This window comes from Lemur catta, chromosome 4 (assembly GCF_020740605.2).
Source record: "Lemur catta isolate mLemCat1 chromosome 4, mLemCat1.pri, whole genome shotgun sequence".
Taxonomy (NCBI): Eukaryota; Metazoa; Chordata; class Mammalia; order Primates; family Lemuridae; genus Lemur; species Lemur catta.
This window is the reverse complement of record NC_059131.1, coordinates 77,900,939-78,045,117: the sequence shown is the minus strand read 5'-3', so window position 1 is coordinate 78,045,117 and position 144,179 is coordinate 77,900,939. Positions and strand designations below refer to the sequence as shown.

The window sequence follows — 144,179 nt, the reverse complement described above, 5'->3', positions numbered from 1 at the left end:
AAGTGACACAAAGAAAAAAGATAATTGGAAAAAAAACTTCCTTATTTCTATAGTTTCCTGCATGTAGTAGGTATTCCCTAATGCTTGTAAGATGTATGAATTAATTGATTATGAATGCATCTATTCTCTTCCTGTGAATTGGCTCAAAGAGCCAGTTTTATAAACTGCATTTCTGAGAATGTCCACTAATGCTTTGCTGAAAAGCCCACTGCTGCCTTTACATTTTTGACGCGCCTGATGCAAGGAATGCAGCCCAGAGGCTCACAGGGTGTGCTAGCTCCATCAGAGCTCACATCTGCTTTGCAAACTTTCAACTTCAGCCTGACTAAGAGGTTCCCACGCTTATGCCAAGATCAACAGCACATGCAGGGAATACACTCTCCTTTGGGTGCTGTGTGTATTATGTGCTATTTGCTGGCGACTTGCCAATTCTGATCCCATTTCCACTCACTGGAGGATTCTTCAAAATAACATGTGAACAAAATCGATACGCTTACACGTTTGAGATATGGTACATGTTTTGCTGGGAGCTTCATTACTGAGACGTTCTCAGGTGTAAAGAGAACTTGACTTGCCAGGACACCTGAGTCGGAGTCTCGACTCTGTGGTCCTCAACAGGGTATGATTCTCCTTCTTCCTAATCTATAAAAGTGACAACGGCAATACCTATTTAACAGAATCTGTGTGCACAGAAAATGTTTGTGCAAGCACTTTGCAAATAACGAGGAGGTAAGCTCACCTAGCCCAAAGGATGATTAGCACCAGCAGGGAGGCAGGAGAAATAGCTCACTGTGTACCATTGGTTTGTCCATGGCTTAGAAAATAAATCGCTCAAGATATATTTTAAACAGCGAGTAACTTCAGATTGCTTTTATACACTCCACTCTTGGATACATTAAGCTAGAGTTATCCAAAAGTTAGCCATTCACGTGCCTGCCACCTTTGCAATTTTTGCCATAGATAGCTAAATCTCACCTGTGTTATAATTTGCCTACTATTTCCCCTGGCATCAAATTTAGCTTTGCATACATTTCCATCTTGTTTTAATCAATAGTCACAGGTTTGACATGCTGGTAACATGTGCTTACAATCTGCATACCACAGGGGGGGAGCACCGTATTAGGCCAAAGATCATTTTATTGCCTAGTCCAGACAGCAGTACTCTTTTCTCCAGAAAAGGGAACCCACCAGTGCCTTGTGTGCACAAGGAATGACTGGATGTCTCCAAAGCAGAGCAAAAGTGCAGTCCTAACATATTTAGAAGCAACCCCAAACTATAATCCATTATCTAAACACATATAATAAGAATTATTTACATTCCTATAGCACTTTACAATTTTAACAACACATTCACATTCATTATGCAATTTGGTCCTGACCACAAACCTGGCGGTAGGTGAGATGGGTGATACCATCCTTTTATATAAGGGGCTCATCAGAGATGTTAGAGAATTTGTACAAGATCACATTAGAAATAAGGGACACCATCCCGAAACCCTCTAAGTCTTCAGCTCAGTTCAGCTTATTTCATTGCACTTTCCTCAGGGGGGACAGTATTTTTAAAAAGACTTATGTTCCTTCTTTAGGTAACACTCTCTCACATAATCTTTTTACTCATTCATTCTTCTGTGTATCCATCTATTTACCCTTCCATCTACCCATCCATCTGTCCAACCATCCATTTATCCACCCATCCACCTACTTATCCATTCTTTCATCTGCCCTTCCATACATGGATCCACATCCATTTATCTTCCTATCCATCCATTTATTTATTCATCTTCCTATCCATCCACTGACCCATCCATCGTCCATCCATCCATTCAGTATTTGAGGTCCTTCTTTGTGCTTGTTACTATACAGAGTACTGGAAATACCTATCAGTTTTTACTCTTATGAAAAGTAAAGTTTTAGTTAAACAGGTATAGCAATAAGAGTAATATCTGCAGTTGCTTCTCATTTACCATAGGTTTTCCCTGATGATAATGAAAAAAAGTAATATGCTCTCATTCTTCCTGTCAAATGAAATAAAGTACTTGGGAGGCTGACAACAAAAGGATCAGGAAAAGACCTAGTTAATACAAGTTCTTTCCTTCCTAAGTACATTAGAAGTACAATAATTATGGTTATGTTGGTGGATCACTTGAGATGAAAAGGGCACACTTCCAATTAATTCATGTGACTAACAAGTTCAAATAATTAGAAATATATTCCTGATGGAGTCTTGGAACTTTTTGGAAGAGCTAATTTAACCACCTAGGTGTTTTCTCGGGCTGCCATTCAGAGTTGAGATTCACTTATCATCATGATTGCACTCTGTTTTGGGCTGTGAACCAACATCAATGATGCAGGTGCCCTAACATATTGAGACCCTGTAAAGTGATGTGCTTCCAAGTAGGTGAGAACAAAACTTCAAAAATCAGACAGAACACAGTGAAACAAAATATGAATCAATTACCAACTCTGATATATCAAAGAGAAGGAAAAATCCTAAACATGCTAAAGAAAATAAAACATTTGAAATTTCTAAATAAAAAATAAAATGAAACTTTAATAGTTCTGTTAAAAATTTGCCCAAACAGGCTATATGTTTTATGAAATTACTTTCACCAAGTTTCCCAATCACCGATGACTTCTTTATCAATGAACACAACAGAGCCATGGTTCTCAAACTTTATCATGCATTAGAATTAACTGGAAAGCCTGTTAAAACACAGACTGCTGGGTTCTATCCTGAGAGTTTCAGTTTTAGTAGATTTGGGGTGGAGCCCAAGAATCTGCACTTCTAACAAGTTCTTGGGTGCTGCTGCTGCTGGTCTGGGGACCCCACTTGGAGAAGCATCACAATAGACCATCTCTAGGCCTCATCCTCCTCTACTTCTCAGCTGTGTATGTCATTCACACCCCTCTGCCACTGACATCTTACTGAGCCATCTCATTTGCTTCTGTCACTACTTATACCTGGTGGTCCCCAGATTGCAGCTCCTACCCATGAGCTTCATAAGGGCAGGATTTTCACTGTCATGGTCATGGCTGCATCCCAAGTGATAGAACACACCTGGCATATGGAACGTGCTCACTCAGTATTGGTGACAACTTCCTACCTGAATGCTTCCCACGCTGACCAGCAACCGAAACGAAATATATTCAGAAAGAAACATATCAAAGGAGGATGTTATATAAGCTAGATTCTCTCCCCATATTCCCAATGGTACCATCCTCCAACCATTTTGTAAGATCGAAGAAACCTAAGTGTCATCCTTGAATCTTCACCTGCCAAACACCAAGCTGTGTTAATTTTACCTTTTAGTTCTCTTTCAAGTTCATTCTTTTCTCCCCATTCCCACTGCCACGGCTGAGTCCGGCCACCGTCTCTCACCTGAGTGCTCACTGGGCCTCCCACCCCTTCCTGTAGTCCCCTCACTGCGCAGTGGCCAGTGTGTCCTCAGGGCTGGGCCACATGCCCACCATACAGCCTGGCCAGGCATGCCTCGCCCTGGGAGCCACGCCCAACCCTTGGCACAGCCTTAGAGTCCTTCCGAAAGGGTCCCCACGGCCTCTCCAGCTGTGTTTCCCACTCCTCCCCCCAGCCCTATACACTAACCATCTTCAACTTCGTTTTGTTCTTCAAACACTCCACACTCTCACTTCTCAGCCATGACTCGAGATGTTCCTGCCACCCGGGATACGCTTTCCTTTTCCTCCTGCCACGTGTTTTAGATGGATAACTTCTACTTGTTTTTCAGTTTCCAACCAAAAAATTCACATCCTCCAAGAAGCCTGCCCTTTCCCCTCCAAACAAAACAAAATGGGGCTAGAGCCAGCTTCCCCAGGCTCCCCTAACCCTCCATCTGCGCACAGGGGACGGCCCTGCTGGTTGAGTTACTTCCCCCATGTACCTCTTCAGGGGCCAGTCTCACGTCTACACAGCGCTGGGCCCGGGGCCCCCAGCTCGGTCACAAATGCTGAAGGAATATGCCAACCAGATTTAATGGGATGAAATTTAAAAGAATTTATTTAGAAATTATTTTAAAAGAAATTATTTTTCTATGTTGATAGAAGTCAAGTAGTGGTTATGTCTGAGCGGATACTGATGGGGAAGGGTGGGAGGGAGCACTCTGGGACTACGGACATATTCTGTACCTTGTTGTGGGTGGAGGTGTATATGGGTAAAAATCCATCGAGTTGTACACTGAACGGTTGTGCATTTTATGTACGTAAATCACATCTCAGTAAAACAAATGAATTATTTTAAAATAAGACTATAATTCATATGGGGTTATAAAAATGTATATGGGCCCAAACAATTCACGTGGGATATAACAACAGAACTCAATAGCAACCTGCTATGGACTGAATGTTTGTGTCCCTCCAAAATTCATATGTTGAAACCTATTCCCCAATGCAGTAGTATTAAGTGGTGGGGACTTCGGGAGGGTAATTAGCTCATGGTGGCCCACCGTCATCAACAGGATTAGTGCTCTTATAAGAGAGGAGTGAGGGACCTTGTTTGCCCCTTGCCCCACGTGAGGGCACAAAGAAAGCATCACCTGTAAAGTGGAGAGCAAGCCCTCACCAGACACCAAATCTTCTGGTGCCTTGATCCTGGACTCCCCACATGCTAGAACTGTGAGCAATACATTTCTCTTGTTTACAATCACTCACTCTAAGGTATTTTGTAATAGTAGCCCAGATAGACTTAGACACAATCAAAGACATCAAATGTCCTTAAGATGCTATTTCCCAAGGATCCAGAATTAAAAGCACAGTGAAGTACTTCTTTAAGTCTTTGTACTAAAAATGTGATTGTTTTAGACTGACTATGCCTTACTTAAATCTGAGGCCCTGAAACATTTTCAGGGGAAGAAATGATTTCAAAGTCATTCTCCACAGAATTACATGTACTATTTTAAAAACCTCATTTCACAAATTAGAGAGGTTTGAGTTAACGACGGGCAATTATACTTCAGCATTTGAGAAATCTTAAATTATGGTAATGACAATTGCTGCTCAGTTGGGTTCACATCATTTTTAATATTATCATTTTTCCTTCTCGCATTATAGAAGGAGGACACAGAGGAAACCACACCATGTGGGGACTCCACAGCACTATTCAAAAGCAGCCCCGCTATATAACTTTTGGGAAAGAATATTTTCCAAATATGCCAAGAAATGTAGGATTGTCTAGTTGTCTTCTTAGACTAGAACACAAAATATGAAAAGTTCAAGATTCGTTTTCTAATCAATAGGGGAAAAGGCGGTGGAGTTAGGGGCTTATTTTCTGTAAGTTTTACTTCTCATAAGAAGGTCCCACAGCCCTCTCATGCTGGGCTTCCTAACAGTCTTGAGGGCTCTGCTGCTGCTGTGCTTGTCCCGTCTGGTCAGCAGTCCCTTGGGCCTGGAAAAGCCAGTTTTAAGACACAGCAGTTAAAACATTCTTCAGGTAGGGTGACAAACACCCAGGAGTTCTACACAGCCACTCGGCCAGGGCACTTTCCATTGCCTTCAGCTCACTTGGGAGATTTTCTTAGGAAAGTACGTTTTACTGCTACTCTTGGTGTTATTTTGGCCAAAGTTTCACTTTCCTTATGTTCCTATTTGCTGCTGGTATTCTGATACTCAAAAATCAAAGGAGAGAAAGTTTTAAAACTCCCTAATTATCAATTTAGTGAAGATATTACTTTATCATCATCACTACCAAGTGAGAGGATATATATACTGTGTGTGTGTGTGTGTGTGTGTGTGTTTGTTATCTCTCTTCCAGTACCAGGATTAGAAAAACTGCAAGCAACCGAGCCATCTCAGTCGACTATTGAGGAATGAGGTGTCACTGTGCCCCTTTTCGTGATGGAAACACTGAGGTCGCTAACTGCAAACGGTAAAATAAATATCCCACAGCAGATGTACGTATTCCCAATTGGGCATACTCTGTCGGTTTTTCAAACTATTACCCAGTGAAAAGGAAATGATCTGATAAAGTTGGCATTGCACAGGGAAATGAGATGGGAGGTGAGGTTGGGGGAGCTGTCGCGGGCGATGGTCAGTGATGGTGATGGTGATGGTGGTGATGGTGATGGTGGTGACGGTGGCGCTCGGCCGGCTCCTCTCCCGTTTCTCCATCACTGCCCGTCCTCTCTGCCTCCTCCGTCCCCGCGTGGCCTCTGCCCGGAGAAACAGAGCCGACAGGATTTGCACCCAAGCCGCGCGTCCGCGGGCGCAAGGCTGCGGCGCCCCGCGAACCGGCACCCTTCCCCGAGCCCCACAACCCGGCGGGCCCCGGCGCCCCTCTCTGCGCCCCGCGCGCGGCTCCGCGGTGGCCCCGCGCCGCGCTCCCTGCGCCGGCACCGCCCGAGCCCCCGGGTGGCGCGCAGCGGGAGGATCTGGCCGGCCCCGCATCCCCCGCAGGGAGCGCCCGCGACCCCAGCCCGCTCCCCGCCGAGCCCCCCGCGGCCCGGCCACCGGTCACTTACGCCTGCGCTGGGCCCCGCGCGCCCGGCCCGACACAAAGGCTGCACGGCCGCGGCGCCGCCGGCTGCTCCCCAAGCCGCAGCTGCTGGGGACCGGGAGGAGGAGGAGGGGGCAGGGAGAGGACGAGGAGGAGGGAGAGGAGGAGGCGGAGAGGGGGCAGGGGGAGGTGGCGAGGGGAGCGGGGGAGGGGCCGCCGCGGCGCCGGCCACGGCCACCGCCACCGGCTGCAGCGGCCCAAACCCCAGCCCTCCCCAGCCGGCCGCCCTCCTGGGCGCAGCCCTCCGCCCGCAGACCTCCCCGAGAGGCCGGGGGTACCGCCCCCGGGGGCGGGGTGAGAGGAAGAGGAAGAGAAGGAGGAAAGGAGGGGGTGTGTATTCCTTCTTCTTAATCGTGATCTCTCTACCCGCCCCCGCGTCCGCTCGCAATCTTAGGAAAGTGCTAGACTCCGCGCCTCACCTGGCCACCTCTGGGAGGCACTCTCACCTGCCTCCCTTCCGCCTGCTCGCACACCTCTCCTCCGCAGCGTCCGACCATTTTATGGGCAGCAAAACTGAGACCTGGAAGGCGAAGAGCCCGGAGACGCAGGGCTGGGCGAGAGGCAGGCGGAGAAGAGCATGGCAGGGCTGAGCCTCTTCCTGCCCTGGGCCCGGCGCCGGTGCCCAGCCCTCGCGGGGCTGCGTCCAGCTGGGGGGACGGGGACAAGCCTGTGCCGTCCTTCCCCAGGCCTGCGGGGAGTGAGTCTGGGAGGCTTCCCTTTCTGGAAGAAGTAACACTTCTGTTTGGCTCGGTCATTTGCATCTTGGTATTAAGAGTAGCTTTGATTTATTTCTATTTTAAAAACCTTTTATTATGAAATTAAAAATATCAAAAGTAGAGAAGAGTATAATGAACCCACAAGTGCTCAGTTCCAGCTTCAAAAATCGTCAACATTTTCCGTTCTTTCATCTGCTTTCTCTCCCCAAAGGGACTAGCACTTTTTAAAGCATAATCACAATGTCATTATTCCATGTTACAAAATTAAGAATAATTCTTAATATCATCTGATTATAATTTATTAGCAGCTGACAGTTACTCGTTGCACAGGTATTATTTGCCAGGCCTGTGTTTAGCGTTATACCCGTGCTGCCCACCCAGCTTTGGTGGGCCAAAGCTGTGGGTTGACAAGGGTTCTGCAAAATTGTTGCTGTCCTGCAGTCACTGAGGGACCGTGAACCAGAGAACACTGATCCACCAAGGGCCAAACACTGGTTACCCTGTCCCAGCCCTCTGGAAAATTTTGATTGAAGCCCATCCTTCCAGAAAAATGCACACAGAAGTTTAATTTAAATTCCAAGGATTTCAATTCAATTCTCACAAGCTCTGTGAACCCAAGTGCAGGTTACAAATTACATAGTTGGGTTGGGATGTCCATTGCAGCCCCCAGGAGTCCCCTGGGTGGGATCCTGAGGGTTCTGCTGGGACTGACCCCTACCAGGAGAGCTGCGCTCCCCACTGGTTTGCCTGGAGTCCTGGGGCCTGAGCAGAGGAAGAGAAGGAGGTTAGAGTGCCTGGCATTATTCTGTATTTAAGTCCTGTGCAGGTGCAGTGGGTTCTCAGCTGTACCTTAGAAGAGCATCTTTCTAGGACAGAGAGACTCAGGCAGGCTGTGCCAACAGCTTCTGGACACTCTGTTTATCTAGACTCCTCCAATCGCAGAGCCAAGGTGTGGCTGTGGGTGAGTGGCTTTGAGAGCAGTGTTAAGAGGTGGCAGGGCAGGCCGTGGACTCAGACTGGCTGACTTTCAGTCCTAACTTGCTAGCTGTGTGACCTTGGGTGAGTTACTTGGTGTCTCTGTGCCTCAGCTTCCTCATCAGGAAAAAAACGGGGTTATGGATAGAACCTGCCGGGGGCATTTATGCATGTGCAGTGTCTGGCGCAGAGAGGCTGGCCAGGTGCTTGGGGCATTCCCCTGCTTATGCTCCACCACAGTGATTTAAACTTAGAGGGATCACTGCTCTAAAGGATTCACAGCCTTCCTTTAAGCAGACAGAAAGGGCCCATGCCTGCTTTCTGTTGCAGTAGCAGCATACCGTGCAAAAGGAAAAAATGGCTCTTCTCTCTTTGCCAGAGTCCTGGGGAGGTGGGAGCACAGGCTTCCTGACAGGCCTCCGTGGAATTCCTAAATACTGTGGGGTTCCTTACTGACATGGCTCCAGGAAATGATCTCTGAGATGCTGAAGGAAGTGTTCATTCTCTGTCCACCCTGGTCAAACTGTTCTCAGTGAATGGAATGTTCCCTCTCCTGCCTCCCCAAGCCTCACCTCTGTAAAGCTGTTCCTGACAACCTAAGGCAGAGGGAGGTCTCACCAGGGTGAGATCCGGGTCCTTCCCCGCGTTAGTGATTACAGCTGTTGGTTGCTGTGTGCGTTTCGTTGGCCCGTCTGGACTGTAAGGGTACTGAGAGCTGGAATTGTTATCAGCCGTCTCTGCATTCCCCATAGCATCCTGGCCAGGCCCGGCCTGGCACTGTGCGAGCAGTCTTCATAAAGCGCACACGCGGATAACAGACCGTGCTCCCGTGGGGCTTTGACCAGGCCAGGATTTCCATGTGCTGTAGGCAGCCCAGCACCTAGCACAGGTGACTCAAACCTGCTCACCTGCCGGCCCTTCCCTGGGGAGGGGCAGGGCCTGCCTCTGGGCTGGGGCATCCGGGTGCCCTGAGGATGACACTCTGATTCTGAGTCTTCGACTCCTGGTGGTTCTATATTCTCATCCCCGAAATGGGCAGCACAGTTACCAGCCCGGGTGTGGTTCTGGACTTCAGTGACCTCGTTCTGAGGAAAACAAACCTTTTTCTTCTCTCCATGCCTTCTCCTTTCCCTCATATCTTTCATTTTTATTTTCATTTATTTATTTATTTGGAGACAGGGTCTTGCTCTGTCCCCCAGGTTGCAGTGCATGGTGTCATCATAGCTCACTAGAACCTCAAACTCCTGGGCTCAAGCAATCCTCCTGCCTCAGTCTCCCAAAGTGCTAGGACCACAGGTGTGTGCCACTGCACCAGGCTCCCTTGTGCCTTCCAACTGCTTTCCCCTTCCCTTGCTTTCAATTCTCTTTTCCTTTCTAATCTCATAATATGGATTATATTAGGATTTTAAAAGACCTTTTGATGTACCATGCCTGTATCAATTAGAAATGCTGTCAGTGAATAAAATCAAGTCTAAGGCTTTTGTAGAATGAGATGAACAAATAAAATATAGTGTCTGGTTGTATTCATGGGAGAACTGTCAAATTGTAGGCCTTCTTACAGAATGGAATATTTTGGGGATACTCAGATCTTATGATGATTCTTGGGAATAATTTTAACAAAGAGCCCTAGTAATGTGTTAAGATGAAACATAACAAGGAACATGATTAGCATCCGTTTGTTCTTTGTGGACAGTCTGACACTCTGCCAGCCCTAAGAGAGAACTCCATAAACTATTAAAATGACAAAGAACTTTAGTCTTATTGAAGAAATAGAGTTTGGTTTAGCTAAATGGAAGACTGTACAAATGTGGAAAGGATAGCTTGCGGTGACAAATGGATTCGACAGCTATAAAGATCAACTTACAGAAGATTAATAGAAGGGGAGATTTATAATATCTGGGCTTCCAGCTGTTGAGGAATGCTAAACTTATTGACACTGAAGATAAGCTTAGATAAAAGACATTTAGTCCAAATGGAGAGAAAATACTTTAAAATAAGCCTAATGCTAGCAACTAAATTAAGGCAGTAAATATATCTGTGGTTCCAGCCCATTTACTATTATAGAGACTACAGATCATTCTAATGAACAGCAGATTATTAACCACAAAGTGCCTATGCATCACAAGGAATTTGAGCCACTCACTCTCCACATCAAAGGAAATCCAACTGTCTCAACAACAAGGAAGATTTCATAACTAGTTGGAAACTAAAAAAATAGAGAATGTCCTATGGGGTGGTTTTAAAACATCCAGAGGTAGGGTCCGTGGAGTTTCTGTCCCCCGCCTTGATCTGGATGGGCTTGCCAATAGAGAATGGTGGGGTTGATCTGTGATTTTCTGGGGTCAGATCATAAAAGGCATGCAGCCTCCGTCTGGCTCACTTGGAACACTTACCCTCCAGTGTTCCCTCTGAGGAGACATCCACTCAGAACCCAGCCTGGAGGAGGCCCAAGCCACATGGAGAGGTCACAGAGAGGTGCTCACTTCAGCAGCCCAGCCTCTGAGGCATCTCAGCGCAGGCAGCAGATATATGAATGAAGATGCCTCCCAGCGATGCCAGTATCTGGTCTTCAAGTCACCTCAGCTGTTTGAGCCTTTCCAGCTGAGACCCTAGGCATTGTAGAGAAGACTAGTCATCCCCTGGAACCCTGTCCAAATTCCTGACCCAAAGAGTCTGTGAGCATAGCAAAGTGGTTGTTTAATGCAGTTAAGTTTGGGTAACGCAGCAAGAGAAAATAGGGATACCAAACAATAAGCAAGCATATGCCCGATGGCATGATGAAACAGAGTTTGCCTTTGAAAGTTTTGGATCTCAGCAGGGATCAGTGGGCAATAAGCTGAACAAGAAGGTTGGGGTCACGCCACACTCCAGGCTCCACTCTGCCCTTGCTAGCTGCATGGCCCGGGGAAGGTGATGGTCCTTGTGCCCAGTGTCCCTGTCTATAAAATAAGCATAACAACAACACCTCCTGCACAGGAGAGGTGTGAAGAGTGGATACATGTGGAGCACTTAGCACATGGCGAGCCTTCCACATGTACCAGCCAGGGTTAGTGTTAGTGTCACCCTGAACCAGGCACGCTTATTCTGTGGCACAGTGTGGGAAGAAGGGCTCCTGTACCCAGGCTGTATCACAAGGTGATTGATTTGTGTTTCAAGAAAAGTAGATTCATGTAATGGATGTGATCAACAGGCCTGTGGCTTTATAATGAGTTCACAACAGTTTCCCCTCAATCAGAGTTTGACAGTCTTTTTTGGACTGTCTCCTGCAGTAAGACATGCATTTCGCATGGTGACCCATGCACACAAACATCCACCTGTATAAAACCATATTAAAATTTTCATGGAACAATACTTGCCTTACTATGTGCAATGTATACTGATATTTTCCATTCTGTTTTATTGCATTTTTGAAATCCACTAAGCTGATTTCACAACCCATGAATGGGAAAATCCATGCAATAAATAATAATTTTTATGTGGTTTCTGTGATGGTTAAACTTACATATCAACTTGATTGGGCTAAGGGATGCCCAGAAAGCTGGTAAAACATTGTTTCTGGGTGTGTCTGTGAGGGCGTTTCTGGAAAAGATGAGCATTTGAATCAGTAGACTGAATGAAGAACATCTGACTTCACCAACGTGGGCAGGCACTATCCAATCCATTGGGACCTGAATAGAACAAAATGGGGGTGGAAGGGCAGTTTTGTTTTTTCTTCTTAAATTGGGACATCCATCATCTCCTGCCCTTGGACATCAAAACTGCTGATTCTCAGGCCTTCAGGTTTGGACTGGAACCAAACCACCACCTTCCCTGGGCCTCCAGCTTGCAGATGGCAGATCAAGGGACTTCTCGTGAGCCAATACCTTATTACCAATCTCTTCCTGTCTCTCTCTATGTATCCTATTGGTTCTGTTTCTCTGTAGAACCCTGATTTACACAGATTCCTTGTCCTAAACGTTTAGTTGCTTTTGCCTTTATTCATCTAACTCTTCTCCACTTTTTCTGTGTCCCTCCCTTCCATGACCCCCAGGCTACTGCCTCCCCAGCATGGTTACCAGTTCTGAGTTCTGGCAGAAGCCCAGGTTGGTCCTGCATGGTGATGCTTGATCTCACAGTGTTTGATGTCATGGTTGCTGTTGCAGAAGCATTTCTATCATCTCCAGAGGCCCTGGCACCATGTCCAGCACATAGTAGGTGTGATACAGGTTCTTCTGAGTTGATCTTGGAACAGGAGTCCTAACCTGTGTTTTTCTGCTCATGTTATATGTGTGCTAGGCAATTAGTTGTTGTCAGATGGTGTAGAATTTGATGTTATTATTGATGATGATGCAGTTTAAGTGCCAGGGAGGAGAGATTTGGCTAACACCCCTTCTTCTGGTGTCTCGAGCAAACATACACACAGCTCTCACTCCTCACCTCTGCCATAATGCCTATCTTTATTGAAAGCTGCTTTCACTTTGTAACAATAGGACATTTAAAATCAAAATCCAGAAAATGCCTCGCAATTAAAATGCTGCACTGCCTGTTGCTGCATGCCAGCTACGCTACTGCCCATTATAAATAATGACCCCAGGACACGTTTCACTGCTACAGCCATTAACCATCACACCATTCCGCTCACATGAAACAAGCCACGCATTCGCTAAGGTGACTCGGTGGACAGTTTTTTTTTTTTTCTGTCTTTTTGTTATGCTACAAAAAATGGAAATTTTATGGAAATGTAAATTAGAGCTGCAGCTGATCTTTCAGGGCATCGTTATTTGGCTTATGGTTCAAAACATTTTTGTCTACTCCCGGGGCTGCTGTATCAACGAGAGTGTATTTGCATGGGGTGCCATCTTAATCCCACGGCCTCAGATGAAGGGGGTTACCTTCTCTTCAAGGGTAGCAGTGTGATGGGTAGAGAGTGGGTTTTGGTGTCACGCAGACTAGGGTGTTGAAGCACAGCTCTATCATTTATTAGCTGAGCAACTGGGAGAAAGTTCCTTTAGCTCTTTGAGCCTCAGTTCCCTCATCTGTAAGATGGGGATAACGTGCCTCTGAGGGTCATAGCTCTGGAGAAGAGCTCATGAAATGCAGAGTGGTCAGAAGCCATTCCTTGTTCCTATTAGTGACACGTGACTTGGACCATGGCATTCTGTCTTCCTAACTAAAATCGAAGAGGCCAGGACTGACGGCTGAGCAAAAAGCAGCCCCTGTGACCAGTAATTTTGCTGTGGCCTAAGTAGAAAGTCACTGGTGATGAAGGGGCCCAATTCATTAATTAAAAGGATATCCTTATTCAAATAAATGATCACCATAAATACCCAGATAGTGGGTCTGGCAGACAGGATAATGCCCCCAAAGACGTCCATGTCCTAACCCCTGGAACCTGGTATATTGCGTTACATGGTGGAAGGGGCTTTGCAGATGTCATCAAGGATCCTGAGGTGAAAGGGGCCAAAGCCCCTTTTGCCATGTAACAGACCACATTCACAGGTTCCAGGTGGGCACGATGGAATCACAGGGGTCCTTACAAGGTGGGGATGGAAGCGTCAGAGGAGATGTGACAACAGAAGCAGAGGCCAGAGGGACACAATTGCTGGACAGGCCACAGGCTGAGGAACACAGGTGGCTGCTAGAAGCTGGACAGGGCAAGGAACAGATTCTCCCCCACAAGGAACCAGCCCTGCCGACACCCGGGTTTAGCCTGTAAAATTCCCTTGCTGACTTTTGATCATCAAAACTGTAGATCATAAATCTGTGTTGTTTTAAGCCACCGAATTTGTGGTAGTTTGTTACAGCAGCCATAGGAAAGGAATCTCCAAATGGAGAAAGGGGGTCTTCATGGGGGAGGAATACCCAGGTAAATCAACCTCGTTGACTGGCCAGGAGCCCAGACAGAATAAGATTGAAAGATCAGGGACAAAGAGGCCTAGGGTAAAGTCTTGTGGGTGGAGATAATTGTAAAACATGTTATTATCCACAAGATTGTATCCACCATAGAAGAGGCACTGCATTGTTAATGTTATTGATATTTGGGGCCATATAATTCTTTGTTGTGGGAGACTGTCCTGTGCATTGTGGGATGTTTAGCAGCATCTTTGATCTCTACCAAACAGATGCCACTAGCACCCTCCCACCCGTGACAACCAAAAATGTCTTTAGGCATTACCAAATGCCTCCAATATGCCCCCACTCCTCAAAGGTTCCGACTGGTCACTTGGTGGCAAGATGATTACATTGGACTTATTATATTTCTTTCTGGAAGGGCCAATGATTTATTTTCACAAGGATACTCACTCTGGATATGGATTTGCTGTTCTTGCTTTTATGGCCTCAGCACCACCGCCCAAGGGATTATATAATGTTTGATTCATTGGTATGCACCCCTGCATTAAGCATGTCTTTTTATTCTGATGTTTTGTCATCCTCCTGCTGACCCTGGGGAAACTGCCCCACTTAGGGCAAGCCACTTCCTAGAGACAGCAAATGACCTACCTGTGAGAGTGCCTTTCACACGCACCAGTCCAGAGCCCACAGCCCCACCACCTCCTCCGTGGAGCTCTCGCACTCTGGGCCAATATTCCTCTGCTCCAATCGCCACAACAAGAGGCAGCCCCTACACCCCAGAGCCTGCTGAAATTATTCAAAAGAGCCACTCCTAAACCTGCTTACACTGCCTCACCAATTCCTTCCGTGGAAACCCCAGTTAAGGCTCTTGCCTCTGTTCCCCACCACTCCCTCTGCCCCCGACCCACCCTCGTGCTTCCCCGTGGGCCCTCCCACCACTGTGACATGCGCCCTCCTCTAGGGGACTGTCATAAACTACCTTTTCCATGGCAGTTGTCTCATCTGTTGGCCTCACCATACCTGAATAATAATAAAGTCTGCGTTTTAAGTAACAGATCCCACGTAGAATCAGACTAGAGGACCTATTGTACAGCAAAGGAGGTATGGAGTGAGTCCACGCCCTTGGGACCCACTGGTTGTATCACAATGAGTTTTGTCTGAGGGAGCGAGGTCCCCCGTGCTCCGGACCTGCAGGTATCTGAGCAGGGCAGGGGCAGACTGTGATAGACACACAGATGTGCCGCTCCCTCCAAGGCAGCACCTCTGCGCAGCAGAGGCAGGGTGGGCCACAGGCAGCCACTACTAGACAGCTCCTTCAGGGTCCCCCCGGCTGCAGAGCACTGCCTTGCCCGAGGCTGTGCTCATGAAAGGGCAGCCCGTATCTGGTGACTGTGTGTGGGAGGTACAGCTGTTTTGTGGTTCTGGGAGCCATTCTCACTCCATGTCCTGCCAGATTGGCGACAGCTTTGTGGGACTTACATTGCCTTCAAGTTTCCTCTCTGCCCAACCCTCCCTCTGCCCTTCCCCTTCCCAGGTGTTGACCCCTGTATTAGTCAGCTTGGGCTACGTAACAAAGCATCACAGATTGGGTGGCTTAAACAACAGACATTTATTTTCTCACAGCTCTGGAGGCTGGAAGTCCAAGATCAACGTGTCAGCACCTTGACTTCTCCCGAGGCCTCTCCCGGGCTTGTGGAGGGCCATCTTCTCCCTGTGTCCTCACAGGCTCTCTCCTTATGTGTGTCTGCCTCTAATCCCCTCTTCTTGTAAGACCACCAGTTGTATTGGATGAGGACCCATCCTAATGACCTCATTTATCCTTAATTGCCTCTTCAAAGACCCTGTCTCCAAACACAGTCACATTCTGAGATATTGGGGTTAGGACTTCAATATGTGAATGTTGGGGGACACAGCTCATCCCCGTAAAGTCGCTAATGAGCATCTTGCACCCCAAGTTCTTTCTTAGCATCTGCTTCTGGAAAACCCAGCCTGGGCTTCCAAGCCAGCCCATCACATCCTGGTCCCTCAGGTACAGGCCTGGCCCCGTCTACAGTGACACGTCCTCCCTTTTGGTCCGCGGCCCTCACAGTGCCGCCATCCGTGCGCACCTGCTCCTTCGCTCAGCGGAAACGCTGTCCCGTGTCCCCACCTCAGCAGACAACTGAGGGGGAAGCCTTACCATCTTAATATGAATATCTAAGTATTTCTTTGTCTTTCCCGTTCCACTTCCCCTGCCCTGGTTAAATCCGCCGCCACCCTGCGCGGGGGCTCTGCGCCAGCACCCTCGGTGGCCCCGCTGCCTCCGTCTGGCCCGTGTTTAATTCACGTCCTGTGCCGCAGCCCGAGCGATCTTTCTGAAGAACTCTGCAGACCTAATGTTTTTGTGACATTAAACTGCTGTGTTTTCTTTTCTTGTAGACGATGGGGGCTCCCCTCGCGTCGAATCGGTGGCAGCCAGAGCTTGAGAGGGAAGATGCAAATGCCTAGAAAAAGGACTCCTGCTCACGTGTGCGTGACAAACCAGCTATTTTAGGTCCGCGGCAGGAATGTAGTCTTATAAACCTGTCTGAAGTGAGAAAGAAAAGGTTTGTTTTTTTATTTCCTTCGTGTTTCGAAAGCATTCCTTTGCACATCAGGAGCCACGTGTAAGAGTCTGAGCACAGTTTGCTGAGGACACAAGATGTCCCACTGAGAGGAGCCAGGGGCGCCCTCTAGAATTGCGACGAGGAACTGCAGGAGATGGGGCAGGGCAGGACCCAGATGTGAGAGCGTCCCACCCCCACCGGAAACTTCTAGACAGCTTTGGAGGAAACCACAGGGCAGAGAGTGTTTGTCTCTATCCGTTGGACAGAGCCTCTTGAACTGCAGAATCCCTTCCGTCCTTTCCTCCTTCCTTCCTTGCTTTTCCCCCCTCTGCCCTCTCTCCCTTCCTTTATCCCCCTCCTCCCTCTCCCTTCTTCCTTCCTTCCTTTCTTTCCTCTTCCCCCCTGATACTTTAATTCCAGGGGGTAGAATCTGAGCCCTCTGCAGTACACATCTGATCATGCTACTTTCCTGCCAGTATCCTTCAGTTCTCTCCCAGCGGTGAAACACCCAACAGAACCTCTTGCTACCAAGAAAGCTGGGGAAGTGAGTCATGGCTTGGCAGCTATTATAAGGGGAGGCCCAGGAGGGGGAAGGAAGCTGGGAAGGTCTGTGGGGGCGTCTGCACGTGGATCTTGGGTTATCCTTCCCGTAAGCCAACGCCGTCACAGGAGGGGGTGCCACGTGGTCAGGAGGGGAGACCCAGAGGCGTGAACTCTGGCAGGTTGCTTCAGAGCAGTTTACTTGCTTGTTCATCCTTTAGTTTCACCCGATTTGCCCACTCTGGCGGACAGATTAGCTATAAATGCAACTGTGATGGTGGAAGGACTCAAGGTGCCTCCCCTTGGTCCCCACCTCCTCGTGTATAATCTGCTCCCCTGACAACTGACACTCAGGATTGGCCAGGAAGGAAAGACTGGAAAGCTAATCTCTGCACCCACAAGAAGCAATCTTCGTGAAGGTGAAGCTCCCTTCCCAGATATTGGCACATACGATGCTTGCACCCAGGAGGATAAGCAGGATTTGGGGTGCACAGAGCATCTGGGATGCCCTGGAAAGCGCTGGCTTCTCTTGCCTCAGGGAAGAGGGCAGGAGGTCGGTGGGCTTGGAGGGGACGGTTTAGTCTGCCCCAGTGACACGGTCAGGCAGCCTGTGCTCTGGGGCTGGACTAAGGAGTGAGGTTCAGAAACCAGGAGTGTCTCAGACTTTTTCTAGGTAGATTCTTATCTTGTGGTTCAGTTATTTTGCCTGAATTGAATCCCCAGAATATTAAACATATGCATAATCAAATGTAAGTACAAGCCCACATTTGAAAGTCAAATATAAAAGGTTTCTGGGTTTGTATCATTTTGCATTATCCAGGCTTCTGCTTTTATCCATAAGAATGAATAAATAAGAGTTGTCTGAAACCAAAATAATTTTCTGGGCAAAGCAGAATAAATGCGTTAAAATGAAGAAGAAGAAGGCAAAATAAACCTCTGGAGATGAAAAGTTTTCACTCAAGATTGAGCTCAGAGAGATGGAATCTGCCTGTTATTTTCAATTTTTATCATCTGGCCTTTTATTAGCAAGGCGATGAGAGGGGAGTGCAGAGATCATGGAGGGAAGAAAGGACGAGAAAGTGAACACACGTGCTCATCAATTAGCCCTAAGCAGGAGCTGCCAGAGCCCCTGACGCCAACCTCTGAACACATTAGACTCCAATCAGTTCTCCTCAAGGTCCTCATGAAATTCCTTTTTCATGAAAATCAAATTTCTTTGGATAACTTAATTAATATTTCCAGAGGGAGCTTGAGAAAGCAACCCACTTAAGTCCCGAAGTTAGCTGGGTGTTAATTCAAATTAAGGAGACTCTCCATTTCGTTTCTTCTTTCCATTTTTAGAGGAGACATTTTATAGCTTGAGGAATTTTTGAAGACTTCTAAAATGAGGAGAAATCATTTATTATAAAGCCATTTCTCTTCTGTCTCATTTGGGTTCTCTAAGAAGGCCTATCTATAGTTTTAAAAATGGCTTTCTTGATAACATTTATGCAAGAATTAGTTCTATTTTTAATTACACATACATTTCCCCTTGTCAAATGTAACAAGTGCTTAGATGGTATCGGCGGATTGAAATAGTATTTTTAAATGGGCTACTTGGATTTTTGCTGCTTCTCAGAACAAAGTGTGCACTTTTTTTTTTTTTGAGACAGAGTCACTCTGTTGCCCAAGCTGGAGTGTAGTGGCGTCACCACAGCTCACTCAACTTCAAACTCCTGAGCTCAAGTGATCCTCCTGCCTCAGCCTTCTGAGTAAGTGGGACTACAGGTGTGTGCCCCTACACCTAGGTAATTTTTCTATTTTTTAGTAGATACGGCGGTCTCGCTCCTGGTCGGGCTGGTCTGGAACTCCTGAGCTCAAGTGATCCTCCTGCCTTGGCCTCCCAGAGTGCTAGGATTATAGGCGTGAGCCACTGCACCCAGCCGTGTGAACTTTTTATTATGAAATAATAACGTACATACGGATATGTGCACATTAACAAATAATTCTAAAATGAACACCAGATATAATCATTACCTACGTCAAGAAATAGAACATGACCAGCACCCGAAATCCCCACCCACAATCCGTGACTTCACTCATAACCATCTCCTGCTTCTCTCTGTGTGGACTTCCTAGGTGTGGATGCCTAAATAAAGACAAGCTTGTTTGTCTCTCTCTCTCTCTCTGTCACTCATCATTAGGGTCCCCTACATGTTTGTGTACTCTTACTTCAAGGTCATCATTCTTTTGGACGTCCCAGTTGTCCCTGTTGACTAGAGGAAGCTCTTTAAGCAGGCTTCTGTGTCCTTTTGATTCCCTCCTTTAGTCTTTTTTTAAAAAATCAATTTAACTGCAATATTGGTATTATTTACAAAACATAAAATGTGCCCTTTCTAACTGTGGCGGCATCAGCGTGACCACCCCCACTGCCAAGACACACGATTTCCATCATCCTACCAAGTTTTCTTGCGCCCCTTTTTGGCGAGTTCCCCACCCTGGCACCACCATCTGCTTTCATCACTGTTGATTAGTTTTGTCTGTCTCAACTTTCGTGGTGAAACCTTACAGTACGGGTTCCTTTGCAACTGTGATTTTTTTCACTCAGCATAATGTTTTTGAGATGTGTCCACACTGCTGGGTGTGTCTGTGGTGGGTTCCTTATTGTTTCTAGGTAGCACTGAACTCTGACATATACCAGATTTGTCTGTCTGTTCAACTGTTGATGGACATTTGGGTTGTTTCCAGTTTGGGGTTAGTGAAAATAAAGCTGCTATGAAGTTTGCATACAAAAAAATCTTTGTATGGACATAGTTTTTATTTCTCTTGGGTAAAAACCCAGGTACAGGATTTCTGGGTCACATGGTAAGTGTGTGGTTAACTTTATAAGACGCTAGCACCGAAGACCCAAGTTCACTTTGTATATTCCCTGCCCTAGACAAATCTGCCATTTCTCCAAGGAGCCTGGATTCCTTTTAAGTAAAGAGCAGTATTTAGAAATTGGGAATCAGAAAAATAAACCGTGACTTAAACATCATACCTTGTACAACTAAAATTAACTGAAAATGTATCACAGACTTTTAAAAATGCAAAATGCCAAACTATGAAATTTTAGAAAAAATATGAGAATATCTTCTGAACCTAGGGCTAGGAGGTGGAACTCTTAGACTTGAAAGCAAAAGCACAATCCATAAAAGAAAAAATTGACTTCATTGAAATTAAACACTTTTGCTCTGCGAGAGACCCTGTTAAGAGGATGGAAAGACAAGCTGCAGAGTGGGAGGAAGTATTTGCAAGCCCCATCTCTGATAAAGGACTAGTGTCGAGAATATATAAAAAACTTTCGAAACTCAACTGTAAAAAAACCCAAACAATCCAATCAGAGAACAGGCAAAAGTCAGAGACAGAGACATGGTGCATCTTCACCGAGGCAGATACACAGATGGCCAATGAGCACACGGAGAGATGCTGAGCATCATTCCCCACAAGGGAAATGCAAATTAGAACCACAATGAGATGCCACCACATACCTATCAGAATGGCTAAAATAAAAAATAGTGATGACACCAAATGCTGGTGAGGATGCTGTGAAACTGTATCACTCACATGCTGCTGGTGGGAATGTAAAACGGCACAGCCAATTTGGGAAACAGTTTGACAGTTTCTTATAAAACTAAACATGCAACCACCCCATGAACCAGCAATTGCACTCTTGGGCATTTATTCCAGAGAAATGAAGACCTATGCTCCCCCCAAAACAGGTACACAGATGTTCATAGCAGCCTTATTTATTTCAAATTGGAATAAAATGCATTTTAAGTTAGAAAAAATTTAAAAATTAGCCATATTCATCAGCACTTGCAAAAATAACACCCCACACACCTACTTAACAAAACAAAACTTGTAGCTAAAAAATACCTTTTATAGGCCAGGCGCAGTGGCTCACGCCTATAATCCTAGCACTCTGGGAGGCCGGGGTGGGCGGATTGTTTGAGCTCACGAGTTCAAGACCAGCCTGAGCAAGAGCGAGACCCTGTTTCTACTAAAAATAGAAAAAAATTATATGGACAGCTAAAAATATATATAGAAAAATTAGCCAGGTATGGTGGCGCACACCTGTAGTCCCAGCTACTCGGGAGGCTGAGGCAGAAGGATTACTTGAGCCCAGGAGTTTGAGGTTGCTGTGAGCTAGGCTGATGCCACGACACTCTAGCCCGGGCAACAGAGTGAGACTCTGTCTAAAAAAAAAAAAAAAAAAAATACCTTTTATAAAATTCTTTTCTGCTTTGTCTATAACATAAATCAGCGGATAAATCAGGAAAAATTCTTGTATGATAAGAAGATAACTTTTCTATTTAATTTATTAATATTCCAAGAAGATTTTCTAACACCTGAAATGCCTTTTGAGAAATCTCTCTGGTTTGAATGCAGAGGCTCCGTCAGACCTCAGTCAAGAGCACACACTTCCTCCCTGACAGCATCCTCACGCCTCTTATCATTTAGATGAATCGTCAGAAATTACCACTCGGCTTCATTTCTTGACTCTCTCATTAGAAAAACCCATAAGCTTTACATTCTACTTATGCTAATGTTTTTAAACAAATATTGCTATCTTATGTGCATAATATCAAAATATTATTTGAAATCTAACATTGATTCATCTTGGTTCATTTCAAGCTCAGAGATACATGAGCACTGAGATGAGCTAGAACCTCCTGTGACCTCCAAACTCCTCCAGTCTGTGAAACCTGGGTCCCTGTGACTGGCACGCAGATACTTTCATCATCCTTGCTGCTGGGCGATGCCAAACCTGCTGGGAGAAGGGCCTCAAACAGACCAGCCTATGCATTCCTTCTTCCAAAAATTGGAGGTATTTCTCCTGCCATTTAGTGCTGAATCAAAGACTTCTATGTAACTTGTGTGCCAGGCACTAACATTTGACATATGTTAGTTAATTTATTCCTCATACCCACCCAATGAAGTAAATAGTATTATTATCCCCATTGTATAGACAAGAAAAGTGAGGCACAGAAAGGTGAATAACCTGCCCAAGTTCACACGCATGGGAGGCAGAGCCAGGATCCAGAGCAAGCAGCTAGATCCAGACTCAGGCTTTGTGGCCTCCTGGTTGAAAGAGCGGGTGGCTGGGGGACCTGTGTACAAGGGAATGATTGAATCAACAAGTTTGTCCCATGTGGCCATAAGGTGCTAGAGGATCCCATCAGCCCGTGGCCTCTGCATTTCAGCATCTGGCCTTGTTCTTGGCCGGGACTTGCTTTTTCACAAATGCCACTGTTGCTGAAATGTATTAATAGTATCAGGAGTTCAGAGTCGGGAGGCAGGAAACCTGCATCTTATTTTGGCTGTGCCCACCAACTTGCTGTGTGTTCTCAGGTACATCAGTGACCCATTTCCCTGTCTGTAAATAAAAATTCAATGAGCATAATTTTTAATATTCCCCAATGCTATGTGTTGATTTGTCCAAGTGAAAGACTATTGGCAAGACTGGGGAAGTCCAGCTCTGCTTTTGAGACTGACATTTGAGACTGTTTTCACCCCTAATATAGGCAAAGCGCGACTCCTCGGGCTGCTAAGTGGTCCCCACCGGCGGGTTCAGTGTTGGCAAGTTACAGTCTCTGTGCTGCAGGCATGTGTACATTCACCTTACGACTCCTGTGTGTTGCTTGTTCAGAGTTTAATAAGCGAAGGATAAAAGGGAATGTTTAGTTAGAAAGCCGTCTCTTCAGAGCAGGAGAAAGGCTGCATACAAAGTAGGAACAATAGGGAGTGTGGAAACATAGCTCTGAAAGTCTAAGAAAGCCCAACAGAACCCGTAGTTCATTTTATGAAAGTGGAATTTACAGTGAGGACAACTCTACTCGTTCTATCACACACAGTGTCCTTGCAGGAGTGTTCATCAATGGTGTTGGTGTCACATGGGAGACAGGACTCCAGTGATCCTGGTGCAAACATCTCAGTGGATCTTTAACCACAAATGGCTTTTCCCTGAAGTCCATCCAATTTGGCTTTGGAGTTTCTGGTATGAAAGTTTTGCTTTTTATCTTTACAAGTGATTCAAGTTGGGGAAGAGAGAAGTTGGCTCTTTATTCAGTTAGCAGGGGTAGGAGGAAATATAAATTCCCAGCGTTCATCCTTAGCTCCTGGTTCTTCCTGTTATTAGGCACTAAGCTGTGTCGAGGGTATACGAAAGCCCGAGCCCACCACAGGGCACGCTGACCACCTGAGAAACGACACTTAGCATTCTCTGCTGAGTAGCTCTTCCATTTCCCTGCTTACAGCTGAATTTAGGGTAATGGCTGTAATCGTTTCTCCAGTTCTGGAGAAGACAATATTTAGGGGGAAGTCAGATTGTCTTGCACTTGTGACTTTTGGCTAATTTTCACTTGAGACAGCTTCATCTAAACCAATCTTCCTGACCAGGGAGCGGCCGGGACGGTCTCGCAGGCATGCTCACTGCCTAAGGTGTTTCCACATTGAAACACTGTAGGCGGTCGTTAGGATCAGCAGTAGGTTTAAGTCGAGGGACTAGAGAATAGTTATTATGATTACCCTTTAGATAAATTAAAATCTACAAACTTATGCTACAGCCAAGGCACAAAGTGAAACCAAGGAACGTGGTGACTGCCCTGCTTTAGCTCTTGTCCTGAGAAAAGATTCTTCATTTCCTCAAATGCCAATTGTGCATTGATTTTTTTACTGTCATGTAATGGGCTGGGACAGAGGTGACAACTCAGTCATGTAAGAGAGACAGGCACAGTCAACGCCTGCACCTGCTGTGAAAATGTACAGTGAGTACCCATGCCCGGGGCTCTGCCTGGGGCTGCAGGCAGGTCAGGCTTCCTGAATGAGGGGCCGGGGGCGAGGGGGGAGCCGTGCAGAGGCCCAAGTTCATGGCCCCAGAGACCATAGCGGCACCGTGTGACTGAAGCTCAGGGAGCAGGTGAGGGATGAGGCCTGAAAGACGAGTGGAGACAGACCCTGGAGGGCGTGGGCACATGCCGTGGCCTCTTGACTGTGTGTGTAGGCAGTGCAGAGACACTGAAGGTTTTTTTTTAAAATAGAATTTTTCTTATTGTGGTAAAAAAAAAAGCCACATAACAAAATTTACCCTTTTAAGCATTTTAAGTATACATTTCAGTGAATTAAGTGCATTCACCTTGCTGTGCCACCATCACCAGCCTCCATCTCCAGAACTTTTTTATCTTCCCACACTAAATTCTGTACCCATTAAATAATAACTCCCCATTTCCCCGGCCCCCAGGCCCTGGCAACACCCATTCTACTTCTGTCTCTGAATTGACGGCCCTAGGCACCTCATATAAGTGGAATCACACAGTATTTGTCCTTTTGTGACCGTTCATCTCAGCACAGTGTCCTCAAGGCTTGCCCATGTTGTGGCAGGTGCCCGAATTTCCTTCCTCTCACAGGCTGGATAATATTCCGCTGTGTGGATGTGCCACATCTTGTTTACTCATTCAGCTCTCGGTGGAATCCTGCTTGTTTTCACTCTTGGCTACTGCGAACAGTGCTGCTGTGAACACAGGTGTACAGATACCTGCACCAAAGGGTTTTGAGCAGGATCGTGATTGGAGTGATCCTTTAGAAAGATCTCCCTGGTGGTGCAGAAGGTGATGATGACGATGACAACACAGGAAACATTTAACGTGTATTCAGTATGTGCCGGTGCTGCCCTAAGTGCCTGGCATGCGTTGACTTGTTCAGTCCTCACACCTGCCCTTTGAGGTCCATGCTGCTATCACTTCCCTCAGACCTGGGAGCATATGGAGGACCAGGGAAGCGGAAGAACGTGCCCAAGCCTGCAGACGGCAGAAACTGAGCCCAGAGTGGAGCCCGCACAGTCAGCCTGCAGAGTCTCCACCCTTATGCGGTGCCATGCGGCCTCTCTTGGTGGATGGGAAGGGGTGGGCTGGTGACGGAGGCTGGAGGCCAGAGGTGGTGGCTGGGCTACTGGAATGGTCCAGGCAGGAGCTCAGGTTGCAGTACAGAATGGGCGTGAGGACAGAGACTTGAGAGTTTTAGTGGGTGGATGGATAAGCTCCCAGTGAGTGACCATGGGTGTGAGGAAGGGGAAGGGGCCTGCGAGGACCGACAGCTTGTGAACTTGCTGGTGTAGGTGGGGAGTGTGCCGGTTGCTAAGAGGACATTCAGTACCAACTGAAGCTGAAATTCTGCAGGATGTTCAGAGACAGACAGTAAGACTTGATTCAAACTCAGTAGGAAGATCTTGGAGACAGATCTGGTTGTGCAACCATCACGTGGTAGTGACTGGGCAGTCATGAGCGCAGGGGAGAGTTAGACTCTTGGAAGCAGATGAGCTTGTGTGTAGAATGAAAGGAAGAAGGTGGAAACAGAAGTCCAGGACTTGGGGAGTTGCAAAGCCGGGGCAAAGGGCACACTAGGGTTTGTAAATTTGAGAACTGACATGACAGCACAGAGTGGGGGTGAGTCCCCTCTGCCTTGCCCCACGTACCATTTCCCCCACTGTGCCCCGCTTCTGGGGAACACCAAGGGGGGTGCTTGGTCAACAAGGAGGATACAGCAGGTATTTGGAGGGAAGTGGTGGAAGGGTAAGAAGAAATGGAAGCCAAGGTAGGGGAGAGTCTCTGGAAGGATGGTGTTGTGTGCCTCACTGAGATCAAGTGAAACGGGTCCAAAATGTGACGACTGACTTTTGCAGATGCCATCATTGGTGACCCCAGAAAGAGCCATTCTGTGAAGAGGTGGGAGCAGGAGCCAGCTTGCCCTGGATCAAGGTACGAAGGAGAGTGCGGAGTGTGTACAGGGCATGGGAGTCAGGAGAAGGGCACCTGGGGCGAGAGGGCCGGGCAGCAGCTGAGAGGGCCAGGCCCACTGAAGGCTGATGGGCAGTTCCAAGCTCATTCACAGATGGAGGGACAAGAACAGGGCAGAAGGGAAGTAGCCAGTGGGACAGGCCTGGAGGGCAGAGATCGGGTTTATGTGGGCGAGTGTTCGCCTTCAGTAGAGGAGGGACACTGAGGACAGAGAAGAGGAGTGAGGATGTCGGGGCCTTGTGAAAACGCAGGCGCTCAGTGTTGATCTTGACACAGTGAGGCTGGGACACTCGAGTCAGCAATGGCAAAGTACTTATGGGAAGTCATTTGGCAATAGAAATGAAGTCGTAGCTGGTGCCCATTGACTCGATAAAGTTAGTTTTGGGAATTCAGCCTAAGGATAAATGAAAGAAAAGGCAAATGTACAAATATGCTTGTGGCGCATTATTTACAATATTATTTTTAAAAAGCACATGTGGATAATGGTATGGAAACTAGTTAAGTAAATTATGGAACATATGCTCAATGGATGGAATATTATGAGGTCATTAAAATTATAATTATGAAGCTTATAGCTACGCAGAAACGTGGTTGTGATAGTAAATGGAAAATCCGCTTTAAGATTGTATGTATACTCTAATTGCAACTATGTGAAATATGCTTTAAAATGAAAGTACCCTACAAGAGAATCTCTAAAACTGCCACTAGCCGTTGGCTGGGGATAATGGTAAAATTACGGGTGATTTCTTTTTCTTTCTCCATTTGGAGAGCTCATTTTGAATGCTACAGTTCTGGTTAAAACAACAGCAATGTAGCCTTGCATCTTATTAACTATTAGCTTATTTAAAACAGAATATCACTGACTTTTTTCCCTCTATACCTGACAGTACCAAGGTCTAATAAGATGGATTTTGTGTGATGTAGCAATTCTATTTAGAATCTCCTGCCTCCGGTGTTGAGAATGAGTGTTGATAGGAATGGGTGTCTCCTGCCTGCAGTTAACAGCTGACTTGGATGCTTTGGATAGAAAAAATGCTGGCTAAACCTTTAACAACATTCCCAGGCCCGGTGTCAATCCCAGACAGGCTGTGGGCGGGAGGCAGGGCAGAGGGGGCTGTCCTCGCCCGTCCTGGACTCAGCCCACAGGTGCGCAGCCCTCGCCCTGCGGGACAAGTCCCCAGAGAGGACCCTACCAGCAGGTTCCCATACGACTCCCACATCCCTCTCGCCCGTCTCACCATGGACGGTAGTAGTGAGACACTATTTTTCTCTTTTTTGGGTACACTAACATTTACAGCGCTTATTAATGGTGACAAACATTGATACAAATAGGTGTTTTGAAATGGCAACTTGAAATCAAATGGTGGCCATTCTATACTGGGGACCTGGGGACAGGGCAGCTTGAGGAGGGGGCAGTAGACACCTGCCTTCCATCTGCAAGAAGTTCCCTTCGTTAGAAGAAGCTGCAGCTGAGCACCCAGCTCTGGTTTCCAGTCTTCTCTAATAATTTATCTCTTTCACTGAAAGGAATCAATTTAAAGGGTAAGATAATTATAGGTTCAAATGTAAGCATAAGAAAAATAAATCAGAATTTAGAGATTCATCTGCAATAGATGGATTTTAAAAGGTAATTATTACTCCTGATGTTTTCAAGAGGCATTAAAATGCACATGAATCACCTAGATTAAATCCAGGAAGAGGGCAAGAATCCCACCCAGCTGCCTCTGGTCTCTGCGCACTTTGCTGCTTATTCGGTTGTACACTGCGCCATCTTGTGGTTAAACAGAGGTACTAATGGTTAGAGATCCGGATGCTCATATTTTCACATTGAAAACCACTGTAGTCTCTCCTCTTAAAAGTTATGAATGAGCTTTAAAAAATTCCAACCACACATAAAGGAAGAAAGGAGAAAGTAAAAATTGCCCATAAACTCACTGTCTAGAGATATCTACACACATACATTTTAAAGGTGAAATATAGGCATGCATATATTACATTCATACTCTTTTATGTAAGAGATATTGTCACGATGTGCCTTTTTTTCACTTCAAATGAATCACTGTTGCAACACAGTTCAGGAATGAGAGCTGGTCAGCATATGATCAAGTTAGCAGGTTGTAGTTGCTATTAATATTTTCACAGCAGTTAGGGTAACCTCAGCCTCCTTGGGTCTGGGCTTCCTGGTCTGTGAAAGGGGTTGGGGGTGGGTGTCAGAGGTCACACACCAGTGAGACTCTTAATCCTGCCCCAGACCTCCTGGCCCTACACTGCTCTCTATGTTTGTGCTGCCTATCTGGGGAAGCATTTGGCTTGCAACAGTGGCAAACTCCCTTCCACTCGATACATTTTGTGATGCTGTTCCTATCCTGAGAACGCTTACACAGAGCTGTGGTTCTCAAAGTGGGGTCCCTGGACCAGCAGCATCAGCATTAACTGGGGAACTGGTCAGAAATGCAGATTCTCAGGCCTTCCTTCACTTGGTTGTCTTGGTGGGGCAGCCATGTGTCTTAAACTCTGAGAACCACTGATGTAGAACATCAGCGCAAACATCCCATTCTTTCTTAGTCACGTATCTTTCACCCTCTTGTTACAAATTTTCACATTTTCCCTCCCTACAGATTAGGCTACTACAGTTCAGCTGATCACGATATGGGTTATAATATTAACCGAATTGGCAGTAATTGGCAATCTTGACCAAGTCATAGGGTGGGGTTAACATACACTTTAATAAATCAAGAATCACTTCCATTGGATTTCGGAATTGGTTTTAAAACAAGTCCAGAGTCAGACCCCTTCCCTCTCCCTCCATGCTGGCACTGTGGTCCAAGCTGCTGTCATCTGTCACCTGACCTGGCGCGGTAGCCTCCTACCTGGACTTGATGCTTCCATTTCAACCCTGGCAGTCACCTCTGCTCAGAATAAGCCGATGACTCCCTCACCCCAAGAAACAGCACCACCTTCAATATTGTCAAGGCTCTCTAGGTCGCCCTTTGGCCTCTCAGACCTCATTTCCTATTATTCCCCCTTTTTCCCTCTGCCCCACACACATTTGCCTCTGTCTCTTCCTTGTCCTACCACAGGGACTTTGCATCAGCTGAGCCCTTTGCCCAGCACCCTCTGGTCCCAGGTGTCTGCATTGCTTGCTCCCTTGTGGCCTTCACATCTCTGCTCAGACTCCTGTGCGGTGAGGCTCTCGGCCTCCCAATCTAAGTTGGACCTGTGCACCCCGCCTCTCTGTGCTGCCCCTTTCCTGCTTCACAGCGCTTCCTACGAGGTGGAACTCCAGATACACTTAGTTTAACGTTTGCCTCCCTGGATGGAGAGTGAGCCCCATGTGGTCTGCACTTCTGATCTGCTCCTCTGAACATCCTCAGCACCTAGCCCAGGGCTGCGTGGAGTAGCGTTTCGTAAGTATTTGCTGGAAAAAGCTGCTTATTAGGGGATCATGCACCCTAACACGGAGGGGAGCCCTGGCCGAGGGGAATCCTACTTGCATGCTCTGGGTGGTTCTCACCCTGCTTCACTGCCTGTGAACAGTCAGACTGCTGAGACTGGCGTAGGAGATGCTCCTGCAGCCCTGCCCTGCCGGGCGGCTCCCTCAAATCCAACAGGGCTCTTCCTGCCTAGTGGAACTGGGTTCTGAAGCCCCCAGGACGAAGCTCTGGGCTGCCACACCCAGCTGACCCACCCGTGAGCAAGGCCCAAGACTGTCTGGAGGGAGGCTTCATGGTGTGTGAAGGAAAAGACACCTTCGTTATTGGTTTGTATTTGGAACATCTGTCTGGCACCTCTGCTGGGTACCTTGAGTTCTCGCACTAGCCTGGTCTCATTCTTTTTATAATTACTGAAGCATGAAACCAACAGTCTCCATTCTCTCTGGTATGAAAGTAACCTATACTCTATAAACACCTGTGTTATTTTTCCATGGCTGCCATAACAAATTACACAAAGTCAGTGGCTGGAAACAACACAAATGTATTCTCTCCTGCCACTGTAAGCTTAGCCTCCCTGGGCTGAAAGCCCAGTGTGGCAGGCTGCATCCTCTTCTGGAGGCTCACAGCCTCTAAGGGTTTCTTTTGGATGCTGCCAACACCTTAATACGGAGGCTAGGGATTCATTTTGATAGTGAGATCAAAAGTATACAGCATGAGGCCGGGTGTGGTGGCTCACGCCTGTAATCCTAGCCCTCCGGGAGGCCGATGCGGGTGGATTGCTCAAGGTCAGGAGTTCGAGACCAGCATGAGCAAGAGCGAGACCTCGTCTCTACTAAAAATAGAAAGAAATTATCTGGCCAACTAAAATATATATAGAAAAAGTTAGCCGGGCATGGTGGCGCACACCTGTAGTCCCAGCTACTCGGGAGGCTGAGGCAGTAGGATCACTTAACCCCAGGATTTTGAGGTTGCTGTGAGCTAGGCTGATGCCACGGCACTCACTCTAGCCGGGGCAACAAAGTGAGACTCTGTCTCAAAAAAAAAACAAAAAAAAAAAACAAACAACAACAAAAAAAGTATACAGTATGGAGACTCCTGTCTAAAAATTCTTTATGTAATTTTTCCAATTTAAAGGGAATAAACAGGAGCAAACCATTGTTACTCTGTTTATTGCACACAGAAGTTACTTGAATAGCCTCAGATTAATCTAAAAGACTTCAGGGCTGTATGTCATGGGTCACTGCCATATAGTGGGTGTGTGAGAAGTGAAAGTACCTGGTGCTTCCTCTCGAGCCACTCATCTGGTTACCACCAAACCCCCAAAACCTGGAGCCACACTCCCTGCACAGCATGGCATCGAAACTTCCATTCTCGTGGGACCGTGCGGGCTCCATTCTGGGGGGGAGGGCGGTGCTAAGTTTGCAAGTTCAAGATCTGCTTGGCGTTTCCCGTGGCCTATTACAGGGCTGTGAATTCTCTTGCCACATCCTCTGAGAACTTTCTACCAGTAAACAGGGTGGTCTCCAAGAAGCAGTGTGTGGAGGCGAGGGCAGGGCTGTGGTGGTGGGCTGCCTCTTGCCCCGCATGCCCCCCTTCTTCCCTCCAGGGCCACACACAGGCACAGGCTGGGGGGGAGGGGGAGGAGGAGGAGCCCTCAGATTGGGGGGCTGCACCCATCGCACAACACAAGATGGTACCTGGGCCTGATATTTAGGGAAGTTATGCACAAAGATAAAAATTAATCCACTATGCTTTTTAAACAAGTATTTTAACGTCAGGGGTGAGAAAAATCAGAAATTAAATTAGTTGTAATAAAATTTGATTATAAAATTTTGAATGTGTCCTATCGTAGTAATGAACTGAACGGGGGTTCTTAACCTGGTGCTGTGTAGAACCCCAGCCCATGGATGGATGTTCGGGGTCCCGAGAACCCCTCGATGTTACTGCACAGTATTGCTCACCTAAGCCATTTTCCGGGGAGAGAATCCTTTATTTTCATCTGATTTCAGATGGGGAATGGAATTTTGGGGTTGTTCAAAGACACGAGTGCTGACCTGACGGTGCACACGATGGCCTCTAGCTTGGGTGATCTTGGTGTGTTTATGGAGAAAGGCCCCCTAGCCTTCGTGTGGGGCTGCAGCACTTCGCCCGAGACGTGCTGTGTGAGAGAGGCCCGGTGCAGGGAGGCGAGGCCACACACGGCTCCCAGGAGAGACCCCTCAGCACAAACCCCAAACAAGCTGATGGGAGCCAAGCCAACTTCCAGATGAGAAATAACTGTGGCGTGGCACTCCAAGACCCAGTGAAATATCACGTTAGTATTGTTTCTGATTGATTCTTTTCTCTGGAGCATGAGGCCCAGGGAGAGCTGAAGCGGGAGCCCTTGGAAAGGGTAAACTAGGAACATCAATGTCACCTTCCTCTAAATGCTACCTGCGGGACAGGCTCTGCTTTCCCCTCGAGGCAGTTTTGACTTTTCCTGCCAATGCTGGTAGCACCTATTTACCTGGGGCCTGTCCTGTGTTAGAAACTCGCTGGTGTTGCACCTAAGTCCTTGGGGGCACCCGCAGAACCCCAAGAGTAGGGATTTTGTCCCCATTTTCAGACAGGAAAGTGAAGACTCAGGGAGGCGTGGAGAGTCACAGTGTCCTGGCACCTATGATGTGCCTGGCACCATGCCAGGCCCTCCCAGCTCAGGGCCCGTGAGGGGACAGCCTGTGCCCGCAAGGCTGTCACCTACTCCCAGCCTCAACCGACAGGTGAGGCCGTGCCCCCACCACGTGGGGACCACCCCTCCGCCAAGTCATTACCGCAGCACTCACAGCCTCACAGCCAGGACTTAATTGCCTGCTAATTGTTTTCTCTGTGTTTGTTGTGTTTCTCTAATTAGACTCGAAGCTCTGAGGACAAAAATTCTGACTTGACGATCTGTTGTAACTTCTTACGCCTGGACCCCGAGGAGTTACCAGTAACTCTGGATTGACCGACAGAAGAATCCAGACCGCGCAAGGCAGATCTCCGAATTCTAAGCTATCGGAACATTTATGAGGAATCAGTTATGAGTTTGTCTTTCAACAATTAGGCAAATCCTTATTTTTGTGCTTTCTGTGTGCCAGGCCCTGGGAAATAAAGAGCAGCACACTGTCCCTGCCTTTGTCCAGCTTCCAGTCTGAGGGGAGGGGGACACAGCAGTGACTGTCGGGAGCAGGTGCTGCGGCTGCACAGGGAGAGGCAGGTGGGTGGGAGAGCGGGGCCAGGGGCAGGGAGGCGGCAGCCCGGCTGGAGGGGAGGTGCCCGGAGCAGCAGGGGCCTGTGGGGGCTCGGCCGTCAGGGACGGCTGTAGGAGAGTATGGTAGGGAGGAGAAAGCCTGGAAAAGTGGGTAAGAAGACGGGGCAGAAAGACGTTTAATAAAGAGCCCCGAACCTGTGGCAGAGAGAAGATTCAAACCACGTGCTACAGCCCTGAAACGACAACTTCTGCTTTCAGATGGCCTAAGGACAGCCCTGGGGTGCACAGCTCTCTTGCTGTACAGCCGGCATCTTCTGGGAAAAGGATCCGTCATCTTCTAGGAATTGTCCCTGCTGCTCCAAGCACAGACTTTACCTGGCGCTGCCATAATTCCAACATGTGCCCGGCTCCCTAGAGGCAGCTCAAGATAGGCTGGAGAGTGATTTCCTGGCATCTTTCCGAAGAGTCCTGAGAAACGCAGTACGGAGACGTGAGATGTTAGGTTCAGGAGCCGACAGGGAGCATTTCTTGCCCTGCAGGAGAAGCAGCTCTGCCTGGAAGGGAAGGAGACAGACAGGGCTGCAATGGGCGCTCAGGGGGTCTCAGCCTTGAGCCCTGGGCCTGCTGCCCTGCCCGGGAGTCTTCTAGCAAGTACACCCCGAGAGCGTCCCTGTCAACTCCCCTTTTCAGTTTAAAGATAGTCCAAGTTGGGCTTTTGCAACCTGGAACCAAGAGAGTCCTAAAATCACCTAATCCTGACTGAAATGCCACATTCAGCATCCTTAATCTATTAAACACAACTATGGAAAATATCTTCCCTCCACCACTTACTCTCCTCACTTCGAAGAAGCAACGTTCTGAAATTACAAAGGATACATTCACCTTAATAGTGGGGAACACTGTGAGGGAGCAGCTTACTTGCAAGAGTAAGCACCCTGGTGGAGAGGGTCCCTGTGGAGAGCTCAGATGGGTCTTTCATTCCGCAGGGGGAAGGAAAGACCTCACACTGAGGCTGCCCCGCTGGAGAGGTTTCAGTGTTTTTGGGAAAAGTACAATCAAGTCTTGGGAAAATGAAAAAGGAAGAAATTTGAAGTTCTCCTGAAGAGTTTTCATAGAAGATCCAAAAGTCGTCCTAACTTTTGTTAAAACTTAAGTAGCAGAGATTTAATGAAAAATAATACGGATTTATCACCCTCATAAAGGGGTCTTTTCCCTTCCTTTTCGAAAAATTTCCTTCTTTTAAAATATTTTTTCGTATTTTGTACCTCAGGAGTCATTTATATTTTTTTGTGAAATGACAGAAAAAAATTCTTTGTAAGATTTTGCTTTTGCATTGATTTTGCTTTTGTGTTGAAATGCAGTAGTTTTTATAGCTTAGTGTTCAAAGATTACTTTCAATTTTTAATAATGGATTTATTGTGTAAGAAGTGTTTTAACCAAAGACTTAAAATAAGCAGAAAACTTGCTGTAGCCTACAAAGCTATTCATCAAAGAATGTGGTAGTAATTTTTGTGAGATGATTATTATTATTATCACTTCTTGCCTTTTAATTTTGGGGACTGCATTATAGCCTATTAAACTAGTATTTGTAAACTGCGACATACTGATCCTTCCTTACAAATCGTTGTGAGTTCCTTGAGGAACCCCCCACCCCCAACACTGGGGGGTGCTCTGTGAGAGGCTGAACACACTCCATGTCTGCGCTGGTTCCCAAATGGAGACCAGCCTTGGTATTTTAACTGGCAATGGAAACACCTCGACTACAACATCAATTACTCCAACGTCTGTATCGTCATGCTACTGTTTTCTCTCAGTAGCCAAGTCAATGAACTTAGTGCTAAAAAAGAAGGAAAAATGTACCAAGTGACTTTGTCGTTCATTTTCAAGGGAACCACTTACCACTTACCTGTCTTCCTTCCCTTTTCCAAACTCTTGGGTTACCATGCACTTTTACTTAAGCACATGACAGAGGTTACGAAGGGATTGTTTTGATGAGACTCATCACAGCTCTTCTGATGGCTAAGTGGCTCATGTAGATTTTACCAAATCCTCGAAATCCTTTAGAATCCGCTGTTCTCTCCACTTCACAAATGAGCAGTGGAGGCTGAAGGAGGCCAGTTTGCCCACACTCCCACGGAACTCCAGAGCCTGTGTTGGGAACCACTTATGTGCTGCCTCGGGTGGATTCTTATTCACTCGCATTATATAGTAGTTCATAATAAGAAGCACAGGAGTCACATTTGGAAGGTATAATAACGTGGACACCCATGTGCCCATGTCCCAGCTTTGGCTGAAGAGCACCACCAAGCCCTCTGTGCTGGGGCCTTGGGGTCCCTCCCACCTGCCACGGGCGCTGTCTCCAGAGCATCCCGCCAACAGCTGCTCCACTCCCCCCTCCCTGCCTTTGGTGCTGCACACAAGGCCAGACTCATTCTCCTTAAGAAAGAAAAGAACTCCATATGCCAGTGGTTCTCAATATCATGGGGCTGGCCACCCTTGGGCATCTTCTGAGAGCGGTGGACCCAGGCCCAGAAACACTTACACACATACAGTGTTTTGCAGAGACCCTAAAGCTAGAGTCGCCATGTATCATGTATCACTCAAACCAGGACACAGACACTTGGGAGTCAGAGGGGGAACTAACTGTGTGGTGGTGACACTGGGGCACAGTCACTTTCTCTGACTTCACCCCTGGGCCCTCGTAGCTCTTCCCACCCCCCACCCAGAATCTCCTTCAGTTATGTGGCCACGCATTGTCTTCGTAACAGTCCTGGCTCGATGGAGTGGCTGTGACGTCCCCTCCCTGGGGACGATGAGGGCTCTAGGTTGGCTGTAGAGCACTGTACAAATGCTAACCAATGCTTACTCATCCAGTAGGATGTGGCTGAAATCCCGCCTCCTCCAAGTCTTCTGACTGACTGTACCAGGCGACCTGCTCCCTCCTTCCGCAGGCTGTGTCAGCAGAAGCCATCCAGGTGCTGCCACGGCCCACCTGGGAGTATTTTAGCCCGGAGCACTGGCCCTGCAGTCAGGACCCTGGGCTTCAGCCCGGCATGGGCACTCACTAGCCCTGTGACTTTGGGCATGACACTGAACCTTCCTGAGCACTCATTTTCTCAATATCTACCTCATCTGGTTGCTGTGAGGATTAAATGTGTTATTTGTAAAGTATTTAGAACAGTATTTGGAACAGAGTAGGAGCTATAGAAGTGTTATCTCTTACTGATATCTCAAGGCAATAATCTTGTCCAATGTCCATTTGAAAAAACACTAGCGCCATAGCCCTTCCCCTTGCTAGGCACACAGTAGGTGTTCAGAGATACTCCCCAAGACGTGTTTCCAGACAGAGGTCAAGATTCGGGGACTGGAAGCTAAGTGCTTCCTGTCCCTGCAGGAACAGTTGGGGGACAAGGACCCTGCCTCCCACCTCAACAAAGGATGAACTTTCATCCTCTTTCAGCTGCCGCACATCAACATTGTCCACACTCAAGTTCCTGACTTACGGCTGGAACAGAGCAGGCCCCCAGGGCTTTCACACTTTCTTACCTGACATGGGCAGGGGGCTGGTAGGATTTGACATGAGGAAACTGAGACTCGCAGGGGCACAGTGACCTGCCAGGGTCACAAGCTGGTGTTTCCTCCAGATCCTGCCCTTGTCCAGACACCACGGGAAAGGGCTCTGGGATGGCCTCTTCCAATGGCCCCTTCTCTGTTGTCACCGACCTCTTTGACCACCTGTATCTGGCTCCTCTTCTTCCTGTCACTCCTTCCTCCTTTGGACTTTAAACTTGAACGGTGTTTCTTGAGAGCTGAGCTTGGTAGGTTCCTCCCTGCTGTCCCGGCCCATGTTCCCAATCCCCTTTCCATGTGACAGCCACCCAAATGTGTCAGTGGCTTGACCCATCCTCCGAGTCACAGCCCTGTTTCCACCTGTGTGCCACACTTCTCCAGAGGTGGCCCCGACACCTGAAACTCAGCAAAACCCAGGCCCCCTCTGCTGGCACCGCCTACTCCCATCAGCGTTTCTTCCAGTGTTTCTCGCCTTGCCGGTTCCCAGCAGCCTGCTCCATCTCGCATTTCACACGTGCCCCTGCAGTCAGCCACCACCAGTCACCCCCACGCTCTGTCCAGGTGGGCTGGCAACATTTCCCACTTACCCTGCTTTCTGTTCTCCATGCCATCCTGGCCCAGCCATAGCCTGTGCCTGTCTGTAACAGTAACCTGCAGGACAGGCCTCCTCCTGGGCACTTCCTGCTCCTGCAGTAGCTCAGGGACCTTCCTGAAGCAGAGGTTTGCAAAGCCTTTTCCCTGGAGCTCTGGCTTCCTGAGACGTGCCTCACAAAAAGGTGGGACCTAACAAGGCTCAGATTTTTTTGTTATATTATGTAATGTGACCCTACTCAACAGTTTTTTAAAAACGGTCCTGTTGATAAAAGTTTGAAACCACCATTCTGATCTCAGCTATCATTGCAATTCTCTCAAAGGAGAAAAAAAAAGGCTTAGTGATTCCCTGCTGGCAGCACAGTGACATTGTGGTGACATTGCAGGCCCTCCACGAGCCACCTCAGCCTCATTCCCAGCCAGTCCCAGCAAGGTCCTCTGTCCCAGGTGTCAGCTAGATGCACTGATCTTCCTCCCCACTAGCCGCTGCCTCCATCCGAACTCCCACGGCCTCTTCATCCAAGTGCTACGGTCCTCAGGGCCCCTTCTTCAGCCCCCTCCTGGCTTTATCCTGATAGCACACCCGGGATCCCCAACACGGGAAGCAGCTGGCGCTAGACCGGACGGCGTCCATTGCAGTCAGCTCTGCACTGGCCCCGGGAGCCAGAGGCATGGCAAGACACAGCCCCGTCATCCACGTCTCAGCACACCCACGCCATGGGGAGGAAGCACTGGTTGCTTTTCTCTTGTTAGAGTGGTAAAAACCACGCTCCAACAGATACAGGCTAAATCAACATTGCTGACCAGAATCAGACACGGATGATTTCACTACAGAATGACTGCTACATGGAAAGAATCATGTTTACTATCTAAGGACTTAATGTGTTCACACATGTCTCAGAACATATCCAACTTGTTAAAAACAGAATTCATGAAGAAATTAGTGGTATACAACTTTCTACATAAAGGAAAATTAAGCATCGAGGGTCTAATTCTTGAAGCAATATTTTTACTTAATTAAAATAATTGCATCGAAATGGTTTGTAGAGTTCCCCTGTCACCAATTGCCTTTTCCTCACCTCAAAAACCTACTGCAAAATTGCATTAAAATTAAAATGCATACGTTTCTTCATTTAAGGGACTTTTAGGAATCCTGTAGCAAACTCAATTTAACACTTAGCTATGACTGAGGAGTCCAGCTCCTAGCCAAACACCTATGCGTGATCTTCCAGGTTCAACCAGTCAATGACCAAGGCCATGCCTGGTGGGCTTCACAGGGGCCAAACTGCCCTCTCCACACCTGACCTGTGCAATGGGCTGCGGTCATGGACTCAGCCCACTTCCCCGCTGCCCACTCTTCCAGGGCGTATCTGCGCTCCTAGCCAGGTGCCTTCATCAGAGCCTCTGTACCTGTTCCCCTTGGCCCAGTCCTTCCTCACACACTTGTGCTGAGGCCCTCTGGGATCGGGGCAGCTTGAAGACACTTTTTTCCACATCTGTGCAATTGATCAAATAAAGTGTGGTACATGTACGAATGGAATACTATTCAGCCTTGAAAATGGAGATCCTGTCATTTGCTGCAACGTGGGTGAACCTGGAGAACCTGATGCTAAGTGAAACAAGCCAGGCACAGAAAGACAAGTACCACACGATCTAACTAAGCTGTGGAATTTAAAAAGTCAAACTCATAGACAATAGAACAGTGGTTACTGGGGCAGGGGCGGGGGTGGGGGAAATGGGGAGATGTCGGTCAAAAAGAAGTTACAGTTAAGTAGGATGAGTAAGTCTAGAGGTCTAATGTGCAGCATGTGGACTGCAGTTAATTGTACTGCACACTGGAAATTTGCTGAGGATATTTAGGTGCTCTTTCCACACACACGTACGTGTGTACACAGTAACTACATGAGATGATGTGTTAATTTACTTGACTATAGTAATCACCTCACACTCGTGTATCAGAACATCCTGTTGTACACCTTAAATATTAATATATATAATTTAAAAAATTTAAAAAAACAAATGGATCCAAACAGGGCCTGGGGCACTTTCCCCGGTGTGGGCGTGCTCAGCCATCCCAGGCCCGGCCATGTCTGCGCCAGCTACGCCCAGCCCGGGCAGCTCTGCACCCGGACACGCACCGCACATGCTGTACTTCGTGCTTCTGAACAAGCACGCTCACCTCTTACATTGTAAAATATATCATGCGGAAACAACAAAACCAAGAGGAGTGAGTTCTAGTCTAGCTGGAGCATTAAATGAGCAACACTCTGGCTCTGGCTGGTTGTGTAATCTTTGGGGCTGAACTTTCTCATCTGCAAAATGAGGTAACTCAACTATAATTTGCTGAATGTTCCTTTTAGGTCTAATATGCCAACAGTCTATCTATGAATTATGCTTCTAAAACTATCTTCTGAAAAAGTTTAAAAAATAAAGCAGCAGAATAAAGCTAACATTCTTTTTTTTTTTTTGAATTATAAATTGTGCTTTGGTGTCTGCAATCAGATATGGTGCAGTGAGACACAAGTATAAACTTTTATTGAGTATCTAGAAAATAAAAAATAAAAAGCACATTTATACAGATTTAGCCCAAGACCTTATAAAGCTTATAAAGAAAATACATTTTTGAGTTTTTTTTCCGTTAAAAAAAAATTCATGTATGGGGTACAAGTACAATTTTGCTGCACTGCTATATTGCATGTGGTGAAGTCACAGCCTTTCATGCACCCACCACTGGAGCAGTGCACACTGTACCCTCCCAGCAACCTCCCATCACCCACCGCCTTCACCCCCCTCTGATTCTCCAGTGCCCGTCATTCCACACTCTGCTTCCATGTGTTCACATTTCTTTTTTTTTATTTTTAAAAGGTCACCTTTACAAAGCAGCATTTAATAAGTCTTCTCACAACTCAAAAAACATTTCCGATAGTGCCACCCTCACGTGGGTCAGCCACTATTCACTGTGTGTCTGCCACACACCAGGCACATATATACAGCTCTTCCTCCTCTCTTCCTGTGAAAAAGCCCTCAGCGCTTCTTCCAGGTAAACTTTCTTCGGGCTCCCTCTTGGCCCGGCTTCTTCCGTTCTCTGACTCGGGGATCGGTAGTCAGTAGTCCAGCTATGGCATGAAAAGAGAAGCCTTTAGGAACCACGGAAAATGCACGCTGCCAAGCAGAAAAGCAGGTAAACCTCATGAATTTATTATAGGTACTGCTGTCAGAGAAAAACTAGAAGAAAGCAACCAGATCCATAATAATTTACCAGCCTGGTATAAATCTCATGATAGCAGTTTACCTCCACTCTTTTAGAGTATTTTTCCAATTTCTGAGACATATACCAGTGACATTATTTGAATCTACTTTCCTTATAAGAGTTGTGACTCTTTTTTGGTTTTTAAACTCGTTCAACTTACGACAAAGCTGCTCTGGTGTGGACAGTCACTATTCACTGGTAATAGAACTCACCCGACATCCTTATTATTGCAGAGGTGAAACTTTTAATGGAGACAAGAGGTAAAGATGAAAAATTTATTGTATGGTGCAGTACGAGGAAGTACACAGATGCCATATATTCACAGTATATGTGAAGATGCATACACATACAAATATGACTTGTCAAACATATGAGAAAAGAAACTTTTATTATTCTAATTTATGTAATAATAATATTACTTGGTATTTTGTTTCAGAATCTTAAAAAAATAAGTTTTAGAGTTGTATTCACAGCATGCACACTTTCTCCTAGAACTGTGGTCCGTAACCCCCGGGCCTTGGACTGGCACCCGTCCGTGGCCTGTTAGGAACTGGGCCGCACAGGAGGTTAGTGGTGGGTGAACAAGCGAAGCTTCATCCGTATTTACAGCTGCTCCCCAGCATTCGCATCACCACCTGAGCTCTGCCTCCTGTCTGATCAGTCACTATCTCCCATCTCCCCCAGATGGGACCATCTAGCTGCAGGAAAACAAGCTCAGGGATCCTGCTGATTCTGATTCTGCATTGTGGTGAGTTGTATAATTATTTCATTATATATTACAATGTAATAATAATAGAAATAAACTGCACAATAAATGTAATACGCTTGAATCATCCTGAAACCATCATGCCCCCATCCATGAAAAAATTGTCTTCCATGAAACCAGTCCTTGGTGTCAGGTTGGGGACCACTGTTATAGAAGAATAATGTCAGTTTAAACTGGAAACTTCCACTCTCCTAATCATCAGAAGCTACTATGTTTCTAGGCAACTGCTGAGTTACTGTTAGCATGTGGTCCACATGGGAGCACCCCAGTAGTCGTTGGAGCCCTACTATGTCAGTAAAGGCCACAGATACCAAGAATACTGCTGATGAGAAAGCTCGTAAATTGCTTTTATAAATATATAAATAGACCATAGTTTTTCCTTGTCTTTTTTACTCTTCCAATGCAGCACTTCTCTTCATTGTATGCAAGGCTTAGATATTTTACTAGGGGTCTTTTAATGGCCATACAGCAAAGGAAAACTTCCATCACCCATTATATACCCATAAACTTTTGCACTTACTTGTACTTAAAGGGCATGCATAGAAGAAAACAACAGTATTTTGGACAAAATACAGAAAAGACTTGTCTAAGTTCTCCTTTAAGTTGTAAGTAATAATGCTTTTTTCCTTTCATGTGTGTAGCTCATCCAGCAGAATTGTTTAGTAAGGTCCTATAAAATTATTTTAATGACTAGGTATGGCAAATTGCTTATAATCAAATGGATTTTTAAGAAGTTTAAAAAATTAAGTAGCATAAGCCATAGACAGTGCTTATGTTGGACCCCAGGGGCCCGCACTGGAGGGCAGGGGGCATGGAGACCATCTTACTTGGCCAGAGAGGAGCTTGCAAACAGAGGAGCTAAGTGACTTGCCCACGGCCACATAGATGGCTTATAGCACACACAGTTCTTTCTTTCTTCCTTTCATAAATAGCACAAAGATAATCCTCAGCTTGAATCTCCCTGATTTATTACAAATGCTAAAGAAGTACCCTAATTTAGGAATTGACTACATATTCTTTTTCATACTGTGCAGGGACTCCTGTATACACACACAAGTGAAAGGGTCACACAGAGTGAGGTAAAAGAAAATTCAAATTAACATCACAATTGGAAAAATGAAAATCCCCAATAATTTGGAAAGAAGTCCTAAGGGCTTTATCATTAACCAAACAATTACTACAAATTTCTATGATAAAATAAAAACAACCAATTGGTTTCTTAAACACACCTGAGCTAAGAGCTTTTTAAGCTGGACAAAACATTATACACTAAGGCCAAAATAAACTTTGCCTGACCTTGAGACTGAACATTTTAGCAGGGCCCAAATAATCATCGCTGGGAGTGCCCTGCTTTTCTTTTTCTACTTCAAGTTCACTTTGTAAAAATCAAACCTGAAAAATACTGTTATGGTTCTGTAGCATGAAAGAAGCAGGCAGCAAACTGCAAATATTATGTGTTTAACTTAGTATTCCCTCACTAATTTCAGGTCAGTAGTACAAGAATCAGATAAACACCTGCAGCTGGTATCAGGCCCAGCTACTCATACCTTGTCTCATCCACTCAACCTCGTCCTCAGTGACGAAGCTGCACAAGGCTTTTGCCATCGCCAAGCGTATCGCTCCAGCCTGCGCCGACCTCCCGCCCCCGGAGACGGTGCAGGTCACATCGTGTTTTCCAAGTCGGTCAAGGAAGTGAAAAGGGAACATCAACTGTTCTCTAAAGCACATCATAAGTAAATGTGGTTAAATTGACTGTAAAGGTACATGATTATATAAACAGTTGACATTCAGAATATTTATAAGAGCCATATTCTGCGTGCCAGTGTGATACTTTTCATACTTCTCAATCAATCCATTACACCAAGACACAGAAACACTGATATTTCTGACATTTAGAACACTTTGCTGAGAGCTGTAAGGTTTATTTCTCTTTTCTTCGGTATAGCAATAACCTTATTTATGGAGTATAGCAAGCAATACACTCTGCCTTACTGTCTGTTGATCCCCTTTACCTCACAAGAACTTTGCAAGGCTTAAAAATAACCTGGTAAAGAAGTCTTATGGTTGGAACACGCCATTAAATCAACAGAATATAACCTCTCTGGATTCAACAATCAGACATAAAATTAACAGGTCTTCCCCCAAAATTATCAAATGCCATTTGGATTCATTAAAGAAAGTATATGATAATGTAGTTGTGAGTGTACAATGCTCAACTTGAAATAGTTTTTAAAGTCACTAAAGCCACATTCAACACCCGCTCCCCTCAAACACATGTTCCTATTACAGTTTTCTAAGCTGCAGGGTCCTGCTGTCAGCCTGGAGCCAGGTGACACCCTAGACAACCTCAGTCTGGCCGGCTACCTCAGGGTCAGTGAGTGCCCACGGGGCTCAGGTAGGCACCACAGAGAAAGCAACACAGACAGAATGTGGCCTTGCCCTTCTTTCGCTCAGCTGAACAAGTATTTATTGAACACCACTTCTGTGCCAGGTATGATGTTTACCATCACCTTTGTCAAGCACTTTGATTTTGCCTTAATATCTCTGCTAAACTTTGATTTAGAAAAGTCCATTTACATTGCATTTGCTTACTTTATCTGATATTGTAGCTTTCAGACCCAAAATAAAGCTTAATATAACACAGTTAAAGCCGAGAGATGGATATAGACAGGACATTCAAGTGCTACTCTTTGCATTACACTAACAAAATAATCACATGCAGAGGGACAGAAGATGACCTTCAAACACAACAGCAAACTAAAATTTTTAATAATGCTCTACAAGGATGACAATTCCTACAACAATAAAAAACAAACCTATATTGTCTTTTTCAACAAATGCTTCAAAGAAACCAAGTAAAAAATAGCTATAAGTTATAAAAACAGCACTATTATATGTAGTAACCATATCATCATAACTAAAGGAAATTTAGTGTGGTGGCAGGGGCCTGGAGTCCTAGCTACTGGAGAGGCTAAAATGGGAGGATCACTTGAGCCCAGGAGTTCAAGGCTGCAGTGAGCTATGACTGTGCCACTGCTCTCCAGCCTGGGCAATAGAATAAGACTCTGTCTCTAAGAAAAAGAAAAGAAAAAAATTTTTAAAAATTAAAAAAAAAAAAAGAAAGGAAAAGAAAGAAAAGAAAATTTAGAGATCGATAATCTAATTCCACTATTGCATTTACTTTAACCAGTCTGGCTCCATTACTCTGATATACGTCTAGTATACATTATGAAATCTATTTTTTTCTTAATTTAATTACTTGTTAGAGAATCTTAAAATTTTAGGAATTAAGACAGATAAGTGTTTCAGCTCCCAAAGAAATGAATGTCCAGAAAACCCTCTCCTGTAACTTCACTTCATGTCGCTAACCCACTTAACTGTGTGTTAGACAGACAAGGCAGAGACCTAAAATCAAGATCCCCGATTCCTGGTTCATTAGTCTTCCTGTTGGTCAACAGTCACTTCACTGCTGACTTGTAAACTCCTGAACCGATCCTGCCCTAAATCCCTACAACTATTTACAGATGATGAGAGGGTTTGGGTGCCCATGCCCACCAAGACTAGTCCTAAGCCTCCCAACTAGATAGGAAATTTCTTGACGATAGGAATCATATCTTAAATAGCTCTGATATCTTCACAATACCCAGAACAAGACTGGGCACACAGACGATCCTTAGCAGATGCTTGTTGAATTCAAATTGAAAAATAAGATCTAAGGATATAATTTAATTGTGATATCAAGTCATAATAGAGACTTGCTGTTAAATCATCAGGTGTTATATTTGAATATAAATTGACAGGCAGGTGACCGGTCAAATGTCATTCCTTCTGCAGTTCCCAATGCTGAAATTAACATCCTCTGTAGTATGGGTCTCTCTCTAGCTTTTCCTGAGTGAAATAAGAGCTTCCTCCATCCCTTTCCCCGTGAGGGTAATAGCAGAGTTAGTTTAATTCATCTTAAATAAAGAGTGGGATACTTCTTGACACAGACCTCCACACAAATAAAACAAACACACATTTCCTACAATAATTATTCTGTATAGAAGCTTAAACTATATTAGAAGGGTCCTCTTTGCCTTACATAAGCATTGGGATCAGAATAGCTTTAGCCCTTTTAACCTTAAATACTGTAACACATTCACGAAACAGGAGAAGGATTAGGAAAGGAAGAAATAATCATACTGAACTTCTGTTACTTGTGGATAATGACAGTAACTACTGGAAAAATGTAACTGCCTCAAGAAGAGGCCTTTATATAGCTACTCACAGAGAGATTTAAGATGAGTATATTTAGAGGATTAGATGAACTGTAGTATCTATTTATGATTAATGTCTATTTCTCCATGGGATACAAAGTTTAAAAAATAAAACTGCTGTATTTAGCACTGGGAACTAAGCAAAGCCTGATGAGCTCTTATTTTAACTCAGAAATGCCAGGTTTCTTTGCTTGCTCTGTATATATACAATCACGCTCCCCTGAATAAAAAAAAAAAAAAACCCAAAATGATAAAGCAGACTTTTTCTAATATTTATGTCAGGAAAACAAAAACCACAAGAAATCTGCTCATACTTTTCCTTACCTAGTGGCTTAAGTCACCTATAAAACCTAAGGTTGGTTTTCGTGGTGTTTGTTTTGTTTTCGGCACACCCACTCCTAAACTAGAAGGTGGGAAACTCCTTTTCTTACACTTTGGCATAGTCTACATTTTAGAACATCAGGTAAATTTAAGAATACTCAAATTCCAGTAGGATCTGATGAAAAGAGGAGGACAAGTCAATTAATGAAGAATTCTAGAGATGCTTTTTTAAAAATCTGGAAGCTACATAAAAAATACCTTCCACTTAGCTAGTTTAATATGTTACACTGGTAAAGAGAAATAATCATCCAGACAAACACAAATAGAAAATTGCAAGCCATCTACATGATGATGATGTATTATAAAGTATTAATATATTTCCTTTAAAAATAAAAATCAAAACCAACACCAAACACAAACCTGTCCTGTGCGACCGGGAAATAAAGCAGATAATCAATTCCATTTATTTTTATTCTTCCACTTCCATGTTCATAAACAATGGCTTCTGCTTTTGCACTCTTTCTTTTACCTTAAAAATATAAAATTCATATTAGTAAAAATCTTGAAGACCAGTACTGTGAGACAGGTAAAACTACCCTACAATTTGTTTTCCTAGAATATGTAATACTCTACCTAGGAAAGTTCTATAACTATTATAAACCAAACAAAGAAAATAGGTAAACTACATCACAACAGACATAATAAAGCTTACTGTGAGGTAATTTTGTTCTTCAATTCCATTTTAGAAACAATGATTTTAAATTAGTTTCAACAACCAATTCATATTTATTCACCTTACTTAAAAAAAAACACAACCAATTTACATAATGTTCTTTTATAATCAATAGGAATATATCTAATAATATAACTCTTAGAAATATATGAATAGTATGATGAAATATAATTGGTAGAAATGAAAGAAATATTCAGGAATGGTCACATTTCTTTGAAAACACTATGGTTGTTAAAAATGACAAAGGAATGATACTAAATTTTTTGAGAGTTGTAAATATATCATTCAATAGGTCAATTCTTAATAGTTGGACTATGTCAAATGTCTCTGAACATATACAAGGAAAATGTGAGTTGAGGACCTGAAGTTTTCAGATGTTATATGGTTGTATCTGTCATGCAGATTCACTGAGCATTTTCATTTTTTGAGAAGAAACTTTTATTACATATATTTTATGGATTCTACTGGTATAAAATATGAAAATAAAAAGATTTAATATAGATATATAAAAATAAAAAGTGTTAATAAGATCGTGTAGGTATGCATCCACATTTTTTCTTGGGACATTGTAAGGTTCAGTTTTTAAAAACTTCAACAGTCTATTAAAAATTAGGAAATCCAATGCAGTAGCAGCAAAAATAAATAAATAAATGAATAAATAAATAAATAGAAAAACCAAATGGATACCAGAGAGCAACAGCAAATAAAAATAATTGTAGTTTTTCAATCTTCACTAAATTTATTTTCTCTGCACGGAATGTCATTACCTTCACTTGTGCTAAAGGCCATTCCTTGCTCGTCATACTGCACAGGTTCAATCAGCTGTTTTTTTGATTGAATAGTTACACTTCTGCGAAACCTCTGCACGAATTCTTCCTCAGCAGCACCACACTGCAATGTCAATAACTTTTCCAGCAGCCGAATGAACTGCATATGCTGCAGACAATAAAAATTCATTAGAAGATGCAAGTGTAATTGCATTTGCTAAATTTTTTCTATTTTTGCATACTTGATCTTTCCAATGTTGCTTTTCTTGATGAATTTTGACAGGATGACACTTCTGCATCTTCATGCTGCTTTTCAAACAGCATGCAGATGCATCACTTTTCCTGTGTATCTTTAGTGCAAAATCTTTTCTTTCAAGAAACAAAGAGATTTATCATTCAAAGAAAAATCAATTTCTCTGTATTATGATTATGAAATTGAGATTTCAATTCATTTTCAAAAAGTATTTAGATGATCTTCAAGTGTAATTTACACTCTTTTATTACAACCGTATCAAGAGGAACTTTATAAATAATTTCCAGTAAGTTATGTATAGTAAAATGGAAAGAGTTTGATTTTGAGAAAATGTACCTCTTAAATTATATTTCATAATACATTTGGCAAATATATCTTTGGCTGTTCAAGCTGTGTTACTTTAATGTTTATGATTTCCTTTAAAACCGAACAATCAAGCTATTTAAAAATTCAAGAGATACTTGACTTAAAGGGCAACCTCTTGAAATAAATTATCCTTGCTCCTCTGTGCATTTTTTTTAATAGTTCTTGAACATGTGATTAGAAAGTAAACAACTTGGAATTAACCCCTTAAAATTAGAAGCCAGAATAATCATTCTAAAGTGTTTATGGAGAAGGAAACAACTACTACTTGAGATCTTTAGTTAATACGGATTGTGAAACCCAGTTTTCCTTATTTATGTTTTTTGCCAACCGTAAAAATCATACTCATCTTAGTCACTGCTGCCTTTATAGTAAAGATCTGACATTAACAGTTTGAAATATTTAAAAGTCTCACCAGTAAGATTAATAGTAAAAGAACTGCTGCAAATACAACTTTCTGTGACGTAATAATAAAAGGGAAGGCAATTTTCTAAGTAAGGGTCGAACACTTGGCCGCCTATGGTGCCAGGCTGACAGAGCTCCATGCGTCCCCTCCAGTCACTTGCTTAGGTGTTCTGTGCTTAGCTATTTTCTCAATTCCACCTCACACACTCAATGACTACTGCTGTACCTACAAAGGGGCACTACAGGTAGGACACAACCTTGCTTGTGAACCAAGTCTAAAATTTAAGAAGCCACTAACCACCATCATCTCCCTCATCTTTTTTTTCATCTCTCTTTTTTTTTTTTTTGAGACAGAGTCTCACTTTGTTGCCCAGGCTAGAGTGGGTGCCATGGCGTCAGCCTAGCTCACAGCAACCTCAAACTCCTGGGCTTAAGCGATCCTATTGCCTCAGCCTCCCAAGTAGCTGGGACTACAGGCATGCACCACCATGCCCGGCTAATTTTTTCTATATATATTTTTAGTTGTCCAGATAATTTTTATTTCTATTTTTAGTAGAGACGGGGTCTCACTCAGGCTGGTCTCGAACTCCTGACCTTGAGTGATCCACCCGTCTCGGCCTCTCAGAGGGCTAGGATTACAGGCGTGAGCCACCGCACCTGGCCTTCTCCCTCATCTTGATACCAGCCATAAACTTCAGGATTTCTTCTGATACCCACTACCCTAAATATGGAAGATTATCATATATAATTTGTTTTGTTTTGATAGCTGCATTTCCATATTAAAGTCCTTGGGATATTTCCAAAGTGGGGGGGAAAAAACCCACCTGAGCTGCAAAATTCACAGCCAGAAAACAGAGGAAACAATAAAATGATACATTAGTGAAGAAGCAAAGAGATTTTTCAGTTAGATTTAAGTGAAGCAATACTTAGCAGGTAGGATATTAGAAAATAACTACAGATCTACCACTAACCAAATGCTTGACACTTTGTTTAAGTAAATGGCAACTTTTCCAAATCATTAATTTCTCTAATATGTTAAATGAGAAAAAAAAATTATGTGGTGACAAGACACTAACAATGTTAGCCACTGCCATGGAAGGAAAAAAATCCTTCTTGGAACAATTTGTGAAATTTATCTATACTCCAATCTTGGAAAGTAATCTACTTAGAACATCAAAATATTTAAAACATCAAACTTCCTCTGATAATATTGGGATATAGTAGAACATTTAACAAAATAAGAACACAGTGAAGACCTAAAGTAGGGGACACAAATTTATTATAGAGTATGAGATTTACCTGGAAAGTTGGTTAAAAACATGGATTCCTGGGTGACCCCCCTGGAGATTCTGTGCCAGGTCTGGGGTGAGGCTTAGGGCACTGCAATTTGCAACCAGCATTCCAAGCAATTCTGATACAGGTGGCTTGTACATTCCAAGATAAAAACCACTGACCTTACAGACAGGGCATACAAGGTAAGGCAGGAAGCACCACATTGCATGAAGGTAACCATGTGCTGCATCCCTTTTCTACTTAACCTGTAATGGCTCCTTACACTTATCATTAGCTTGTAAAATTAGTTATTGGCCTTACTGAAAGAGATTAAAAATGACATCTGCGGCACTCCCCTAAAACAACTGGCACGAGACGTGAGGGCACTTGTAAGAGGAGGATCTGGAAACTTGACAAGTCACCTTCCTATCCACAGATAAGGTCCTCCGATGGCAGAAAGCAACAATGAATGTGTTTTTTTTTTTTTTTAAAAAAAAAGAAAACGAAAAGAAAAAAAAATTGCCTTAGGAACACCTGCCACTGAGGAATATTACTATTAGGATCCTAAATACAGCAGTTGTCTGCATTCTTATGGCACAGGTCCCCTTAAATTAAAAAGATTAATTACTCACATCTTGATCTGACACTTTTTCCACTAACATTTCTTCTAGTTCCTCCTTAATCAGCCATCTGCTGCCAATCAGGTCTCTGTTAAAATATCACATATATTCTCTTTTTAATTAACCATGCAATTAGTTATATCACAAAAGATCCCACATAGAGTAGGAATTCATGATTTGAAAACAAATTTTTATATTACATAGCAGTAATTTCATCCAAGTAAGCTATTTTTGAAAAATATTATTCCATTTCCTCAATCTACTTTAGAAAAGACACCTACTCTAGCAAATGTTTTGTTTAAAGAGTTAAATATGCCACTATGGAACTCATTCGAAATTAAAAGCTGCCAGATTTCATAAAGATTAAATTTTTGCCTGTATAATTTATTTCAAAGGAGATGCAATAGACACAAAGTTAACCTGTCAGTGGACTAAGATAATAAAAGGTAGGAGTGCATTTACAACTTAAACGAGGTGTACTCAAAGACATATGTCTTTTGAGTAAGAGAAAATATGTGAATAAGTAGGACAAAATTTTTAACACAGATTGCTGTAGTTGGTGGATCTGATCTATCACTGTTTGCTCAATAGAAGCAGAAACCACGAAATAAAAAAAAAAAAATTAAAGCATGCAAATGCTAAATAAACATGCAGCTATATACATGAACATTCTGAGGACATCATCTCAAATATAGTAATTAAATATCATGTAATAATATATCAATCTGGGATTAATGACATAAAAATGACCTCAGTATTTGTTTCTTCCCAAACACAAATCACTTATTGTTTTGAACACTAACTTTAATAATTAATGCTAAAATACTAAACAAATTTTAGGCTTTAAGTACGCCTAAAAAACAGCAATAAGTAGCATGTTTTTAGTTCAAATTTTACATATATTTTAATGCAAGAAAAGAGCTTACTTCGTTTCAGTTTTTTCTGGAAGTAGATCTTTGGCTTGCAACTGATTTTGTTGTTTTTCTAGTTTGAGTAACTTTCCATATATGTCCTAAGGCAAATAAAATATACAGTACATGCTAAAATAAGAGAGATGGAACATTATAAGTCATGATATAATTTATAGTTTTCCCCTGTGAGTTGTCCTATTTCTAATGTGGCCTCCTCAGAGAATCCAGCTGCAGAGTAAATAAAGCTGAAAATGCTTTTAATAATACTATTTCTCACTCAAACTAAAAAATGGTAGAGTAATTTCAATGAGAAGTTTATATCATATATCACTGCACACTTAACTTTAACTGAATTTAAAATAATTCTACAACTCCACTTCAGTGCGGCTGGTTAAAAAACAAAACAAAAACAAAAACCCTGTATTTTCCTTAGAGTTTCACAAATAGAACAAAAAAAATTTCCTTAAGAAAAATCTTAATTTATATGGCAATATGCAGTTTAAACTTGGAGAATTACCCAGTAAAATTTATGGTATTTATAGCTGAACTAATCTAACATTTAATATTTACATAATATTTAAGTCCTCACCATGTAGTTCGTGTCTTAAAGAGCTATTATATTTTTTTCATTATTTGATTTCTGTTAATTTACTTTCTAACAAAATCTGTGAATGAGTGTCACTTGTTAAATTGCAATGAAAGTAGGAAAAAGTTCACCAGTTTGTTAGGACTTATAAAAAGCAGTAATCTAGCAATAGGGTTATTAATAAAATATAGTTTCCAGGCAATGAGTTTACAACAAGCAGAATAATGCAATGGTCTTCCCAATATTTTTCATTAAGCAGATAATTTTTTGAGGACTACCACCCAATATGTTTGTATTTATTCATTTATAATTTATATATGACCTACTGTACTAATACCTAATGAACAGATAGGCATTTTAAAAGGATGAGCTAGAGATGACATAAATAACCCCTTTTTCTGGTAATCATGATAGCTCCAATATCATTAATGTCAGAAGAAACACCTTGTTACTGATAGAGATGCCAATCCACATCTCAAATAGCTTTAATAATTTCAAGTTTAGGGGGCAACTTTTTGTGTGCTCTTATTAGACAGCTATATTACATCATAATATTGCTGATAAAGTTTGTTCTAAGAGGAGAAATATTCCTTTACCACTGTCACTGTATTTGCTAGCGCTTGCATTTTAGTACTATCTTCATTTTGCAACCTCTTTTCAGGAATCCATTTCTCTCATGGTGAAAAAGAATGCAAAAAAAAAAAAAAAAGAGAGAGAAGAAAAGAAAAGAGGATGTAAAGACAGAGCCTTTGGGTTTCTACGACATAAATATAGGTGAGAAGAGCAGAGATAGATACTGAATGGGTAGGACTTCTCAATGAATAAAGATGTAAAAGTTCATTCCTTCTGGCTGGAAAAAGAGTGTTTTTTGTTTTATTTTGTTTTTCATTAAGGGTAGTAGAATTGATAGCTTAGAAGAGAAAAGAAAAAGCAGAGAGAAAAAGAAAAAAAGTAACACTTAGAAGTTATAAAACTGGGGATGAGCTAGACTCTAACGGTGGCCATGAGTATCTCACACTGAAAGTGAATCCACCACTCTAGCTCAGTAGTTCCACAGGTCCAGTCGCCAGACCAGCAGCACCCCAGCCTAGACTGGTTGGAAAAGCAAATTCTCAGACCCCTCTCCAGACTTGCTGAAGAGGAACCTCTAGGGTGGGGTCCGGGGATCTGTTTTAACAATGCCTCTGAGTGATGTGCATTGAAGTTTGAGAACTATGGAGAATCTAGTTCAACGCAATAGTACAGGGCCAAAGTTAATTTAATCCTAGTATCCATATTAAGTGTAACTGTCCCTACAACTACATCCCAAGTATAAATCCATCACCTGTAGCAGCAGAGGAATGTATCTGACGATATAAAACAAAAACCCAACCATCTACCCTGAAAAAAAAAGCAAGAACTAACACGAACCATCCACATATAGAATATATACCTGTTACTCAGTTTAAAATGATATTTACAATTTGTCTCCCAAGAATTGGTAAGCCTCACTGAGTGTGGTTTGGGTACTTTTAACTTATTTTTAAAGGCTAAAATACTGGGTGTGACTCCAACTGGATAATATATAGAAAATTTTCTATGCACCTCTGTTTCTATTAATAGAAAGCAATTTCAAATGCTCTGAATGAGTAAAATAAAGACACCCCCCTCCTGCCCCGCAATGAATCCTCCCCACTTGTATGAAGTGGATAGACATGGGCAAAAAGCATGGCACCGTGCACCCAGCACAGCGTCAGCAGGCCAGACGGCAGACACACTGCTGCTACCCCTGGGTGCTCTGGCCTGGGGAACTGCAGCAAGCTTTCAGCTGCCGCGGCCAGACTCCTAAGGTTTGGAGAGTGCAAAAGTTAGGGATGGTGTATCTTTCAAATCTAGCTATGAATGTATGAACTTAAGAGAACACCAACAACAGTAATAAGATATCCTCTTCTGCTTATAAGGGCTTATTTAATTTACTGGAATAACCAAAGCAACTATAATAACAATAATCGACCTGCCTTGTTTGTAAGTTTTAGGTCAAAGTTTAGGCTGCTAAATTAATCATCATTTTCCAAGGACTTAAGAGAACAATTGTTACTTTAAGTCCATATTTTGCTTCAAATATTCTCCCACTATGCCATTTCCTTCTAGTATTATATTTAGATTCATATTAATTTATAAATGGCACAAGTAAAATAATCAGAAAAAATATGGAAGAGAAAATGATCCATGAAAAGTATATGTCAGATTTTAAACATGGTGAATTCTATTTATTTAGGGCAAATGCTTACAATTTGATGATTGTAACCCATCAAATCACATAATGCTTGTTAAGCCCACTCCATACTTTTAAATAAGAAAACATATGTAAAGCATGTACTTAGCATAGTGTGTGACCTATAGTGATGGTCAAGAATGACAGCAGGGGTGAGGTATGGCTTTCAAGAGTCAAACAATCGAAAACAATTTTACTGGTGCACCATTTCTATTTATTCTTCCTCTTTTGCATAATAAAACCACTCTTGAGATTCTACCTTGGTTAGTTAGAGACAACAGTTCTCTGGAAAGTAGATTCTATAGCTTCAACTCCCTGAAGAGATGTGTACTAATTTACATCAAAAAATTCTTGAGGGTATAAAATATGCCAGGAACTGTCAACATCACAGATTATCACTGGTAGCTTCTCGTATATTGTTGTTTCCACTTAATTTTTAAGGGACACTAGACAATTAGTATGACCACACCTACACTAAGTTTATATACTGTATTTAATAGTGTAATTTTCAAATATGACAGGAATAACCCAGATGTGAAATGCTGAATCATTAATCACAGCTATGATTAATATTTCATAAAATCAAAGCAAGCCTATCCACCCCTCGTGTCATCAGATTTCCATAATGTATGAGTCAAATTTAGAAGGTGCCTAATTTGAAAATACCAGATGCTCAGGTTGCAGAAATGTTTAAACTAAACCCTTCTAAGAGCATGAGCAGTATGATTTTTAGTATCCTTCTAAAATCTGTTTTGTTTATATTAATCATGAGGAAATATCAATTTTAGGAAAGGTAAACAAGTAACATTTCATATGGGGGGGTTGGTATAGAGAAAGTCAATTGTATTTTGGTACACAAAATAAATAGTAACAAACTATTAATAATATTAATAGTCTTTGTCATCTTAGATACCAGTTCAGTAATAGTAAAAGTAACTGACTTCAAATTTGTGTTTGTTAAAGGAATCACAGGAAATAAATTTCTTAAGTAATCTCAATTTTTTGGCCACTGGTATATACAAAATCAAATCAAGTAAGTACAAATATAATTCATTTAGTATTAACTGAGAGGTTTCTGTTACATATCTACAGTTCCAAGTGATATATATAGGTCTACTGCAGACCTCTGCTATTATACTTTGTGAATACGACATGCTATATAGTTTATTCATCATGTAACACTAACACTATTTAACATAAAAAGGAAATAGTCTCATAGACAGGTCATATGAAAGGACTCTGGGGAAATCCACACCCAGGAGTGATGACCTGAAAGTGTTTGTAACACAGAAACCCTATACTCTTACTACTCAAATTAAAGTCCCATCATATATTATGATAATCATTACACCATTACAAAAGAAGTAATCTGATTAAAATCAACATGGAGACAATAATAAGTTGAATCTATCTTTAAAAAATTAATTTTCCTAATTGGTATACTTAGAGCATACCAGATATACAATGGTAATTATTCATATGGGTAGAAAATGTACATTAAAGATACCTCTAGAACAGCAATTTCTACTGCTGAATTAATTACTAAATTAACTTCTGTCCAGAAAAGTCTTAAAATAGCATGCAGATAATTTCAGCACTAGTCTGTAGCTTTTTAAAAATAAGCACTTTACATAGCTGTAAAGTAGTTATTTAACAATACCTCACTGTGAGAAGGGTCACTATTTTAATTCCATTTTTAAAGATAAGAGCCCTACATCCAAGAGTTTTAAATATTCCCCACAGGTCACAAAGAGGATCTAGAAGCATCTAAACTAAGTAAGAATTTTGTGATACTCAGTCCCCAGGGCTTTTGCTCATTAAGTCTGGAATCGTCAGGTAATGAAGCAGCACTCTGGGGCTGCTGTCCTTGTGCTGTAAGAACTCAGGTTACTTAAGTCATTTAAAATGAGTGGGGGAATCTCTAAATAAGCCAGGAGCTTCTTTGACAAGGCAAATGAACCCTGTTTACGCATAAGTTATAAGGATTAGAATTAACTAGTTTTCTCCCACATTTTAACCCCCCCCCTTTTTTGGTGTAAATTTCATCTGTGGCCATGTAGTTCCTTCAATTTAAAGAAATACTTTGGAAATACTCCATTATTTACTGTAAAACTAGTCCTAAAATATAAATGAAGTTTCTATATGATGCTAAATTTCTAGTGCAGTTTTTAGAGCTACATACCTTCCTTATCTTTAAGATTGGGGTAAGGAGAGTTTTTGTAAAATTTTGAAAAATGCCTTAAGGTATTGGGGCTACCAGTCCTAAAACTGGGAAGATGTTATTAACCTTTACTGAGAAAAATTGTTTAAGATGAGTAATGCCTACACTGACAATTACAGAGTGTTTTCAATATTCCGTATTGCAGCCTTTCCCAAGACCTGGTTTCATGGGACATTAAAAGGTGTTCTGCGTAGAAAGGTTCTGGGTTTACTCCATTTGAGCAGCAGAAGGTTAAAGCAGTATATTTACTTATGGAATTTACAAGTTTTGATCCTGCGAAGTTTCATTGCATTAGAGTTCCCTAGAATATGCAACATTCCCAAACTAATGTCACTTCAAAGCCCCTTTCTTTTTTTTTTCTTATTTATTTTTTTAAAGCTCCTTTCTTGAAAAATATTTCATAACTTGTGTTCTGCAGAAAGCACTTTGGGAAAAGCTGCATTACAGACATGTCTTGACTTGATGAATCATGTTTTACAAAAGGGTTCCTACTTTAGGGTCAAATAAGCACCTCTCATAATGAGTTTCAAATGATTTTCAAAAAACTTACTTTCAGTGAGTGAATTTTACTTTTTTCATATGTAATGGTATAAATAGTAAACCTGAATTTACATTTTTCTTAAAATTAAAAGACCTATACAAACTGAACCGTGACTACCAAGATTACAAATGTCTTGCTCATGAATGCAGCCCACTGTTCCCTTTGCCACCAACTTGGTGGTCCTGGACAGGCTCAGGCTGCTGCAGGCAAGGGGTAGCCCTGGCAGGGTTACTGCCATGGACTCAAGGGGCAGCCCACCCTCTGGCCTAGCCCCTTCTGTACTCCCCTTAATTGTGCACACGGGGTCTTCTCCCTAGTCTAGACCTAGGCTAGTCACACCATAGTTACTCTGCTGTACAGTATTTCCTTTTTGTAATGCTATCTATATCCTCTTTAACAGTCTTCCCTTTACTTTGCACTTTTGCTCTGTTGTTTCGGGAAACTTCTTTGATTCTTTCTCTTTCTTCCATCTGTTCCAGAAACCTCAACAAAGTCCTAAATCATGTCTGAAAAGCATACAAGTTCCACTGGTTAAATGTATTAAGGAAATGGGAAGCCACACACTCTGGGCGGACTCAGCCAGCCAAGCCAGAGCCATCAAGCAGGGAATCCTTTTTACGTACTCAATGATGCTCTGCGAAAAGTCAGAGAGTCTCTTATTTCTTCTTGCTTAAACTAGTTTTTATTATTTAAGAAATTATTTGTTATTACTGTTTTATACTTTTTTCATTAGATATGTACATCTTCTTAGTGATGCTATAAAATAAATGGATTTCTATTGACTTTCCCAGGAAGCTGAAGACAGGTGGATCATTATATCCATAGGAAAATGGGAATCCCAACTGACCTTTGGAGTGTGATGTATTTATAAAGAGTGAGAACCCCAGGGACTGGCATGGATCCATTTGCTTTATACTTTCCTAGAATGCTTCTGAATAGGGGCAATAAATTGCATCTTTCAGCTCATCAGCCTTTTTCCTCAAAATCCTTCTATTTCTCCACAAAAATTGGAGGGGCTAAACATAGGTCAATTGGAAACGGTAGTCATTAAAGCATTACAAACTGTCCCTAACTGTAGGCTGCATCAGGACTGTATTTCATTAGTTGCTATGAAGTAATATAGAAGCTTAATATGCAAATAGACACAAAATACTAAAAAGAAGATTTGGCATCATCACAGAAGATAGGAAAGGTTAATCGACATCAGAAGGGTCTCCTCACACAACTGCACACAGCCTCTAGATCTGTTTTCTTGTCAAAAAGCTTGGCCAATGGTGGCTGGGCCTCACCCAATTACAACTGGTCAACGATGTGGGAAAAACATTTTGGCTTAGTATAGGTTACCCTGTCATATGGGGAAAATAATTATATCAACAAAACTAAATAGTGGCAACAAGAATTCATTTCCAAGTCTTTAAAGCCTGCCACAGTCTTCAGGGGGTTACTTCCCACACGGCAGTGGGGGACAGCAGTAGCGAGATCACCAAGGAGAGAAGGAGGCGGCTATCCCCCCACCACCAAGAGAAGGCAGAACAAGGGAGAGAGCAAACATACTAAGGGCTCCCAGTTTCACAGCTGGACTTTACAGGTAGTGCCCGACAACTACAAAAGCGCTTCTGTAAGTTGAACGGTGATGATTTAGTCACTGTTTCAAAGTAACAAGATCTTGGGCAGATGCTGGATGATGATGATTTGTGTCATCTAGAAAATGAGACTGGTGTGACTATAGTTGTAATTGACATTTGCCATACATGATGCTGAAATATATACTTGAGGCATATTTAGAATTACTAAGTTGAACTGAGACATAAAAGCCCCAAAAAACCTTTAATATGTAACAAAACCTATATTACTCAAAAAGAAAGAATGTTTATTAATCAGATACAATTTGACATTTTAGCCATAGAGTATGATAAAATTTTACCCATTGAGAAACTGATCAGTTTCTTGAGCAATACCTTTTAAAACATATAAACTAAAAAATAAAGTTAGGTCTCCTCTACAATGTATAATTTCTTCATTATGATGGAATGCAACAAAATATCTTGCCCTTGGGTTGCTCAGTTTCAGCCAAAACAAATGCAAATGGCTTGTCAGATGACAGCTGTTTGATAAGGCTCTTCTACAAGACCTGCATGCTTTACTTTTTTCCGTGAAACTTGGGATGAAAGGCAGAAGGCAGGAAGAGAATTAATGTAGCATACAGTCTAAAGGCAATGCTACAACCGTGATTAAGTAGAAAAGTTAAAAGGCACAGATTTTCCACAGCTTCGCTGCGTGCAACCCATCCGTGTAACAAGTTGACAGGCCTAGCGCATCAGCTCCATCATCCCCTCCGACAGCTAAAACGCAGCATTGCATCCCTTTTCAGAGAAAATTTGCGTCTGCACCATGAAGCGTTGTACATTATTTCTTAGCACTGCAGGGGGCTCAAGTCCATATGGAACCTTCACAAATATTACCACAGATCAAACCAGCGGCGTTTGGAGGCAGATTTGACATACCTATTTAAATGAACAGCAGGGGTCCTCGGGCAGCCTCAGGCTGTGCGGGAGAGAACCTCCGCGGCAGCCTGAGCCTCAGCTCCATTACTCAGCAAAGACACACTCTACATTTATCATTCATTTCATTTCTGCCAGGGCAAGAAGCTCATTTGCCCAAGGTCAACAAAAAGCGAAAAGAAGGTTTTCTTTTTTTTTTCCTCAAGAAATAAATGTACCTGACAAGTGGGGATTTTGTCCTTTGGGTTTGTGGAACACAAATAAACACCAGACAATTCTAAAAAGCAGAGTAAATGTGTGCATTGATTTAAGCCTGTGGATGGGAGATGCCCCATAAATATTTCTGAAACTTATTAAAAATATATAATGAATAAAATAGAACTTGACATCATGTTCTGAAAATAAAAAAGATACTGGCATACAGCCTTTTTTAAAAACAGTAATTCTGGGGAACACTCCCAAATGTGCACACTATCAAATACTGATATCTCTGAAAGCAAAACTGTTCACAATACACTCAAATGCAGTTGGAAGTCAAAGTGTAACAATCATTTCTTAGGCTGTTTTTGGTCCCAAATTCTAGAATCATACACTGCATTAACCCATGAAATGCAAAAACTGGATATAAATATCAAAAGCAAAGTAGAGAGAACTATTTGACTCTCTCAAGGTAAATGCCTCCACAGCCCCTGACTGCATCATGCACTTGGCCTTGTTCCCTACCTTGGAAGCAGTTACAGTTACATGCACTATTATTGAGTTGAACATTTATCTCCTAACATGAGTTTAATTTGTAAGTAAAAGCATTTTAACAATAAACCATTCTGATATAAATTTCATAAAGTTTACCTTTAGGAAAAGTGAATTAATAAAATATAAAACCTTTCATCAACATACTATCTTACCCCTAGAAGTCTCATTTTTGAGCATTATAAAATACGAGGTAAATTCTGAAACTGAGAAAAGTCCCTAGTATAATTAGTTTTGTACCTTACAGTTCATATGAATCATAAATGTAATATACTTACATGCATTAATGAATAATATGATTGTTTGCCAGTATAGAAGAGAAAATGAAATGGACGGCCATCTTCTCCCCACTGGATTGCTAATAAAAAGCCAGATGAAAACAAATAAAAATACATACAGAGACAGATCAAACAGTTGTATTTAACTGCAGTTATGAGACATACTTATAATTCTGATTAACTTTTAAAATAACAAAAAATTGTTAATATTTAGGATTTAATATTTAGTTTAACATATTCAATACACAAACATTTAAGATATTTAATACTTCATACCCATTAAAACAATGTTTATATTTAATAAAATATTCCTAAATATTTCACCATGAGCATTTTTGTAATTTACTTCAAGGAAAAACTCATAAAATCGCCAAAATCACCTTGTTAGAACAAAAAAATTAGGTTTAACTATAAACACAATGTCCTCTTATATTCTTAAAAAGGAAAACTGACAGCGTCAATAATGCAGTACATTCACAGAATTCAAAACAGGGAAATACAACAAAGAAAAGCACTAAAGAACATATTTTTCTATGCCACATCATTTGTTTCAACCCTGTGGTCATCTACCTCTGAGAGTTTAAAATGTCTACAACAGAAGGGGCCTCAAAAAGGTGTTCCCTGTAATTCCTTTTGAAATACAGATAGTCATTCACATCTAACCACCACCAAATAAACTGAGAAATGCAGTCACTCTAGTAAATAAGCCAAATGCTAACTTCTTATTTTTTACCCATACTATTTCTATTGTTTCTCTGTTAACTATTTGTAGGAACTCTTGTACATTAAAGATTATTATACTCTTTGGTCCATTCCATAAGTTGTAACTATTTTCTCCCAGTCTGTCACCTGCCTTGCACTTATTTATGACATCTTTTATAATCAAGAAGTTTAGAATATGTATAATAGTCTAATCTGTCACTTTTCCTCTACAGCATGTTTCTCAACTGTTTTTTCATTATTGATCCCACTAAGAAAGCCTTTTTCAGGCATTTTTTCTCTTATTGCCCCCTTCTCCATGAAATTTTAATACCACAGATATACTAATATAACATATCTGCTGATGTATACTGTGGACCTCGGAAGGGCCACAGACCACCGAAACAACTAGTTTCCTGACTCCCTATGAACCAACCTTCACCCCCACTGAGAAAGCATGCTTTAAGGCTTTGGGCTCTCTGTAACTATTTTCCCACATTTTCTTCTGGAATTTTAATAAGTTAATGTTTATGTATTTACTCTATCTGGAATTTATGTTTGTGAGGCCGAAATCCAAATATTATTTTGTCTAGCAAAGACTCTTTATCCTTCTACAGTTTTTTGAATAGTACACCCTTTTCTGTTGAAGTACTACCTGTATTGCTTGTGGGATATCTTTCTTTCCTAAGGATAATTAGCATTAGAAAGGCCACTTTAAGTGAATAAGCTTAAAAATAAAGACCAAAATTTCACAGTAAGTGGTGAAAGAAAAAGTCTTGATTGGGCAGTTAGCTTGAAAGATAACAACAGATTCTTATTTACCAATGGCTTATGGATGATTTAAATACTTTTCTAACATCATTTTCATAGAATTCATGAAATCCTGCATATCTTCTAATATCTGTACCTTTACTATGCAACAGATTTTCATTGTGTTGTTAAAGTGTTCAAAAAGCAATAAAAACAACAAACATCATAGTTGCAGTCAAGACTCTGTTAAGCTTGGAGAGATGTTTGAATTGGGTCTCATATCCTGGAACTGATTTCATTATGTATGTGTACACACACACACACACACACACACACACACACACACAGAAGGTTTCATTGAATCTACGGTATCACAGCTTTTAAGGTGCCCCATCATGTACTTTACATAACACAAAGCAAGAAAAAAAAAGCTGTCAAACTATGGCAAATATTACAATTTACAGTAATTGTAAAGTGTGCCCTGCTGTCAAAGATGTTAAAATTTGAAAAAACATGTCCTAGAATTCACAAAATATGGCAAAAACATATGCTGCCGCTTAATATACCACTCTGTCCAGTGGCCTGTCTACTCTGTGCCGCTACCGCCATTTTAAACAGCAGAGCTTTTCGCTGCATTTTGATACCAGGTACGGTAAGCTCCTTTCATTATTCCTTTAAAATTTTTTTTGCTGCTTCTTGCACAATTAAACTTGACAAGTTTCCCCCAAAAGTTGTACCAAGACTTTAACTGAAATAACGTTAAATTTATGAATAATTTTAAAAGTAGCAGCTTTGAAATACTGTCTTCCCTTAAAGGAACATGGAATCTTTTTTCCAACCATTCCAGTTTTCACTTATAATCTTTGATCTTTAACTTTCATAATTTCTTATATAAATCTCTCATATATTTTGCAAGTTTTATTTGTAAGTATTTTAGTGTTTGTTGATCTTGATCCCATTTAGTTATCTATAAAATTACTTTACACAAGTAATACGTACTTCATATAAAGATTATATATTAGAATTCCTTTGCCAGAGGCAAGGTGAGAGTTCATTGTTCAGGACTTTTTCTGTACATTTACACATGTATACCTGTGTGAAATAGACAGTATTGTTTGTGTGCTTCTTTTAAATACATAAATGGTATCAAACTGTATTTATACTACATACTATATCATTTTTACTTGTTTTTCCCACCCAACATCACCCTTGTGCTAATATTCCACAACTAGATCTCACTCTTTTTACCACCTGTATATTATTGCATGGTATGATTCTGACAGTTCATTTAGCTACCCTATGATGAACATTTAGATTGTTTCCAATTTTTGCTGACACATATACTCACAATTTCCAACCTGATGGGTGATAACGGTCTCTCATTGTTTTATAGGACATTATTTCTGATCTCTGATATTTTCAAATGTTTACTGGCTATTTTAATTTTCTTCACTTATGAATTGCTTACTTTTCTATTTAGCTGGTTTTCTTTTTTCTTTTTGAGACAGGGTCTTGCTCTGTTGCACAAGCTGGTGTGCAGTGGTGTGATCACAGCTCACTACAGCCTTGAATTCCTGGGCTCAAGAGATCCTCCTGCCTCAGTCTCCTGAGTAGTTAGGACTATAGGTGTGTGCCACCATGCCTGGCTAGTTTTTTCATTTTTGTAGAGTCGGGGGTCTTCTCTGTTGCCCAGATTGGCCCTGAACTCCTGGCTTCAAGTGATCCTCCTGCCTCGGCCTCCCAGAGTGCTGGGATTAGAGGTGTGAGCCACCATGCCTGGCCTAAGTTGTTTTTCTTATTAATTTGTAAGTAATTTATTCTACATATCAGGCCTGTGTCATGTTTCAAATTTTCTAGTGTCTTTTTGTCAAAAAGTTTTTAGTTTCAAAATAGATAATTTATTGTCTTAGTCCTTTGCTTTATTTGTGACTTAAGGGCATAATTTCAGTAATTTTAAGAATATTGAAAGCTATATATTTATTCTTTTATTAGCCACCTTCCCTACATTCTGTTCTAGAATTTGAATTTCTTAATTCCAAAAACACACAATGGTTTTTTTAAGTCTTGACTTAACTCTAGATACAATCTACTTTTTCAACATTCTATAAAATGAATGGAGGAGGTACACACAAGTATATATTTACGTACATGACTGTATGTATATGTAGGTAAATATTTGTACATTAGGGATTCAATGTTTGTAAAACAGTTCTTATCTGCCAAAATACATAAAGGCAGAGAAAGACTGCAATGCACTGGTTACCAATAAGACCACCATGTCACTTCGATCTTTATACTCCATTCCACACTGATTTCTTTGTGTGTGGATCTGGCCACCATAATGCCATCAACTGGCAGGATGCTTATATGACCTCTGATGAGCAGCATTTTACCCTTTATCTCTACTGTGGTGTGATTTTATAAAAGGGCATCACTACAAAAAAATTCAGAACAATTCAAATGTTTTGAATTCAGGTACTCAAATAATGATATTCTACTAAAGTTCTAATAAGTTTATGGTTTTCCATTTTCTAAGTGGAAAGATTAATTTTATTTTCTAAGGGGAAAGATTAAGATTATTATTCATAGATATGAATAATAATCGATTTTCCTAACTTCTTTGGGTTTTTTAATCCATACTTTTTGCCTTTATTATCCACACTTATTTTTTATTATGCTGGTTAAAACTTCCAAAACAATAATGCTGAATAACAGAAGTGAGTGTAGGCATACCTGTCTTATTCCTCAACTTAATGAAATCTAATGATACATTTTTTTAATTTGATGTTTCTGTTTCTCATGATAGTCTTTCTTTAAGAAAAATTCCTTTTATTTCTAGTTTAAAGTGCTTTTAACAACAACAAAAAAGGAAATGCTCAATTTTGTTAATTAACTTTATTTTTATCTATTTCCCTTGACTCAATTAACATAGAGGTACATTAATAAATTCCCTAATGTTAAACCATCCTTACATTCCTGGGGAGAAAAAAGGTCCTCTGTATTCTCTTAATACAATGCTTTGCTTGGTTTCCTAGCATTTTATTTAGTGAGAATAGATTATAGGTTTCTTTTTTTAATGCAATTTGTGTCCAGATTTGATAATTGTGTGAGCCTTTAAAGTGAATTTGGAAGCTCTCATTCTTTTTTTCTGCTCTGCAACAGTTTGCAAAAGTTACCTGCTTCTTCAAGGTAGGCTGGAACTCACTGATGGAACCTCTGGGCCTGTGCCTCTTTCACTAGATCTTTGATCACCTTTGACTTCCTCTCCAGCTTTTAGTTTAACCAGCGTTCTCCTGATTCAGACAACTGTGGCAACTACTACTCTCAAACTATCTGTTTGAGAGTCAGTAGTCTGCTGGTCACATATATGTGCACTAAAGTCAAAGTGCATGGGCTTCCCTACATTCTGGCTCAGCTACTTCCTGGCTGTGTGTTCCTGGTAAGGTTAAACTCAGTGTGCTTTAATTTCCACATCTGTAAAATGGGGAAGATGTCCATGTAGTAAAACTGTTGTGAAGACTATGAGTTAATACATGTGAAGCACTTAAAACTCTGCCTGGACTACTCTAAGTTTCAAGAAATGCCAGCTATTATTATTTGGGAGAGTCCTCCAAATAATCAGAATAAAGTTGCCTGTAACAATATTATACTTTAAAATTATCCTCCAAATGTTATTATTGAAAATTCTTAATATCGTCCTATGTTTTCTTTTTTCCTTGACCAGACTTGCCAGAAGTTGACTGATTTGGTTTTATTTATCACGCCTCTTCTTTTAAATTTCTTTACTATGTCCATCAATTTAGTTTTTCTTTTTCTGACTTACTAAACTGAATACTTAATTCATTTATTTTCAGTCTTCTTTAATTACTAATAAATATGTTTGTCTCTGCATAATACAATGTCCATATCCCATAGGATTTGATAGGAACTGCTCTCATTGTCATACATTTCTAAATAGTCTGTAATTTCAATTCTGATTTCCTCTTTAACCCAACAGTGATACGGTTCTATTGATTTGAAGTCAGAAAAATCTAATCGATATGATTTTTACTACTTGAAATTTGTTAGGTTTTCCTATCACCTATTACAACATAATTATATTACTATTCCATAGGTGTCTGCATAGAAAATATATCTATTTGTAGAATATATTGTATTTGTATCTGTAGCTATAAAATCATGCTGCATTATTCAAATTCTTTATAGCCATAGTTAACAGCTTTTGTTTTAAACATTTCAATGCTAAGTGTTTGGTGCAAAAGGTTTCATAGCCATCAAATCCAATTAATAGAAATTAGGTTTTATCCAATATAAATTACATTCTTGTCTCACTGAACGATTCCCCACCTTCCTTGAATTCCATTTTGTCTAATATCAGGACACCCAGTATATATCTTTGTTTTTCTGAATATTTGTATCACTTGCTTTAAACTGTACAGAGTAGGATTTTTATGTTAACTTAAGGTAGAAGCTTTCATCTTTTAATAAGGGAAGTGGTAGTATATTACTACAAGTGCTATTAATATAATCTATCCAAATCTAAAAGTGCTGATTTTTTTTTTTGAGACATGGTCTCTGTTGCCTGGACTAGAGTACAGTGGTGTCACTGTAGCTCATTGCAACTTCAAACTTCTGGGCTCAGCGATCCTCCTGCCTCAGCCTTCCGAATACCTGGGACTATAGGTGTTCACCACCACGCTCAGCTAAATTTTGAAAAACTTTTTGTAGAGACTGGGTCTTGCTATTGCCCAGACTGGTCTTGAACTCCTGGGCTCAAGTGATCCTCCTGCGTTGGCCTTCCAAAGTGCTAAGAGTACAAATGTGAGCCACTGCGCCCAGCCTGATTTATTTTTTAACACACAAAAAGTTTGTCGTGTACTTTTTAAATTAACTGACAACTACTACCAGTCCACACTGAGGCTTCTAATGTACAGTAAATATATTATTCAATTTTCTGGCAAACTTAAAGCGTATTTGTGTTTTCTTTAAGATTTGTTTTTATACATTTAAAAGATAAAGAGAAAATCTTAAAAGAAAACCAGAGAAAACAGGAGACCTGATTAGAATGATGGCCAACTGCTCATCAGAAACGATATAAAACAACGGAATTACATCATTAAAGTTCTGAAAGAACAAAAAAGAAAATCTAAAGTCAGTGAAAATATGCTTCCAAAATGAAGAAAAATTAAAATTTTCCACATAAACAGAGTTGAATTAGTCACTAGGAAATTTGTACCAAACTCTTCCTTTTAAAAAGGCATATTAGAATGCAAATAATTAGTGTGACATTACTATACGCATGAACTCTAACCTGATCTAATTTTAATGCCATTTATACCATTTAATAGTATAAAATAGTTTACAAACCCCAACCATTCATTATTAGTTACAAAATATTTTTCACCTACTTCACAGGAGGGTAACTACAGTATGTGAGTAATGCTGATATACTGTAACCTAACACTATAATAAAGAAAAAACTGTTTATTTCCTTCTTGAATAAACTTACCTCTTTGTTTTGGAAAAATCTGCTCAGGATGCTGTAAAATAAATTTAAAAATGTATTAGATAATTACTGTAACATATAAAACTAAGTGAAAATTTTAAAAATAATAAAGATAACTACCTTCATTATGGGTCTGGCCCGTTTCTCAAACAAGCCACTTGGAAAAAGGTAGGCAATAGCTCTCTGAAAATACATACAAAGGTTAATTAACAACTGTTATAAAAAACAAGTTAAGGTTATAACTAATAGTTATTGAATGTTTACTATGTGCCAGACATTAGAGTTTCACATGCATTATCTCATTTCATAATCTTTTAAATGGGATAATAAAATTACACTACACACACATACCTCCAAAAAGGAAAAATTGTAACTATCAAACTGATTATTGACAATTTTCAACAACAACAACAACAATTAAACGTGTCACTCCTTGAATGTGATACCACAAATAATCTTTTACTTTTAAAGGAAAACTAGAGGTGCTCCTGCACCACTTCTGTGGTAGTGTGCTCAAGAGCAATCGTTCCAACTCCCAGTTGGTCGTGCAAATATCAAAGAGCAGGCTGAAAAGAACAGCCTCTATGTTCTGAAAAAACTGAAAAGAGCAGGCTCTAAGTCTCACCCACTATGACATCCCTGACGTTTTTAGATGTTCTTTCAACTTTTCTCAGAGTTTTTAAACTATACCCCTTTCAAACAAGTTCTAAGTGTTTGTTTTTCAATAGGGACGCTATAGGCATTTTGGGCATGACAGCTCTGGCATAGGCACCCTTCCTCCATACTACAGGTCATTTAACATTCCTGGCTCTTTTCCAGCCCAGCCTGTAATACCTGAGTGCTTGTGACAAATCTCACACCTGGGCCATTCCAAATGCCCCCACCTCCTAGGGAGCAGCACTGGCTCCCACTGGAGAATAACTGCTTAAGCCTTCATAGTGCCTTCTCCAACACCCCTCCTCACAATGAACAACAACAACAACAAAATGTGCACTTTCCTTCTCATTGAATAGTGTCAGGTGAAAAGTCTATGGCCTGGGATCTGGCAGTGCATTTAAACACAGTGCTGCTCTTTGGAGAGCTTGTTCTTTAGGATGGGCCTTCTCTGCCTACCCACACAGTAAATATGATGGATCAGTTTCAGCCCCTGAAAAGAGGGGCCTATAATTTTGGAGTATAAATTCAATTATACTAGGGAGCTTACTTGTGTCTATGGGTCAAACTTTAGTCTTTCATTCAGCCTTTCCACAATAAAATTGATACTTAGATCAAACATCAGCATGCTCATTTAACAAACTTTTTTTTTTCAAACCAAGCCTTCCCTACTTCCTTCATTGCAGGAGAAAAGGTACACTTTTTAATAAGTGATACTGAGACAACTAATTGTCATTTGGAAAAAGATAAAACTGGATCCAAACCTCACACCATATAGCAGAGTAAACTGCACATGAGTCAGAGAGCTAAATATACAAAATAAAACCAAACAAGGACTATCATACAACATGGGTGAATTCCCTTATGACTAAGATATGAGGAAGTATTTAACTAGAACTCAAAATTCAGAAGCAATTTTAAAAAAAGATTGATCAATTAAACTACATAAAAAAAAGAAAAATATGGCTCAAATATACTCACAATAAGAAAAGTGCAATTTAAACTACTTGAGAACATTTCTTATCTAACAAGACTAGCAGAAGTTCAAAACTTTGACAGCACACTGTTGGTGAGGCTATAAAGAAACACTCTGCCACATTGCTGGTGGGAGTGCCAAATGCTACAACCTCTTTCAGTGGGAAGTTTGGCACTCTCTAACAGAACTACATACACATTTCCCCTAGCAATCTGATGTCTATGAATTTACCCAGAAGATACACCTCCACAAATGCAAAATAACGTAAGCACAAGCTATTCATTGAATTATAAGCACAAAATATTAGCAACAACCAAATGCCCATACCTAAGAGGTTGGCTGAATAAATGAGGGCACATCAGTATAATCAAGTACTATATATCAATATCTGTAAAACAGAGAGACAAGCAAGATGCAAAAGAAATGTAACTTGAATGCTGCTATGGTGTAAGAAAGAGAATAGAGTGAGAGACACAGGGATGAGGGCAGACTCCTTTGGGCATACCTTTGTATAAAGTTAAGCTTTGAAGCATGAAAATGTTTTATATACGGAAGAATAAAATTTTCAAAAGAAACTCAAAATAGAAACAAGTAAATCTAATATCTAATGACAAAAAATAATTGTAAAGAAATCTTCAACTTTACTTGGTAGGCTTACAGTCAGTCATAAATTGATATTGTAATTCTGACATATTTTGTGTATACTGCAGCATAATGCAAGGAAGTAAATATATTAATTTTATGGGGACCAGAATTATATTGTAGAAGAAAAGAGATACAAATATAAAAGAAGAAAAGGGAAAATCCTATAATGTTAAGTAATATATACTCATAATCTTTAAAAAAAACATCATTTACTAGTTCTGTCCCCTGAAAGAGCATAGAAGCAAGGGAACCCCAGGAGCAATGGGTAGGCCACTTGGTTTCTAAATACAATTTCCCAGTATAAGGAACCAAGCACCTTGGAGAAATGGCTGATTCTAAGCCTAAGGCAGAGAAAGTACAAAATGAGCCTGAGACATCTTCCTGTGCCAAAAAGAAAACCATAAAGTGCTCAAAAGACAAAAGCCAACTTTAAGGCGCTCCTGCTGGCCAAATGTGGGACAATTTGAACACCAAAAAGAACAATGACAATGTCTTGTAACACACTCAATATATGGGTATATATATATTTAAGTGTGCATGTGTGGGAGGCTTGTGTGTGCACACTCACATATACACACACACTTAAGGGGAGGGACAAGGAGAAAAAGAAAGTTTCTTTATAGAACAATATCAGCTATAAAAGTAGAAGGAATGACAGAAGTAGAAAATTGTCATTTTATAACTTCCAAGTTAATCATCAATTTCAGGCAAAGACCATCAACAGATGCTACAGCCACTGGCTGAAAGGTTACTGGGGAATAGAAAATTCACATGGACTCAAGATGTTACCTTACAGATTACTTACTAGTCACAAAGGGAAAAAGCTACTTTTGGAATAAAGAGGTCTGTGGTCACCATCTAATCAAGGGATCAGTCATATCATCACCAACAGCAGGACAAACTGACTATGTGCCTCCTAGGGATGCAATGAGAAGTATAAAATGTCACTTAAGTAATATCTTTTGTATTTAACATAGTACATTCTAAACCTGACCATGAGAAATCAGTCAGAAAGCCAGAATGTGGGATAACTGTACAAGACAACTGACCTTGATTTTACAAAACAACTAGTCAGCTGTAAAGACACTTAGGGGAAAAGTGAGGAAATTTAAAAAGAGATTATATAATGTATGACATTATAGAATTGTTATAATTGTATCAGATGTGAAAATGATGTTATGGGAGATAATATTACAAAGTATGTATGTACTCAAGGGTTAAGTACATGCTGATATATTTAGGGGTTAAGTTTATGACAGCTGCAATTTTCAGTGGATCAGCAAAAAAATTATTGTACATATACACAGAGACAAAGGAAATGTGGTAAAATGTTAAAAATTGGCAAATTTATGTGAAGAGTGCATGTGATTATATTTACTGAATATTCAAATTTTCTGGAAATTTGAAAAGTTTCAAAATATAAAGGTAGGGGGAAAATGTTACAATTTAAACAATAATAAATAAGATCTTCCCCAACCTAGCCTGTCTCAGCAAGGCCCCCATTATCCTATAGCACATGTGGGCCATCTTGACCTCAGTCATGCAGGGCAGCCCAAGGCTGGGCAGCACCTTAGCAAAGGGGCTACTGAATCCAGGGCCTGGATTAGAACAGTAGATGGCAAGGAAGACTCAGCACAACTCTTCAACTTTGGCTAAACTCACCATGATCACAAAGGAGGCAATCCAAATGATTCTGAAATGAGTGTCAAGCAGTCATTATCATCATTTTTTTTTTTTTTTTTCTGACACAGAGTCTCACTCTGTTGCCCGAGCGAGTGCTATGGCATCAGCTCACAGCAGCCTCAAACTCCTGGGCTCAAGTAATCCCTCTGCCTCAGCCTCCCTAGTAGCTGGGACTACAGGCATACACCACCACGCCCAGCTATTTTTTTCTATTTTTTAATAGAGACGGGGTCTTGCTCTTGCTCAGGCTGGTCTTGAAATCCTGAGCTCAAGCTATCCTCCTGCCTCGGCCTCCCAGAGTGCTAGGATTACAGGCATGAGCCACTGCATCCAGCCCGGCATCATTTTCAAATATGAAAATTACTGTTAACTTAGATGACCACTGAATAGAATCCTAGAGGGAAATGAAAATTGAAGAATTCCATCCTACAGTTAGATTTCTCATGAAAAACAGGACTTAGAAAAGCCACAAGGAATTTAATTGGTAGAACCCGAAAATAAACCATTGACTTCAAAGAATGTTTAGGACTTACAATCTGCTTTTTAAAAAGTGAAAATAAGCCAACAAAGGTTTTGCTGGAAGTCTTCTGAAATTCACCCAAAAGTATCAGGTAATGTGGCTTTGCCTTTAAAAAAAATCTCAGCTAAAAGTAAATTAACACACATTTATTAATTTATAATCCCTCACTATATTAGGTATTGCAGAATTAGGTATTATACTAAATACGGTAGAAAAGGTGCACAGAGCAAAAGACATCATGTCAGATAAAAAGCAATCTTGCAAATTCAGTAAAAACAAAAGATGAAAGAAAAAGGAATAAAAGAGAGAACAGTAAATAAAATAAGCCAGTTGTTTCTAAACCAAATAACAAAACAAAAAAAGGACACAGTCCCAGTATGCTATCTGCCATCTGTTTAGTATGCATGGAACACTACTAACATGACCTAACCTATCACTTCCATTTATCTCCTATGGGCATTTTACACAGATTTTTTACAAATTTTGAAGCAAACAGAGGACTACCTGGCTTTTCTGAAAAAATAATTTTGTTGCTTTGTGTGTCTGCTTAACTCACAGTTAACAAGCAGTTGTTAAAATACAAGTAGATGAATATCCTTTTGAGATAAATAGTGAATATTTATAAGAACAAGGGAATTTTGAGTGCTGGTACTGAGTTGAACAGCCTATAGATATGTTTTGGGCCGAGCATTACATGCTATAAAATAGGAATACCTTTACTTTTACTACATTGCACAATTCAGAAGAAAGGGGTGGTGAACATGAAAATAGGACGAAAGTGTAAATAATATATACTCCTTGTTGTGTCTTATTATAATCATATTTTTCAAATACCATCACTCCCAGTGATTCTGATTTAAGGACATCAACTTCATCTGGTTGTTATGAGGACTGAAAAAGACATTCATAAAAGTACAGCACACAGCAGGCACTCAACAAATGTTAATTAACTATACAAAAATCTTCAGTTTATGTAAAGCACATTATTTCCCATATTATTTTGTTTTAAGCCTTATAAAATAGTCATGAATTCATTAGTTCTATTTTACAGATGAAGAAGCAGCAGTTAAGTAGCCAGCCCAAGATCATACTGAAATAAATGACAAAGCTAGAACTTGAACCTTCTGGAATTTAATTTCATAATGTGCTCTTCTTTGTCTATATCAGGGACCAAATTTAGTTCTCTCAGCTAAAAGATTTACTTCTTCACTGACATCAAGGACATCCATCCAGCTATTTAGTAGTAATCTTAGGAGAAAAAGCCAAATGTGCTTAAAGGAAAATAAATTGATCATTTACCTTAATAAATTTTGTTAAACAAATATTTATCCCTCCTGAGTTCTACGCATTCTGCTACTTTAGAAAGATGAGTAAGATTTGGCTTCTGACCTCATTCTATCAGTGGAGACAGACGCATACATAATCTCAAACACAGGGGCTATCGTCATATTATATATCAAATAATATGGCACACACAGGACCTATGATAGAACTGTATGGAAGTTACACAAAGGGGACAAAAGAGGGTGATCAGCTACTTTTTCCAGTGATACTTTTCATCTGTCTTTTCTTACCAGTCATTTCTTCCTTTCTGAACAAGTATCTTTACAAATTGTTTTGTCTGCCTGGATTATGCTGTTGTTCTACTTCTTTACTTAACACATTCCAGTTTGTCTTTCAAGACCTAGGTCAAAGGCAGCCTTGCCTGGGACACTCTCCCTATTCCACTGGGCTCTCAGTTACTTATCTTCTGTTCATACCCCTGTGACAGTGGTCTCTGTGCTTGCCTATGGCTCTGCCACTTCCATCAAACAGGAGAACGAGCCTCTTTCAAAGTCCATACCATCTGGCTATTCCATTCTCTCCCAAGCCTTGTCACCATCACTCACAGTGATCACAAAGGGCTGATGCTCACCTTTTCTCTTTACATACCAACTGCTGTCACATTTGTGAGTAACCTCAAGGCTCATGTGAACAAGCCACCTAAACAAGACTGTATAAGACTCCTGGTGTCGTTCAGACCAATAAATAACTTTTAATTCTCATTCATATTCCTGTCCTTAGAAGCATTCACCCATTCCTTGAAATATTCTATTCTTTCTTCTACAGATTTCAATCTGGCTGCATCATAATTCTGGTCCTGCAATTGCTTTGTCAGGGGTGACCAATGTCTCTTTTCAAAGGCTATGACCTGCTTTCAGGTCTCATCCATATGAGGTTGCTGTCTTTCTTCTCCCTTGTACCCACCTTCCCCTCCTACCTCTCTGCAAGTTCCTTCTTGGTCTCTACTAAACAAACCTCTGGTCCTCCTTTAAATGCTGTTCCGTTTAAATGCTGAGGAAGCTCAGAGTTCCATCTTTCAGCCTCTTCCTTTCGAGCAAATTTATGTAGAGAAACCAAAGCTATTTCTGTAGCTCCAAACTATTTGTCAACTGCCTTTAGGATTTTTCCATTTAAGTATCCAAATGTTAATAGCATATCCACAGCTTATTTTGCTTTCTACCAGTTCTTCTTTCTCCTATGGCCTGTTACCAAATTTTTCATTCTACCTTGGTCATGTCTACTGGTGTATTTTTGAAGGCAAAGAACTATGTCTTAGTCATTAATTTCTTACTCCAGAATTAGAACATAGCAAATACTCAAAGGATAAATCAACAACTAAATGGACTGCAGGGCCCTTGAGTGAACCAACTATAAAAGACATTTTATAGACAACTAGGGAAATTTAAATACAGACTCATATATAAATGTTCCCACTCCTGCTATAGACTATACTAAAATTAATTTTGTTAGATGTGATAATGGTTTTGTGGTTATACAGGAAAATGTTCTAATTTTTTGAAGACCTGTACTCAAGTATTTAGGGATGAGGCATCATGATGTTTGTAATTTGTATTTTACTTTAGCCAAAAAGTATACAGTTGAAGCAAATACAGCAAAATGTTAAGTTATTAATATTTAACTTAGGTGATGGTTATATGGGTATGCATTGTACAATTTCTCCTTCTCTGTATGATTGAAATTTTTTATAAGAAAAAGTATACAAATTAGTATTTACTGTTATTGCTATTAGCCTAGAATGTTTTGATCTTTCTCAATTCTGGTTCTGTCATCCATGTAATATACATACATATACATATATATATATATATATATATATATATATATATATACACACACATACAAAAGAGTCACATGAATCTTTCATTCTTCTATAATTTGCAATTATTTAATACACTTTGGTTTTTTTGTTTGACTTTTAGAGATGGTGTATCACCATGTTGCCCAGGCTAGAGTGCAGTGGCTATTCATGGGTGCAATCATAGTGCACTGTAGCCTCAAACTTCTGGGCTCTAGCAATTCTCCTGCCTCAGCCTCCCACGTACTGAGACTATAGGTGTGAGCCACTGTGCCCAGCCTCTTTGCTGTTTTATTCAAATAAAAGCAACCATTTCCTATACTTCTAAATTTCTATTTACTCTTTTGCAGTATTTTTGAATTGTTTTCAAAACCAATTCTTCAAGTATTTTAGATTGTTTCAATGAAAGCCAATATAACAACAAAACTGCAAACTGATATTATTAATACTTATACTCCCAAGTATTCTCTTTCTTTTAAATAACACAAAGCACAAAATACAAATTCTTATTTGGTAAGAAATGAAGGTGTAATCCTCTAACCAACACATCCATTATTAGAACTTACTCTGATGCTGGAAATATTCCATAATCTGTGCTGTCCAATATGATAGCCAGTAGCCAATATGGCTACTATGTACTTGATACGTAATTAGTGTGACTGAGGAAGTAAATTGTAATTTTATCTACAATTAATTAATTTTAATTAAAATAATCACAGATAGCTAGTGGTGGCCATACAGCTCTAGATTATTGTAACCAAAGCCTTCATGCAGACAGCACCGTACTAATGTTACTGAGGCATATTTCAGCGAGGTTTTTAAACTTCATTAAATGGTTACAAAGTTAAAGTCTGCATGTTAATTTTATTGGTCTGAATTAACAAACAAATATCCACTGTTACAAGAGAGCATTAACAACCAACTAGTCTCTGAATAGAGGATTTCTACCACAAAGCTGGTCATGATGACCATTCATTCCTAACTGTCTCTCCTGTGAAGTGAGGGTTGCACAGCAGCATTTTAATACTTCAGATCTACCGACTTAATTCTTTCAGGGCTTGAATGGGTAACTCAGCATCATGACAACCATCCGTAAGAACGTCTCAGCACACTGAGGCCCTCTGCTAATCAGAAGAGCCTTATTTTACTCTGTATAAGACAAGAGAACTTGGTTTACACACCCCATTTTCACATGGATTTCAAAGCTGAGGACAGGAGTCAAAACATTTACATACAGGAAGTGATAGGAAAATGTAACTCTGTATGTGTGTGTGTGTGTGTACCAGAAACGTGTATATTGGGTGAAAATGAGAATAGCATCATAAAAGACTCTACTTTCCCACTCAGTTGTCTTGTAGGTCATATTAATTCAGAGATCCTTACCGGACCAGCTCCATTTGTCCCCCTACCCTTTGTTATTCTTTTCTGTAGTTAATCCTAACTAGCTACTGGAAAGAAAAGATATAAATACTGAGTTGTGACAAATACTGGAAACTCTCTCTGCTTGTGTTTGCAGCTCCTTCCTCCTAGAGAGAAAGTGTAAGAAAGAAAAAACCAACAAAACAAAATGACGACAAAAACAAGCATACACCTGCATCTGTGTCCTAAGAAGGTCCACTAGAAGGAACAATGTCCTCTTCCAGTGCCCACAAGAACAGTGTCTTGTGTACAACATGCCCTCCAAAGAGCACCTCCCCGGATCTCCTTCTCCCAGGCAGTGTGATTTGTAGTCCAGTTCTGGAGTAATTCTTTCTCATCACCTTCTTAAAAGCCAGGATGGTGGGGAGGGAGTAGGTGCACTATTATCTTTCTCTCTAAAACCTGCTACTAAGAGTGATGTTATTATTAGAAATTCTACATGTCTGAAAAGCATCAAAATGTATCTTCTGCAGCCTACATTTCGGCACCAGGTGCAATCCTACCTGCACAGTCTTGCTGAAGTTACTGCTGTCTCTTGTCACTGGAAGCTCACCTCAGGTGTGAGAGGGAGCTGACCCCACATTACCTCTGTAGCGGAAGCAAGACCCACATGGGGAGCACAACAGTTTTAGCTTTCCAGCTTTCTTCCTCTCAGATCACTTCCCACCACACAAGCCCCAATGTTCAGATTTCACCTTCCTGGACCAGGATTACATACCTAATTCAAAGCCCACCTAGGAGAAACTAGCTCATTGGCACACACCCTGCTTTGTTAGTTTTGTTTGCCCCTAAACTGGTCTATTTTGACTTGATGTTTATTTTAATAGAAAGACATTTGCTCAAGCCCTTCCAAATATAATATTTAACTTTCCATCTCTACCCTTACTCCCATTAATTTTTGCCCGCTGGCTTCCTCAATTAGTTTCTCTGAAAAGCTGATGGCTCAAGAGACGTCCCCAAGCTCTTCCTACAGATGGTAGACAACTTCCTTCCCACTCCTCAAACCTGACAGCCTTTGCCCCACAATGAGAAAATACTTCACTAAAGATAAAGACTTCCCTGGGCTGATGACCCTGAGTCCTTGGTGCTTCCCAAAACATGCAATAACAATTTCCCAATTCAACGTGAAGCATTAAGCTTAATCTATAAAATTCACACTAAGGAGGGTATGTCAAATAAGATAATTATTACAAAGAATAAGTAACAAAAATGGTTGGGGGTAAAAGGGCTATTTCACATAAAATTTTAAATTAGGGTAATGATTTGGTTGGGAAAGGTTTAGGAGCACAAAAAAGAAAATGAGAAACATGAAGGCAAAGAAAATGTTAAAATATTTCAGTCTTTTTTTTTTTTAAATCAGTTTTCCTGGTATGTTATTCAGAAACATCTCTACTAGCATGGTAAGTAATGCAAAATTTAAATATTACAGTAGGTGAAATTAAGTCAACCAGAAAACTACTGGAGGAAAGTAGTGAGTGAAATGTTCTATTAATGTTAACTTATCTGTTCATTGTTAATGTTCTTTAGCCCCAGTATGTATATGTAGTACATACTACGCACTACAGAAAAAGGACTAGCACCAGTGGTTTAGACCCCCAAGTATCTTAAAATTAGAGGAAAACTGGCATTTCACATCTGAATTGTGGTTTGGCCTACTTGGATGAAATTTATCAAGAATGCCAGAATTAATAGAAATTTCATAATCATCTGAAATAAATACTTTACTTCTAAACAACCTACATGAAAAACTACTCAAACTAAGAAATACTCAACCCTTTCACAAAAGCAAAAAATGAAAATACATTTATCAGTTGGGATTTAATTAATGATTTTTCAAAAAGCTTCAAAACAATATAGCTAGCCAAATATTTTTGTTTGTTTTGGCTTAGCATTTGTGTTTCTAGAGACCTTTTCTCTTCTAAGAACCAGACTTTAGACATGCCTACACAGTGGTATTCAAACATCCTTACCATCCCTGTCCATATAGCCAAACAAGATATAAAAATCACTGCCTTACTCTGATTTAAGGCTGCTCATGTCTTAATCTTTCAGTTTTAAATTCACTCAGAAGAAAATGTGAGCCACAGGAATAGAAAACAAAGGGCATTTTCCTATAATAAGTTCTAGCTTAATATTTCCTTTACTAAGTTCTAAAATTGGTATGGAATTTAACCTGGCAAAGTTCTTAGGTGTTTTAAACTACCGTTACATTTTAAGAAATTGTTACATATAACAGTTTAGGTTCAATGGTTGGTTGGTTACAACAAAACAAAACAAAACAACCCTGCTTCTTCCAAAAGAAAAAATGGAGCATACACTTAATAAGTATAGAACCTTTTAGAAACTTACTGGACTACAGCATGCCATGTATATTAACCTGAATCTAAAAAAGGAAGTGCTGACAAAGAAAAAAAAGAAGAGTAAGAATGTAAATTTTAAAAATTTAATTCAGATAAGAAATGGCATGAGTAAACATGTTTCTTGTACTTTTAGGTTTTAAATAGAATATTGGTAATTCAACAGTTCCCTAAAATGAAGGCAAAGTCTTTGACTATATTCTTAGGCTTAAGTCAAAGTATAAAAGGATTGCAGACTCAACCCAGGAAAAGCACTGGGTCAGGAATGCAATCTCTATTAATTAGGTATCCCAGCTGGGCAGTGGGTTTGCAGCTGTTAACTTGATCAATGACTTACCTAAATGTCATCTCTACTGATTCGCTTATAAATTACCAGCAAGTGAGACTAATGTACAGGTGCTAATTTATTTAAACTGTTCTCTACAGTTCTACATAGCTTTATAAACTGCATCTGGCACCTAATGTTAGCTGTCAGTTGTACTTAGACATGCCTGTCCTAACGACTCTGTTCATTAGAAGTGAGCACAAATTATGAAATATTGTGAAAAATGATACATCAAATGGAATGGGCACAGCAAATCAATTAGAGAAACTTCATACAGCATATTCACACTTAGGAGAATAAAACATTCTGGTTTCAGAATGAGGTCTATAATACCAATTAAAAAGTAATTGGTAGACTTCAGCAGTGTTATATATCAATTTGCTGGCTTTTTTTCCTGAAATTCTACAGTAATGTAGAACTTAACTTTTAATTCCCAAATAAAGACATTAGTAATGCAAGTGTGTAGTCATAATAGTTAATATAACTGAAATGTCTCCAACCTAAACTACATTCTTAATTCAAAAAGGAAAATGCAAATATCAGTGGTCCTCAACTTTTTAATGTTTACAGCATGATTCTGAGTAAAAGAATTTTTGATGGTACACATGAAAGTATTAAGAGACTTCACTAAACAGATTAGCAATCACTGTTACCCTACGTCTGCTCTAGCATAACAAGGAGTTACAAGGTCTATAAAATTTCACAGGCACTAGCAAAATGCTTCACTTGACCATCCTTTATTTAGCCTTGGGGTCAATAAGGAAAACTGCTTCTGCCCTGCCTGCCTCTGTTACACACTCATGGGCTTAGTTTTTTACAGTTTTCACACACACAGAATCTTCTTTTGTAACTGCTTTGCACTGAATAACAAAACCCACTTAGCTCAATGTTCCATCTGACAGATTCCTCCTAACAGTAATGTATACTGTTACAGCCAAAAATAATTTTTACACACTGATCAACATTTGGCAGTATCCTGGGAAAGATTTATGAAACACGAATTGAGAAACACAGCATTAAAGTCTATTTTCAAAATATTTAGCATGCATTTAAAAGTACTTCAGCATAACACCATGTACACTACTAATTGTTAGAGGCTACTTGTTTTTCCTCCTGTTAGATCTTTAAAAAATCATATAAATTTAATAAAAATATTGAGCATTGATTATAGCAAATTAATTTTGAAAAAAATTTCCAACAGATATACAATCCTGTAGCCTTAATAATAAACCTTCTAAGTGATATAACCTTAAAATAAATATCAATGGTAACAAGCAGAATTATTTTTATTCAAAAATTTTATCTGTCATATCTTTTTATTTTACCAACTCACATTGTACTTTTTAACAAGCCTTATTAAATTAAGGAAATACTAGTATAAGATTAGCTAGGTATAATTTTCACACATAAATTATATATGCTGTATTCAGTGACACCAAATTTCTATTCAAACTCAACCCTCTGAAGTAAGGTTGTAAACCTAGAAATCAATGAAAAAGCCCTAGAAGAGCTGCAATAGCTTACATAAATTCATGAATTTACTGAGTAGGAAGGGCATATAGGTCCTCATACAGAGTCCAATGGCTCTTGGCTTTAATTCACATGCCTAACAAGTTTAGTTATGCCAGAAGGCTGGAAGACAGGTGAGGGCGTCTAGAGGCAGACACACAGACATAAGACATCTTGACAGCAAGAGAGATGACAAGAATCAGTAATACAGCATAGCCAGGCCATTCAGTACAGGGACAGACATGTGCTATAAGCCACATTCAGGGGTTAACAACCACACTAAAGAGGAAAATCCTAAAGCTTTGTAAGGTTAAATTATACTCACTACATCCTACTAAATAAGGTTGGGGAGGGTGCAACTTATTTTGGAAAATGTTATCCAAAAAATTAATCTTTCAAAGTATGGAAAAAACAGTCTTTGGCTATAGAAAGACCTTTTACAGCCTTGGTATTGTCAACAATAAAAAAAGATACCTACCCCATAATGTTTTTATAAAGATTAAAATGTGGTAACATTTATCTGGTTCTTAGATAGCATCTCATACATACACAGGAGGTTTTCAGTATGCAGCAGTAGTTTCCTTACAAATAACACTTAAAAATAGCTTCCCTTATCTGGAAAATTCACTTTTGTGGAATATCATATTTCCTGATCTATTAAATAAGAGAAAATCTACTGTATCTACTTTTAATTTATATATTAAAAGCCAAGCATATTAAAAAGGATTATGACTTCTAAATATATAACAGCAATTACAATAGAAGCTTAAAATATTTTCTTGATTTTGGATGAGTTATTTATTTTTGTCTTTAGAAATAACTAAGCATTTTTTTGAGCATGGAAATACTGACTCATCAGCCATATTGTCTCTTTTTCACTTCATATACCCTGCTGAACCTTTTAAAAAAAACAATAGTTTTAAAAACATAAATGAAAACAGGAACTGTATGGGTATATAATTTTGATTCTTTGGTAACAGTTAGTTGTCACTGTCCTCTTTTGTTTTTACATCTATTCAGCTGCCAAAGGGAGTCCTACAAATTTAATAAAATGCAATGCCAAAGGGGGTGCACTAAATTTAATAAAGTGCCAAAAGAGTTAATTGATATAAAATGTGAGACTCAGTGAAGCCGATCAATCATTTGCAGCAAAGTCTAACGCAGCAGAATTATGTCACCGGTGTCGAGGAAAATGGTTAACGCTTACTTTCATATGAGCTTTTAGATACCGAGCAAGGTGAGACGATATACCTACAGGAGATAAGGCTATCTCCCCTTTAAATCAATCAGTGATAAATCAATGTACTCAACACTATTTCAGATGATTCTCCCCAACATTCAGTCTCAGGTGGCATGGAAGATTTGTGTGACAAAGTAAATTAGAGAACTAGGGAATGATTCCAGTTACGGTACATTGTATTTATTACTGTTAATAGTAATGAGAATAATAACACATAGCATCAATCACATGCTTCTTAGCTATATTCTGAGATAGGTGAGCAGGTATTATTATTTTAGAGATAAGAAAATCAAGTGACAGAGACATGACTTGCTCAACATTACAATGTTAGTGACACTGCAAGAAATCTAATCCCAGGTCCTTCATCTTTCTAAAACATCACTTCAACTATAAGGAATTTATTAAAAGAAAAGAATCAATGCAATAACAAGGTTCTACACGTTAGGTATTTCTCAACACAAGACAGTCTACTTCATTTTAGAAGAGTCTACATATTTTAAAGAAGCAATTGGATGGTTTTTTCTTATTAATTCATGATTTCATTACTTAATTGGCTAAATCTAAAGGGAGATTTTTATAATATCCTGTTTGCACAACCACATAAAATGACACCAAGTTACTTTTACCATATACATACATACAGTTTTAACAGTACAGCCACAGCTCACTTTTACATAGCGAGGTTAAATACCTCTTCGGTGGAAAATAATTCTATATTTTGAGAGCCAGAACTAAATACATTGTTAAAAATTTGTTTCTACCTAATTGAATGACAATGTATTCACTAAGCTATAGGATCCTTTTAGATATCTCTAAATAATATTAAGGAGTCACCAATGTGTGTCTGTTGTAAACATCTTGACAAAAATTTTTAAAAGAATTGTTTTAATCTTAAATATTTTTGGTTAAATATACTTCATAAATGGTTTTGGCTATCATTATTTCAGCAATTGGATAACAAGTATGGAAAAACTAGTTTCTAAACTATATAAAATAACTAATGGTTTAATCTGAATACAATGGTGCCTAATTTATCTATGTAAAAATTAGAGTGAGCCTGGAATTTTAACTAGGTAATTGAATTAAATTATGGGCCATGCCTATTCTGTATAAATTAAATCTTCATGAAAATAATTTTAACATCCCAAATATTCTGAGTAAACATCCAAACAATGAACTAACCACTCCAAACAACATAATTCATTTTTAATACTTACAGTGTGAAAATGCTTATCCCTTCAGATAGAATTACAAAACTGTTGAATGATTCTGCTTCTTTCAATAAGCTAAGTATGCCCCATGTACATTCAAAAGGGTAGTCAAGAGCTGCTCAAAAACACCTCAGGAGTAAAACTCAGTTGGGCAGTGAGAGCCTCCTGCTGAGAACAGTTACTTAGGGACACACAGGCCACAAGGAGAGAGAGGAGGACCATTTTTAAAAGCAAACAATAAAAACAAACAATAACAAAAACTACCCACAAAGAAAAGCACAGGCTCAGATGGCTTCACAATCAAACACTTAAAGAATAACTAATATGAATTCTTCACAAACTCTTCCAAAAACAGAAGAGGAAAGAACACTTCCCAACTCATTCTATGAGGCCACTATTACTCTTCTACCAAAATGAGACAGATATTACACAAAAAGAAAACTATAAACCAATTATCAATTAGAGATAAAAATCCTCAACAAAATGCTAGCAAACCAAACCCAGAAAGAAATAAAAAGGAGTATACATACTGATGAAGTGGGATTTATCTCATGAACACAAAAATATCCAAAAATCAATTAATGTGATATATCACACAAATAGAATAAAAAACAAAAACCACACAATCATCAAAAAGCAGAAAAAGCATTTGACAGTATCCAACACTCTTCTATGATAAAAACATCAACAAGAAAAGCAACAAAAAATTTCAACAAACCAGGTATGTAAAGGAATTTACTGAACCTGATAGAGCATCTATGAAAAACCCATGGCATCACATTTAATGGTGAAAGACTGAATGCTCTCCCCTATAAACAGGAACTAGGTGAGGATGTCCACTCTTGTCATTTCTACTCAACATTGTTGGAGGTTCCAGCCAGGGTATTTAGGTAAGAAAAAGAAGTAAAAGGTATCCAGATTGGAAAAAAAAAAGTGAAACTATTTCTATTTGCAGGTGATAATATGCTATATATAGAAAATACCAAGGAATCCACTAAAAAACTATGAGGATTAGTAATGAGTTCAGCAAGGTTGAAGATTCAAAATCAACATAGAGAAATAGATGCAAAAATCAATTGTATACACTTGCAATAAAAAATCCTAAAATAAAACTAAGAAAATAATTCTATTTACAATGGGATTTTTTAAAAAAGAAATTAATGCTTAGGAGTAAATTTAACAAAAGTGGCAAACAGACTCTGAAAACTACAAAACATCACTGAGAGAATTAAAGAAGATCTAAATAAATAGAAGAACACCCCATGTCCAGAAATTAGGAGACTTACCATTAAGATGGCAATACTCCTAAAATTGATCTAGAGATTCAGTGCAATCCCTATCAAAATCCCGGCTGGTTCTGTGCAGAAATTGACAAGCTAATCCTAAAATTTCACATGGAAATTGAAAGAGCACAGAATAGCCAAAATGATCTTGGAAGAATGAACAAAGTAGGAGTACATGCACTTCCCAATTTCAAAATTTACTACAAAAGCTACAGTAATCAAGACAGAGTGATACTGGCATAAGGACAAACATAATAGATCAATGGGATAAAACTAAGAGTCCAGAAATAACCCCTCACTTTTACAGTCAATTGATTTTCGGTAAGGGTGACAAAAGGATTCAATGGGAAAACAATAGTCTTTCCAATACATAATGCTTGGACAAATAAATGTCTACACGTAAAAGAATGAAGCTGTACTCCTATCTCACATCATATACAAAAATTTCCTCAAAATGAATCAAAGACTTAAATGTTAGAGTTAAAACTATGAAACTCTTAAAAGAAAATATAATTAAGGTGTTATGAAATGCAGATTTTTTAATATTTCCCAATACCGTCCAGATTACCATAAGATTCAAAAAAGGACAGCAGCTACGAAGTCCATAACTCTAAATCACCTAACCCAGAAGGGCAATAAGAAATCCTTCTGGCTGAGACAAAAACGTTGGTCTGGGGCCTTAAAGTGACACTTCAGTACCATTTATACTATTCATATTTACTTTCCTATTGAAAGGTATACAAAAAGATGGGAATTAAACTAAAATGCATAAAATGACTTAAAATAATAATATAATTAAAATAATATGAAAATGTTAAATCTATTATACATGAAGATGCTATTCCTTAGTTAAATATAAAATGTCATGGGATGTTAGATGTTACTTTTAAAAAATTAGGACAAGCTTCAAAGCTGTTAAATTTAAGTTCCTTTACTAGCTACCTTGAGGCATCTAGCAAGAAGTATTATTGACCATTATTACTTTTATCAGGAATATAATTCAAGAGTGGAACAGAAACAAAATTCTGATCCTAATTCTCAAGTCACCTAGAACATGTTCTCATTCTGAAAATTCAAATATAAATTTAAGTTGATGAAAATACTAGGCCAAGGTCTATTTATGGGATTTCCTATAAACTTGACTATTTCTATTACCATCTGTTTTATCATTTTGTTAGAAAGCTGAGTCTAAGACTACACAACAGAATAAATGTTTCCAAATACAGTATAAACATTCACAGTGGCTCCTATGACCTTGAATCCCAAAAAGTAACCATTTCTAGTTAAAATAAAAAATTCACCATGCTTTGTAGTACTTCTACTACAGTAGAATCTCTCCTTGAAACCATGGCTCCAACTTACAACGTATACTAACATTTTTTTCCTTATTCTGACAGTTTGATTAAAACTTACACAGTGCTAAGGGGCTCACACTGAAGAAAAGTCCTTTCAATATCTAAAACTACAGCAAATACTTTTACAACAGAGTAACTGTACTTACATCAATATCCTCTTGGGTAAAAGTTTCTGGGTCTTCTCCCATCATGTTGGCTAAATGTCTCTTTCCTATGTTGAACTCTTCAATCTGCTTTTTAATAAAATCCTCTGTGTAAGTTTCACGTCTTAAGGCTGCAATATTTTTCTTTGTTGTTAGAACTGCGGTGTGTTTTAGCCTTAATACCTAACAGAAAATATAAATGGAAAGAAGATAAGATATTTTAAATTAAACATTGATCCAAGCCATTGTCTTTAAATAAAATAGGATATTCAAGTAGTTGTCTTTTTTATTATGGTAATTGGTTGACAGGGGTCCAGAAACAAAGTAAGAGGCCAGTTAAGAAAATTGTTAAGAATTTGTCCCCTGATTAAAAGCAGGGTTACAAAGTAGTTTAAACTACTAGCATTTCAACACATTAAAACCAAAAATACCTATAAGTGGTATACTACCACCTTACCTATTATAAACATCCACTTGATACTGATTGCTCAATGTCAGTGAGTTGTGATATTTGACACGTGGAATAAAGAGTAAAATACCACTCCCTTAAAAAAAAAGAAAATGCACCTGCAGCCAGAAACTAGCAAGCAGTAGACCTGGGAGAAAACGGGCATATACTTTGGTAGGCACCTTGTTTGAGGGTAAAAACACAGTCTATTTTTAAATGTCTTAAAGTAACAGGTTTAGCTTAGCTTGAGACTTTATTCCATAGTCTTATATTAAACTGAAGAAATAAAAAATTGTTTCACTAAACACTGAGAAGATTTATTATTATTAATTTGGTTCAACATACAAACTATAAAAATAAAGGCTTTCATATCTTAAAGGTCAGTAATTATATCACACTTGCTGCTGCTAGTCCTTTTATGCTGTGGCATTAGGAATTTCCTTCCAAGGCAATAATATTTCACCTTTAATAAAATGTGCTAAAGAACCAGAAAAATGTTTTCAAATGACATTTAGCTATATTCCATAGCTAATTATAACTAGAACAGATCTTTCTGGTCCTGGTATTTCTTAAGATCTTAAATCTGTGGTTCTCAAACTTCATCCCTTGCCCCAGCAATTCTAGACATTCTTAAAGCAATATTCAGACTTTAAAGCTATAATCTCAGTAATCCACTTATTTCCCCTTGCATAAACATAAAAATCTCTCTCACACATACACCATCCACCAGCACCTCTGAGAATCTTAAATTCAGATGACTCTGAAGAATAATCTGTTACTGTAGTTACAATAGAAAATATAAGAAGAAATACAGGATAAATATTATAGTACCCATAATGGTCAAAATTATGTTCTTAACCTCTTCCAAATTAAAATAGTGAATAGTTTTTTCTTATTCTTTAATGGGTAAGAAAGGGCAATTTAAAATTCTTTGAAACTTTATAGTTTATTTTTCCTCAGGAGGGCAAAGAGGAGTTTCTCCTTTTAAAATATATTCTTTTTTTTTTTGAGACAGAGTCTCACTTTGTTGCCCGGGCTAGAGTGAGTGCAGTGGCATGAGCCTAGCTCACAGCAACCTCAAACTCCTGAGCTTAAGTGATCCTATTGCCTCTGCCTCTCGAGTAGCTGGGACTACAGGCATGCGACACGATGCCCAGCTAATTTTTTTTTATATACATATTTTTAGTTGTCCAGATAATTTATTTCTATTTTTAGTAGAGATGGGGTCTCGCTCAGGCTGGTCTCGAACTCCTGACCTCGAGCGATCCACCCACCTCGGCCTCCCAGAGGGCTAGGATTACAGGCGTGAGCCACCGCGCCTGGCTTAAAATATATTCTTAATCAATAATTATATTTTCTTACAATGCTTTGTAAAGATAGTGTTATTGTTAAAGCATGACTGCAACTTGCTTATGTGTACTCTGCTCTTTTATAGACATAGCCTGTTTTCATTCCTCTGCTCCTTCTGCCCATAGCCAAGCATCGCCAGCACCAACTCCCCACCCTAGTAGTCTTACCCTTATTTTTTTTACTGTTTTCCAGGGTTTTTAACTTTTTTCTAGAGGTGGGTCTTACTCTGTAGCCCAGGCAGTAATGTTATCATAGTTCACCACAGCCTAGAACTCCTGGGTTCAAGCAATCCTCCAACCTCAGCCTCCTGAGTAGCTAGGACTATAGGCATGCACCATCACGCCTGGCTAAATTTTTAAAAATTTTTTGTAGAGACAGAGTCTCACTATGTTACTCAGGCTGGTCTCAAAGTACAGGCCTCAAGTGATCCTCCCACTCTGGCCTCCCAAAGTGCTAGGATTATAGGCATCAGCCACTGCACCCAGCCTAAATTTGTTTTTAATGATTCTATGTCTTCTCTGAGCAATGGAGAATGCTGCTTCTCATATTCAAAGTGAAGACAAAATGACTTTCTCACCCTCAAATGATGGCAAAGGCATGAATTTGGGGCCAAAAAGTAGCAGTCATAGAGTAGAGGGAATTCTCCCAAATATTACATTAGCAAAAGGATGATTACAGGGCTGGTTTTGTAAATAAAAATGACAAAATGTTTTTGTCCATAGCCCAAAACATCAGAATACAGGTGAGCCCACAATTCAAACAAAATCTTGAAGACATTCTTTTGGGTTAACTACCGCCACACTTCCCACCAATAACCGCCCACAGCACTCAGGAGAAATGAGCCTTCAGTGAATAGGGCTCCATTACTGGAGTAAGGAATTCTAGAGGAAGAGCGAGGGCAGGGAGGAAAGTGGTGAGTTCGGTTTTGGGAATGATGAGTTTGAAATATTTGATGGACATCCAGGAGACAGGAGCACAGGAAACAGATGGCTCTGGAGTGTTTGCACAGGAAAGACCAGAGCTTGAGAGACAGGTCTGTTAATAATCTGCATGAGACAAAATGTTGACACCACTAGAATAGCAAGGGAGATGGCAAGCACTAGTGTCAGTAAGAGAAGTGTTTCTTCTACTATGGAAAGAAATAGTTCATAGGTGAGGGAGAGCAGGCAGAAAGTCAAGGCTACTGATGAGGGAGAGCAGGCAGAAAGTCAAGGATACTTATGTCTTCTGCCCACTATTTTATTTGTAAAATAGGAGATGAGATGGTCTGCTGAGGGCAAAGTTTGATGGACCAAATACTTCATATTCAAACAAAAAGGATACAGTGGTCGTAAAGTCTAGTCAGAAAACCTGAAAGAAAAAAATTAGAGGAAAATTTGAAGTCTCCATTCATACTGGATGTGAGCCAGGAGAATCTGCACTCATACAATATCTGTAATATTTTCCTTGTCAATTATCTTTTCTTTTCCTATAGATTTCCTTTGTATGTTTCAGTGGTATAGTCAATGCGCTATTTAGTTCCAGAGAGTTACGTTTTAATGGCAGATTGTACCCTTCAGCATTATAAAGTTTTCCATTTCCATGTAATACTTTTATCTTGAATTCAATTCTGTTGGATCACAATATTGCAATGCTTTCAACCTTCTATTTACATTTCCCTGGAATATCATTGTCCATTTTCATTTAAATTTTAGGCTATTTTAGGTTTGGGGTTGTAGTTTTTTTTGTTGTTTTTTTTTTTTTTTACTCGATTTGAGTTTTTAATAGATGAGATTATCCCATTTACACAGGTTTTAATTGTTAGTCTTATGAGTCATTTTTGATTCTTCTTTCCTATCTTCTTTCTTTTGCTATATGGAAAAGTTTTGTTTCATCTTTTTAAAATTTGTCTTTAAATCTGGCAATTTAGACAGTATACAGCCTGCTCTTATTTTACTAGTGACTATTTATATGTCTCTGAATAAAATGTTTAAATGTATTTCTCCTATCACCTTCAGAAATAGTTATTCTGCTCCCTTCGTCAGTCACGGCAATTATCTGTTCTTCTGTTCTCCACAGTATACACCAACTTCTCTTAGTCTTATTCCTTATCTCTTGTTTCTGCATTCTAAATGATTTTTAAATCTTTACTCCATGTTTTTTTTCCCTCTTTCTGCAATGTCAATTTTGCTTATTGCACCCACTCTGAATTTTTCACTTTTTATATCACTGGTCTATCTTAAAAATTCCTGCCTCAACAGTTTCTTATAATCTTATCTTCTTGTCTTATCTTGTCTCAAAGATCTCTCCCCTCACCCAATGTTTCTTTTAAATGTCCCTGATAGTGTGAAGTAGTTGTGATAAACATAATTCTTCCATTTTGTTGAGTAAATATCCCTTTGTATTTTTTAATCCATTTCTTCCACATTGTTTCTTTTGTTCCTATAACATTTTAGCATCTTCTCAAGCAAAAGAGATGATTATTAGCTTGAAGACTCATTTCTTCACTTGATTTAAAATTTTGTATGTCTTTGTCTCCAGAGTTTGTGACATGAGGTGGCAGCTTTCCTAGTTTTAACATAATTGAAGTTTAAACATATTTATAAACATTTTTATTTTTGTTCATTTAGAAAGGGCTCTTAAAAATGTCCTTAATTTGCTATTTTTCATAAAATCTCTTTAGGATCTTTTTCAAAGACATTTCTACACATTGGTTAAGAATATGACATTCTGGAAATTCATATTTATTGAATTTACAAAGTTATCACAGCATCAGTACCAGGCTATTGAATATATTTATTAAAGGTTTAGAATCATTCCAGCAATAAATCCACACAAGAATATTTACATTCAAAGGAATCCATTAACCACTGGTACAATCCATTAAGTAAAGTGAGGCTAAGAGTGTGAGAAAACCAGATCTTTAACTAAAAACACTAAGAATTCCTGGAGAGAATTTATTTTGCCAGTAATAGAACAATGTGCAACACGATTTTCTACAGGTTCCATTTCCAACTGAAAAGCTATGAGGAGAGAATTTTCCTCAGACTTTGTGTTTACAGAATAGTACAGATATAATTCAACAGATTTGTTTCTTTTTAAAGGTAATCAGTGGGTCAGACAACTCTAATTTCAATCAAGCTGGCTGCCAAAGAAGCAGGCACATTCTGAGAGAGCAGTGATGTCCCAAATTTAGCCAAATGCCAGTGTTACACACTACGTTAGTGGCATTAGCAGCATTAGGGAGTTTCCTTTTAGTTTAATTGGATAAAAATGGAACAAAGATGAATATGCTAATTTGAATAGAAAAGGCAAAATAACAATTTGAGGAATGAAAAAGGGTAAAGACTGAAGTCATATTAGAGAAAGTGTGAATAGAAACAATATAAGGACTCCCAAGACAATGATTATAATAACCTTATTGAATAGTTCATATTTCTATCAATTAGAGGTCTCTAGATGCAAGCAAAAGAAACTGGTTTACTTGAGCAAAAGGGACACTACTTAGAAGGCTATTAAAAGCCCACAGAACTATACTTGAAAGCAAGCAGGGTGAATCTCTGGCAGATAAAAGGCAGGGATTCCAAAGAGACCCATAGCAGGTTCAATCAGAACGTGGCCACTAAGATAAAGTGGTATTTCAACAGCCTTGTCTCTATGCTCAGGATCTCAGGGGAAGAAACAACTGATAGGAATACCTTGGGTCAGGGGCCCCAGATTATTCTAGACTATAAGTAGGTCTTCTGGGAAAGAACTAATTCCTCCTGAGGAAACTGAGGTGCTGCTATGAAGGGGAAATGGATGCTAGGTTAAACAAACAAGAAAATCCACCATATTATTTAAGCAAAATTCACCATTTATATTCATTCCACAATCTGCTAGAAATTAAGAGACTTAATGTACTTACCAATCAAATAAAATGTATGGACCTTGTTTGAATCTCGATTAAAACAAACTAACTATAAAAAGCTATTGGACAATGAGGGAAATTTGAACATAGAATAGGTAATAGATGATATTAAGAAATTATTGTTCATTCTGTTAGATATGCTAATGGCACAGAAGCTAATTCTTTTAAAAAAATCTTTATCTGTTAAAGATGCATATTCAAGTATCTATAAGTAAAATAGCAGAATGTCTGAGATTTACATTAAATGACTCTTGGGGGTAGTGGGGGAAGAGAAATGAAACAAGACTGGCAAAACATTCATAATTGTTGAAGCTGGTTGACAGATACATGGAGTTCATTATATTATTCTATTTTTGTATAAGCTTAATTTTTTCCATAATAAAATGATAAAAAATAAATTATTATAAAGTTTATTGAACAAATTTGAGTAACTATTATGGGCCAGGCTCCATACTAAATTTTAACAGAAATAATTGTTAAGCAGAACTGAGTGATGTTAAAACAAGAATGTTGCAAGAATGGAATAAGGAAGCAAAACATGGCAAAGATGTAGTTTTCTTCAAGCTACTAATCCTATTTGACAAAAAGAATAACACAGCAGATGTTTATATGTACATATATGTGACACATGTATGCACCCACACATGCCTATATAAGAACTCTTCACGTTTCATTCAAAATACAAATAGTAAATGTCTATGAACTATCTGCAGACACTGTGCTAGGCATCATAGCAGGGATAACAAAGGTTATGTTATTTTTCTAGGCAAGAGGTTTACATACAAACTGTAGGGAAAGGATCTAAATACATGAGACACCTAGATAGTAACAAAAGAAGTATATGTGGGTTTTGCACTGTTGCAGGCAAGTTCTAAGATAGATCCTGGTGATCACTTCTGAGATTAGGTTACAAAAAGACTGTCTTCCCTCTTGGTCACCCTCTCTTGATCAACCTGAGGGAAGCCTGATGAGCTTCCCTACAGAGAGGTCCACGTGGCAGGAGGTGAGGGAGGGCTCTAGCCAATAGCCAGCAAAGAACTGGGCCCTCAGCCCAATGGCCTGTGAGGGTCTAAATCCTGCTAACAATAGCACTGAGTGAGCTTGGAAGTGGATCTCCCCCTCACCCCCACCCTTGAGATAACTGCAGCTCCAGCCAACACCTGGACTGCTGCCTTACGAGATCCTGAGCAAGAGCCCGCAGCCAGGTATGCCTGGGACCCTGACCCACAAAAATTGTGAGATAACAAATGTCTGTTGTTTTGGGGTAATTTGTTATGCAGCAATAAATAACTAATACATTCATCATCCTAATTACAACAGTGAAGCATAGCATATGAAGCATAGTATAGGAAAGTTTACTTGTTTGATAAACAAAACAGGTTGGAATGATGGTAGCATCTATTAACAAGCTGTCTTTACATAAGAAAATTTTAAATTGCTACATAATGAAACACAAATTTTAATGTAGAGATATTTTCCATAATTAAAGCAATGAGGAACACACTGAATTCTATCCTTACAAGGACAGGATGAGTTCTCAAAGGGAACAACGTATCCTACCAAAAGGATTTTCTTTTCCATTGCTAATAAACTGAGATTAAAACATATATTCAAAAATTATTGGGGGGGCATAACTAATTTACAGAGCCGTATAAAGCATCTGATACAAATGCAAGTCAATTTTAAAATTTGTTTTTCAAAGTAGTTTTAGCCATTTACCAATTAAATTTATTAAGACCCTCCTGTAGACCAATGGAATGCTGTTATAAATATATTATGACCTCCAGGAGTCCATGAGAGATAAGACCAGATACTTTCAACAGAGACAGGAAAGTGTTTACAGTGGAAGCAAAACATGTAAGTTAGGCTATCAAATGTTAAATGATATCAGTCATCTGACAGTCCATATCAACAAGGGGATATTAGCTCAGTAACACTGAATACTTAAGCACTAAGAAAGTGCTTGGTAAAAAGCAAAAATTGAGATGACATCCTATCAATATTTTATAGTAATATTTTTCAAAATAGCAACTGGTCTATTTTTCCTTATTATAAAAATCATAAATATTACAGAAAGCAAAACTAGCATCCTATATTAAGTTGTGTTGATAGAGGATTTAAGAATTCATGGGTGCCGGGCACGGTGGCTCACGCCTGTAATCCTAGCACTCTGGGAGGCCGAGGCGGGCGGATCACTTGAGCTCAGGAGTTCGAGACCAGCCTGAGCAAGAGCGAGACCCCGTCTCTACTAAACATAGAAAAAAATTATACGGACAGCTAAAAATATATATAGAAAAAATTAGCCGGGCATGGTGGCGCATGCCTGTAGTCCCAGCTACTCGGGAGGCTGAGGCAGGAGGATTGCCTGAGCCCAGGAGGTTGCTGTGAGCAAGGCTGACGCCATGGCACTCTAGCCTGGGCAAAAGAGTAAGACTCTGTCTCAGAAAAACAAACAAACAAAAAAGAATTCATGGGTAACCTTTGTAGTACACTATAGAAGGAATCGTCAACTGCTCATAATAATGTCAACACTATTTTCATTTGTGACGGGTAAATAAAATTCAATTACCTTAGCATAGCAAAACAGACCATACTCTGACCTCTGCCAAACTTTCCAGCCTGTCTTTCACCATTCTCTCAACAAAACCATATGCTATAACCAATTACTTGTTGCCTGTTACCCACTATTACTCTACATCTCTATATCTTTATGCACTTGTTACACCTTCCAAGAACAGAATACCTCTCTTTTTTCATGTGACTCCTAACTGCTGCTGAAAACTGCACTTTACTATCACCTTCTCTGGGAAGCTGCCCATGATAATCACTCTAGCCTCTACCACTCTAGGTTGAATTAGGCATTGCACTTCTGTGTTCTTCTGTATTTACCTCTGTAAATCTCACAGTACACTAAAGTTCCCTGATATCCATAAGTATCCGTACAATCCAATCTTAAAAGTTTGGCCATTCACGGGGAAGACTGCCTCCTCTGCCCCAAATTTGGGACATAGATATTTGCAATTGTATCTAGGTGTTACTATGAAACATGCATGCCACAAGATTGGTATACAGGAGGAAGCATGCTAGTGAGGGTCGCAACTGAGAACCCCAAAATAGCTTAACAACAAAACTTCCTTTCCCCTGTTGCGTCAGTGTTTCTGCACCCACCTCCTCACCCCCAACCTCAGACCGCTACTAAATAGCTAAGACCCTAGGGTCTCCGCCTTGAGCGCACGACAGACACTGAGGGAAGGTGGCGGCGCCGGCTTGACATCCTCGCGCTACAGAGACCTCCGCTTCCAGTTCTCCTGGGCCTTACCTGGGATCCGGTACCTGTCTGCAACTCAACTGCCGCGGTTTTCCAGAGGCCGTGCCTCCGGGCGAGGCTAACCCTGCCTGCGAGAAACAGCCGGTAGGAAACTGCTCCGCCGCAGGACACACAGGGAGCCGCCATGTTGTCACTGAGAAACCCCGGCCAGGAGGGGTGAAGGGGCGGGGCCTGGGGACTGCGCAGGCGCTGATGGGCGCCGGGTTCCCGAGGCTGTCGGGAGAAAAAGGCTTCCCCGGCTTTAAGATCAGAGGGGCGTGTCCTGCGGCCAGGGGAGGCTCGTCGCTGATTGGGTGCGCGGAGCCCGCGGGGCGTGTCAGACTCCACCCCTGGCCAGTGTCGACCCCGAGTAGGCGGAGTAGTTAGTCCATAGCGTAGTCTATGTCTTCCCGTCTTGGATTCAGTTGTTCACCAAGTCTCCTTGGTACTCACTTCCACGTGGCTCTTTCACCAGCCCTTCCTTCCCATGCCCATTGCTGCACCTCCAGCGGGCTTTCCCTGAATCTTGGCTGGGCAGCCGGCCGCACCTCTCTCCCTCTGGTTCTCTAGCACCAGTCCGCTCCAGCGTGTCCTCCCTCATGCTCGAATGGACTCCAAGCCTTGGTTCTTATCAGCCTGCTTCTTAGCATGGGTTTTCCCCTCCTAAGTTCCCACATTCTTCTGGATCCAGGTCATGACCCTCCTCTAGCAGCTGCCAAACCACTCTCGGTTCCCAAGCCCTCACTCTTGCATTTTCTTAACTGTATATAATGCACAGGCTACACGTACTGGAGAAGAAAAACACTGCATTACTCACGTGTTTGCGGTGATTCTGGTGTAAACAAACCTACTGCACTGCTAGTCGTATAAAAGTCTAGTACATACAATTATGTATGGTACATAATACTTGATAATAAACAACTGTGTTACTGGTTTATGTATTTACATACTATACTTTTATCATTATTTTATTTTATTTTATTTTTGAGACAGAGTCTCACTCTGTCGCCTGGGCTAGAGTGCCATGGCGTCAACCTAGCTCACACCAACCTCAAACTCCTGGGCTCAAGTGATCCTCCGACCTCAGCCTCCCGAGTAGCTGGGACTACAGGCATACGCCACCATGCCTGGCTAATTTTTTCTATTTTTAGTTGTTTTGCTAATCTTTTCTATATATTTTTAGTTGTCCAGCTAATTTCTTTCTATCTTTTTAGTAGAGACGGGGTCTCATTCTTGCTCAGGCTGGTCTCTGTAAGTCTGGTGGCGAGCGCCCCTCCCCTCCCTAATGGAAAAAGAAGAAGCCCACGACCTGCCGAGGACAATGCCTGCAAGGCCCAGCTAAGTTAAAGGACAACCATACCTGGATGGTTACCCCGATAAGAGTCTTGGTTCCTAGAGTCCACACATGCCACCGGCCCCTCCTATTTCTCAATACCCACCCTAAAACTGCAAGAGACAATTCCTTACTCTCCCCACTATAAATCTTCCTTCCAAAGAAACCCCTACCCCCATCCTTAAAAACATATATAAACCCACTCAGACTTCTGGGAGATGCAACTTTTCGGGCCTCTCTCTCCCGGGACCCGAAAATCTCGCCCGGGTCCCTCTCTTGGGACTCATTACCTTCACTCAGGAGCGCACCAATAAAGCCTCTTTAGTTATCCCTTTCAACTATGCTCGTCTTTCTTTCTCTGGCACTGGCCACTCCAGTCTTAAAACCTTACAGTCTCTAACTCCTGAGCTCAAACGATCCGCCTGCCTTGGCCTCCCAGAGTGCTAGGATTACAGGCGTGAGCCACCGCGCCCGGCCTATCATTATTTTAGAATGTGCTCCTACTTATAAAAAAAAGAATTTAACTGTAAAACAGCCTCAGGCTGGGCCTTCAGGAAGTATTCCAGATGGCACTGTTATCATAGGAGATGACAGCTCCATGCATGTTATCGTCCCCTGAGGACCTTGCAGTGGGATAAGATATGGAAGTGGAAAACAGAGGTAGTGATGACAGTGGCTCTATGTAGGCCTAGGCATAGTTGTATGTCTGCATCTTAGTTTTTAACAAAAAGGTTTAAAAAGTGAAAAATCAAAATCAAAAATTTTAAAAATACAAAAAGCTTAGAGAGTAAAGATATAAAGAAAGAAAATATTTTTGTACAGTTGCACAATATGTGTTTTAAACTAAGTGTTATTACAAAAGAGTCAAAAAGTTAAAAAAATTAAAAAGTTAATCAAGTAAAAAAGTTATAGTATGCTAAGGTTAATTTATTATTAAATAAAGAATTGTTTTTATAAATTTAGTGTAGCCCAAGTGTACAGTATTTTTTAAGTCTATAGTAGTACACAGTAATGTCCTAGGCCTTCACATTCACTCAGCACTCGCTCACTGACTCACCCAGAGCAACTTCCAGTCCTGCAAGCTCCATTCATGGTAAGTACCCTGTGAGGTGTACCTTTCTTTTTTATCTCTTATGTCATACTTTTACTGTACCTTTTCCTTGTTAAGATACATAAATGCCACTGCGTTACAATTGCCTACAGTATTCAGTACAGTAACATGCTGCACAGGTTTGTAGCCTAGGATCAATTGGCCATACCATATAACCTAGGTGTACAGTAGATTGTACCAACTAGGTTTTTGTAAGTATGCTCTATAGTGTGTACTAACACATTACTTCTCAGCCTTTTCGCTAAGATCAAGTGTATGATGTGTACTTACACAAACATCGCACAATGACACACAATGACAAAATCACACAAGGACATGTTTCTCAGAATATATCCCCATTATTAAGCCATGTATGACTCTATAGTAATGAAAATGTACATTTTCCACCTCTAGGGGCAACACTTGTTTTACTGCACTAAATTTCCTGGGTAGCTTCTCAGTTTGGGAACAAATACTCTGCTATAGGTTGACACTGGCTACATAATTTGGAGACAGAATGAAAAATTGGAATGTGCTGATAGACATTTAAAATATGAAAAAAATATCTGTAGTTTCCCAAATGGCTATAGCTTAGATTCGTTTCATTTTTTTTCTCATTTATTGAGCACCTATTAAGTGGTAGGCATAAGGCATCCTAGGTATCAAAAGTCTAATACTGCGGGGTCATGTCTAATGTGAGGGTTTGGTTCTAAAGTCAGCTTGTAAGGTATATATCAGGAGAGTCAAAATGTTGGACTAACATGTCTTGAGATAGGGGGTAGCAGGCACTGTTAGATGCTGCTGAGAGAAGTTTAAATTGGTATACCCTCATGAAATCAACCTGCTAATCAATGACCTACTAAACTTAATAAAAGCACATCCACAATCTATCAATTACATTCCTAGGTATATACCCTGCAGGAAGTTTTGCACAGTGCACTAAGAGAGATTTCTAAGAATGTTCCTAGCAACATTTTTTTTGTTGACAACAAAAATAACCTGTTTGCGGATCAGAGGATGGATGGATGGGTGAGAGAGTACCACGCAGCAGTGGCAATGGATGCACGTCAGCTACACATATGAACATGGATGAGTTTTACCAGGTGGAGCAAAGAATGAGAAGTCACAGATGCACACACACAGTAGGATTCCATTTACAAATGGAATTTCATTACAAAACTAAGCAAGATATTGTTTAAGAGTTTATCCTTGTGTATTAAAACCATAAAGAAAAGCAAGAGAATGATAAACACAAAATTCAGGATAGTAAATACTCCTGGGACGAGGAAGAGAGATGCCAAGAACAGGGTACGGGGCACTGATGCCCTGACAATGTTCTTTATTTCTAGATGACTGGTGGATCCATAGGTGTGCATTTTGTTATCATTCTTGAAATACTACAAATATGTCATATATACATCGAACAGGAAGAGTTGATTTTCACCTTCCTTCTTAGTCTGACTCACACTGAATAGTGTGACAGGCTGTGGCAAGAGTGTAAACTGGGATGATTATTATTTTTTTTCCTGTGTTCCTTACACCTCGTTTCCTTATTCCTGTCTCCTTTATCACTTTCTCTCTCTGTCTCCCCACTCCAGTGTGCATAGCTTAAATTCTGAATGATGTAGTCCCCAGAAAATTGATCCCCTGCCTCCACCTTTAAAGGATAGGAATCCTTTAAAGCATCCCTGGAACTGCAGAACTTGGTGAATCAATCTGAAAATCTTTAGCCTAGGAAAAACACAAAGGTTAAATGGTCCCACAGACAACAGATCTCCAGCGAACATTGGATCAAAGATGACCAAACACTGGGTGGTTCATGAAAAGTGGATTAACTATGGATCAAGCAATCAGGGTTCTCGCCCAAGCCCTGCCACAGACTCACTCTTTGACACTTGGTGGTTCGTGTAGCTTATGGAACCCGACATTTCTAGTCAGCACAACCAGGGAGTAGATTAGACCAGGGTAAGAGCATCACCATTACCTGGTTGAATTGTGTCCCACAAAAAGATGTTACAATCCTAACCCCCGTAGCTTCCATATGACCTTACTTGGAAATAGGGTCTTTACAGAGGTAACCATGTTAAATTGAGGTCACTAGGATGGGCCCTAATCCAATATGACACTAGCCCTTATAAAAACAGGAAATTTGGACACGGAATCAGGCACATGGAGAGGGAAAACAACGTGAAGACACAGGCAGAAGGTGGCCATCTGCAAGCCAAGGGTTGCCCACGGCTGCCAGAAGCTATGAAAGAGGCCTGGAACAGATTCTATCCCACAGGCCTCAAAAGAAACAAATCCTGCTGACACCTTGATCTTGGCCTTACATCCTGCCTCTAGAAATGTGAAACAATAAATCTTTGTTGTTTAAACCATCTAGTTTATGGTACTTTGTTACAGCAATCTCAGGAACACGTCTAGTGTATGGGGATTTAAGTATTCATTATTTTTTTGGATACTTCCCCCTACAAAAGGAAGAGCCCCTGCTGTGAGCTGGATCGAATGACCTGTCTCTGAAGAATAGAACAAAGTGGAAGTCTTGGTGTGCAAAGTTGGATACTAGTCACAGAAGCTACTTTGACTTCCTGCTTGCTCTCTTTCTCTCCTGAAGGGCCCATTCCGGGGGACAGGAATGTCATGCCCCAAGACAACCCTATGAGAGGCCTACCTAGTGAGGAACTGAGCCTTCTCGGACCACAGAAACTGTGAGATGATCAATATTGTTTTAGACTTCACCACTGTATAGTTCATCCATGTGACAAAAAACCACTGTACCCCCTAAATTTATTGAAAGAAAAAAATAGTTGGCCCCTTGGGCCCGCCCCTGCCAGGGGTCCAACGTGGAAGTTGCTGGCAGACCAGGCTTGCAAGGAGGGCGCCTCGGAGCTGCAGCCGGAGGCCAAGGCCAGCGGATGTCAGATTTCATTACATTTACTCCACTGGCAATAAGTTTTTCCATCTTGTTCATCTGGCAAATTCCTGTATGTCCTTTATTATTATTATAATTGTGATTAAAAAAACATAAAATTTACCATTTTATCCATTTTTAAGTATGCAATTCAGCAACATTAAGTATATTCACATTGTTGTGCAACCATCACCACCATCCGTCTCCAGAACTTTTTCATCCTCCCAAACTGAAACTCTGTACCCATTAAACTAACTCCCCATCCCCCTTCCCCCAGCTCCTGGCAACAACCATCCTGTCTCTATGAGTTTGACTATTATAGGTACTTCATATAAGTGGAATCATGCAGAATTTGTCCTTTTGTATCTGGCTTATTTCACTTAGCGTCGTGTTTTCAAGGTTCATCCATGTTGTAGCGTATGTCTGAATTTTCTTCCTTTTAAAGGTGGAAGAGTATTCTATTGTATGGATATACCACATTTGTTTATACTACATTGATAGGCACTTGGGTTGTTTTTACCTTTTGGCGATTGTGAATAATGCTGCTATGAACATGAGTATACAAATATCTGTTCAAGTCCCTGCTCTCAATTCTTTTGGGTACATACCTAGAAATGGAATTTCAGGATTCTTGTTTTTAACGTGGCCAGATTTTTGACTTAATCTACACAGGCAGGTGCCCACAAAAGATAGCATGAGTAGTACTTATGTCTATAACTTGAAAAGTCTCTAATTTCTAGACCATTCCCAGCTAAATAAAGAGTATATATGGGGTAAGAAAGCAAGTAATGTAAATTTCACTGAAATTTTAAAATATTTATGAGGTAATTTGAGTGCAAAATTGCTATATATCAAGCTTCTATAGCAGTTTGAAAATGAAATCTGTTTCAACCTACAAGTAAATCTATTCTCCCAAGATGCATATATTTTACTATATTAATTGAATTTTAATAAATAACAAATAGAATAAATATCTTCTTTGATTTTTTCCCCTGTGTTCAGTGTGGATCAAATCCATCTATATATGCAACTCTTTACCTATGAGCTGTCAATTATGGTTGCTATAAAAGAGACAACACTTGGGGAGCTGTCAGTCAATGATGTTGTGATGCTTCAAGCATCATTTCTCCAGGCTTAGTTATCAAAAATAAAACAAATTTACATGGAACATAAAGGTGGATTCATCACACCATTTGCCGTGCATTGAAAATGTCTTCAAACAAACACAAGTTCAGGGACAAAGTGCTTAGGGCTAGTGTTTCCTTGGCCATGTTTGTAATTACGTTGCATAGATTTTGTCATTAAAAAAAAAAGTATGAGCCAGGCACGGTTGTGCACCTATAGTCCCAGCTACTTAGGAGGCTGAGACAGGAGGATCAGAGTCCAGCCTGGGCAACATAGCAAGAGCCCACCTCAAAAAACAGTAGCAGCAGCAAAAGTGCAGGTAGAACAATGAAAGTAGTATTGTGATAGAATAATAGAATTCTGATTGGTTCCCTGATTTGAAATAACAGCATGTAGAGAATGGTCGGTGGCATCATGGGTATTTCTTTCACCCATGGATTTGGACTCAATACAGGACTCCGCTGTGATTAACCCTGAGTGGAGGTAAAAAAGATCTAGCAAAAGAGAATTAAATGGCCATACTGGTAGACTGGATTTATTCAGGATACCAGCACTTTCTGAATGAAAAACATGACTGTGAAGAAGCAATATAATTGAAATCAATAAAATCACAAAGGACATGGTGAAAATAGATATAGACTTAATCAAATTCCAAAAAACTAAAACCAAAGCGAAACTCCTTCAGGCATAAAAGAGACTATTTTAGGACAAATAGAGGAAGTACCACTTTACACAGTAGGGAGGCAACTGACAAAGTGTGTTGCTCCTAACACATTGATGCAGCTGAAACTGTAAATAAGTAGAAGATTGTGATCCAGGTCCGAAAAGTAAGAAACGTTCTGAAGTGTTATTTTCATTCTTAATCTATTGAAGAAGCAAAGGTAAGGGCAACAAATCTCTTGTGTCTCTAGCAGAGAGACAGTGTGGATTGGGAAGGACCATGGGATACAATTTGAAGAAGTGTAAAGAGAATAACGTAAATTGTACATACATATGCACATAAACACACACATTATATGTAACAGAAATTTTGAAGCACATTATATAACATTATATGGCATTAATTGAGCACATTCAGAGCACACTAAAAGTTTTATATCATCTGGTCACGAGACCATCCCTATAAGGAAGGTACTGTTAGTATCCTTGCATTAGACCATAAGGAAGCTGAGACATGGAGATGTTCAATAACTTACACAAGATTCATGAGGAACAAGGGATGGAGCTGGGCTATGTGACACTGAAGTGCACACGCCAAACACTCCACTCTCGAACACCTGGTCCTGGACCCTCATTCTGGCCCATATAGATGCCGTTCTCTGCAGGGACCCAGTTTACTTGTCCTATTTCAGCTCCAGTTAACTCTGATGTCTCACTGTTATCACCCATCCCATCTCCTGCATAAGGACATGAGATTCTATTTGTTTACATTGCTTTTCAGAGGTCAAAAACTGACTGCCCTTTGGATATGTTTGGGTATTTGTTTTTTTCGGCCTGCTCAGTGTTTTTGGGGTGTGTGTGGAAGTTAAATGCAGATGCTTTTGGTTGATCACACACTGCCCCTTCACCCCATCCCCACTGCCCTTGACATCCTACTTCAGCCTGTTCCCATGTTCATGTGACATCCTTGCTTTCTACAACACCTACCATGAGTGCTACACATATGCTTCCTGATAACAAATATGAGCCTCAGAACTGTTCACATTTTACCTACACAAAGAGAGCTAGGAATGTTGGGTCCCTAGAACCTAAAGGATTCTTCTAGGAAGGGCAACCAGAGAGCTGGATATTTCATGATTTGGAGACATGGATAATCCTGCCCATCATCCCTGCTGACTTTGCTGCCCAGCTGGAAAGTGGAATTTTGGTAGTTTAGGAATTAAAGTAAGAATTTAATCTCCACACAGATGATTTTATCTTTGTCAACAAATATTTATTGATATATGCTTTGCAAGGCTTTGTTGACAGGAACCATGTAAGTATTAAAATGATACCTACTTTTCAGAGGCTTATAAGCTTACAGGGGGAGAAAAGATAATACACATGAATGTGATAATTCTAAGAAGACCACGATGGAGTCTTGAAAGAATTGCAAAGTAATTTAGGAGTTTAAGAGAGAAAACATTACTTCTCAGCAAATGGATCAAGATAGTTTTATTTACTAAATGTTTTATAGAGTTGCAAATCAAAAATACAGAAACCATCTAATTCATTTCCTTACTCTCATACAGAACCAGTTCTGAACTCTCTCTGAAAGCAATTAACCTACTCCATTTTATAATACCTACAAAGCAGAATTTTCTATCTCAATTTATCAAATCATGTGATTAAAATTATTCTTCAATATCTTTAAAAGATTCAAAAGCACCTTTCCTATTTCCACTGAAGAAACATTTCTGGCCCATTTTCCAAGTGTTTTCCAAAATCAGGTATCATATCTGATATTTGAAATTGTGTCCAATTTCCATGAGGATATCATAGCCTGGTATGTGATTAAATTATCTCATCTCTTTATGAATAGAATTTTCTGTGATTAAATTGTAAACACCTGCATGATACTATTTTGGCTTTAGACTCAAAGGAACATTTTATCCTGGGAAATATACATTTCCTGAAATAAGCATATCAGTTTTCTGACCAAGCTATTAGCGTTTCATTCTTAATGACCTTTGAAACTTAGAAATATCTGTGCTGATATGGTAAATCTATGTTTTCCTGTCGCCTAAATTGTATGTCCAGTGCCATTTAGATATAGATTGCTGACCTCAGGACATGCACCTGTCAAATATTCATATTGTTTATAACTTCTTATCCAATCAGGGCAAAGTGTTTTTTTATGTTGTCAAAATCAGGAGTTCAATTTAGAAATTCAACAAGCTCATGGAGTTTATAGCAGGGAAGATAAAATTGATAGTGCACATTAGCATGACTTCTAGATTTTTAAAAATAAATATACATTTGGCTTATTGTTGAAAAGAGAGAACATGAGAAAAACAATGGAATTTTAGCTTTCATCATCTTTTGTTTTTCATGGGTATTGTAATCACATAAATAATAATCAGTATTGGAGACGTACACCTTCCTAGCAGCAGGGAGAGATTCCTGCCAAATAACAGGCACAAGCATTGGGTTAATAACATTGCATCAGTTTGTGCTCAGTTGCAGGCAACAGAAATAATTATACTTGGTTTCAGTGGAAAGGGATTTATACTGGGTATTAACTAATTTACAAAATCATTGCAAGGGAAGGTGGGTCAAACTGTAACTGGACTTTAAAAAATTAAAAATACCTCCAGCTCCTAAAACAACACAGTTTCTGCTGTTAACTGCACCAGCTCTGCTCTGCTTCATGCTCTCTGTCCTTCTGTTCCCACTTAATTCAGTTAGAAATTCAAGTCTCATGTGTCTTCGAACAGTAGAAACTGAATCATATCTAGAATTCCAGCTTACAACTTTTCATCGTTAGCAGTATAGGAGGGAGGTGATTTTTTAAAAATATTTTGCTTGCTGCTCTGTTCCTCACAGTTTTCCAAGCAGTATCCAGTGTCTAGAACCTGGAACATAAATGTTTATTAAAGGAAGGGAATTGGAATGGATGTTGAGCAAACACGTCCACTTTTTGCACAACCGCGTAATTGGGATATTGTGGAGTGGGCTTAAGCATCTACTAGATGGTTAGATGAGAGGAATTTGAGGTTCTTTTCAAATCCTTTGAGGGCAAGATCCATGTCTGTCTTGTTTACATTGTATCCCCAGCCCAAGACTATGCATGGCACATATTAGGCAATCAATAAATACCTGTTGGTTGAATGAGTGACTACATAGCACATAAGTTGTTTTTTTCTCCTATTTCCACCATCTTTCAGTGGTGAAGATTTATATACTGATTATTCTCCAATTTTTTCATGTCATGTAGATAGTACCTTTTATAATTTTGTCATTTAGTTTCTTTCTCCTAAATTGAGAATGTGTACAAATCGGGAATTTGTGAATATGTTTGTGAGCAACTTCCATCTATACTGGCAGCTAACTATTTTGATGCTTAGTTAACTCAGGGTAGGACTGCTTGGTACAGTGACTGTATGGGGTCTAATGCAGCAGTCCCCAACCCCCAGGCTGTGGACGGGTACCAGTCCATGGCCTGTTAGGAACCGGGCTGCACAGCAGGAGCTGAGCAGCAGGTGAGTGAGCAAAGCTTCTTCTGTATTTACAGCCACTCCCCATCGCTTGCATCACCGCCTGGGCTCCACCTCCTATCATTAGATTCTGCATTATGGTGAGTTGTATAATTATTTTATTATATGTTACAATGTAATAATAATAGAAATAAAGTAAACCATAAATGTAATGTGCTTGAATTGTCCTGAAACCATCCCTCCCCCGAGTTCCCCAGTCCGTGGAAGAATTGTCTTTCAGGAAACCAGTCCCTGGTGCCCAAAAGGTGGGGGACTGCTGGTCTAATGAGTTCATCTCTATTTTTATTGCAGAAAAGTATCATTGAAGAGTTTTACTCCCACAGAAGGTGCCTTCTTTAACCTTAGAAAGTAGCATCTTAATTCTTGAAGCAAGGCAAATGCATATGATTAATCAGGTTATAATGGTCATAATGACAGTTTTGCAAATAGCACGTCCTTGGTGTGGCTTTGTTTCTGTGATGTGGGGTGAGGGATAACAAGCAGAACTGTCGGTTGTTTGGCAAATGCCTGCCTCCCTTACTAGGATATTTTTCTGCTTACATTTTGTTCCTTATAAAGAACAACTTATTTTTTCTTTCCTAAAAAATTCATTGGTGTTTCATTTTCCCTTCAGATATTTGTAGAAACTTCCATTTTATTTTGTATACAGACCCAGCATCTGTGTATTTCTATAAATGAATTATTGTAATTGTTATTTAATTGAAGTAACCAAAGTTCAGCACCTTTAGGAATTAAAGTGAATATATTGCACATTATACACAACTCCATGTTTTATTTTACAAATTTCCACTTTGTAAGATTTTTTCCAAAATTAGATTTATAACTATACTTAGAACTAAATTCATACCTCATATTATTCAATAATTTATATTTTTCAAAGCATTTTTACACATTTTATTTTAAGTCTCACAACAATCTAATTAGATTTTAAGCATATCAGAAACTGTATTAAGTTTGGATACACTGGCTTGCATGTTTTAAGTGCTAAAAACTTGTTAACAATGGAAAAGTGTCATTTTAACCATAAAATTTACTATCTTAACCATTTTTAAGTGCACAGTTGAGAAAAAAATTCTCCTATTAATACTATTAAAATTAGATACTTCCAAAGAAAAGTAAAATGTTATCTAGCTATATTGTTCATGAAAACAGAATTACCTCTTAAATTTCTTAGGTGTTCTCAATTTCTTCGCACGTGCAGAGAGAGAAAGAATCTAAAATACCCAATACCCTAAATGGTACGAAAAAATCCTTTAATACTTTTTGAAATAATTTCATCGCTACAAATGCTAATTGGCCTAAGTATTGCCTAAGTATTTCATGAAATGCTCTTTTGGCCAGGTGGTTTGAGTTTATTCTCCAAATTCAGAATAGGAGTGAGTAAATGAAGATTTAGAAAAACAATTGGCTGAGATGTCCTTACTATCATTTCCTTGCCATTTTCCTTGATTGACTTATTATTCTCTCTCTTAGCTTGATAGTGATGTCTGTTTGCTTTTTTCCTTTTTTAAAAATTGTGGTAAAATATACATAACATAAAATTTACCATCTTAATCATTTTTAAGTGCACGGTTGAGTAATATTAAGTGCCTTCATATTGTCATGCAACCATCATCACACTCCATCTCTGGAACTCTTTTTGTCTTGGAAAACTGAAACTCTGAGCCCATTGAATAATAACTCTCCATTCCCTTCTCCCCTCAACCCCTGACAACCATCATTCTACTTTCCATCTCTTTGAATTTGACTATTCAAGGAACCTCGTGTAAGTGGAATCATACAGTATTAGTCTTTTTATGACTGGCTTATTTTGCTTAGCATTATGGCCTCAACGTTCATCTATGTTGTCGCATGTGTCAGAACTTCCTTCCTTTTTAGGGCTGAATAATATTCCATTGTATGTATATACCACATTTTGCCTATCAGTTCATCCATTGAGGGATACTTAGGTTGCTTCCACGTTTTATCTATTGTGAATAATGCTGCTATATCGTTACTATTTGCATTGAAAATCTTTTTTCCAATGTTTCACTTTCAATATATTTGAGTCTCCAGATCTAAAGTGAGTCTCTTGTAGACAGCATGTAGTTGGATCATTTCATTTTTATCCATCTGTCAATCTCTGTCTTTTGATAGGAGAGTTTAATCCATTGACATTCAAAGTAATTACTGGTAAGGAGGGACTTCTGTCATTTTGCTCTTTGTTTTTTATATGCCTTACAGCATTTTTGGACCCTCATTTCCCACATTGCTGCCTTTTTTGTGTTTAGTTTTTTGCCTTTGTGTTTGTTTTTGTAGTGAAATATCTTAATTTTCTTCTCATTTCCTGTTGTGTATATTCTATAGATATATTCCTTGTGGTTACCATGGGGATTACATTTAACATCCTAAAGTTATAACACACTAATTTGAATTTATACCAGGTTAACTGCAATAGAAATAAAACACTGCTCCTTTAACAGCTCATTCTCCACCCTTTTCAGTTGTTGATGTCACAAATTACATCTTTATACATTACACATATACATTATATGTCAAATAACATAAACTAATAATTGTGTTTCATGCATTAGTCTCTTAAATTATGCAGAAAACAAAGTGTGTAGATACAAATCAAAGTTATAATAACACTAACTTTTATACTAATAATTGTTTTTTAAAAATGTATTAGCCTCTCACATCATGTAAAAAACAAAAAGTAGAGTTACAAACTGGTGTTAGAACAGTAGTAGGTTTTATAATTACTGATGTACTTACCTTAACTGAGATCTTATATTTCTTCATATGGCTTTGAGTTACTGTCTAGTGTCCTTTATTTCAACCTGCAGTATTTTCTTTTAGCAGTTCTTGCAGGGCAGGACTAGTGATTATAAACTCCCTCAGCTTTTGTTTATCTGTAACTATCTTAAATTCTCCCTCACTCTTGAAGAACAATTTTACTAGATATGGGATTCTGTTGACAGTCTTTCTTTCAACACTTTGAATATATCAGCCTACTGCCTTCTGGCCTCTATAGTTTCTGGTGAGAAATCTGCTGATTATATTGTTGAGGATACTTATAAGTGACAAATTGCTTCTCTTCTTGTTGTTTTCAAGATTCTCTTTATCTTTGGCTTTCCCCAGCTTGATTATAATCTGTCTTGGTGTGGGTGTCTTTGTGTTGATCCTATGTGGAGTTTTTTGAGCTTCTTGGATGGTTACATTCATGTTTGTAATCAAATTTGGAAGTGTTCGGCCACTATTTCTGTGAATATTCTCTCTGTGCTATTCTCCCTCCTTTCTCCTTTTGGACTCCTGAGGTGCATATGTTGGTCTGCCTGATGTTGTCCCATATGGCCCCTAAGCTCTGTTTACTTTTCTTCTATCTTTTTCTTTCTGTTGCCCATGCTCAATACTTTCAACTGTCTTATCTTCAAGTTCACTGATTCTTTCTTCTTCCGACTCAAATCTGCCTGTAAATCCTTCTAGTGAATTTTTCATTTCAGTTATTGTACTGAAAAGAATTTCCAGAATTCCTTTTGGTTTTTTGTAGGTTTTCTCCATCTTCATTGTAATTTTCATTTTGTTATTGGCCTTCTCCACATCTTCCTTCAGTTCTTTGAGCATCTTTAAAACAGTTGTTTAAAGTCTTTGTCTAGTAGTTCCACTAGCTGGTTTTTCTCAGGGACCATTTCTGTTGTTGTTATTGTTTCTTTTGAATTGCCCATACTTTCCTTGTATGTCTTGTGATTTTTTGCTGGAAATTGGACATTTGAATCAGTAACTACGGAAATTAGATTTCCCCCCTTCCCCAGGGTTTGCTGATTTTTTCTTTTCTTTCTTTTTTTTTTTTGAGACAGAGTCTTGCTCTGTTGCCCAGCTAGAGTGAGTGCCGTGGCATCAGCCTAGCTCACAACAACCTCAAACTCCTGGGCTTAAGCAATCCTACTGCCTCAGCCTCCCGAGTAGCTGGGACTACAGGCATGTGCCACCATGCCCGGCTAATTTTTTCTCTATATATTTTTTAGTTGGCCAGATAATTTCTTTCTATTTTTAGTAGAGACGGGGTCTCACTCTTGCTCAGGCTGGTCTTGAACTCCTGACCTCAAGCGATCCACCCACCTCGGCCTCCCAGAGTGCTAGGATTACAGGCGTGAGCCACCGTGCCGGCCCTGTTTTTCTTTTTTGATTGTTATAGTCTGTCTCTGTGCCAGGGATCAGCCTTAGGTGTGAACTTAAGGTCTTTTCAGGTTTTTTTCTGAGCCTGTGCCTTTCCCCGGGCATGCACACACAGTCACTTTCTAATTTCTCCTGTATATGTGGTTACTTTTGAAGGTCCTAGTCTTTAATGGCTGGCTCCCAAAAGGGGGAAAACAGAAAAATGGAGGTGGGGGATAAAACAAAAGAAAGGAAGAAAGGAAGAAAGGAAGGAAGGAAGGAAGGAAGGAAGGAAGGAAGGAAGGAAGGAAGGAAGGAAGGAAGGAAGGAAAGGAAGGAAGGAAGGAAGGAAGGAAGGAAGGAAGGAAGGAAGGAAGGAAGGAAGGAAGGAAGGAAGGAAAGAAAGAAAGAAAGAAAGAAAGAAAGAAAGAAAGAAAGAAAGAAAGAAAGAAAGAAAGAAAGAAAGAAAGAATCAACCTTTTAAATCCCCCAGAAGTCACTTCAGCCAGAAGGAGAAGGGCTTGACACAGTCCCGGGAGGGGTGCGACAATGGCTGCTTGCCTCTGTGTCTGCATCTCCAAGACCAGAAGCAGCAATCAGTGACCAGATACAGATCTCCAATATTTGGAGGATAAGGTCCTTATTGTGTACCCTGGCACTTGTAAGTTGTATACACAGCTGCCTGCCATGGTGCTGGAGTTTGGTAGTAGGTGGCTGCTACCATGTTAAGGACAGAAATTGACCAAAAATTAACAGCAATTTACCTTCCAAGCCTTCCCCTGGATGTTACAAGCCTTTAATAGACTCCAGAGTTCCAGAATAATTATACCAGACAGATGCTGCTAGTGCAATTGTTGTCTAGGTAGGGAGATGGATCTCTGGTGCTTCTGTTGCTTCCATCTTCCCTGAATCCTCCTTTTATTTTTATAAAATAAAGGCTGACATTCTTATTATTTCTTTAAATAGTCCCCTTTGTTTTGTATTTTACAAACTATAAAATGTTCTCCATGTTAATTTCTGTGAAACTCTTAATAGCTTATCCCTGAACCAGCTAAACAATTTTTAAATAAATACCAAATTATATATTAATGGGGAAAAAAGACTGATGTTTTTTTCAAAAGCAAGACATTTTTCCATGAATACATTATTGTACTGAGGAGCAGAATGTTTTGTTTTGCATATTACAAACAAAAACCATTTTAAGAAAGGAACTATATCTTTTTGCAGGCGTCATCAATATTGAGACCACGCTCTATGCCAAAGGTTCTTAACATTGGCTACATGTGGAAAAGACACATCTGTGGCCCCAGGCTCAGAAATTCTGATCAAATGGTCTGGGCTGTGACCTGGGCTTTGGAATTTATAGATGTTTCCCAGATGATTCTTATGGGCATTGGAATCTCTACTCTATGTCTTCTGTGTTTTTCTCTTAAGACAGAGCTCATGATTTCTGCATGAGCATTTATCTTTTACAATTCCAGGCGTATTGTCATGTGCCCTACATATTTGTGTATGGACACCATTGGGACTCAGCCAGGTTCAACTGGATCTCTTTTATTCCTATGCACCCCTCCTGTGTCCTCTGCATGCTTGTGCTTTTAACTGTCCACACCTGTGTCTTTTTTGGAGGCCTGCCCAAGGTCTACTGGAGCCACTTTGTGCACAGGCACAGACAGTAGGAAGTTCCTGGGAGTTTACATCCCCATAGGCCTGCACTTAGGCAACGGCCTGTGGGGATGTAATAATGACTTATTAACAATGGTGCAGCCAATAAAAGCCCGGCTGTCTTGCTCCCAATTGAGATAAACTGAGGCAAAACTTGTAGTCAGATCAGGCCGAATCGTTTCTCCAGGGAGCTCTGCCTGAGTCCACACCCTTGCATGGCTTTGTCCCCTTCCTTGTCCTGCTTTCCTTTCTCTCTTATTGGTTTCTCCTGGGAGTGGTTCCTGCATACATCACTTGCTTGCATATCCTTGTCTCAGGATCTGCTTCTGGGAACCGGAACTAGGCCATGGCTCCGTGGTGGTCCCATGGAGCAACTAACCCTAGAAGTAGGTTAGTTAAGGGAGGAAAGAGAACAAAAAAATAATGAGGAGTGAAATATTAATTGGGAACAAATAAACTTATTCAGTAATGATTAAAGAAGTCTCAAAGTCAACAAGAAGAACTTTCTGTTTTTAATCTTCACTTGAAAGTTACAAGATTATTTTGTGTATTTTGAAAAATTGCCCAGGGATATCACAAAATGACTCTTGGTATTTCCATCTATTAGGGAATAGCACTAACAGCAAAATGTTTTCGTATATTCGATCATTAGAAACAGAGCATCAAATTTGCAGGGATGAGTATATGTGTTCTGCCAGCATAACTTTACTAAGAAGACTCTTCCAAACTTACACACCCTAATTATGTCCTTGGGCTACTGGCATGTGACAAGTTATGACTGTCCATGCAGGAACATGGTTACACGAAAAGTCAGAGCAGATGAGGTTTTCTTTTATTCTTGCAAGGAAAACACTGGGTTACTTTTAAGTAGGTCATGGTGCTTCAAGAAAAATTTGGGGACCACTTGCAGATAAAAAGACATAGTGGATTCAATCTCATTTCTGATCCATGAGGATCCAGAAAGCACTGCTCCTAACAGGTGCTCATTTTTCCACTTAAGGCTGCAACCTTAGCCAAGAAGCAAATAAAAGTAACCTAAGCCTTCTTTTAGGAAGTAGTCTCTCTAGTGCAGAATTGAGGCCAATACCAGCATCAAGGCAGTTCTTTTCTGAAAACACTGATTCGGAGGCTGAATAAAAGGCTTCATTTTCCAGAACTGTCATTCTGATGCCTTTCTTGACAATTAAATTTACTAAAGAATTTTATAGAGAAGAGAGAGAGAGAGAGAAATTAAGCAAAATGTCCAGATGTCATCTGTTAAAAATGTTTTATTGAGACAATGAACAAATAACGTCAACAAGTACTAAAATTTTAATTAAAATATGATTTACAATGTTGCTATATACCACTAGAAGCACTCTTATTGATGGGAAATAAGATTGCTCTGCTTGTATCCTTAGGACACTCAAACACCGCATTTGACTTTGTGGGTCTCCTATCCAAGTCTTATAATATCTTTTCCATGCCCATGAGCATGAAAATTCTCTTCAACACTTTAAAACACAACGGCGGTATCAATCGTTCCCTTTCATTGCTGGCTACATCACTAAAGAGATGTATATTATGTTCACTTGCCTTCTGCTCAGAAAAATCTAACTATTGCATTTCTGTCAATTCGTTGATTGAAGAGCTTCCCCCTCAGAATGTTGACAGCTGTTCCAGACATTTATAAAATAACTTGGATAACAGCTGCAAACGGATTGGCTAAAGAAGATTTGGAACCATGTAATTAGCATTCATCAAATGCACACATTTCCATTGAAAAACCTCTTCAACCCAAAAGTTGACTATCAGGAAGCTGATGATTCTTGCTAAGTCTCCAAACAGGACTTGCTAATGCTTAAGTCTTCTTTAGCTGATTTTAAATGGAGCATATTAATATAGTTACTATTAAATAAGTTAATGTTAAATGCTATCTGTAACTAATACTGCTTTAATTTTTGTCCTTTATCCATCTAGACATCATCAGGTAAAAAATTAAAATGAATACATGCATCACACATAAAAATAAAGATTATAGCTCATTGTAGTGGGGGATGCTCTTTTAATGTCTTTGAACAGATGTAATTCCCCAGATACAAAGTGGAAATAAACCTAGTCACCTAATTAATTACATTTATGTACATAAAAGTATTCTTGGCAGAAAACAAAAACGTGTATGTATTTTAGTCACCACTATGTTAAGAAGTGCATTACAATCCTGAAAGTAAACATCCAAATATTAGTGGTGGTTGTTTGGTATGGCATGAAATGGGAGACATTCCCTTCTTCCTGTATATTGTAAATATTTTATTTGAACATGTTTCTTATATAATGGAAAAAAATAAACATTGTATTAAAATGTTTTGAGTACCTAAAGGAAGCTACAAGTGTAACTTCAGAGCCAAGGGGACCACTGATCTTACTTAACTATCTTGAAAGAACTTTTAGTTTAAAACGAACTTCCCCAGGGACTAGGTTCCTACAGATATATAAATAGATGCTACAATGTTCATTACATAAAGATTTCAGTGCTTATAATAGGACTAGTGTCCTACAAAGAATGAGGGCACTCAAACATAGGCTCACATTAAAAGATAAACTATTATGTTTGGCTAGTATATGACTGAAAATCTGAATATCCACAGAGCAACACCTAGGAGACCTAGAGGAAGGGACGGATATTGCTTCTGAACCCCACCTATAAGCGCTTCCAAATCTATGCATTTGTTCCGATGGCCCAGTCTACCAGGAATTCATTCCCTTCTTTACCATTCTATTTAAATCTTTCAGGGCTTTTTTTTTTTTAAGCATTATCATATTTATTTTAGTCTTATTTTGTCCCTTACTTATACAAACACGTACATACCCATATTTTTTAATTGGCACAATAATTGTACATATTCATAGGGCACATGATGTTTTTGATACACATAATGTATAATAATCAAATCAGGTTAATTAGCAGATCCATCATCTCAAACATTTACGATTTCTTTGTGTTGGGAATGTTCAATTCATCCTCCTTATATCTATTTGACACTATATAGTGTATTCTTGTAAACTATAGTCATCCTACAGTGGTAAAGAACACTAGAACTTATTCCTCCTATTTAGCTGTAATTTTGTATCCTTTAATCAAGGCTTATTTTGCATGCTGCTTCTGTCCTAAAATCTTCCCTAATTCTCGGATGAGGTGTGCCTTCTTGAATCTACCTCCTTTCCTGGAATTTCCCTAACACACTGCTTTGGCTCTGGTGTCTTCCCTGGTCTTGTAGACCATGAGTAGCTCTCACAGAGTCCCTGTCCTCCAGGGCATGACGTTTTCACAAGCAGAATTAGTTGTCTTTGTCTCCCACCAATATGAGCTATAATCTTTTTAATTTTTGTGTATGATGCATGTATTTATTTAAATCTTTACTTGATATTAGTAACTAATACTTATTTTATAGCTTTATATACCTCATATAGTTGACACACATATTTAAAATGTACAATTTGATAAATTTGAACATATGTATATACCTGTGAAACCCTCACCACAATCATGATAATGAACATATCCATCCTACCCCTTGGCAGCCCCTCCATCCAGCCCTGGCCCCAGGCAACTGCTGAGCTGCCTTCTATCACTATGGATCAGTTTGCATTTTCCAGAATTTTATATAAATGAAATTATGCAGTATGTACTCCGGTGATGGCAAGGAGGTGATCTGGTTGCTTTAATGCAGGCAGTTATTTCGAAATAAATCCATATACTTTTGTATCAATAGTTCATTTGTTTTTATTACTGAGTAGTATTACTTGGCATGGGTTAACCATATTTGGTTTATTCATTCACTAGTTAATGGGCACTTGGGTTGTTTCCAGTTTAGAGTTATTATAAATAAAGCTCCTATGGACATTTGTGTGCAAGTTCTTCTGCAGACATGTGCTTTCGTTATTCCTAATTAGATAAATACCTAACAGTGGAATGGCTGGATCGTATGTAGATGTATGTTTAACTTTTTATGAAACCATCAAACTGTTTTCCAAAGTAGCTGTGACATTTTATTAAATACATTCCTACCAGCAGTGTGCAAGAGTTGCTCTGGATCCTTGCCAGCGCTTGGTACAGTCAACCTTTTCACTTTAGCTATTCTAGTGGGTATGTAGGGATGTCTTGTCATTTTAATTCACAATTCCCTAATAACTAATGATGTTGAGCATCCTTTTATATATTTACTTGCCATCTGTATATCTTACCTGGCTATCTGTTCAAATCTTTTTCCCATTTCAAAAATTGGTTTTTCTTCTTATTTTTGAGTTGTAAGAGTTCTTTATATATTCTACATTCAGGTTCTCTGTAGGACATACATTTTTCAAATAATTTCTTCTAGTATGAGGCTTGCTTTTTAATTTTCTTAACACATCTTTTGAAGAGCAGAAGTTTTATATTTTGGTAAAGTCCAATTGTTTTGATTTTTCTTTCCTGTAGTTAATACGTTCTGTGTCATATTTAAGAACTTTAGACAGGCATGATAGCATGCCTGTAGTCTCAGCTACTCAGGAGGCTGAGGCAGGAGGATCACGTGAGCCCAGGAGTTCAAGGCTGCAATGAGCTATGACTGTACCCTTGCACTCCAGGCTGGGCAACATAGTGAGACTCTGTCTCTTAAAAAAAAAAAAGAAAGAAAGAAAAAGCAAAAAAGAACTCTATACTGAATCCAAGGTTACTATGGTTTTATCTTGTATTTTATTCTGGATTTTTTTTAGTTTTTGCTCTTAGATATATGATCCATTTCAAGTTAATTTTTTATATAATGTAAATGCAAAGTAAAAGTTAAGGTTACTTTTTTCATATAGTTATCTAATTGTTCTAGCAACCATTTGGTAAAAAGATTATCCTTTTCCTGCTGAATTGACTTGACACTGTTGTTGAAAATAGATTTGCCATACATGTGTAAGTCTATTTGTAGAATCTATTCCATTTATCTGTTTGTCTAATTTTATACCAATAATCCCACACTGTCTTGATTATTGTAACTTTATTATAAAGCTTACAGACAGTTTTAGTCTTTCATATTAGTTATTCTTTTTCAATGTCATTTTAGTTATTCTAGGTCTCATGTATTTCCACATAAAACTTAAAATAAACTTTTTCAATTTCTATAAAAAAGCTAGTTGAATTTTGACTGGGATTTCATTGATTCTCTAGATCTATTTGAAGACTATTTATTTTAACAATATTAACTCTTACCTATGAACAGGATATATTTTTCCATTTATTTAGGTTTTCTTTAATTTCTCTTAGCAATGCTTTGTAGTCTTAGTTTTGTTTTTGTTTTTGAGATAGGGTGCCACTATGTCACCCAGGCTGAAGTGCAGTGGGGCAATCATAGCTCACTGTAGCCTCAAACTCCTGGGCTCACACCATCTTGTCTCGGATGCCCAAAGCTCTGGGATTATAGGTGTGAGCCATTGTGCCCGGCCTATACTTTTACATATAGAGGACTTGGAAATATTTTGTCAAGTCATTCCCAAATGTTTTATATTTTTTATGCTATTGTAAATGGTATTTATTTTTTAAATTTCAATTTATGATTGTTTATTGCTATTATGTAGAAATACAACTGATTTTTGTTTCTTGATCTTGTATGCTGCAATCTTGCTAAACTTATTAATTTTATAAGCTATTTTGTAGATTCCATAGGTTTAGCCACATAGATGATCATGCCATCTTAGAATAAAAACATTTTTAATTTTTCCTTTAAAATATGGATGTCTTTTATTTCTTTTTCTTCATTTATTACATTGGTTAGAACCTCCAGTATGGTATTGAATAGAAGGAGTTGATAGTGAATAGTCTTGCCTTGTTTACGACATTAGGGTGAAAGCATTTGATCTTTTACAATATTAGCTGTAGACTTTTCAAAGATGTGTTCTATCAGGCTGAAGAAGTTTCCTTCTATTTTTAGTTTGCCATTTATCAGGAATGAGTGTTAGATTCTTTCAAATGCTTTTGCTGAAGCTATGGAGATGTTAATATAGTTTTCCTTTTTAGTTGGATGGTATGATGAATTACATTGGTTGATTTTTAGATGTTCAATCAACCCTGCTTTCCTGGAGTAAAGTCTATTTGTTGGGGCAGGGGGAGGGGAGGCTGGGAAAGGAGAGAGAGAGTACTGTATTCAGTATTCTAAAAAATTACCAAGACATTTTGAATCTGTGATTATGGGGGATATATTGGTCTTGAGTTTTTTTTATAATGTGTTTGGTTTTGATATAAGGGTAATTCTGGCCTAATAGAATGAGTTGAGAAATATTGCTTCCTCTTTGATTTTCTAGGATTTCTTTATACTTTGTCTTATTTTGTTCTTAAATATTTTGGAATTTTCACTACTAAAGCCCTGTGGGCCTGGAATTTTAACTACAAATATAATTTCTTTAATAGATAAAGGAACATGCAGGCTACCAATTTATTCTAGAGTGAGTTTTTTGAGTCTGTCTTTCAAACGTCAGTCTATTTTATGTAAGTTGTTAAATTTATTGGCTTAAAGTTCTCCATATTATTTTCTACCTTTAGGGTCTGTAGTAATCATCACCTCTTTCCTTCCTGATACTGGTTTTGTGTCTTCTCTTTTTTGTCCTGATCAATCTGGCTAGAGGTTTATCAATTTTATTGATTTTCTGAAAGAACTAGTTTTGGTCTCTGGGTTATATATTGGTTACACCTTGCGTAAAATATTGTGGTATCTAGTTGCATGTCGACTGATGAATCCATTTCTGAAGTTAGGGCGTTAAGGAAGTTAGGAGACTCTCTTTCCTCTAAAACATGCTAGCGAGGTCTTGCATCTCTGTTTCTGATAGTATCCCTCTCATTATGTTGTGTGCCCTCTTTTGAAGAACTTGGGACAAATTCCTTTTGAGCTGGGTCTGAGAGAAATATGAGTGGCATTACACAGAAAAAAGTTTAGCCCACACAAGATCTCCCTCACTTCTGACACTAATTGCAAGACTGGAGGAGTGCCCCAAATCATCCACAGGTTCAATAATTTGCTAGAAAGTTTCACAGAACTCACTAACAGCTATCATACTCATGGTTACTGTTTATTACAGGGAAAGGCTACTGTAAGGTTTTTTGGATGGCTGGTGACAGAGAAACAAAGATGAGCAGGTTTGAAAGGGATAAGTAAAGAGGCTTTATCGGAGCACTCCTGAGTGAGGGTAACGGGGTCCCGAGAGTAGGGCCTGGGCGAGGTTCTCAGGTCCTGGGGGAGAGAGGCCTGAGAAGTCGTGCTTCCCAGAAGTCTTTTGTGGGCTTATATATGTTTTAGAGCTGGGGGATGGGAGTTTTTCGGTTCCGTTATGGTTTTAGGGTGGGTATTGAGAACTAGGAGGGGATGGTGGTATGTATGGATTCCAGGAACCAAGACCCTTATCAGGGTAATCCATCCAGGTGTGGCTATTCTTTAACTCAGCTGTGCCTTGCAGGCATTTTTTTCTGCAGGTCTGGTGGGCTTCTTCTTTTTTTCATTAGGGAGGGGAGGGGTGCCCGCCACCAGCCTTACAGATACAGATAAAACTCAACCAGAGAAGAAGCACACAGAGCAGAGTCCCGAAGGGTATGAAACACAGAACTTCTCTTGTCCTGTCTCTGTGTGGTCAGGATGCATTTATTCTCCACCGCTGACATATGACAATATGCACAGAGGTTTGCCAACTAGGGACACTTACCTGAGCTTCAGTGTCCAGAGTTTTTATTAGATCTTCACCACATAGGCATTATTAATTGATTGATTGCCCAGGTGGTGGTCCTTGGTCTTAAGATAAACCAGTACTGTGGGACTGCAAACCAGAGGAAAGAAGGTTAAGATTTGAGAAGCGGGGGTTGGATAAAAGGGATGCTGGTTAGATGGTGGAAATCTGAACATTACTTGGGATATAGGGACTGATTAAATCTACAGTGGCAGTGTGATCTAAAAAGGCTTTTAATAATAAGAATTACTAATAAGCAATCTTCAAATTTTGTTATGCAGTATACATGGTAACTCTTTCCTATAACCATTGTCTTTATAAGCATTTACATTCTCATTGTAATGTTCTGAATTGTGCTCCACTCAAATTCATCGTGAAGGGGTGTTGAAGTCCTAACCCGCAGGGCCTCAGAATGTGACTGTGTCTGGAGACAGGGTTTTTACAGAGGTGATTTAGTTAAAATGGGATCATTAGGGTGGACTCCAGTTCAATACGATTGGTGTCTGTCTTGGTTCATTTGTATTGCCACAAAGTAATACCTAACGCTGGGGAATTTATAAAGAAAAGAGGTTTGTTTGGCTCACAGTTCTGCAGGCTGTACAAGAAGCATAGTGCCAGCATCTGTCTCTGGGGAGGGACTCAGGCTGCTTCTATGCATGGTGGAAGGGGAAGGGGAGCTGGTGTGTGCAGATCCTATGGCAAGAGAGGAATGGAGGAGGGAGGTGCCAGGCTCCTTTTTTTTTTTTTTTTTTGAGACAGAGTCTCGCTCTGTTGCCCGGGCTACAGTGAGTGCCGTGGCGTCAGCCTAGCTCACAGCAACCTCAAACTCCTGGGTTTAAGTGATCCTACTGCCTCAGCTTCCTGAGTAGCTGGGACTACAGACATGCGCCACTATGCCCGGCTAATTTTTTCTATATATATTTTTAGTTGTCCATATAATTTCTTTCTATTTTTAGTAGAGATGGGGTCTCGCTCTTGCTAGGGTTGGTCTTGAACTCCTGACCTCGAGCTATCCTCCTGCCTTGGCCTCCCAGAGTGCTAGGATTACAGGCATGAGCCACCGCGCCCGGCCTCACCAGGCTCTTTTTAATAATCAGTTCTCACAGGAACTAATGGAATGAGAACTCACTCATTACCACAAAGGTGCCACTACCCATTCATGAGGGATCTGCCACCATGATCCAAACGGCTCCCACCAGGGCCCACCTCCAACACTGGGGATCAAATTTCAACATGAGATTTGGAGGGGACAGATATCCAAAAGATATCAGTGTCCTTATGAGAGGAGGAGACTGGGAGTCGGACGTGCACAGCAGCGTCACCACGTGAAGAGGCAGGGAGAAGACAGCCATCTTTGCCTCAAGGAGAGAGGCCTCAGGAGAAACCAACTCTTCTGACACCTTGATCTTCACCTCCCAGATTCCAGAATTGTGAGGAAATAAATTTCTGTTCTTTAAACTGGCCAGTGTGTGGTACTTTATTATGGTAGCCCTAGCAGACTAAGATACTCACCCAAATGTAGTATAGATGGTTTAATAAGTGCATAAATCAGTGAATGGTTTATGTGCATAAATCACGATAGACCAGGTATGGATCAGAGGCAGCCCAGGCAAAAGCAGAAGTCTAGAGCCAAAATCCACCTTAAGAAATCAGAAAATCTGTAAAAACCTTAAGGAGAGATTTGGACATCTACCAGAAGGTCAGGCCAGTGTTACAAAGAGCCAGCTGCTCACAGGCCCTCACTGCACTTAATATCCTGGCACTGGAGTTTGCTTTGTTAAGTGCTTGTTTAGAGTAGGCGTTGGCAACCTAAGGCCTGGGGGCCAAATCCCACTCCCTGCCTTTTGTAAATAACTTGTTACTGGCAGGCAGCCACGTCTGTTTGTTTACAAATTGTTCTGCTTTGTGCTGAAATGGCAGAACTGAACAGTTACAACAGAGGCCATGTGACCTGCAAAATCTAAAACAGTCACAGAAAAAGTTTGAAAAGTTTGAGATGAAGTGAATATCACAACCAAATACCCTGCCTTTTCAAGCACATGACGGAGTTGCAGATGTTCAGGTCCCTCAAGCTCATGTTATCAAAAGTTCAGTACTTGTCCCCAAGGCCAAAGGAAGAATGAGGACAAGTGGTTTGAGAAAAAGGAAAGAGAGGTTTATTAATTTGCCAGCAAATGAGGAGGATGACAGACTCTCATCTTAAAGAAACATTGCGGGCCGGGTGTGGTGGCTCACGCCTGTAATCCTAGCACTCTGGGAGGCCGAGGCAGGAGGATAGCTCGAGGTCAGGAGTTCGAGACCAGCCTGAGCAAGAGTGAGACCCTGCCTCTAAATTAAAAAAAAAAAGAAAGAAACATTGTCCCCTCTATAAACAGAAATACAGAGCTTTTACAGGGAGTTTTCAGCTTCAGGCTAGTGCTGTTTAACTGTGGTTGGTGGTCCTGGTCCGCCTTATCTCCAGTGAAGATGACCTCATGATCCTCATGATCTTTGCCCGGACAATTCTGTTGAGTAGTCTCCCGTAGTTTAAGATACTAAAAAACAAAGAACACTCTTCTGCCCCTCTGATTATTGGAAAAGTCTGGGGGGGGGATTTAAAGAGACAACTTGTCTAGCCTGGAGATGGCCTTGTGCTGGGGCAGGCGTGGAGCTTGGGTCAGTGGGGGCTGGTTTGAACTTGGGTCAGCAGGTGCTGGACTGGTGCCTAGAGCCAAGGAGGCTGGCCTGGAGGCTGGGCCCATGATTGCTGGCCTGGTGCCTGAAGCCCTGGGCAGGCCTGATGCTGGTGCCAGCCTGAAGGGGTCTGTGGAGGCTGGCCTGGCTCTGTGGCAGACTGGATCCAGGGACAGCAGGGGCCAGCCTGGCGCTGGGGTGGGCCTGGAGGCTGGGTTCACGGGGGTGGCCTGGCTCCCGAGGCCATGGGGGCCGGCCTGGAGGCTGTGTCTGTGGGGGCCTGGAGCCTGAGGCCCTTGGGGCAGGTCCAAGACTATTCTAAATTAGATTCTTGGCTTGAGGGTTTTTGAAATAACCTGGTTAAGATGAATTTATGTCATCTGTTCACATTAGGAGTGGATTGTAGTTATGATTCACTGAGAAGGGTTTTTTGTTTTGGTTTGGTTTGGTTTTTAGTTCTACCAATGTGGTAGGGGGAGTATAATTCCAGTTTCACTATTACAGTGAAAATGTCGCCCTTTGATGTTCCAGGTTAATGGGGTGAGGAAGAGTCTCCTATTTAGCTCCTGCGTGGGCCCTTTCTTATGCTGAGCTATTGAAAACTGATGATTAGGTTCACCAGGTTCAACAAATGCCCTCGAGTTGAAAGCAGTTTGCAGTGCTCTGCTTGCCTCTTGGTGTCCTCCCAGTTACAAATATTCTCCCCTAACCTCTCATTGATCCTTTGCCTATGGGTTTTTCTTTCTTCCTTCCTTCCTTCCTTCCTTCCTTCCTTCCTTCCTTCCTTCCTTCCTTCCTTCCTTCTTTCCTTTCCTTTCCTTTCCTTTCCTTTCCTTTCCTTTCCTTTCCTTTCCTTTCCTTTCCTTTCCTTTCCTTTCCTTTCCTTTCCTTTCCTTTCCTTTTCTTTTCTTTTCTTTTCTTTTCTTTTCTTTTCTTTTCTTTTCTTGAGACAGGGTCTCGCTCTGCCACCTGGGCTAGAGTGCAGTGGCATCATCATAGCTCACTGAACTCTCAAAGTCTTGGGCTCAAGCGATCCTCCTGCCTCAGCCTCCTGAGTAGCTGGGACTACAGGTGTGTACCACTATGACTGGCTAATTTTTAAAATTTTTTGGTAGAGCCAGGCTCTCACTGCGTTGCTCATAGGGTTTCAAACTCCTGGGCTCAAGCAATCCTCCTGCCTCAGACTCCTGAGTAGCTGGGACTACAGGCATCCACTATCATGCCTGGCTTGTCTATGGGATTTTTGAACAAAGAGAAAATTAAAATTGTAACAGTAAAATCTAGGAATTATCTCCAATTTTCTTTGGTTTGTGGACTTTATGTAGAAGGTCATACTCAAATAAAATTTTTTTTAATTCCTTTTAATTTTTCCCTAATAGTTTTATAAATATGATTGTTTTATATTTATTTCACATCTCATGAGTCAGGAATATAACTTTTATTTAGTCAAAGTAGATATTCAGTTGTTCCATATTCATATATTGAATAATTCATTCCTTACCCACTGATTTAAATACCACATTTTTCATATACTAAATGAATACGTATTTTTGGATTATATTCTGATATAGTGAACTAATTGTCTATTTCTGATCTAGTAACATGATACTTTATAATAGTTTTTCAGAACATTTTAATATTTAATAAGACATATATCCCCTCATTTTTATATGTTTTTCAAATATTGCTTAGCAATTCGCCCATAATTATTGTTCCAGATGAAATTTAGAATCAATTTATTGTTTCTTCAAAATTGATTTGATATTCTCATTGAAAAATCATTGTATTTATATATTGCTTTTGGAAGATTGACTTCTTTATGCTCTTTGTGTCTTTCTATCTAGAAGTATGGTATTTTCTATATTCATTTGAGGCCTCATTTTATGCTTGTCAGTAAATTTGCATAGTTTTCTTTAATACCTTTATATATTTTTTCTTGTTGAACTCTTTGTAGTTGTCATTTTTGTAAATGGTATTTTATCTTTCATTTCATTTCTAACTAGTTACGACTAGTTGGAAGCAAAAAATATTCATTTGTAAATATTTATGAGTTTTAAAAGTTATATTGAATTTTTTTAGTTTCAATATCTTATGTAAATATTATCTTTTCTTCAATTTTTTCTCATTTTTTGTTGTATTTATTTCGTATGTACACTGTCCGAAATAGTATTGAGTAATAAATAGTGAGCATCCTTACCTTGTTCCTGACTTTAGTCAGAACGCCTTTATTTTTTTATTTTTTATTTTATTGTTTTGAGACAGAGTCTCACTCTGTTGCCTGGGCTAGAGTGCCGTGGCATCAGCCTAGCTCACAGCAACCTCAAACTCCTGGGCTCAAGCGATCCTCCTGCCTCAGCTTCCTGAGTAGTTGGGACTACAGGCATGCGCCACCATGCCCGGCTAAATTTTTCTATATATATTTTTAGTTATCCGGCTAATTTCTTTCTATTTTTAGTAGAGATGGGGTCTCACTCTTGTTCAGGCTGGTCTCGAACTCCTGAGCTCAGGGGATCCCCCAGCCTCAGCCTCCCAGAGTGCTAGGATTACAGGCATGAGCCACCGTGCCCGGCCTCAGAATGCCTTTAAACTTCCAGAATTTAATACAATGTTTACTGTTGATTTCTGATAGTGTTTAAACTATTTAAGAAATATTCTTTTATTTTTCAAACATTTTTATACGGATACAGAATTTTATTAAATATTTTGTATCTATTGAAAAAAATCAAATCACCACCAGTTATTTGGATTTTGTTTTTGGTTTATTAATGTAGCATACTTCATTTTTAGTTTTTTAATGCTGAAGCATCTTTTTAATGCAAAAATAATTCCTATTTAGTTATTTTATATTATTTGAAAATATACTGCTTGACTATACATGCTAATTTTTTTTTAGAACCTTGGCTATTTATTCTTATTATTCTTCAGGGTTTTTTTTGTTTGTTTGTTTTTTTGTTTTTTACAAAATTGGTTATTTGCTATCACAGGACATAAAAGGGTAACTAAAAAAGGCTGCAACAAAGATGAAAATATTTAATATATAACCCAGCAGAAACAAGTGTCCAAAAGTGCAACTGTTCTGGAAAAGCTATGAAACTAGTACTAGCTAGGTTCTTTTGTTTATAGGTGACTAGTCCTTTTTGTCCGTGAATTCAAAAAAATTTTTTTTTGCTTTGTAGGTCCAGTGACTCCACTAGGATATGTCTCTTTGTGGATAATTCCCTTTTAGTTTTTTTTTTTGTGTGTGTGGGGATATTGTATTACTCTGAAGCCTGTAGATTTAAAGGGTTTGTTTTAAGTTTTTAACATTTTCTTAAATTATATCTTTAAGTTTTTTTTTATTATTGAGGGACATAGTCTATCATTTTTATCTGATTCTTTTATCTCCTTGTTGACTTCCGTTTCACTTCACTCCCCTTCTGTAGTGTTGTCTTCCATTTTGCTGTATTTTAAGCACTGTCTAATCTCCTTAAGTGCTGCTTCCAATTTTGTTTTCATTCCTTCATTTTCCTTCTACTTAATTTCTGACATCTACCAGCTCATACGTTCTCCTCTTCCTGAACTCTTATTACTTTTCTTTGCATTTTCATATTATTATAAAAATGTGATTATTTCATTATGTAACCGTTACCTCTTTAGTATATTTAGTCACAATATTCATCTGCTCTGTAGCAACATTTTTCTGGTTGAGCATTCTTCATCTGCTGCTTAATTTTCCTGTTCCACTGCATGCCTATTTACTAATTTTAGATGAGTTAACATTCCTATGTCATTGTGTTCTCATCAAGGGCATAGTATGTATCTGCATCTAATTTATGTCAAGTTTACTTTGGATTGTTGCTCACCTTTGAATGAGATGACTCTTCCTGGGGTCCAGTTATCTATAGGAGGTGCACGCCAGGGAGCAGGCAGGGTCATGCTGCAGGTGGCAAGAATCCCTGTGGCACAGAGTGCTGTGTGAGTGTTCTGTTTTACATGTGACTTCTCCCTGGACTAAGGACATAAGTACTGCAACTGGTTCATAATGCCAAGCCTCCTTCCTCCCTTCCTGCTTCACCAAGACACATCTTTCTTTCTGCACTTGTTGTCTGCCTATGTGATGGTTTATCTAGCATCACCCTTCCAGCTTCTGGAAGCTTCCCATCAATCCAAGTCCAGCACAATTCCATCAACCAGCCCTCAGGAATTATTAATTTTGGCCCTCAGGGTGTGTTTCTTCCTTCTGAGGATGGTGATTTTCACATTAGTCAGGGTCCAGTCAGGAAAACAGAACTCCACCAGGTATTTTAGCACAACAAGTTTAATGTAAGAAATTGATTAAACAGATATTGAAGGATAGAAAAGGCAAAAAGCGGTCACTGAGTTAAAATAGAGGTAGTAACTGTAGGAGGCAGCTATTACTCTGGAGGAATAAAGGGGAGTGGCAGGAGTATGAGAACCTGCCGTCTAGTGTTCAAAGCAGGTCGCAAGGCATCCCAGATTTAAGTGGTGGGGAAACGAGTACGGTTACACATAATTTGTGGCCACTTTTAGTAATCTACCACAATGCTTTAAAACCTAAATGCCTCCTTCTTAACTACCCCGAGAACAAGCCACATAATGGGAACTAGAGGATTAGCAACCGCCAAGCCAATCTACGAGAGAGATCATTACCATCACTCCTTTAACTACCTGCAACCATCCTGAATAAGAATTTCTGGATAATGAGTTAGTGCTACTTTGGACCAGGGGAGTAAGACTTGAAAGATGGACAATTAATACCACTTATCTCTCTTTTTTTTTTGGTCTACAATATCAAATAAATAGGCCTTTTTATTTCCTTTTATAAGTGCCATATTCCAGGACTATTTAATTTGGGCTCAGGAGAACTGAAATACGCTTTCTGTAAACAGCCCAAGCTGTTACTGAAGCCACTTTGCAGTAGTAGACATAATGAAGTTCAAGTTCAACTGCAGATACTGTGTGCAGATGCTATAAATACTCCACATTTGTCTCACAGTGTGGGTGGGGGAGGTGTATATGGTAGGATTACCATCTTCCATCTATGTTCTTTAAAATTCTTTCATTGCCACAAATTCATTGCATTTAAGAGTTTAAGAAATTTGAGTTTTTCCTGACTTTGTATCCACAAAAAGCAACTTTGAAAAGACAAGTTCCAAATGTACTGAAATGGATTTAATCTAATTTTCATGTGTACAAGTGAAGGTTCAATGCAAAACAATAAGTGTAACAAACATGTCAGGACAAAATTTAAATTAGCCTAACTATATAGGACTGTTTATTTTGAAATATTTTCAAGGTTTTAATAAATAAACATATCAGTTGGAAATGATACATTTCTACCCATTTCCATTCACCCACTCAAATGCAAAAGCAAGTATATTTTTATAACATAAAAAATTGGTTATTTTTCTCAGGCAAATGCACGGGTGGAATTTTCAAGGGATTTTCTGATGTTACACCTGCATACTGGAGAACAGAACAAGCCTCTTTGTGTTTCAGGAAGGGGGAAAACACCAACCACTGAATACCTCTTGGCTTTTGCACAATGACACTATTTAGCATGCCATGTATTTAAATTATAGATGCAATCCAGCATTTAGGCATGTAGCCAATATATAATCACTGACATTATTGCTGAAATAGCAATATGTGATGCAAGATGGTGATGGAAACTTGATCCATTCAATTTAGATTTTAGTATTTTGCTGAGTATTTTCTGCTATCTCTGGGTGGATGACAGAATTGTGCAAATTGTTAAAAAAAAAAACAACAACATACATATATAGCAATGACACACTTTACTGTTTTGGCCACAACATAGTAACATTTCCTAGTAATCTCAGAAAGGAACTGTTCAGATACCCACAATCTCACCAGCTGAGTTGAGAAAGTATTTGAACATCTCTTGCTGATCACTCTTCCTGGGGCGGCGTCTGCATTTTCTCAATATTCTTCAGAAAGAACAGAGTGCATTTAACACTACAGATTTCTGAATTGTCTTTATCCATTTCCTTTTAAGTAGCATTATTTTCTAGAGATGCACAATTCTCACTTTTCCGAGTAAAATTTTTGCGTATAGTAAACAAAAACTTATTTATTTCTGTTTTTTTTTAAGGTATCAGGGTGCAAAGGTAAAAAAAAACAACATAGGCTTTGCTGTCAGACACTAACAATTTGGTTCAGAATCCACAGTGGCCACTGTTTAGTGACAAACCTCCTTGAACCTCAGTCTCTGAGTGCATAATCAGGACAAGAGCCCCACCCACCTATGCAGGTGGTTGGTAATAACTGGTGACAAGGTATGTAAATTTCTTAGGAGATAGTAGGTGTATTATAAATCATAGCTATTGTTATTACCATACATTGCATAGTTAGCATGTCTATATTTATGTCTCTAGTTCAACTTTCAGTTATGTGCTTTAAAATTTTCTTTTAAAGTGTAACATTTCATTTATACATTCCATTAGTTTCCATGTTATGTAATGCACATTAGTATTCTGGATAACAGCTTCACCAGCAGCAATAGTCAATTGGAGACATAAAGTGGGCTCTTTGGGGACTGAGCCCTGTGTTGTCTGCTGTCTGTATGGTGTCATGGGGAAAGCACTGCCTTCAGAGGCTGGAGACTGGTACTTCTGTTTGTGAAATTATAAACTCTAGTTGATAATTTTTACCCTGACTAGTCCACATGGTTATGTTTGATGAAATATGACCACTTTAAAAAGTGTTATTATTTAAAATGCTATTTCAAATCATTTTCAAAATGTTTGTAATTATTTAAAAAATGATATTCTAAGTCCTTTGTTGTTATAATATTTCAACAATGTTCATAGAATCTTCACCAGCAGTAGATTCCATTTCAAGGAACCACTTTCTTTGCTCATCCATAAGAAGCAACTCCTCATCCATTCAAGTTTTATCATGAGATTGCAGCAATTCTGTCATATCTTCAGGCTCCACTTCTAGTTCTCTTGCTATTTGCACCACACCTGCAGTTACTTTCTCCACTGAAGTCTTCAGTTTCTCAAAGTCATCTATTAGGGTTGGAATCAACTTCTTCCAAACTTCTGTTGATGTTAATATTTTGACAGTCTATCATGAATGTTCTTAATGGCATCTAGAATGGTGAATTATTTCCAGAAGATTTTCAATTTACTTTGCCCAGATCCATCAGAGGAATCACTTGTCTATTGCAGCTACAGCCTTATGAAATGTATTTCTTAAATAATAAGACTTAAAAATTGAAATGACTACTTGATCCATGGGCTGCAAAATGGATATTGTATTAGCAAGCATAAAAACAACATCAATCTCCTTGTACATCTCCATCAGAGCTCTTGGGTGGCCAGGTGCATTGTCAATGAGCAGAACTATTTTGAAAGAAATCTTTTTTTCTGAGTAGTAGGTCTTAACAGTAGGCTTAAAATATCTAGTAAACCATGCTGTAAACAGATGTGCTGTCATCCAGGCTTTGTTGTTACATTTATAGAGCACAAGCAGTGTGGATTTAGCATAATTCTTAAAGGACCTAGGATTTTCAGAGTGGTAAATGAGAACTGGCTTCAACTTAAAGCCAATTAGCCCCTAGCCTGGTTTATTTCACTTAAAATAATGTCCTCCAGATCTATCCATGTTTCTGCAAATGACAACATTTCCTTCTTTTTCATGGGTAAATAATATTCCTTTGTGTACATACACCACATCATTTTTATCCATTCATCCCTTGATAAACCCTTAAGCTGATTCCATAATTTAGCCATTGTGAATAATGCTGCAATAAACACTGAAGTGCAAATATCTTCTGGTTACATTTTATGACTTTGCCTCACCCAAGCGAAGTTTAGAGGCATGCCCTTCCCCTCTACAATGCTCACTGTGTCTGTGACCCTTAGTTGTGAGTTTGTCCCCCCCAACCCCCTAATACCTGGAGAGTATTATTACCATGTGAGCACCATAGTGTTGATCAGTTAGTACCAACGTGACGGCAAGTATATATGTAGACTATTCCTCTGATCTTGTGATACCTCACTGCGGATGATGGGCTCAAGCTCAATCCAGGAAAATATAAGCGGTGCTAGATCACTGTCATTTCTTATAATTGAATAATATTCCATTGTAAACATATACCAGATTTTAGTAATCCACTCATGAATTGACGGGCACTTGGGTTGTTTCCAGATCCTTGCAATAGTGAATTGTGCTGCCATAAATATTCGGGTGCAGATGTCTTTATTATAGAATGTCTTTTGATCTTTTGGGTAGATGCCCAACAGTGCTATTGCTGGATCGAATGGTATTTCCACTCCCAGCTCTTTGAGGTATCTCCAGATTTTTTTCCACAGAGGTTGCACCAATCTGCAGTCCCACCAGCAGTGTAAGAGTGTTCCTGTCTCTCCACATCCTCACCAGCATTTGTTGTTTGGGGATTTTTTGATAGAGGCCAATCTCACTGGGGTTAGGTGATATCTCATTGTGGTTTTGATTTGCATTTCTCTAATGATTAGAGATGTTGAGCATTTTTTTTATGTGTTTGGTAGCCATTATTCTGTCTTCTTTTGAAAAGTTTCTGTTCATTTCCTTTGCCCATTTATTGATGGATTTGTTTGATTTTTTCTTGTTGATTTTTTTGAGTTCTAGAAATACTTATTTTTTTTATAACAGTAAAACTCAGAAAGAGAATAGAATGACAGTTGCCAGAGGTTGAGTGAAGGAGGAAATGGGAAATTGTTTTTCAACAGGTATACAGTTTCAGTTATACAAAATGAGTAAGTCCTAGAGATCTGTTGTTCAACATAGGCCTGTACTTATCAATACTGTATTGTGTACTTAAAAACTTAAGATGGTAGATTTTATGTTAAGTGTCCTTACCACAATAAAACAGTTAATGCATCAATTTAGTTTAAATTATTTAAAAATTATATTAGCACATTTGTCAAAAGCCCATAGAACGTGAAAGACCAAGAGTGAACCCTAATGTAAACTCTGGACTTTGGGTTATAATAATGCATAAATGTAGGCCCACCAATTACAACAAATGTGGCGCTCTGCTAGAGATATTGATAGTTGGAGAGGCTGTGCGTGCGTGGGGGAAGGGGGTATGTGGGAACTCTGTACTTTCCACTCAATTTTGTTATGAGCCTAAAACTGCTCTAAAAAATAAAGTCAACATTTTAAAAAATGTTCTTAGTGCACCGTTCCTTGGGCCCACCCAGGTCAGAGTACGATATTGGACTCTAAGCACATTCTGCGTGAGACCTAGTGCAGGTAGTGTCATATGTACAATGCCCTTCCTTGGCCCTATTCCCTTCAAACCAATGTGCCATATCTCTGCTCTCCCTCATGGTATAATTTGCTGAATGTTCTCCTCCTGTTTTGTCTTAAACTCATTCCCCTGATGAGGGCAACAATGACTTCTGCTTGAGTAAATTTGCCCTCGATTTTCAGTGGTTGTCTTCTTTGGTCCATCAGTAGCAGCACTTGTCACAGCCAATGGGTCCACCCTCACGTGGCTTACCACTCACCACAGGCTCCTAGTCTTCCACCTTTTTGCCAGTTCCTCCTCATCCTCCTACTTCTTCCTGTCGAAATGCCCAGAGCATGATCCTGGGACCTCTCTATGCTTTTCATCCTGCACTCACCCCTCGATAATCTCATGCAGTTTTATGGCTTCAAATTCCAAATTTAAGACTTCAGGCCTGATCACCCCTCTGAACTACAGGCTGGAAAATCCAACTGCCTATGCAGCCCCTCCACTTGTACATCTAGTAGACGTCTCTAACTCACCACCCCACAACTAACCAGGGCACTCACCCGTCTCCTGGCCCTGCCCCTATCTCCTGTCGGTAAGGGCAACTCTGCCTTTCCAGTGCACAAACCCAAGCCTGTCTCATACCCGCGACCAACCCATCAAGAAATCCTGTTGAAGCCTATTTCTGAATCCTGTTTCTCCTATTGTAGAAATAAATCTGGACCCACTTATTTCTATGCACGTCTGCTGCTCACCACCCTGGTTCAAGCCGCACTCTTATCCCACCTGAATTTTTGCTATCACCTCTGAAGTGACTTTGTTTCTTCCATTCTTGCTGTCTTAAAATGTTGGTCGGAGCATGTCATTCCTTGAATCAAAACCTCCCAGTGGCTCCCATCTCACTCAGAATGGAAGGAAAGAGTTTACAACGACCTACCGAGGCCCTGTAGGATCGGCCACCCTCCTCCCCCAAATTGCACTTCCTCTCTGACTTTATCTCCTGCCAGGTCCTCCTTGCTCCAGCCAGGCTCACTTTTGAGTGTTTGTTGTTGTTGTTGTTGTTTTTTCCTATTTCTTAAATATGCCAAACATGTTCCCATGCAGGGCTTTTGCTCTCACCTTTCCCTCTTCCTGGTTCCCTGTTGCCCCAGATTTCATGTCTGGCCACAGATATTCATGTAGCCCTTCAAGAATATATTCAAATGTTCTCTTCTCAGTGAGGCTTTGCAGAGCACTTTATTCATTTGAATAAAAGTCCCAGCCTTTGTCCTCCTTCTCGATTTCATTTTTCTGCAAAGCATTGATCTCTTCTTGTATATACTTACTTGTTTTGTTTATCGTTTCTCTCCCCCAGCTAGAATGTAGGGCAGGAGACATATGAGTGCACATGAGTTTTTCTCCCCACACCTGTATTCCCAGTGCCTAGAACACATAGTAGGCACTCAACTAATGTATGAATGAATGGGTCAGTGAATGGAAGCACACATTTCCTCTGGAGTGACAGCCCTTCCTCATGCAAATGAAGGATAAGTATGTAACTGTGGTCTTGAAGACCTTTCCCGTGCTAAAGGAAAAAAATTAAGTCAGAATCTCTAAAATGATTATTGCTGTAAATATAACCAATGTATTATGCTGTGGCTTGAAATGTAAAGTAAACAATATTTTCATCAGAAAGAAAGCTAGTTATTTGCATTAAACCCTTGCTCACCTAGGTGTCGAAGGGTAATTAAAGGGGCACATGCAATGTGTCTGTAGAACCTGAAAGGCAAGAGAAATCTTATTTTCGAGTTGATGGCTTGATTATATCAATTTGTCATCCTTCTACTTTTATTACTCACTGAATGAAAAATGAGCTGAAACCTTTATTTTTACAATTCCTTGCATTGAGGAAGTTTTAAAATTTAGTAAGAAATGTGTCTTGATTTTTTTAAGGCTCTCCATATGTGTAGAATTGAGCTCAGAATGGAATTTCAATGATGCTATTAGCGTCGGTAGGCAATGTGATCTGGTGGAAAGGAATTTGCGTTTGTTTGATCTGGGTTTTTCCCATTTTGCCTTTGCCAATAATTTGCTCTGAAATTTCAGGGAACTCCCATCACTATTCTGTTTTCAGGTTGAAAAATACGAAGAAGAAAAATTACTACTCTTTTATAAGAATGTTGTCATGTTTTATAAACTAATGTCAGTAAAGGTAAAAGTATTTTAAAATCTGAAAAAGAAATGCACAATTTAAATTTAAGGTGCCATCATGTATTCACCAGGTGAGTGGAGAGGTAGACTTTGGGGCTGTTAGTGTGAACACAATGATTAAAAACTTCTGCAGGGAGCGGCTCCCCCATGTGTTGTGCTTGTCCCCATGGAGACCCGGATCCATCTCTAAATTTGTACAGGCTAAAGGATTTTGCTATCCAAATGCAAGATATTATGTTATTATTTTAAGTTATTCCTTTTACTTTAGAAGAACTTCTTGAAGGCCTAATGGACCTCAAAATTTACAAAACACTTTATGTTAAATTAATGCCTTTCATTGTCGAAAGGATCTAGGGCTATAATGAAGCTGTTGGTCTAAATTTTAGGAAATCATTTTTAACTGTGAAATAATTTACACAGATGTAAGATGTTATCATAAAGCAGTGCTATGGAGCAAGCATGACATATTCCCATTATTTTACACAAGGAAATCGAGGATCCACAAGATTGAGATTTGCCCAAGGTCACACAGCTGGTAGGTGGAAGAATGGAGATTCTAAATCAGAACTCTTGCCTCCTTTCCCGTTTCTCTGCCCATGACTCCCTGCAGGGATGGGTCAGGTGGCCAGAAGTGAGACATATTTACAGTACCGTTCATATTGATAAAATATCATCTTGGATTTTTTCTATCAGAAATTAAAATATTTCACAAAATAAAACCCCTCAAAATTAACATATATTCATTGGTGTTCTTGTAAAACCACCTTTTCACACCCTTCAAGAAATGAACAAAAATCTTATTATACAAATTCCAAATTCTTATTGTACAAAATACTTATTATACAAAAATTCCAACTAAAATGTTTTTAAAGCACCTTGTGATTGTAAGTGTTCACAGAAAGCACGATCATCCTCTAGGATCTCTGAAACTTTATGTCGTCAAATCCCCCATTGCTGGGTAAACAACAGGCAATCAATGTTTTCTAATATACAAATGAATAAATGCAAGTATTTCTGTATTCATGATTTACATGTTGTTAGTTATCTTTGCATAAGTGCCTATCTGGCCTTCCTAACTAGATTTTCATTTTTTGTAGGCATGGACATTGTCCTGTTCTTAGTATTTCCGTCTCTGGGAAGCACAGCGTACACGTAATGTTTATAGTGCACACTTACTTGAAATGGAAAGAAAGAGATGAATATCCACATCTGACGTCTCTTAAGCACTGCCTCGGCTGCTCTCAGCCTCAGTGCTCTCGGCTGCTTGTTTTCCCTCGCGGCAACCGTGCCCATGCAGATCACAGACATCCCAGGGCCAGACCTCATGCTGCCTCTGTGCACCCCATGCCTCCTCCTGCGGCTCCTCTCCTGTCACCGAGGCATGAGATGAGGAATAGCCCATTTGGTACCCATGTCCACTGAAGGTAGTTAATGTCCTTAGGGCAAAACTTTGACCAACAGGAGACAGGAGCTGGTGGATACATTCTTCTCTTTCTCTGCCCTTCTCAGCCTGAGACTCTAGCTCATGGGGCCTTTTGGAAGATGCTTCTGTAAGATGCTTCCATAAGATGGCGCAATCCCTTCTGACAACGCCCTCTCACATTGGCTCTCTGACTTCCTTCCCTCGCTTTCCCTCTCCAACACTCTTATTTCCCTAGGACTATACTCTTTAATAAAGTGGCAGCCCAAAAGTTTTGATCTCAGCCTCTGCTTTCTAGGGGACGCTGGCCAAGACACTATTTTAAACAGTAATGACAGTGGCTCCCTTTGCTTTTAGGGGGCAAAGGAGTGGGACGCAGCTGGAGATGGATTTCTCAGGGGCTGACTCCTAGCAGACTTCTCTCCTCCTCCTCCTGGCCACTGGTTTCCTTTTGCAAGACCATCTAGGGGCTTCTGTTTTCTTCTAGAGTTCTACCTCTCAGGCCACTGCTAAATGATTCATGGATGCACCTAGTTCGAGTTGTTGACTCCTAGATCTGCTCCCTTCCCCATCACATTTGACTGGTCTGGGGTTGGCCACCTGGTCTGAGCTGACCCAAGCCAAGACTTTCGTGTCATTTTTTGTTTGTTTTATTTAGTCCTGAGAAAGAGAGCAGTCCCTTTCTCCTGTACTGGAAGTGTAAGATGTAAAATTAGGGAGCATTCTGCCAACATATTCCCATTATGTAGAGGAAGCTGAAGGGTAGTGAGAAGAAATGAAGGTAACATACAGAGTAAAATGAAGCAAGGGCTGGAGGAAAAATGAAATTTACTGACTGGTACAAATCCCAATTGTCCTTTGTGGTTATGAAAGGCATAGTCCCTATGCCAGACATCATTAGTTGTCACATTCCCTATTTTCTTTGCTGCAAGAATGTACATTTTGTTCAGGGAAGAAGTGAATCAGTCACAACAATCCTGTTTTCCTTTTCCAGGCAGTTTCCCAGAATTATTTGACCCAGTTGTATCCAATGAAGAGGTTTCTGGGAAAGCTGTCCTTTCATAATAAGATTGGCATAAGAAGAAAGCTATCTGGTACTGATTTTTTCCCTGTCTTAAGCATGGATGTGATGCCTGAAGCCACAGCAGCCATCTTGCAACAGAAGGCCACATGCATGAGGACGTGTCTTAGCCAGTTCAGGCTGTTCAGATAAGGTACCAGAGACTGGGTGGCTTACACATATCAAAAATTTATTTCTCACATTTCTGGAAGCTGGAAGGCTGAGATCAGGATGCCAGCATGGTTGGGTTCTGGTAAGGGGCCTCTTCTGGGTTGCAGATGGCTGACTTCTCATTGTGTCCTTCCTCACATGGCAGAAGGAAGGTAAAAGAGCTGACTGGGGTGTCTTTTATAAAGGCATTAATCCCATTCGTGAAGGCTACACTCTTGTGTCCTAATCTCCTCCCAAAGGCCCTACCTCCTAATGCCATCATATTGGGGGTTAGAATTTCAACATACTAATTTGGGGGGGCACAAAAACATTCAGTCCACAGCAGGGTGCAAAGCCAATACTGTAAGGATGTAGAACTGGAAACAAGGAATGACCTTCATCCTTCATGCTGTGGTTGAGCTATTGAACCAACTTTGAGATAACCTGATATTTGAACTTCTGATTAAGTAAGCAACATGTGTCTTTAATTAGATAGATGTTCTTTCTTCCTGCCACTTGAATCCATCCTAACAGATTATAATAGAGTAGAAATAACCTATAATTTGTCCACTGGCTTCTAGAGAGGAAGAAGTTGTGCTGGGACCCAAAGGCTCAGAGAAGAAAGAAGGGACGAAAGTCTCAGTAGAAAGAATGACACCCAGAAACATGACAACAGTCTGGGATCCAAAGAAGAGGACTTTAGTGGCACAGAATTGACAGACTTTGAACACATGACATTCAGATTTCAATTGCTTCCTATCCTATCCTGCAGTGCAGCCACCCCTTTGGGGTCCCCAAACCTTCAGTAGAGAATATTATATCAAAATGGCTTTGCTTGATAAAGGAGGAAGGGGACGGAGCATCTGTGAGGGACGAGGCTCTGAGGGAGCTCCTGTGCCACAGAGTATGAGATGATAGCAAGAAGGCCTTTAGAATGGAAGTGAAGCAGGAATTTGGGGTCTTTTCTCCTCCCTCCAAATCCTCGGACATACAGGAGAGCATGAGAGGCCCCATGGAATGTGCTGGGGCTTCCAGTCACTTCCTCTACACAGGAAAGGACAGTGTGACCCCAGTGGGCTAGAAGATGAGACATGTTCCGGTAACACATTGATTGCTGCTTCTTTTGGATTGTAATCCTTTTCCTGGCAAAGCCTTACCTATATGACTAGTTCCACAAACTGGCTTCAACCATCACCACATAAACTGCTGTCTCTCCTATCTCAGTACTTGTGTGACTGTGTTCTCAGCCATTTTCTCATTTGCAGGAAAATGATATCCTTTTCAATGACATAATTCTAAATGAAATTTCAGCCAGGACAAAAGAAATATTGTTTTGTTTTAACTTGAAGAAAGGTGGTGGCAGTGGTTGTGATGGTGATGGTGGTGGCGATGATGATGCTGCTGATGGTGGTGGTGATGGTGGTGGTGATGATGATGATGATGTTGATGATGGTGGTGGTGATGATGGTGGTGATGATGGTGGTGGTGATGGTGGTGGTGGTGATGGTGGTGGTGATGGTGATGATGGTGGTGGTGATGATGGTGGTGATGATGGTGGTGGTGATGGTGGTGGTGATTATGATGCTGATGGTGGTGGTGGTGATGGTGATGGTGATGTTGATGGTGGTGGTGGTGGTGGTGGTGGTGGTGATGGTGATGGTGATGTTGATGGTGGTGGTGGTGGTGGTGGTGGTGATGGTGATGATGGTGGTGGTGATGGTGATGGTGGTGGCGATGGTGATGGTGGTGGTGGTGATGATGATGCTGATGGTGGTGGTGGTGATGGTGGTGGTGATGATGATGATGGTGGTGGTGATGGTGAGTATTATTATGGCTCTATTGATTTACTAAGGTGATCTGGCTCCATCTTGAAGGACTGGCTTTAAATGAGTGACAAAACATTATAAGAGCTGCAACTCAGGGTCTCAATATTTTGTCATATTTTAGAAATGGATAGACAATTAAATCATCAGTACAAGAAATATGATGAGAAAAGTATTTTTAGGCCACGAGTAGTGGCTTGTGCCTGTACTTCTAGCACTCTGGGAGGCTGAGGTGGGAGGATCGCTTGAGGCCAGGCATTCAAGACCAGCCTGAGCAAGAATGAGACCCTGTCTCTACTAAAAATGAAAAATTAGCCAGGTGTGGTGGTGTGCGCCTGTAGTTCCAGCTACTTGGGAGGCTGAGGCAGGAGAATGATTTGAACCCAGAAGTTTGAGGTTGCCGTGAGCTATGGTGATGCCACTGAACTCTATCCCTGGTGACAAAGCGAGACCCCATCTCAGCAAAAAAAAGTATTTTTAAATCACTTTCTTTTAATTGAGTGAATTGGCTGAATTATTGGAGGTTCCAGAATAATGAAGACTTGTTTTGCGTTTAACACCAGTGGGTTGTTTTTCTACATTCCCATCTTTTCTTATTCTCTCTCCTGCTTCCTCTTCCTTACTCGCTCTCCTTTTCTCTTTCTCATTTACCAAACAATCAGAAATAAACTGATGCCAGTAAAATTTGCCCCTTATCTCATCTCCTTCCTCGATATGTGTTCTCTCCTGGCCTGTGAGTCTTGTGGGGTCTTAGCTGGAAAGCGCCTTTTCCAGTCAATTTGTTCTCGCAGGCTGCATTCTGCGGTGCTTGGGCTGAGATATGGATATTATCTGAGTTTATACAGGCTGAGAAGTAGCTATTATCTCAATATGACAGTAAAACAGTTGATTACTTCCTGAAGTACCTCTTTAAATCAAGAATCCCCTTAATACAATCTTTTAAAAATTCTTTTAAATTATAGAAATAACCAGCCTCCATACACCACAGAGGCCTCTCTTGGGCTCAATTCTGAAACGTCCCCTTTCTCCCTTAATGGCAGGGAATTGGGGGATGCAAATGTGGTGACAATGGCCATGGTGTCTGTGGCCCTGCCTCTAACTCAGCCATCAACCAGCAGACCTGGGATGGTCCACTGGTGTCTCTTTGTTCCTGCTTCTCACCTAGGGCTCGAAGTATTGAGAATGCCAACAGCACTCCAAAGAGCAAAATGCTTTGAAGGAAAGATGCTTATGGAACTTCTAAGTCTGATCGTCTCATTTGGATTATATTTCCCTGTTTTAAGCATTTAAACTAAAAAACTAAGCCAAACTGCTTACAGTTTGCCAGAGTGAAAATTCTCAGGCTTTTTCAATGTTGCTGCATCAAACATTTCCACTTGATAATGGTTTACTAATGCACATTCTTTCTCTGTTTTTAAGCGTGAAGGAATCTGTTATTGCAATTGCTGCACTTAGAGTCTAGTATCCACCATGGCAATCCATTGCAGATCTCCCACAGAGGGCCTTGCTCACATCACCGTGGCGGGAGTGCCTTCTATTGCAGACATTTTATCTGATTGTGGCCAGAAGAAAAAAGCACATTTGAATCTTGAATCTACTAAAATGTTAATTCTGCCTCAGCCATTAATTCATAAAACCTTTCCATGTACTTTAAACTCCTCTTTTTGGAGGTATAAGTATCCTGCCACCTACTTTCCAAACCAGATAAGGTGTTATCATTGGCGAGATAACAAAGGCTCCTTAGGTGCGTTTGGTAGTTTTTCTTTATGAGTGCTATAGTATGAATTTTCACGTCCCCCCACCAAATTTATATGTTGAAATCCTAACCCCTAAGGTGATGGTATTAGGAGGTGGAGCCTTTGGTAGGTGACTAGGTAATGAGGGGGGAGCCCTCATGAATGGGGTTAGTGCCCTTATGAAAGAGACCCCAGAGAGTTCCCTCGCCCTCTACCATGTGAGGACACAGAGAGGAGACACCATCTATGAACCAGGAAGGAGGCCCTCACTAGGTACTAAACCTGCCAGTGCTTTGATCGTGGACTTCCCAGCCTCCAGGACTGTGAGAAATAAATTTCTCACAGTTTTTAACATAAAAGTCCAGTCTACATTATTTTATTATAGCAGCTGGAATGGACTAAGACAATGAGCATGCAAATGTAACCCTTTTTTATCTAGTGTAAAATATTCTCCACAGCATTTATGTTACCTCGAACATTTGAAAATAAATAAAATATTCATGACATAAAGCACACAGCCCTGAATTTTCAAATATTTCATGACATTTTAGGGAATTTAACCAATGAGATGAATTCCTTACTGAACATCAGAATACCCCTGTTCAGTGAAGCCCCTCCCCGTATTCCATCACCCACAGAACACATGCTCCCTGTGGTTCACCAGAATTGTGTCTGGCACTTGAATGAGTGATCCCAGACTCCATCTTAAAATGGCTAAGCTTTTCTCAATTCGGGGACAAAATCCCCGTCCTATGACCACACCACACATAGACCACATGTGTAATGGGAAGTACATTTTTCATGACTGCAAGAGGTTGTTCTGGAGACTGGAAAAGGAAAAGAATTTTAAACAAACAAACAGTTTTTTCCTTTACTTACAGAAACTAGTGTTGGAGGAACCCAGGCTAAAGCACAGCAAAGTTAAAGGGTGAAGACCAGATGAGTGACCCTTAGCTTGGCAGGTCACCTTAATGAATTTTGGAATGTGAAAGGCAGGCTTGGTGCTTAGTTGAAGGTCCACTGAGGTGCAAAGCTTATATGAGGTGAAGGATAAATTAGTGACTTTGGATGTTGGCAGCCAGCAGCTAGCGAGGAGGTGAAAGCTACCGAGGAAACCCTAGAGAGAAAGTGGCTTGAAAAATAGCAACAAGTTGGGCCCAAAGACTAAACTTTGCCAATAAAAACTCCAGGTCAGGGGATGACAATGGCTTTTGAGGACAGCTCTGTCTAACAATATGCTACTGCACCGTTAATACATTCAGCAGCTATTTACTGAGTACCTATCATGTGTCAGGCCCTATGTTAAGAACCAGGAATATGGCAGCTAATTAAAATAAGAAAAATCTAAGATCCCTACCTTCTTGGGGCTTATTTTCTACTGGAGAGCAGGATATTAACTAAATAAATAAACACATTTGGATTATGAGTTACTATTAGGATCTGGAAGGAAATGAACAAGGTGGGGACCGTCTCTAGATTGGAGGAAAGGGAGGCTGGAGCAAGTGGGCTTTTCTGAGAAAGAGACTTCTGAGCTTAGGGATGAAGAATGCGTAGACTTTACATGCTCAGGATGTGGAGGAGAGAACATTTCAGAGAAAGCCACCAGGAAAGAGCAGCAGGCAGCAGCCAGTGCAGAGTGAACAGGGAGAATGGCACCAACTGCAGCTTCGGGCAAAAAGACATGAGATCACACAGAGCCTTGTGAGTTCTGCTAAAAAAATTTTGCTTTTCGTTTAAGTGAAATGGAAACTTCTGAAAGCTTTTTAATAAGGGAGGGGCATAGTACAATTTGAGTTTCTAAAAGCTCACTCTGGCTGCTTTATGGAGAATAGATTGGAAGGGGACAAGAACAGGATTGAAAACCAATGTGATGGTTAATTTGATGTGTCAACTTGACTGGGCCAGGGAATGCCCAGATAGCTGGTGAAATGTTACTTCTAGGTGTGCATGTGAGGGTGTTTCCAGGAGAGATTAGCGTTTGAATCTATAAACTGTGTGATGAAGATTTGCCCTCCCCAATGTGGGCGGGCATCATCCAAAGCATTGAGGGACTGAGAGAACAAAATGGCAGAGGAAGGGTGCATTTGCTCTCTTTTCTTGAGCTGAGATTTCCATCTTCTCCTGCGCTTAGATACTGGAGCTCCTGATTCTCAGGCCTTCAGATTCAGACTGAGACTTACACCATTGGCTCCCCTGGCCTCAGGCCTTGGGCTTAGGTTGGAGCTACATCACCAGATTTCCTGGGTCTCCAGCTTACAGATGGCAGATGGCAGGACTTCTCAGCCCCCATAATCACATGAGCCAGTCCATCATAATAAATCTCCTTCTATCTTTTTCTCTCTATATATATTTTTTCTATTGGTTCTGTTTCTCTGGAGGACCCTGACTAATACAACCAGGTGCAGGACTGCAGAAGTCCAGGCAAGAATGATGACAGCATAGACTGAGGTGTTGCAGTGAAGAGGGAGAGAAGGCTTAGGCTACACATATGTGTCTGCATGACCAACTAGAAGCAAATCAGAATAGCTTCCCCCCACCCTCATAGCTTCCTGCAGCATCTTCTCCATAGGATCTGGCTGAGGAGGTAGACGGTATATGGATCACTGACATGCTGATTAAACAACAGTCATCCAAATGGTGAGTGAGCAAATAGATTCCTTCCTTTTGGGTAAGCCATTGCCCATGGGGATCACTGCCCTTGTGCCCGTTTCCTTTCAGACCAGGTGCACACAGACAATGCCTTTTATTTGGTCGGTAGATCCCTTTCCACTTGGCACTGTTTATAGCTGTTCTGTTGACCTACCTTACATTTTGCCCAAGAACTTTCCGGGACCACTCATCTTTTACGGCCATTTTCTCAGGCTAGCATGTGTGTGTGTGGTTCCCGGCAGCCCCCAGGTTGGCCCCCTTTCCTTCTCACACTGCATCAGGGTTTCCTTACAGTATCGACTCTGAGAAGTCTGGAAAATTCCACCATTAGAATTGGGAGTTGAAGGCAAGGAGAAGATAGAGCAAGGCTGTGAAAATACCCCGCTAATAGTAGGAGAAATGTAAATGGAAAACACTTACCAGGAGATGCCTTTTATAGCATCTACATTATTATACTAACAGAAGTAAATTGTATTTTGATTGTGGCCAGTTGAAAACCACATCCTACATGTATGAGGTATATAATCAGCTTAATCAGTTGCTGATCCCAGGACAATTTCATCCCAGTGTATTGGGAGAGTGCAAATAACATAGAGTTTATTCCATTCTTCTTAGTAATTTAAATGTCACTTTGTTAAATGAACTTGAAGACAGATTTGCATTACTTGAATGCAGGGTTTCCAATAATAATGTAACACTTTTTTTTTTCCCTTCCAGTAGCAAGGCAATGGCTTAATATAAAAAGCAACCAGTTAAATTCAAAACATTTTCCCAAATGAGTGCCTTTTAGTGCTATGATTTTTTGGTTTCCGGTGTCACATTTATTTTTAACATCTTACTAAATGTGCCAGTTATTAAGCTATTGTCTCTCAACTTCAACCCCACTTCTACATAGTTTTGTGATACCAGGGCTTGGACTCTGCAAACCACACTTTCGCTTTGCCAGCCGCTTCCCTGATAAACTCTGCCAAAGATGGGTGCTAGAGGGAGGTGGTGCTTTGGCGGCGGAAGGGGGAATTGGCTCCTTCCTGTTTGCTTCCTGTTCCTGTACAGTCATCCCAGCCTCATCTCTTCACGCAGGCAGCGGCAGTTCATGGCAATAGTACAGTTGAATCTAGTTGGTAGTTTTTCCAACACTCCCAGAACCAGCTTCATCTCACCCTGTGGGAGATGCCTGCACCAGCCAGCTGGCGCCCACCCTCAGAAGTCTGCGTCCCAGCTCTGTGGGGTCTCTTCTTCCAGCTTCTAAGTTTTAATAACCTCGACCTCTAGTCCTAGGGGAGGGAGCTGCTTCCTGCAGTGCTGCCTCTGTGATATCTTCGTGTTCCCTTTTTGCCTTTTCAACTCCTCAATATCTAGTTAATGGTTTCTTACGTTAAATGCGCTCTGTTAAAATAGCTAGTGTGGTTTTAGTCTCCTGGCTGGACACTGAGTGATATGTAAGATACCATGAAGCCACTAGGAGTGACTGACACTCGTGTGGCTTTGAGATTTCAGCCTCTCTCAGAATTCTGAACCGGTATTGAACAGGAGTTAGCGTCACTGGGCTGTAAACATCACAGTTCCAGAGCGGTGAAGATCCACTGCGGCGTAGTGCATGGATGCTGCTGCAAACCTCTGGTCCTGCCAAACTTTGCTTTCTGCAAAGCCCATGCGATGGAAACATTGTAGAGATGAGAGAAATAGAAGCCACAAAAGCAGAATTTGCCAATTTTTCCAGCTGAACTCTGCTGAGAATTCTTAAATAGGAGATTAGAAGGATTTCTTTTCCTAAAGGGAGCTGACAAAATAAAAGAATTCTAAGATCTGGGTTTGAGTCCCTGTGTGGCTCACAGGCTTAGCTTACCCCTTAGAAGCCATTGTTAGACTTCTTGCAGCCAGAGTGACACCACAGTACTCAGGGAACTACACTCAGCTGTAAAGTCCTTTTCTTCTTTATTTGCAAACACTCTGATGACAAAATGCTGAAAAGGAGCTTAGAACAAAATCACGTAGGACATAGCATGGATGTGGGGTTAGAAAGCCATAGTTTCTGGTCCTGGCTCCAGTACTTATAAGCCAGGCGACTTTGGGCAAGTTATGTCCAAGCGTCCTCATCTGGAAAAACACGAGAGTGATTCCTGCCTTGGATGGCTGTTTTGAGAATTAAGTGAGATAATGTTTGTTGTAGAGGAGATCCAGGGCTTTGCATCCAACAGGTGTGTGGCATGTGGGCAGCCTCTCCCCACCCACCATGTCTGCTCCTGCAACCCTAAGTCCCAGATGGGCTGACCCCTCCCCAAAGGCAAAACTGACGAGGTTGTGTGAAGACAAGGTGCAGCTCGTGCCATGGGATAGGATTCACAATAGTCCTTTGCAATTTTCTTTTTCTTTTCTTTTTTTTTTTTTGCAAATAGTCCTTTGCAAGTTTCTAGTTTAGTGCGCTGCCCCCCCCATTACCATGTACGCGCTGTTTTGCAACAGATAGAACCAAGAGGTATGATGTACAATTTATGTAGTTAGTTTCACATCCTACCTTTTTTCCAACAGTTACCCATTTCTTTGCTCCCTCTGGGACAGTAGGAAGTTATGCTGGAATGTGGCAGAGAGATTTTAAATCATACCACAGCTTCTCTGTTGATAGAGCTCAGGCTGCTCTATTTTTATGGGTAAGGGCTGACTGGTTTGGGGCCACAGGGTTCTTGGCTCTGCACCTCCCCTAGGCATTTGAGAGGTCCCCAGGCCTCCCCAGATATCCTTGGTGTCACCTAGAAAGGAAATGGGTTATTCCTTCCTGATCTAGTTCACTTACTCCCAGAATAGTTGTTTTAAA

At 40.2% G+C, this 144,179-nt stretch overlaps 1 protein-coding gene and 1 long non-coding RNA gene across 2 annotated transcripts; both read right to left on the bottom strand.

Moving 5' to 3' along the window:
• Window positions 1-5,005: 5,005 nt before the first annotated feature.
• LOC123637282 lies at window positions 5,006-6,600 on the bottom strand. Its single transcript, XR_006734797.1, has 3 exons — window positions 6,471-6,600; window positions 5,952-6,161; window positions 5,006-5,398 (listed from the first exon to the last, which is right to left on the bottom strand). It is a non-coding gene; the product is annotated as an uncharacterized LOC123637282 (long non-coding RNA).
• A 33,025-nt stretch (window positions 6,601-39,625) lies between these two features.
• MRPS9 (mitochondrial ribosomal protein S9) lies at window positions 39,626-94,440 on the bottom strand. Its single transcript, XM_045550331.1, has 11 exons — window positions 94,259-94,440; window positions 85,256-85,435; window positions 66,914-66,976; window positions 66,797-66,827; window positions 59,839-59,918; window positions 50,723-50,808; window positions 49,809-49,884; window positions 46,884-47,052; window positions 45,804-45,912; window positions 42,354-42,523; window positions 39,626-39,906 (listed from the first exon to the last, which is right to left on the bottom strand). The coding sequence occupies exons 1-11, from the start codon at window positions 94,391-94,393 to the stop codon at window positions 39,815-39,817; spliced, it is 1,191 nt and encodes a 396-aa protein (XP_045406287.1). The 5' UTR covers window positions 94,394-94,440; the 3' UTR covers window positions 39,626-39,814.
• Window positions 94,441-144,179: the final 49,739 nt, after the last annotated feature.

Bases quoted from the DNA above. Each gene is read 5' to 3' on its own strand.
- MRPS9 (XM_045550331.1), bottom strand. From the start codon at position 94,393: ATGGCGGCTCCCTGTGTGTCCTGCGGCGGAGCAGTTTCCTACCGGCTG. The intron at 66,977-85,255 runs GTAAGTACAGTT...ATGTATTTTCAG, and splicing joins TTACCCAAGAGGATATTGAT to AGAGCTATTGCCTACCTTTT. The intron at 50,809-59,838 runs GTAAGTATATTA...TATTTGCCTTAG, and splicing joins CATATTATTCATTAATGCAT to GACATATATGGAAAGTTACT.